This window comes from Prunus avium, chromosome 8 (assembly GCF_965620075.1).
Source record: "Prunus avium chromosome 8, drPruAviu1.hap1.1, whole genome shotgun sequence".
Taxonomy (NCBI): domain Eukaryota; kingdom Viridiplantae; phylum Streptophyta; class Magnoliopsida; order Rosales; family Rosaceae; genus Prunus; species Prunus avium.
Genome location: NC_142291.1, coordinates 35058495 through 35198583, shown reverse-complemented (window position 1 = coordinate 35198583; position 140089 = coordinate 35058495). Strand labels below are relative to the sequence as shown.

Below are 140089 nucleotides of genomic sequence, written 5' to 3'. Positions count from 1 at the left end.
CGAAAATCTTTTTAATTATTTTTCTGCTGAAAATATTTTACGTTGTTCCTAATTTGTTTTTGTGGTATAGACGACGGTATATTAATATTTACGTCGTTTTATTTTCAATACCACGGCGAATGTTTATTATTAACGTCGTTGTAATATTTAATACTCTGTTTTTATTATATCATAAGACGTCGGTTGTTTATTATTGACGTCGTTGTAATATTTTATCACGTCGGTGATTAATTACCGTCGTGTAAATTTATTATTACGTCGTTTGTTTTGTTCTTACATCGTTTGAAATATTATAATACGTCGTAGTTTATAAATAATCGTCGTGGTTTTTCTTAATTTCACTGATATATTTTCACTTGCAGGTTTAATTTGTCTGTAACCATGGTTTCTCAATCCCAAAGTAAGGAGTCTGGCTTGAAAAAAAATGAATCCTCGAAGAAGGAGCTTAGAGTTGTAAATCCTCAAACCAAGGCCTCGAAGAAGATGAAGTTTGTTTCATCTTCTGAGACAGAACCAGCCAGCACGGCAACTATTTCTGAGGAGGCAAAGTCAGGTCGGGGTATGAGCACAATGCCCCGTGTTGTGCAGAGAAAAATTCAGAAAATCAAGCATGTTGTTGAGTACAATGAAGAAGGGAAACCTTATGGCCGTGCACATAATGAGATGTAGTCCTACATTGGTGTGTTGGCACGCTCCAGAGTCCCACTTGTGGACAAGAAATGGGTTCAAATATCCAAGGATATAAAAGAGCAGATTTGGGAAGCCGTTGACATGGCTTTTGTGGTTGGTAAAGGGGGCAAGCAAATGGTGCTATCTTCTGCCGCCAAGAAATGGAAAGATTTCAAGTCTACACTAATGAGGTTTCATATCATTCCATTCATCAAGGAGCAGGATAGATTAAGGTAGCCCCCTGAAACATACAAATTCATAGAGAAAGCTCAATGGGATGCCTTTGTAGCTTCAAGGTTATCTAAAGAATTTGAGGCTGTGCATGAAGAACAATCACAGAGGAGGGAGAAACTCGAGTACAATCATCGATTGTCTCGAAAAGGATATGTTGGTTTTAAGGAGGACTTGAAGGAAATCATGCCTGGGGTAGATATTGATCGATCTACCTTATGGAAAAAAGCAAGAGAAGACAAACATGGTAACATCCCGGATCCAAAGACTGCAGAGAAAGCAAAATTAATTGTAAGCCTACTCACTATGTTTTAAAAATTTTATTACGTCTGCTGTTATATTTTTCCGTCGTGTGAAAAGTTTTACTACGTCGAAATATTTTAAAAGGCGACGTTAAAGGTCTGAATCTGGAATCCATGCTCTGTTTTTTGTAATTATATCATAAGACGTCGGTGGATTATTATTGACGTTGTGTTAATATATTAATAACGTCGTTATTTAGTTAGCGTCGTCTTAAATATTATATTACGTCGATTGTTATGTTATTGAGTCGTGTGAAATATTATATTACGTCTATTTTTTTATAAATAACCGTCGTTTGTTTCCTTATTCTGACTTTTTATTATGTCTTTTTGTTAGGATGATTTGCAAAAGCAAGTCTCTGAAGGCACAATTTCTCTGTCAGGATCCAATGATGTTTTGACATTGGCTTTGGGTCCCGAGCATCCAGGAAGAGTTAGAGGTGTAGGGGCTGGGGTTTCCCCTAAGCAATACTTCAATTTACCTAGACAACAGAAGGTTAGGTTTGCTGATCAATTGAAGGAAAGTGTAAGACTTGTCCTTCAAGAAGAGACTTTGAAAATGGAGGCTAGATCAAGGGAAGAGAGTTTAAAGATGGAGGCTAGGACGAAGCAATTGGTAGAAGCTGAGAGGGAAAATTTGCTGAGTCAGCTTTCAAAAATCATCCCCAATTTTGATCCAAGCCTGCTGAAACTGAATACATTGTCCCAAATCCAAGGGCAAAGTCCCAAAAATCCAATGTCTGACAAAGCAAGCTGTTCTGGGGCACTTGATGTTAGAGCCCTACAATTTGAGGAGGATACTGCCAAGAATGGGGAACAGCAGGAGGAAATGGTAACGTCTTTGAACTTTGAATTCTCTGTTTCTCTGTTTATATTTACCGCCGTGTTAAAGTTATACCACGACGCTCTTTATTAAACCGTCGTTTGATGTTATTCAAACGTCTGTAATTATTTCATACCGTCATCTGTTAATGTTTACCACGACGGTTTATTTATTTGTTTTAATTTTTCTATAATGTCATTTATATATTTCTTTATTTCTTATAACAGAAATCAGGGGAAGTTGAAAAGAGAGTAGAAGGAAAGATACTTGAGATAGTTGAACAGGTAAATTCTCATAACTTTGCTTTTTTCAATTTTTTTTTTCAATAAAGGAATTACCACGACGTTTAATGAATGTTACACGTCTGCAATTATTTAATTGAATGTTTAAATTGTTGAACAAGCTTAGATACCGTCGTAGTATATGAAATACCACGACGTTTATTATTTACCGTCGTTTGATTAAATATACACGTCTGTAATTCTTAAATACCGTCGTTTGTTATTATTACCACGACGGTTTAATTTAATTTTTTTACTTTTTTTTTTTTGCCCTTTTTGTACTATGTCTTATATATATTTCTTTATTTCTTATAACAGAAATCTGGGGATCGTGAAAAGATTGAAGAAAAGAAAGATGAAAAGGTAAATTCTCTTAACTTTGCCTTTTTCATTTCTTTTTCAATTTTCAGACGTCTATATTTTCTTTCAACCGTCGTTTGTTTTAAATTTCCACGCCATTTTTTATTTAGTTGAATGTTTAAATTATTGTACAATCTTTCTTATATATATATCTCTTTATTTATTAAAACAACAATCCAGTGTTGGAGAAAAGAAAATTGAAAAGGTAAATTCATTAATTATGAATTTTGCATTTGAATTAGACGTCGGTTTTATTTAAACGACGTAATAAAGTATTCATTACGACGGTATTTTTTTACCGTCGTGTAACTCATTTTAAGACGACGTTTTGTTATTTAAACCGTCGTTGTTATTTATTTACCACGTCACTTTATGTTGCTTTATTTGTTCAAACAGAGTACTGAAGTACCAGATTATTCAAAGCTGGAGTTGCCATCTTCTTTACAATCCCTTTGTAGTTATGTTGAATCGACACTAAAGCCTCAGGAGAAGGCTATGAGCTTTATGATTGAGAAGGAGGTGTTTGGCATAGATCGTAACACCTTTGTCTTGCATGAAGATATTACCCAATTTGCTGGCATGGAAGAAATTGGGGCTACTGTCGTTGCAGTATATATGAGGTTTGTCCTTATCAAATATTCATTTGACACTCTCCTTTATGTTTAAAAAAAAAAACACTCATGGTTTCAATTCATATATTTAGGTGCCTGTTTGATCATCTGAAAGCTGCAAATATGGTGAATATGGTTGGCTTTATAGACCCTGCTCTAGTTAGTGCTGACGCTGGTTCATTAACTGAAAGATCACGTCTCATAGCCAATCGTCTTCAAAAAACAGATGGTGAACAGATTTTCCTGATGCCTTACAATCCAGGGTTAGTCTCCAAACAAAAAACAGGATTTTGTTTGTATGATGCTCTGCATATAACACTATTTAACCTTTATATTTATTTTGTGCAGCTGTCATTGGGTCTTGATCATTGTAAGAGCAAAGAAGGAAACCGTCTATTTTCTGGATCCACTGCCTGGAAATTGGGTTGTGGATGAGGACGGGAAAAACATTGTGAACTCTGCTCTAAAAATGTATAATACACACATAGGCAGAGTAGGCCGTAAAACACCTCTCTGGAAAACTCTGCCCGGCACTCCAAAGCAACCAAGCAGTGTAGAATGCGGGTATTATGTCATGCGCTTTATGAGAGACATCATAAAGGATACTTCCCTGGAATTTGAGAAGATGGTAAGAAGAAAATTTTCAAATTTATTTTTATGTGGGTTTTTATATTATCAACGACGGTAAATTAAAAATACCGTCGTTGAATATATATACTACGTCGGTGAATGAATAATAGCGTCATCTGTGAGATTAATCTTTGTTTATGGACTGCAGTTTGCCAAAGGAAAGGATCAAGCACCATACCCCCAAGCTGCCATTGAAGAAGTTAGGAAAGAATGGGCAGAGTTTGTGTGTGTTCATATGGAGTAGAGGAATTTTAGCATACTTAAACATTTTTATAAAATGTACAAATTTTGTTAGAATTAGACAAGTTTTTGTACAAAATTGGTTAGAATTCGCAAGTTTTTGTTGAAATCAACGTCCCTGTAAATTTGTTGACGTTTTCATGTTGTGAAAAACCGTAGTTTGTTCAAAAAGACGTTGTAGACACATAACAACGTCACAGTTTTTAAAAAAGCGACGTAAAAGGTTGTTCAAACGACGCTCTTGGTTCTATAGATGACGTTGTTTTTTTGATATTAGACGGCGAGAAGTTAAGAGTTGTGGTCGTGGAAAATGTTTTGTACGTCGTTTTATGTGCAAAAATGGTCATGGTTTAGAATTTAAACGACGTTTTGTTTTAAAATTAAGTCGTTTATAATAATTCAAAACGTCGTTAATTTATTAACGCCGACGTGGTTTGTGGGTTTTATTCATAATATTTTATTCCATTTCATTCAAATATTCATAATAAATTTAAAATAAATCCAAAAAATGCAACGTCAACTCCTATGAAGTCATTGAGATATTTTCTTCCCCCTTAAGCTTTAAAAAATTAAGTTTGAGTTATACAAATTTAAAATTACCACCAAAAAGAAAAATGTTTTCATGAGTCACAACATCACTTATACTTTAATGGTTTAGGGTTTAGGGTTTAGGGGGATGAAGGTTTATTTTTGGGGTTTAGGGTTTATGGTTAATATATATTAGGCCCTAAAACCATAAATCCTTTTCTATAATTATTTAAAAATATATATATAATTTATGGTTTATATTTTATGGTTTAGGGTTTAGGGTTTAGGGTTTAGGGTTTAGGGTTTAGGGTTTAGGGTATAGATGTCATATTTAACGACGGTTTTATTGTTTTCCGTCGATGATTTACGAAGAGCGCATTTCTAAACCTTGGTTTCTTTAAAATGACGTTGTACACACATAACAACGTCATAGTTTTTACCAAGCGACGTAAAAGGGTTTACAAACCGTCGTATTATAAATTTATAACGACGGTAAATAATTCATAACTGACGTAGTTATCACAACTGCCGAACGACTGTGTATTTTAATAAACCGACGTGGTTACTTTGGGGTTCTGAAAACGACGTCGTTCTCTTTTTAATACTCGCCAAATGACTTTTGGATTTCCGATGTAGTTATGACGGCGCTTGTTTATCTAAACGGATGTTGATTATTAAAATATGACGTCTCTATGTATATTAGAACCGACGTTGTACTTCGATAATTTGTTTAAATATGATTTTTTCACGCGTTTTTTAACTCTCAGTTTTCAATTAGGGTTGCAGAATGATTCCTCACAAGAAATTGTCTTTCTGAAAGCAAATGGGTTTGCAGAATGATTCCTCACAAGACCAAGCATGGGTTTGCTACATCCTCCTGTGTAGCAAGGGTGGAACCAGCTTTAGAACCTGCATGGGTGTTCCTGGTGCTCGCAGAGACGGACTCAGGTGGTGGCTGTAGCTGGGAGTGGGCTTGAGGTTCAAAATGAGTAGGTGGTGTCTATTCATTCTGAACCTCAAGCCCTCTCCCAGCTTCACCCCAAAGGCACAACCCACAACAGGTTCTAAGGCTGGTTCCACCTTGCTACACAGGAGTTTTGAAGTTGATCACTGTGGAAAAGGGGACTACAATGTAACCAGGAATCGAGGAGTGAGGGTTTACACTTTGTTGATTTTGATTTTGATTTTGATTTTGATTTTGATTTTGATTTTGATTTTGATTTTGATTTTCAGGAATCGAGGCTGTGCAGGAGCTTGAGAACAAGAGGAAGGAGAGGGCCCAGCTTGCATATGAGAGGAAGAAACAGTTGAACATATATTTTTCAGATGTATTTGCCAAATTTGTGTACATATATTGTGTAAATATTGATCAATATTTAACACGAAGAGATTTGCCTTTTAAGATGAAAATGTTGTTGAGGATTGAGAATTAAATTTTGTTTTGTGTTAAGAAAGATATTACCAAAATAAAAGAAAAATTAATTAATTTTAAAAATCTATAAAAATAAGACGGCGGTTTACAGAGAAGGCAGACGTATAAATTGAAAAAATACGACGGTAATTTGAACTTAGGACGTGGTAAATAAACACGACAGTAGTGTTGTAGGTACCGTCGTAGTATGCTCCAAAATAATAAGTCGATAAATTAATCTCTCGCGTCATGGTATATTATTTAACACGTCGTTTTTTGTAATATACCGACGTGTATTAATTACATTATACACGTTTAGGTCGTGGAAAATGGTTTGTACGTCGTTTTCTGTGTAAAAATGGCCATGGTTTTAACTTTAAACGACGTTTGTTTAAAAATTACGTCGTTTATTATAATTTAAAACGTCGTTAATTTATTAACGCTGACGTGGTTTGTGGGTTTTATTAATAATATTTTATTCTAGGCTTTTTATCACAAATGGTCCTTGACGTTTACGAAATTATCGCGAATGGTCCTTGAGGTTTTTTTGTGACACTAATAGTCCTTAACGTTAGGGATTTTTATCACAAATGGTCCTTCCGTTAGAAATTCTGTTAAGTTTATGATGTGGAAGATAAGTGGAGCCCATATGTCCAATCACATCGTGACATGTGGATTGAATAAATAATAAAATATTTTTTTTTATGAAAATCCATTAAAAATCCATTTAGCCGCTCTCTCTCCCTTTCCCTCTGCCTTCTCTCCTCCCTGTGCTCTCCCTCTCCCTCTGTTATTTTCTTGCCTCTACAACCCGACCACCCCATGCCCACCCGCAACCCACCCCTCTCCCTCTGTATATTTTGCAAAATAATCACTTGCACAAGGTAGATTCACATTTCCTTTTACACAAACATTTATTCAAAAACTTAAAATAATTAAAAATAGAGGGGGAGAGTAGAGGAGGAGAGAAAATACAGAGGGAGAGGGTAGGGGAGTTGCGGTTTGCGGGTAGCAGCGTTAAAAAAACAGAGACCATTAAAAGAATCCCAGAGACCATTTTTTCTTGCGGGTGACAGTGGGCAAGAAAAAAACAAAAGGGAATTCTCAGGTTGTGGGTTATGATATATATACAACTATACAAATAGAAAATCAGACACATATTGCAGGGAAATCTAATTACTTTATACCTTGCTTCAGCTCCATGTTGTATTCTCAGGTTGTGGGTTATGCAATATTGTGTGTATCCCTATCAGACGATGATGTTATGCAGGGAAATCTAATTACTATATATGAGTTATATTATTATTTTTACTGAGGGAGAAGTAGAGGACAGGGAGGAGAGAGGTAGAGCATAGGGGGAGAGAGGGGTGGGTTGCGGGTGGGCATGGGGTAGTCGGGTTGTAGAGGCAAGAAAATAACAGAGGGAGAGGGAGAGCACAGGGAGGAGAGAGGGCAGAGGGAAAGGGAGATAGAGCGGCTAAATGGATTTTTAATGGATTTTCATACAAAAAATATTTTATTATTTATTCAATCCACATGTCACGATGTGATTGGACATATGGGCTCCACTTATCTTCCACATCATAAACTTAACAGAATTTCTAACGGAAGGACCATTTGGGATAAAAATTCCTAACGTTAAGGACTATTAGTGTCACAAAAAAACCTCAAGGACCATTCGCGATAATTTCGTAAACGTCAAGGACCATTTGTGATAAAAAGCCTTTATTCTATTTCATTCGAAATATTCATAATAAATTGAAAATAAATCCAAAAAATGCAACGTCAACTCCTATGAAGTCATTGAGATATTTTCTTCCCCCTTAAGCTTTAAAAAATTAAGTTTGAGTTATACAAATTTAAAATTAAAACCAAAAAGAGAAATGTTTTCATGAGTCACAACATCACTTATACTTTCATGGTTTAGGGTTTATATAAATTTAGAAAAGGGATTAGGGTTTAGGGTTTTATGGACGAGATATTTTAGGACATAAAACCCTAATCCCTTTGGAGAAATTATTTAAAATATATATATATATATATATATATATATATATATATATAATTGTGGTTTTATTTATTAGGGTTTAGGTTATATTTGTCTATTAGGGTTTAACGACAGTAGTTTGGTTTTGCGTCGTAAGGATATTTACAACGACGTCATTTTTAAAATAAGCGTCATGTTTAGGTTGAACTTTTAACGACGATTGTGTTTTTGTTTCCGTCGATGTTTTTTAAAAAGCGCGCTTTCTAAAAATTTCACCTCGACCTAAAATTTTCAGATTTTGCTCTAACTCTTATACAAGTTGCCAAAATTTCTGTGTCCTAAAACATTTCGCTCCGCTCGATCACTTCAACTCTAATTCAAAGTTGGTCTCTCCGTCGAATCCAAGTTGGCCAAGTTTACAACTCCGTCGAATCCAAGTTGGCCATAAGCTGTGAGCTCTGCCTACCTGTAAGTGCAAACCCTAATCTCATGCTTGTAAATTCATTGAATGATATTCAGTTCTGTGGTAAAGGGTTTTGTGATGTTTTAATGTTGTCGACGGTATGGGTTAATGGATTTAATGTTTATTGTTTTCATGAATCGGGTTTAGGGTTTAATGTTGTCGGATCTTTTAATACTCTCTGTTATTATGAATCGGGAATGGATTTAATATTTTCATGCTTAGTATATGTTGGTTTCGTGCTTAATATTAATGTATATGTTGTGTTCTGAATATATTCTGGGTTCTTGAAAATAAACTGGGATTTCGAAATCTTTTTTATGCATACGACGACGCTTGTTTTAACAAACCGTCATCTATAAAAATATACCACGACGCTTGTTTTAACTACCGTCATGGTTCAAGTTCAATGGCGTCTGTTTCTTGCTAGCATTAGACGACGTTTTTTTAAAACCCGTCGTCTATATATGTGTAATACGTCTGTTGTTGTTTAAAAACCGTCGTCTGTTTACTATATTATTTGCTATTAAAACCTTATATAATCTGCTATAGTGATAGTCATTGCTTGTCTTTTCACCTTATATATGTTGTGTTCTGAATATATTTTGGGTTCTTGAAAATAAACTGGGATTTCGATATCTTGTTATGCATACGACGACGGTTTTTTTAACAAACCGTCGTTTGTAAATATATACCACGACGCAGTTTTTAACTACCGTCGTGGTTCAAGTTCGCTGGCGTCGTTTCTTGCTAGCATTAGACGACGTTTCTTTTAAAACCCGTCGTCTATATATGTGTAATACGTCTGTTGTTGTTTAAAAACCGTCGTCTGTTTACTCTATTATTTGCTATTAAAATCTTATATAATCTGCTATAAGTGATAGTCATTGCTTGTCTTTCCACCTTATTATAGATAATAGGATATAGTGTCGGAGATGGATAAGTCATGGATGCACTCGGATAGAAGATCGAAGGCATATGAGTTAGGGGTGGAAGCATTTTTGCAATTTTCTGTAGAAAATCTTCTAACTACAACGCATATCCGTTGTCCATGTATTAAATGTGCGAATTTGAAATTGTTTGGGGTTGGAATTATAAGGGATCACTTATACTTTAATGGAGTTGACCAAAGCTATAAGAATTGGACATTTCATGGAGAACCTTGGGAACCAATTGCAACTAGTAATGCTAGTAGAAATGTTGAAGAAGATGATGACCATAGTAGGTACAGTTTTGTGTCTGAAGAAATAGAGATGGATGATAATGATTTTGGTGATTTTGGATCCGATCCTTATGAGTTTGCTAATGTGATTGGGGATGGAGATCAACCATTGTACCCTGGTTGTAGAAAGTACACCAAGTTATCGGCATTAGTGAAGTTGTATAATTTGAAGGCAAAACATGGGATGAGTGATGTATGTTTTACAGAATTATTGATACTTCAGGGCGAGTTGCTTCCAGAAGGAAATACAATACCGGCCTCTTTGTATGAGGCAAAAAAGACTTTGTGTGCATTGGGGCTGAGTTATGAGAAAATCCACGCATGCCCCAATGATTGCATCTTGTATAGGAAGGAGTATGAAGATTCAACTAATTGTCCTACTTGTGGTATCTCAAGGTGGAAGGAAACCAAAGATGGATTCTTGAAAGAGGGTGTGGCAGCGAAGGTGTTGTGGTATTTTCCTCCAATTCCAAGGTTTAAAAGGATGTTTCAATCACATGAGACAGCTAAGAATTTGACTTGGCATGCTGCTAGAAAATCAATTGACGGTCAGATGTCTCATCCGGCGGATTCCCCGTCTTGGAAACTTGTTGATGATAAATGGCCCGAGTTTGGTAATGAGCCGAGAAACTTGAGATTGGCTCTTTCATCTGATGGATTCAATCCCCACAGTTCTCTAAGTAGCAGATATAGTTGCTGGCCAGTTATCTTAGTTACATATAATCTCCCACCATGGCTGTGCATGAAACGAAAGTTCATGATGTTGACTTTATTGATTTCCGGTCCTAAACAACCCGGAAATGATATAGACGTCTACTTGGAGCCTTTGATTGATGATTTAAAATCTTTGTGGGATGGGATTAGAGGAGTGTATGATGCACACATAGGAGAATATTTTACACTCAGAGCTGCATTACTGTGGACCATTAATGATTTTCCCGCCTATGGAAACTTATCTGGTTGTGTTGTTAAAGGATATAAAGCTTGTCCAATATGCGGCGATGATACACCTAGTCACAGGTTGAAAAATGGCCACAAAATTTGTTACATTGGGCATAGAAAATGGTTACCAATTAATCATCCATATAGAAGGCAACGTGTAGCTTTTAATGGGAAACCTGAATATGGCACGCCTTTGGAGCCATTAAGGGGAGAAGAAGTGCTGCATATGGTTGAATATATTAATTACATATGGGGATCGAAAAAAGGGGGAGGTGGAGGTGAAAATGATGGTGACAGAGTTTGTTGGAAGAAGAAGTCAAAATTCTTTGATCTTGAGTATTGGAAATACCTTCCAGTGAGGCATGTCCTCGATGTTATGCACATTGAGAAGAATGTTTGTGATAGTATCATTGGTACATTGCTGGAGATCCCTGGAAAAAATAAAGATGGGATTGCTGCTCGGTTAGATTTATTGAACATGGGGGTCAAAACTGATTTGCAACCCGAGTATGGAGAAAGAAGTACTCATTTGCCTCCAGGGCCTTGGAATTTGTCAAGAGCAGAGAAGAGAGCGGTTTGCAATTCTTTCTATGGTATGAAGGTCCCTGAAGGTTATTCTTCAAATATAAAAAATCTTGTATCTTTACAAGATTCAAGACTTCTTGGCCTTAAATCACATGATTGTCATACCTTAATGCAACAATTGCTCCCTGTGGCAATTCGTTCTGTTTTGGAGAAGCCTGCAAGTTATGCAATAACTCGTTTGTGCTTCTTCTTCAATGCTATATGTGCAAAGATGGTTGATGTTTCCAAGCTAGATAAGTTGGAAGAAGATGTAGTAGTTACTTTGTGTTTGCTTGAAAAATACTTTCCACCTTCATTCTTCGATATCATGGTTCATCTAGTAGTACATCTTGTCAGAGAAGTTCGTCTATGTGGGCCAGTTTATTTTAGATGGATGTATCCGTTCGAAAGATATATGAAAGTTCTAAAGGGGTATGTTCAGAACCGTACTCATCCCGAAGGTTGCATTGCGGAGCGTTATATAGCTGAAGAAGCTGTAGAATATTGCACTGAACATTTATCTGATATTAGTACAATTGGAGTGCCATCAAGTCAGAAGATAGGAGTTTCAAAGCCATTATCAGGTTGCACAGTGAGCTTAGTTGATCGGGACCTGTTGAACCAAGCACATCTATATGTCTTGGAGAATACGGAGGAAGTTCTACCTTATATCGAGTATGAGTTTTATTCCTTAAGTTTTCATTTTAAATTATTCCTTATGTTTATCTTATATGTTTGGGACCGTAATGCTTGAATTTTTCGTGTCATGTAGGGAACATATGATCCACATCAAGGCCGCTTATCCAAAATTTAGAAAGAGAACAAAGTGGCTGCAAGATAAGCACAATAGCACTTTCATTCAATGGCTACACTTCAAGGTATATGTTATTCAATAACATATTGGACTTTTAATTTTCTTCTTTCTATGTTAGATTGAATTAAGATATGATTAATTTGCAGGTTCAAAGTGAACTTGATGAGGGAGGCAATCATGGGGTATCAGAAACTTTAAGGTGGCTAGCAGCTGGTCCAAACATGGCAGTGCCATTATATAGGAGCTATCTTATTAAAGGTGTTAAATTTAACATCAAGGCACAAGATGATGTGCGGACAGTTCAAAATAGTGGAGTTTATTTACTTGCACATACCATGCAAGTTGCTAGTGCCAAGGATAAAAACCCAATTCTCTCAAATATGGGTTTTTATGGTGTCATTCAAGAAATTTGGGACCTTGACTACCAAAGGTTTACAATCCCAGTCTTTAGGTGCGGTTGGATAGATAGTACTTCCGGCCTTGTAGTCGACGAACTTGGATTTACCCTTGTAGATTTGAGTAAAATTGGACATAGGAATGACCAATTTATTTTGGCTTCTCAAGTCAAACAAGTATTTTTTGTTGACGACCCGATACATCATGGTTGGTTGGTAGTGTTATCAGCGCCTAATAGAGAATATAATGATGATGTTATTGGTGATGATGTCTTAGGTGATGTGAGAATTGAGTGTGAGCCATTTACTAGAGGGATGCCAAATGTTGACACATTTGATGAACTAGTGGGTGAGTTTGGGAGTCAAAATATTCGAGATGGGTGTGAAGATATATGGATTGAATGATGCTCTTGTAATTTATGAAATTATTTATGCCCTAAACAGCACTACTGTATGACATTAATTTTGCAATAAATTGTAATGTGTTTTCTTCACTTTCATTATGAAGGTTTTGGACACAAAACAATCAGTACATAAAATACTGGTTCAGTATTATAAAACGACGGTCCTTATAAAACTGTGAAAAACAGACGTCTGTTGCCATAAAATTGTCAATAAAAAACGACGTTTTGGAGCATTCAACGACGGCATTGAATTTACCGACGTCTAAAAGCGAACTAAAAGTGAAAAAAGACGACGTTATTGTGAAACAGTTATTAACGATATCACGTCAGAGAAGGATAAAGAGCCGACATGTAATTACACGACTTCAGTACAATAATATCGACGTCTAAAAGGACATATATCGAACCTGAACGTTACAAAAGACGACGTCTTGGATGGATTAGACGACTATTATTTTACTAAAGACGACGTATAAATAGAGAAACACGGCTGTCTTTTACATGATCACGACGTTGTATATCACATACTACGTCGTTTATAGAAATAAATATGTCGTAAGTCATGAGCCTAACATATTTTCCACGTCGGTTATGTAAATATATAAGACGTAGTAAATATTAATAACGTCGTATTTTATTTATTTAAAGACGTAGTATATACATACACACGACTATGTTTGTATAAAATAGGTCGTCTATTCTTCTAAATGAAAATTTTTTGGTTCATTTTTCAGTATACAGACGTCAGTTGTTTTTGTAAATGACGTTGTTTATTACAACAACGACGGTGATTTACCTTAACCGCTATTTCCACGTCAATATTAATGGAAAAACTGAAGTAACAATACTATTTCACGACGGTTATATAAATATATTCGACGTCGTATGATTTAATAACGTCATATTTTATTTATTTAAAGACGTAGTGTTTTCTTTTACACGACGAATGTTGTATAAAATAAGTCGTCTATTCTTCTCCATGACAATTTTTTGGTTCATTTTTCAGTGTACAGACGTCGGTTTTTTTTGTAAATGACGTTATTTGTTACAACAACGACGGTGATTTACCCTAACCGCTATTTCCACGTCAATATTAATGGAAAAAACGAAGTGGCATTACTATTGCACGACGGTTATATAAATACATTGGACGTCGTATGATTTAATAACGTCATATTTTATTTATTTAAAGACGTATTGTATTCTTTTACACGACGGAGGTTGTATAAAATAGGTCGTCTATTCTTCTCCAAGACAATTTTTTGGTTCATTTTTCAGTATACAGACGTCGGTTGTTTTTTTGTTAATGACGTTGTTTGTTATAACAACGACGGTGATTTCACGTCGTGGTTTTACTTTGCAAAAGACGTCGATCGATTTTACAACGGTTTGAAAACCAAATTCACGACGGTGAATTCCCGTCGTCTTTTGCCTTTTTTGTAGTAGTGCATGCATAAGGTTAGCTTGAAAGGCACAAACGGTCCAAAGAGGGGCTTAATATCATTTCTCAAATGTCATGTAATCAAATTGCACAAGAATGAGTAACTTTTAAGTGCTCAACCAAGTCAATGAATAATGAGATCAAACAACAACTCGGATGACAAGAAAATAAGAATACGTGTATAACACTCATGAATTGAAGCACAAGGCTCAAAGCTCACATTATATGGTTATACAAGTCTAACTCATGCTTGATACAATTCTTTGGATCATGCAAGTCCCTCAACTAGAGAATTATGAAACAAATGGCAAGTGTATAGAAGGTTTCAAACATATCATGCTAGAACGATGCCATTTAGTGAATAATAAATTTTTTTTTAATTTTAATTTTAATTTTTTTTTTTAAACATTTTCAATCAAGTCATGTAAACATTCATCACAATCTCATCATATATGTCCGGAAAGTGACTTGAAAACAAAAAGACTCAAAACTGAATAGAAAACAAAATAAAAGAAAGCAAGAATTTAAGTGAAACGAAAAAGACTTGCTATCCCTTCCCAAACTTAGAAATAAACATTGTCCTCAATGTTGAAGAATTTAGGCATCAACAATGTTATAACAAGAAATAAAGGGATAAAAGCAATGAAAGAAAAAAAAAAAAACAAGTAATACAACTACAACATAGTTGCAAAAACAAAAACAAAAACGAAACCAAACAGAAACAAATAAAACAGTAAGCCCTAACAACAGTCTTACACATGCAGAAATCCAACCCAATGAAATGCACAAACCAAATGAAAGCCCAACCCAAACGAAAGCCCAAAAGCGAAGAAAGTATATAAAACAAAGAAACCAAGTCAGAAGCACAAAGAGCGAGAACTCAGAAAAATAGGAAAAGTGGGCCTTGATGTCTCGGCACCTGTGAGTCACGGGCAACCAAGCGAGGGACGTGTCAACAAGCAGAGGTCCCTCTCATATTCCCAAGCCAGAATTATTGGCTTCATAGGAAGGTGTGACGACTTTCGTTTCTTGAAAGCGCTGAAAGGCAGAAATATAATTAAAGGGGTTGGGGAACATGCGAGGTGACATAGGAGGATAGGTCGTAAGGGCCACGCGAGACGCAGAAGCGCAGTAGCTAGGGTTACGTAGAAACTAACTCTATAAAAGAAGAAGAGAAAGAGTTGGGGGAAAAAAACACACAAACTCAGAAACACACAAAAGAGAAAAGAAAAAAGAAAAGAAAGTGAGAGTTGAAATGGCCTCTTCCTACCCATTCTCATTAGATCTCAACCTAGCGCCACCGACTCAGACTCGGGGCCAAGCAGTGGCACCAGTATGGATGCCCTACTTTGGCTCCGCACGGGGGCACGTGACAGTGAATGACTCAATACTGCTGGACAACGATGTTGCCCTTGGAGTGGCTAGAAATCTAGTGACTCCCAAGGATATACGTGTGCTGGGAGCAAGAGATGACAACCGGGTCGTGAGCGATGCGCTGGCACTAAGCGTGCAAAGCACGGCAACAGTCGCAAGTATGGGTCATCGCCTACTTGCGAAGTCCCATGAGGTAGAGGTGCTGAGAGGTCAGTTGGCGGCGGAGGGAAGTATGGTGGAAGAGTGCCAGAGTATTATTAAAAGCTTAAAAAGGGAAAGGGCAAGGATAGTGGAGGTGAATCGACACCAGCTGGAAACGTTGCAGGAAGAGAATAAAAATCTCTCAAAGATGGTAAGTGTTTATGCTCAGGACATGAGAAAGCAGCTGGAGGACCTAGACCGACCGGGTAAACGCAAGAAAACAGATCGCGAGAGTGGTTACGCTCAAGCTAAGAGTGCGATCTTTGGGAGCTCGAGTGATGAGCCCCAAGAGGCTGTGCGTGAAGCCCCGGAAGAGGATAGCCATAGGGCCAAACTCAAAGGTCCTATGGTCGAGACACCGAGCACTGTGAAAAAGTGATTCTAGTGTATTATTGGTGTGCCTGTTTGTGTTGCCCTTCCCTTGTATTTTTTTTTTTTCAGAAATAAAAGAAAAGAAAGTTGCAAAAGACGAAGACAAAAACAAAGTAAACACACTTCCCAAACTTAAATAAAACAAAGACGACAAACTTAAAAGAAAACACACTTCCCAAACTTAAATAAAACAAAGACAACAAACTTAAAAGAAAACACACTTCCCAAACTTGAATAAAACAAAGATGACAGACGAAAGGGAAAGACAAAAACACAAAGTACCAGAAAATAGGGAGGGGAAAAAAAGTAAAGTGAAGGTAGAAATGCTCCCCTGTAATGGATGTGAACGGCAGATTGCTCGTGAAGCGAAGGGATCGAGAGAAAAGGGCAAATAGCTGGACTGCAAATCCCTCATCAGTAGATGTCTATTTAAACCACACCTCGTTAGGTGGATGATACCCTGCATTTCTTCCTGCAAACTCAAGGAAAACCATCAAATAATCCAGAAACAAAACAATGGCATCCTCAGCTATGCTCATTGATGACCTTAACCTTGAGTTGTCACTTGCACCACCAAATGCAGAGATAAGGGCTCCTCCAAACCCTATCTTCCCAAACTCCTCATACCATCATGGCTCGGCCTCAAACTTCTCTGAGGCGGTGCCGTGTAGGGTAGTACTGCCGGAAGGCATGACTGTCAGCAGACTTACAGTGGCGGATCATCTGCATGTGGCGCAGAGGTCTGACAAGATGGCAGTGGACGAGTCCCACAATTTAACCGTGCTCCATGCGGTCTCGGCTACCAATTTGGGCATGCGCCTATTGGCGAGGACGTGGGAGTGCGGAGCACTGAGTGAGGAGGTGGCTGCTCTGAAGGCTCAAGTGGCAGACTTGCAGAAACGGCTCTACTGTGCCAACCAGCAGGTAGAAATGCTGCAAAATAGAAATGAAGACCATGTAGAGCTGTTGCAGATTCTACAAGTGCGAGCAGATAGAGGCAATTAGCAGAAGCCTCAGGTGGCTCAGAATGCAAAAAAAAACATGTGATTCAGAAATTCATGTATGCATTTTCAAGTTCAAATTTGTAATCACATATTAAGAAATGAAATAAGCATTCGAGTCCCGTTTCTAAGTGTGCAATCATGAAGCAATCTACTTCCCAAACTTAACAACAAGATAGAAACACAAACAAGTAAAGGAAAGCAAAATTAAGAAAAACAAAGAGAAACAACAAGAAAATCGAAATTACCTTGGTTGGAAAATTGTAACCCTAACTCAAAAAAATAAATAAATTAATTAAATAAAATAAAAGCAAGTTTGGGTCTAGAGAAACTCCACTTTGAAGCGATTAGGATGACAACAAACTTCTTCTATTCACCTTGGGTTGCCTCCCAAGAAGCGCTAAGTTTAAAGTCTTTTGCCGGACTTCCAACATACTGTGGTCACTTGGGAGGTTTTGGCTCAATCGCCTCCTTGTGCCGAACATGAAGTTTCTTCAAATCTCTTTGCCATCTAATCAACCCCTTTCGTATTCTTTTCTTTTTACCCACATGAGTAGATTTCAAAAGTAATTTTAAGCGCTCTTCAATACGTGGATTAGATGGAGGAGGCACATATTTAGGATTAGGTAGCCTTCTCACTTGAGTAGAAAGGATGGCATTGAACATGTGATTGGTGCTTGGAACATGGATGTTCAGCCTATCTTCCTTTAGTACTTCAAAAATAGAATAAGACATTAGATTAATTGAAGCACCTAAATCAATTAAAGGTTTTTCAAACAATTTATCACCAATGATACAAGGAATTGTGAAACTTCCTGGATCTTCCAACTTGGGAGGAAGCTTCCTTTGCAAAACAATAGAAATCTCTTCCGTTAATGCAACAGTTTCGTATTCCTTGAGCTTGTTTGCATCCAAGAGAGGTATGTTGTTTTGCACTTTTCGGGAGATTTCCAATATGTCCTTGGCGTGTTGATTTTTCCTAGAACTCATCAACCTGTGAGGAAAAGGAGCATGTAAGATATCTTCATCAGTAGGTTCACGACATACCTTCTCCTTTCTTGCACTTCTTGCAATTTCATGCTTTGGGATCCACTCAGGTGAAGATGCTACTTGTTTTTCTTTCTCCATGTTGATTTCATCCTTTTCATTAGGCACAATCACTTGCTCAACCTGTATCTCATCATCAATTTTAATTAGACTTTCATAATTATCAACCTCACCATTTACCTTACCAGTTCTCAAGGTAACTGCTTGAATATGCTCACGCCCAATTGGATTAATCACTGTTTGGCTAGGCATCATCCCAGCTTCCCTTTGACTCAAAGCTGTGGCAATTTGCCCCACATGATTTTCTAAATTGGCTATGGCATTATCTCTCTTCTGCATGTGGGCGTCATTCCTTTGTATGTAGCTTTTTGTTTCCTTCATGAAACTATCTGTGGTTCTAGCCATAGAAGCAACAAGTTCTTCCAAAGATTGTCCTGTAGGTTGTTGGTGAGATTGGCTAAGTGGTGTTGGATTGTAATGTTGGGGTTGACTATAAGGTGGACAAGTATGATGTTGGCCTGGATATGGTTGACATGGCCCTTGTTGAAAATTTGGATTGTTGGTCCACCAGAAGTTCGAATGATTTCTCCACTCCGAATTGTATGTCTGTGGGAAATATTCGTTCATAGGCATTTCATTCTGAAATGAGCCAAACGCATTTGCTTCCTCCATCACAAATTTATTGGAGTATTCTTGCATAGTAAGTTCCACAATTTCAGCTGCGGCCGCCATTTGTGATGGTGGAGGTGACTCCTCGGATGTTCCTGTAAGAAAAAGAAACAAAAATAAATCAAGATAAAATGAAACAACAATCAATAAACAAAAATAAAACTAAGCACTCTAAACATACTCAAACAAAACAGATAAGCAACCGTGCCAGTTCCCCGGCAACGGCGCCAAAAATTGTTGCATTCCTAAAAGGACACAAATTAATGTGCAAACAACCAATTAAAAATACCCGCAAGTGCACGAATCTATTGAGGTATAGATTATGTAAGTACGGGGTTGATCCCACGAAGAACTTGTCGGCTTCCTATAAGTTCTAATTTGAGTACGTAAAGAACACTAATTTCACACAACACACAAACACAGTACAAATTGGAAACTAAAAATGAATAAAGGAAGGTAAAAGAAAAGAAACAAAACAAGAAACCCAGGAAAAACAGGAACAGCACTTTCTATCACCCTTTTATCACCTATTTATCACCTGTGAACAGTGCCGTGAACAGTGAAAATGAACAGTGACGACCGGTCGGTTTTTGGCAGATTCGTTTCTCTGTTTTTCCAGTTTCGACCTCTGTCCAGTGTTTTACCTATACCTTTCCAACCATTTCTCCAAATTTCAAGTTATTTATACGGTTGGATTCAGCACACAAAAACGAAGAACACAACGCGGACCAAATGTCAAAAACAGTTACAGAAATAAATAGAAATCAAATAAGAAAACACACAACGTATCAAACACACAACTCACACACACATTTGGGGGGGGGGGGGGGGTTTGGTTTGGTTCAAGTGACCTATTTCTATTGCATGAAAGTAAATGGACTTTGAATTTAAATGAGAATGGCAGAGATGAGTTATCAAAATGTGAAAGTACCAAGTAATAAACACTAGGGTTTCGGAATCCACCCTAAACAATTCTACCCATGTTCATGGATACTCAAGTGATGAACTCTAAATGTGTTGATGAAGATGTTCGCAATCAAGACCAGTACTAGTGGCTCAAGACGCATTGATTCTCTCTAATATACATAAAGTGCAGTACTAGTGCTACAATGCTTGTGCCTTCCCTATAACCGAATCTAGGTGTGCTTAGTACTTTGATTCAATTACAAGAAAAACCCATTAAGCTCAAAGAGAATATGAACATCCCAAGAATCCTAATAGCATGGTGTTTACATTAGGTATTCAAGAAACCAATTCACATGGATGATTCTTACTTCATCCATTTATTGCTTAGGATAACATGAAGATACACATAATCCCAACAATCTCAAAAAGCATGCTTTCAAAGATGGCCAACCAAGGAAAAACACACATCAGGGATAGATTAATTTGGTGAATTCGAATTCATCAATAATATCTAGAAATTCATACACTCAAGCATCAAAACAATAAGGTAATCATGTTTAGGGCTTCAACCTAAGCCCTAGCTATGAAGTTTAGTTGCTCATACTTATTCCAAATACAAACTCAAAATAAAATTAGAAAGAGTTTACAGATTTTGAGAAAATGGTGAAAGCTTCAAGGTCTTCAATGGTGGAAGCTTTCTTCTCCACTTTCCTTGGCTGCACCTTGGCTTTCTCCTTGCTTCAAGCTCTCAGCTCCAAAACCTGCTCCCAATGTGTAGAATAATAGCCTGGTAAAATTACCCACGTTCAAAAGCCTTTCCCACTTCAGATTGCACTCCCATGTGCCTTTTGCCCATCAATTCCAGCTCAAAGATATAATATAAAACTCATGCTTTAGTTAAAGCCTTTGCCCTTGTCCCCTTTGCCATGATGAAGCCTTGTCTTCACAAAGATGCCAATTGCTTCAGAAAATATCTCATTTACTAAGGTAATTTCATGTTACCAGAGCTGTGGTAACATGCTGGATTGGTTGGATAGGCAATACTTGTCCAATGGAGCTCAAATTTGGATATGTTGTAGTCAACATCCATTGGAACAAGTTTCATGAAGATCTTCACCTCATCCGAGCACCAGAGCATGTTAATCCCAGGCCAAGAAGTTGACCTACGAAAATGAACAAAAACAGAATTTATAACCAATAATGCACTTTTAGCTCATTTTCATTCTAACCAAGGTAAAATCTAAGAAAACACAAAAAGGAAGTAAAAAACTATAAAATGTCAAGAACTAACTCAAAATAATAGGTGAATAACATGAAAAATCATGTGCAAAAATGAACCGAACAAAAGGGAAAGAGGGAAGAAAGGTTTGGGTTTGGGGGAAAAAGGACAGAGATGGTGTTGGCTAGCTGGGAAGAGAAGCTGTGCTTTGATGGTTTTTTTTTTTTTTTTTTTTTTTTTTTTTTTTTTTTTTTTTTCTGGTTTATTCTTAACGGGTTAACGGGTCGTGTTGGATATTCGCGAATTGTAACGGGTCGTGTTTGGGTCTAGTATTTGTCACCCGCTAACTTAACGGGTCGTTTTCGTGTCAACCCGTTAAGAAAACGGGTTGACCCGTTAACGACCCGAAACCCGCTAAAACGACCCGTTTGCCAGCTCTACTCTACACCAGGACCAACTTCAGATTCTATTACTAACCATGTAGCACCCGAGTTCAATTACCTTAGGCGCTGAAGGAAATTGTAATTCTCTGAGCTTCATTAATTAAAAAGGATTAAAATCAAGTTTATATACATTATAATAAGATAGCTATAATGTAAGATTAGTTATGACAGCTCTAACAAGCTTTGACTAGTACAACTAACAAATCTGAATTCTCTACAAGATTCTGGAAATTGCTGACTTACAATTACAACTAATACAACAGTTGTTTCTAACCTTGATTTTGTGTCATTTTATGTGAACACAAAATCAAGCTAGATATCTAACGAGAAATTATGCTCAACCACATCATGCATGAATTATTATCAACAGGGTCAATCTAAATTGATAAAAAAAAAAACTAAACTAAATCATTTTAATTTTATAGTGTGTATGTTTAGTTGACTAATATTGACTATATAGTGCAAAGCTTTGTTGGTTGTCAAGTCATTTAGAAATTGATAAATATTGATCCTTCTTGCACTCTCACTCAAGATTCAATTGTGAGAGATTTTCTCACATACACTGTCAAGGTGTCACGGGGATTCGAACTTGAGGTCAATGATATGCAGCTTTTTTAAATCTTAATCTAATCCATAATCTAATCCACAAATATACTGTTATTTGAACGATCCATATCAAATCAAAACACCTTGCTTCAATTTTGTTCTGTTTATGATGGGCCTTCAATGGCTTTCTTTCCCAGTTGGGTTGTTGGAGCGTCCATTAGTACCCTTCTGTTCCGCCGCAACGGAAGTTGTCGGGAGTTGCTTTCCAAATAATTTTCTTTGTCATTGTGAAGATGCTGACCACGTAACTCCAACCGTTGAATGCTTTCTCTCCCTCTCTTTGACGGGAGGTGGATCTGCTGTCCCCAAATTCCGTGTCCCCTTCATGTACCCCTTATAAATTTTTGACATCTATTCTCTCACCTAACAGATCCTAACATTGTTAACTCATATAAACAATAAAATAAAAAGTAAATATTCTTAACCATTTGAGATACGTCTTGCGGTCAAAACGTCCTTAGGTTATGATAAAATTCGATTAAAATCGAGCCACATTGGCCAAATGATTAAACTTATGTCCTTAGGCTATTTTACATGTTTGTTTTGTTAATAGATAGTAGGGGTGGGCATTTAAATCGAAAAACAGAGCCGAATTAAGTCGAAAAAAACAAGAAAAAAATTTGGGTGGACCAAAAATCAAACCAAACCAATTTGGTCCGATTCTTTTCTTTTAGTGAAAAAACTGAATCCATTGTGTATTTTTATTTTTTCAATAAAATATTTAATTCCAATGCTAAATTTCTAAGCCCATATAACTAATCTTTCCCTAAACGCAACTCCAAATCACCTCTCTTTTCTAAGCCAAATCACCTCCCTTTGCATGAAATTGGGTCATTTGTGAATTTTTAAGCCCAAAATATAAAATTTTAGTTGGTTTTGTTAAAAAAAATTTCAAAAAATTCAAATATTCAAAGAAAAAGAAAAAAGATTCTGGTCCAAAACCCAAAAAACCAAAACTGAACCGATTTATGGGCAAATTAGACTGAAATGGTTTTAAATATTTTTTTTATTAAAATAGGACCGAATCTGAATGAATAGTGCCTATTCTGATTCCAATTTGAGGTGAGAACCGGACCGTACTCACCCCTAACGGACATTGGATTAAACTTATGATTTCTTTCATTAGTAAGTAGAAATGTTACTAAACCAAAAACTAGTTGGTGGCTCTTTTTACGACTATCACATAACCTACTCCATAATCCTTTGGTTCCAGGATTTATTGGTTGAAAAAATTAGTAACTACAAATTCACCCGAAAATTTAATCAGTACACCCGGGCTCAAAAAAAGAAAGAACAACACATAAAACACTCACAGCTACTCTGAACTCTGAAGCCAAAGAGACGGATGGGGCAGACGCCATAGGAGTGCATGGTGTCAGAATAGCAATACTAAATAGAGATTTAACAGAGAGAAGCAGAAAATCTTAGAAGAAGAACTGATGTATTTCATTCATTGATTATTGAACACAGTACAGTGATGGTTTTTATACTAGCTTATCAAAGCTTTGTGTACACGTTTCTAACCTTCTAACCTCTCTAACTTCTCTAACAGAATGCTAACTGTTTTGCTAAAACCTGCCTAACAGTCTTAACAACTCTCTTCTTCAATCTTCTGACATGTGGCAGAGTGAGGACCGTTGATATCTTTACATGCCCCCTCAATCTCATGCTTGGAGGAGCCAAGCATGAGATTGGAACAATGATGCTGGAATAAAGGGATAGACAGCCCCTTAGTGAGAATGTCAACAAATTGTTCCGCGGATGAGACATGTTGCACAAGTAAATCACCTCGAATGACTCGTTCTCTGACAAAATGATAATCAATCTGGAGATGTTTCATTCCGGAATGAAACACCGGGTTGGAAGAGAGAGCAATAGCAGAGATATTATCACAATGAATTAAAGGAGGTACATGTAAGGAGACGTGCAGATCACAGAACAACTGTCTGATCCATGCAAGTTCAGCAGCAGCAATAGCCAAAGCCCTATATTCTGCCTCAGTGGACGAACGAGAGACAGTATGTTGCTTCTTAGAAGCCCAAGAAATAGGACTAGAGCCTAAGTAAACAATAAATCCCGAAACAGATCTGCGATCATTAGGATCCCCAGCCCAGTCAGCATCACTATAAGCGTGCAGATGAAGAAGACCAGGCTTAAACCAAATGCCAAAATCAAGAGTTCCTTTCAAATACCTCAGGATTCTCTTAACTGCCACAACATGAGATTCCATGGGATTATGCATAAATTGACAAGCTTGATTCACTGAGAAGGCAATATCTGGCCTTGTGAAAGTGAGGTACTGCAGAGCACCAACAATGCTTCGATACTGCTCTGGATGAGCATAAGGTTTGCCATCATCTTTCAACAGTCTGTGATAAGGGAGACAAGGAGTAGGACATGTTGTGTAAATACAGCTGCACCAAAATGGATTCAGTTGCATCCTCAACTTGTGATACTCGCAAGTGCACGAGCCGTTTGGTAGTATAGCATATGTAAGTGCGAGGTCGATCCCACGAGGATTGGTGATTGAATGATCCAATTCATTTTCCCTACACAAAACAGAAACGAAAAAAGAAAGGAAATAAATAAAACAAGAAAGAAAGAAAATAACTAACTCAAGTAGATAAGTTCCCAAGTTCAATTAGATTAACGGATTGATTCTAGCTAAAGTATGATTAAGCCATGGTGTTTGGTCAGAACCTTGTGTTCCTAATTCCCTAATTTGATCATTTGTTGTCTAACCTAAAATTAAGCATTAGGAACCCATTAAGCATAGAAGAACAATTTAAACAACCAAGCATGTATCTAATCCCTGTTGTCGAATGTCCATACATACTCTTCCTATTCATAGTTCAATTCGAATTAAAGCATGGTGTATACTCTTAATTCAAACCAAGATAGCTAACATGCAAGCCTAAATGGTGATCAATCATTCAAACTAGCATATTAACTTATAAGCATAATGAATAAGAACATGAACCATAATTGAAACTTGGAAACTAATCAAACTTGAAACTAAAGAAAAGAATTTACATAATGAAAAGTTAAGTGGAACTAAGAAAACTTAAGAAGAATTTCAGCACAAATATTTCATTACAACAATTGAAAACTAGAAAATGAAACTAAGAGAATTTGAGGGAGAGAAGGGAAGGGAGCTCTAGAGAAGTGTTTGAGAGCTCCCCCCCTTGGGGTGTGTTTACAAGCTTGGGAAACCTCACTATATATAGGCCTAAGGAAGCTGAAAATCTGAATTAAGTATGGCTAATGCATACAACACTTGTTTTATAAAATCTGAAATGGTTGATGCACTTCACTAATGCATACAACACTTGCATTATAAAATCTTGAATTGGTTGATGCACTTCACCAATAGATCCCACCAGCAGCCCTAGCTCATCTTCATGTCACCATGACCAAGCTTCCAACCAGAAATGATAGCTCATACCTAGCTCACCATGACCAAGCATCCAACCAGCACATGCTGAGGTCAGCATGACCAGAAACTTCAAGGGCTTACAACTTGGGCTTCTCTTAATCAAATTAGGACTTTAAGCACTCTAAATTGAAGTTCAGAATGTCTTCTTTCCAGCCATATGTTATTTGGGCCAATCCAAGATCGGAGGAGGAAGTTAAGGCCAAAACAAATTGCTAACTCATTTTGCGCGCTGATAAAATCCATCCTGAGCATGGCTCTGTGTTTGCTAGGTAACAGACTCCATATTTATCCAATGGGGCTGAATTTTGGATATGTTATATTACACACCCATTGGAACAACTTTCATGAAGAATGTGGCCTCATCCGAGCTGTGTAGGTTGCTGAAACAAAGCTTGCAATATGACCTACGAAACTGAGCTGGCAGGGGACTGTAGCCAAAATTGAGTTTGTCTTTAAGCTCTTCATCCATTCATTCAAATTAGGCCCTAACATGCATGGATTGCATCATTTACTATCCAAAGCCCTCATTATTACCTAAAGCTCAATGAACTGAAAGATAACACAAAAAGGATTAAAAGCACAAGTTTAACTCAAAAACATAACCAAATCATAAGCTAGAAGGGTACAAAATGATATGTAAATATGCACCGATCAAATACCCCTAAACCTAGATTTTGCTAGTCCTCGAGCAAAACAAAAGGAAAACAAAGATAAAAACAAACAAGAAGTTAACTAGACCACTTTCGTAGGTAACTCGATTGCATTGAGCATATGCAACAAGCCTTTAAACCTCTAGGCATCCCTAGTAGGAGGAGTTGTGTCTCCTGAGGGTTTAACAGATACGATACCCACAAACGTTTTACTGACTCTGTAAAACAAGGTAATTAGAAAACTTAAAAGATTGTTAGTCCTTAAGCAAAATAAAAAAACAAAAACTAAAAAAATAATTACATTAACAAAAACAAAACAAAACAAAACAAAACAAAATTACAAAAATAAAAAGAACTCAAAACAATCTTTCCGAACATTTTTTGAAGAGAAATGACTCATGCACATGACTCAAAAGTTTTAACAATAAAAGCTCAATTTTAAACATTATTCACAAAGCGGCAAAGTTTAAAACATAATATGCTCAAAGTGTGGTAGTGTGATAGCCAAATGCAACAAATTCCCCAATCTTAGTTTTCACACAATTTCAAAAATCATACAAAGCACAAGTTCAACTTCAACTCTCACCAAAGTTGTCCTCTCACAAATGAATCACTCGGAAGAGGGCTATAATGCAACACTCAGTTATAAACATGAGATTAGAGTTAAACCATAAAGACTTAACTCGAAATAGAAAGATGAAGAACTTGCATTAATATGATCTCAAGAAGGATGCCAAACACTTAAAAGTGGAAAAATGAATGCAATTCAACCACATGACATTTAAGATCAATTTAGGTTTTTAACATAGGTTGTAATGGGGCCAAGGGTGTAAGGTGAGTAAGAAATGAAAGGTATGGATAAAACAAAGTCCAAGGAACTCAAAATATAAGAGCATAAAACAATTGTCCTGCATAGCCTAGAAAGACACAAGTAGAAGTTTTAGGCTGAAGTTTGTTTGTATTATAAGGCTTGAGCAAGGGAAAGCAAGCACAACCAAATACCCTTAGATGATTAATGGCTGGAGCAGATCCAAACAATAAGAAATAAGGAGATTTGAAATGAAGAGTTTTACATGGCATTCTGTTGATCAAGTAGACTGAAGTAGCACAAGCATGAAACCAGAATTTTGGGGGTAGATGAGCAGTTTGCAATAAAGTGATAGCAGTCTCTAAGATGTGTCTGTGTTTTCTCTCGGCTAAACCATTTTGTTCAGGTGTATAGGGACAAGATTTATGATGAATGATACCTCTAGCAAGAAGATAATGCTAAAATTTATGACTAAGATACTCACCACCTCCATCACTTTGAAAAACTTTAAGAGAAGCAGAGAACTGAGTGACTAAGTAAGCATGAAAATTAACAAAAATGGAGAAAACTTCAGCCTTATTGATCATTGGAAATATCCAAGTAAATCGAGTACACTCATCTACAAAGCTAACATAATATTTGAACCCCTCAACAGATATTGTTGGAGAAGGACCCCACACATCACTATGAATCACTTCTAAAGGGTTTACAGATTTTGCTGCTGGATAATGAAAAGGAAGTTTAGCTAATTTGCCTTCTAAACAATGATGACAGACAGATTGGACTTTATCTGAAGAAAAAGGAACCTGTGATTGTCGTAAAAGAGCAGTAGTAATAATATTGGAGGGATGACCAAATCGCTTGTGCCACAAACTGGTATTTAATGGATGTCCAAGAAAGCAGAAATGTCGTTTGACGAGAGAAGCAGCTGGAGTGGGATGAGGTTGTGAAGGAAAGAAAGGAATAGAATATAGGCCAGCTCTACACAGTCCCTTGAGAAGAACACTCCCCGTGAGTTTGTCTTGAATCCAAAAGCCAAAGGCATCACATATAAATCTGCAGTTATTGTCTTTACATAACCGATGCACTGAAAGCAAATGTTGAGATATCCTTGGCACATGTAAAACTTTTGATAATTGTAAAGAACAATGAGGAGTATTCAAGGAAGAAGAGCCAATACTAGAAATATTCAAACCTGAACCCCCTGCAGTGGTGATTGTCTCATTTCCAGAGAAAGGGGTAGCAAGACTAAGCTGAGACAAATCAGAAGTCATATGGGCCGTTGCTCCAGTATCAGCTACCCAAAATTGCTCAGTTGATGAGGAAGGAGAACAATTGGCATGCATTGCAGTAAGATTGGATGAAGGAGGTTTGCCTTGATAGGAAAAATTGCCCCTGTGGTAACACTGAACAGCAGTGTGGCCATATTTCCAACAAATTTGGCATTGAACAGAGGAATTATGACCTGTGAATTGCTGATGGCGTTGATAACAATCAGCAGCTAGATGACCTTTCTTGTTGCATATTTGAGAAATTGGAATATCAGTACCCGAACCAAGGATGCCAGGGCCAGAATTAGGTGGAGCTTGATACGGTCTTGGACCAGATGAAAACTGATGCCGAGGTCTGCCTCTTTCTCTATAGAATGAACCTCTATTAGGGCCAGAGTGAAAACCACCATTATGTGAAAAAGAGCCACCATTAGAGCTAGAGTGAAAACCCCCATTGACACCACTATTGACACCACCATTGTGGCCAGATGAAATAGAAGATGGGACAGATGTGGAAGTGTCAGCAAGAACAAGGGATTTTCCTTTGAATGATTGATTATTCGCCATCATCGCAGAGGCAAAAGGAGTGGCAGAGGTAGTATGCTCAAGAATAGCCTCTTCAGCAAGCAACTGAGATCTAAAATCTTTGAGTGAGAGCACATTTTCCCTGCCTCGAACCATACACCGAAACGTATTATATTCTGGGGGAAGACCATTAAGAGCCAAGATCACAATATCATCATCATCAAAGGAAACCCCAGCAGCAGCAAGATGATCTCTGGCATCTTTTATCTTTTGCAAGTATTGAGAGACTGGTTCAGCACCCTTCTTGATATTCTGAAGCTCACTTTTCATCTGAAAAATCCTAGCTTTGGTAACAGTAGAGAATCTGTCCTTCAACTGAACGCACATATCATGAGAACTAGTACACCCAATGACATATGAGATTGCAGTAGAAGAAAGGGTTGCAATTAGCAATTGCATCAAGGCATGATCATGCATTTTCCACACTGTATAAGCATCAGTTTCTACACCTTCAACATCAGAATTTTCATCAAAACGAGCAGGACACAGCCGGGAACCATCAACAAACCCCAATAAGCCATGACCTTCAAGAAGAAGATGCATCTGAAAATTCCATGTGAGGTAATTTGTATCATCAAGCTTAACTGTCACAGAAGCAGAGACAATGGGAATTAAGGTAGTAATCGGAGATTGAACAATCTGAAGTTGAGTAGCAGTCACCATGATGAGTATTTAGGGAGATAATATCTTGAGAGGAAAAGAAATGGGCAGTAGAACAAGCAGAAGATTCTGTGAGGCAAAAGAACAAGCAGTTGGTAGGCAGAGCAAAAAAACTACGAAAATATTGAGAAAGAAGAGAGAAAGAAGCCCGAGAATTGAACAAAGAAGAAGAGGAGACGATATAGACAGAAGAACAGAGATTGCAGGCAAAGAAGAGGAATGCGGAAGCAAAGAAGCACAGGATCGTACTATGGCGATGATACCATGTCAGAATAGCAATACTAAATAGAGATTTAACAGAGAGAAGCAGAAAATCTTAGAAGAAGAACTGATGTATTTCATTCATTGATTATTCAACACAGTACAGTGATGGTTTTTATACTAGCTTATCAAAGCTTTGTGTACACGTTTCTAACCTTCTAACCTCTCTAACTTCTCTAACAGAATGCTAACTGTTTTGCTAAAACCTGCCTAATAGTCTTAACAACTCTCTTCTTCAATCTTCTGACATGTGGCAGAGTGAGGACCGTTGATATCTTTACACATGGAAGTCCATTAGTCTTCAGAACACTGCATTATGGAAGATTGGATTCTGAAACCCCATTGTCAATTTAAGGTATGTATCCTGATTCCTATTAAACCTTGCAGACTTGGCTTGAAGCACCTATAAGTTTGTCTATTGGGCTGGTTAGAAATGTTAAAATAATCTAGACTTCATTAATAGTCGGCTGGTAAAAATTGTAATAGTTGGCTGTTAGTAGTTGTGGGTTGAATTAATGGTGTGGTAGAAGTTAGTTGAATTAACTATGTTTGGTTTTAGTTGTGTTGTTTTAATGTATTAGGTCGGCAGTGGCTATTATATAAAGCCACCCATTTCTCTTCATTTTGTATTAAGCAAGGAACATCATCATTCTCTAAAACAGTGTCCCACTACTTTCTGTCTTTTGATTATCACAAGAGAACAAGTTTCTTCTCTTACCTATTATTACTCCCACATAACCGTACCCACCACCAATAATATCATTCCTTTATTCCATCAAAGTGGTATCAGAGCTTGTCTCAGATCCATATGGCTTCAAACAACAACTTGTTGCAGCCCCAGCTTCCAAAGTTTACAGGGAAGAATTATAGTCAATGGAGCATCCAAATGAAGGTGCTGTATGCTGCTCAAGATTTGTGGGAGGTGGTTGAAAATGGCTTTGTGGAGCCAAATGATCAAGCAGACCTCACTCAACAACAACTCACAGAGCTGAAGGAGACACGTAAGAAGGACAAAAAGGCTTTATTCTTTATCTTTCAAGCAGTGGATGAAGCTATTTTTGAAAGAATCTCATCATGCACTACATCAAAACAAGCGTGGGACACTCTCTTTGCATCATATAAAGGAGAAGAAAAAGTGAAGATGGCCAGGTTGCAAACTCTAAGAGGTGAGTTTGATATGTTACGCATGAAGGAGTCAGAATCTGTTGAAGACTATTTCAATCGTGTCATTTCTCTAGTCAACCAACTGAGAATTAATGGAGAAAAAATTGAAGATCAGAGAGTTGCTGAAAAAATTCTTCGAAGTATGTCCCGAAAGTTTGAATATATTGTAGTGGCAATTGAAGAATCCAAAGATCTGTCTACTTTATCTCTTGACAGTTTAATGGGTTCTCTTCAATCGCATGAGTTACGGCTGAAGCAGTTTGACTCTAGCCCTATTGAGCAAGCTTTTCAATCTCAAGTCTCATTCAGAGGAAGTTCTAGAAGAGGAGGAGGCAGCTTTGCTCGTGGACGAGGAAGAAATAATCAAGGACGTGGCTATGCAAATGACCAGAAAGAAACTAATGATGAAGGCTTTGCACGAGATTATGGTTATTCAAGAGGAAGAGGAGATTATGGTTATCCAAGAGGAAGACGAGATTATGGTTTTCCAAGAGGAAGAGGAGATTATGGTGGTTATTCAAGAGGAAGAGGAAGAGAACAAGGTTCCTCTTTTTCTAATATTCAGTGCTACAATTGCAAGCAATATGGGCACATCAAGTCAACATGCAAAAACAAAACAAATGGAGGAGCCGAATCAAGCTTTGTGCATGAAAAAGCTTCTGAAAGGGAAAATGATAATGTGGTTCTACTTGCATATGCAGCTGCCAGGGAAGGAAACGTGTGTGCAGAAAAATGGTATCTTGATAGCGGATGTAGTAATCACATGACAGGCAACAAAAGTGCCTTTGTCAATTTCAAGCATACCAACAACTCAGAAGTGAGGATTGGTGATGGTGGAAAGCTAGTGGCCAAAGGATGTGGAGATATTCTTTTTCTGTCCAAGTCTGGAGAACAAAAAAGAATCTTTGATGTGTTATATGTTCCAGATTTAAATTACAATCTCCTTAGTGTGGGGCAACTTCTTCGTAAAGGCCATAATATTCAGTTCAGGGAAGACCAGTGTGTAATTAGAGACAAGTACAACTCTCTAATTACAAAGGTGCAGATGTCAGGAGACAATATGTTTTCTCTGAACATAAAGTATGAATCTTTTGCTTGCTTAAGTGCACTTATCAAGGATTCCTCATGGTTGTGGCATCTACGCTATGGGCATTTGAGTTTCAGCACACTATCATTGATGGGGAAACAACATATGGTGCGTGGCCTACCAACTATACAGCATCAAACACAAGTTTGTGAAGCATGTGTGCTGGGAAAACATCAGAGAAATTCGTTTCCTACAGGAAATTCTTGGAGAGCATCCCATCCTCTTGAGCTGGTGCACTCAGATGTATGCGGGCCCATGAACACAACATCAACAGGAGGTAACCGCTACTTTCTTACATTCATTGATGATTATAGCAGAAAGACATGGGTCTATTTTCTCAAATATAAATCAGAGGTGTTTGATTACTTTAAAGTTTTCAAAGCTTTGGCTGAGAAGCAAAGTGGATTTGCATTGAAAACCTTGCGGTCTGATCAAGGTGGAGAATTCTCATCCAACGTGTTCGAAAATTTTCTAAAAGAAAATGGGATTAAGCATCAGTTTACAGCTCAGTACACCCCACAGCAAAATGGTGTGGCCGAGAGAAAAAATAGGACCATTATGGAATTGGCAAGAAGCATGTTGAAGGCAAAAGCAATGCCTAATCGTTTTTGGGCAGAAGCAGTGACATGTGTTGTATATCTCTTGAACCGTGCATCGTCTAATAGTGTGGAAGGCAAGACTCCTCAAGAGGCTTGGAGTGGCCTCAAGCCATGTATTAGTCACTTAAGAATATTTGGCAGCATTGCTTATTCTCATATTCCTGATGAAACAAGGAGAAAATTGGATGACAAATCAGAAAAGTGCATTCTTGTTGGCTATAGCAAAAAGGCCAAGGCATATAAGTTGTTTAATCCATTGACTAACAAGATTATTGTTAGTCGTGATGTCAAGTTCAATGAAGAAGAAGCATGGAATTTGAGTGAAGTTGAAAAACAAAGTCCATCATTGTTGTTAATTATTATGTTAACTCGCAATTGTACGGGGCAATTAGTAGTATAGCAAGACAAGTACGAGGTCGTACCCACGAAGACTGAGAAGTTCAAATTAGTTATGTACGTAGATTACCGAATTCAAGAAGCTAGGAAGTTAAGTCTAAAACAGAAATTAAAGTGAGAGTGATTGTGATTGTGAAAGGAAGTGAGCAAACTGAAATTGCAAATGAAAGCAAATAAACAAGTGTAACAAAGAGTGGTTTTAAGAGTTGGAAAACAGATTTGGAGACTAGGGCATTCGAATCACCATAACAATTCAATTCTGGGTTATATGGAGTCAAGTAACAAGTCTAATTCAGATTCAAAGATTGATTCTAGCTAAAGTATGATTAGGCCATGGTGTTTGGTCCTAACCTTGTGTTCCTAATTCCCTAATTTGATCATTTGTTGTCTAACCTAAAATTAAGCATTAGGAACCCATTAAGCATAGAAGAACAATTTAAACAACCAAGCATGTATCTAATCCCTGTTGTCGAATGTCCATACATACTCTTCCTATTCATAGTTCAATTCGAATTAAAGCATGGTGTCTACTCTTAATTCAAACCAAGATAGTTAACAAACAAGTTCTAATGGTGATCAATCATTCAAACAAGCATGTTAACTTATAAGCATAATGAATAAGAACATGAATCATGAATCAAACTTGAAACTCCAAACTTATAAACCCAGAATATTCATGTTAGGTTACATCGAAGCCCTAGTTATGGATTTAGCTACTCATAATGGAAAAGAAACTAAAATAGAAATGGGAAAACATAATGAATGCCATAAGAGTAGAAAAACCCTTTTCTGAAGTTCTTGTAGTGTCCAATGCTTCTCCAAGAGCTTCTCCACGTCTAGAAGGATGTATGAAGGATATGGAGGTGATTTGAGATGAGTTTGAGTGAGTGGTGATGGCTGAGAAAGAGGAAATTCGTAGGGAAATGGAATGGAGGTTTCTGGAGCTGTTTTGGTGATTTTGGGGCAGTTTAGAGTATTGGGTTGATTGCTTGAGTGTTTGGGGTTGTGGGAATGTATGAGGATGATTTCTGGATGATGGAAGTGTGGAGGATGGCTGAAGTGAATTTTGTAGCTTGAAGACTCCTCTATTTATAGGGCTAAGAGGGAGGAACATCATGATGAAATCCAACACCACCATTCCTCATTTAATACAACCCATAACTCCCACTTCATCTTGTCTATGTTAGTGTGGTTGGAATCAATCCCATCCCATACTTCTTTTGCTGCACCTCAAGCTTTCTTCACATGGGATCAAAGGTGATCAATTGTGGCTGCCTTTTGCTGCCAACCCATGTGGTCTTCTTTTGGTTGTTGAACAAAAACGAGTCTTCTGAACCAGACTTGGTGTAGGAAGGCCAGAGGTTTCAAAACTTATCCAATGGGGCTCAAATTTGGATATGTTATAGTAGACACCCATTGGAACAACTTCTATGAAGAAAGTATTCCCATCGGAGCAGTAGAAGTATGCGTTTTGGGCCTTGCAATTTGGCTTCCGAACAGAGACTGGAATTGACTTCATTTCATTTATGCTTTACATGCATGCACATGCTTTCTCTATAATAACTCCAGCATGTACCAACTTGATCCTTTAGACTTTCATAGCTGTAATGCCTCCCCACTTCACTCATTATGTTGGATCCAAAGTCAGTTGCAGCATGGGTGAGGCACATGGCTCAAAGGAGGAGACAAGGCTCAAAGCTGGCAGCTGCAAATCCTCCTGAGCATGGTTCAGTGTTGGACGGGCTAAGGACTCCACATATGTTCAATTGGGCTGAATTTTGGATATGTTATACTAGACACCCAATTGAACAACTTCTATGAAGAATGTCTCCTCATCCGAATTGTACAGATTGCTGAAATGAGACCTGCAAGGTGACTTACGAAACTGGACTGACAAGAAGTGTGGCCCAACTTTGGTTTTGTCTTTAAGCTCTTGCTCTTATCCCAATCAGCCCTTAACATGCATGGATTGAATCACATGTGATCTCTTGCTATCTTAACCTACAAAACACACAAACAGAGGTAAGTGACTCAAAATAAAGAGAAACTAAGCAAAATCACTAAGTAAAGAAGGCAAGCAAGTGTACGAAATTATGGACTTATCAAAACAGAAAATGGATTAAAAGCACAAGTTTAACTCAATAACATAACCAAATCATAAGCTAGAAGGGTACAAAATGATATACAATTATGAACCGATCAAATACCCCCAAACCTAGATTTTGCTAGTCCTCGAGCAAAACAACACAAAACAAAGTTAAAAACAAAAAGTTAACTAAACCACTTTCGTAGGTAACTCGATTGCATTGAGCGTATGCAACAAGCCTTTAAACCTCTAGGCATCCCTAGTAGGAGGAGTTGTGTCTCCTGAGGGTTTAACAGAAACGATACCCACAAACGCATTACTAACTCTACAAAACAAAGTGGTTAGTAAAACTTGAAATCAACTAATGAGAACGAAAGAAAACTTTAGTCATACCTCCAACACCATAGAGTTGCCAAGATAGGTGATCAATCAGTGTGTAATGTGGAAGCTATAGCTCAAAGGCACACGGTTTCAAAGCAAGCACACTCAAACCTTGAATAAAGAACATGCTTCGACTCTAATTCTCACAGATAACACTCAATCACTCAGAATCAATGGTTTTATTCTCTCAAACAAGCTTAAGTGAGTATATGAAATAGAAGCACAATATTTGGTTAGATCTCATGAAGGGAATCAAATACTAAGAATAGAGATACACACATACTTACCAGCACCCATGAATACATCCTCAAAGATCAGCTAGGTCTTTCACAAGGTTTGTAATGAAAGGTAAGCTTAGGGGAAATGGAAGAATTGGAAGGAAAAACAGGTAACTTAAGAACATACCAAGGTTGCATTCTTCATTGATCTGCAAGGTAGCATTGACTTATAATGGCATGGCTGCAAACTTCATGGTACCACCTGGCATAGACTTTATTTATTTATTTATTTATTTATTTATTTATTTACACTTAGATCAAATCGAAACACTTTCATCTTCGTTGATTTGATCTGCATCTTCATTAACTTCATTGCACAGAATCACACTATCTTTCATTTAGGCACATGGCAGCAACTTCCTTGCTTCAAACTTTATCTTGGCACACCTTGGTATATTTCTAAGCTATAGGGTATGGCTACAATAGGTGAAGTATCTCAGATTGAGATACAAAGGTAGGGAAATGATGAGGGTGATAGAAGAAAAGGCTTTAAGTGTTTGGCTTCAAGAGGGTTGATGGAACACACATATAGGTAGGGTGAAAAGAAAGCACATCGAATGGTTATGCACACATAGCCTAGCATCACTTCAATGAGTTCATTCATGAATGAGAGCAAGCACATGATATCTGCAAAAGAGAATCATCCTTAGTATTCAATCAAAATGGAATAATGAGATCATTTAGAGTGAAATGAAGAAAATAAATTGGGATGAGAAATAGAAACACTTTAAACCCTCTCAAGAAAGCAATTGGGCTCAATATAGCTCACTAGGGTAGTCTCCACTATTCTCCTTCGAGAATTTGAGCATGGTACTTTAGCCACCAGAATTCTAGGAGCCAAAGCTTTGTGAAGTGCAAAATTCTGATATGAAAACCTCAATGGCAGCTCCATAGCATCGATTGTATGACATTTAAAAAAAAATTAGTGACAAATGAACGAAAATTGAAAACACAAATGAATGAAATTTGAAAACCTTCCCCCCAGACCTGAATTGAACATTGTCCTCAATGTTAAAGCAAAGTAAAGATGATTGAGAACAAGTAAATGATAAAGGGAAAAGTTAAGAAAAAGTTTAGAAGAAAAAAAACAAAAAAACAAAAAAACAAAAAAACAAAAAAAATAAAAAAATAAAAAAACAAATATACAAGCAACTCACGGATGACTAGTTAAGGGCCTCAGAAAACACAGCCAGGGGATCCGGGAAGGTTGGAGGGGTCACAATGGTCCCGCTTAAAACCCAAACTTCTTAGACACCGAAGGTGTCGCCTAAAGAACTCCTAGACACTGTATTGACGGAGGTGCTCACTGGGGTTACCAAAAGTTAGCTCATAAAAAAAAAATTATTTAAAGAAACAGAAACTTAAAATGACTAAAATAAAAACAAAACAAGTAAAGAGAAAGGTTAGAAATGCTCCCCCTTGATGCGATTAGGTCGATTGCTACCAAGCACCTTCTTCTTGAACACATGGGTTGCCTCCCAAGAAGCGCCTTAGTTACTGTCTTGGCAAGACATTATGTGATCAGCTAAGTTGATGGTACAAAGGGAAGTTGATCCACCACATGGCCTGTTTGAATGCCAGCTGAGATTCCCTCATAGAATGGCTTTAAACGTTGTCCATTTACTTTGAAAGTTGAGCCGTCTTTAGGGTTTTGAATCTCCACAGCTCCATAGGGAGAAACATTGACCACGGTGAATGGGCCTTGCCATCTAGACTTCAATTTTCCTGGAAAGAGACGCAATCGTGAGTTAAACAAAAGAACTGACATACCTTTGGAGAACTCTTTCCGTTGAATGTTTCTGTCATGGTAACTCTTGGTTCGTTCTTTGTAAAGCTTTGCATTCTCATAAGACTCATGTCTAATTTCTTCCAATTCATTGAGCTGAAACTTTCTTGCATGGCCTGCCTTGTCTAGATCAAAATTTAACTTCTTGATGGCCCAAAAAGCATTGTGTTCAAGCTCCATTGGCAGGTGACAAGCTTTCCCAAACACAAGACGATAAGGGCTCATCCCAATGGGAGTCTTATATGCAGTCCTATAAGCCCATAATGAATCATTGAGCTTGGCTGCCCAATCTTTCCTTGTATTGTTCACCACCTTCTCCAGGATGTGCTTAATTTCTCTATTGCTTATTTCCACTTGACCAGAAGTTTGCGGATGATATGGTGTAGAGACTCGATGGGTGATGTTGTACTTCTTCATGAGTGCTTCGAATGGCTTGTTACAGAAGTGGCTGCCTCCATCACTGATGACAGCCCTTGGAGTACCAAACCTTGTGAAAATATTATCCTTCAAGAACTTGAGCACCACCTTATGATCATTGGTTTTGGTGGCTATGGCTTCCACCCATTTAGACACATAATCAACAGCAACAAGTATGTAAGTACAACCAAAGGAAGATGGGAATGGTCCCATGAAATCAATACCCCACACATCGAAGAGCTCCACAACAAGTATGCTATTCAATGGCATTTCGTTCCTACGACTTATGTTCCCCATCCTTTGACACCTATCACACTTAACACAAAAATTAAACGCATCTTTGAATAGAGTGGGCCAAAAGAAACCAGATTGGAGAATTTTAAGTGCTGTTTTCTTAGCTCCAAAGTGACCTCCACAAGCCAATTCGTGGCTATGCCTAAGTATGCTTTCTTGCTCTTCTTCTGGAACACATCTTCTGATGAGTTGATTGTTCGGTTCATTTTTACACATGATTTTTCATGTTATTCACCCACTATTTTGAGTTAGTTCTTGACATTTTATAGCTTTTTACTTCCTTTTTGTGTTTTCTTAGATTTTGCCTTGGTTGGGATGAAAATGAGCTAAAAGTGCATTATTAGTTATAAATTCTGTTTTTGTTCATTTTCGTAGGTCAACTTCTTGGCCTGGGATCAACATGCTCTGGTGCTCGGATGAGGTCATGATCTTCATGAGACTTGTTCCAATGGATGTTAACTACAACATATCCAAATTTGAGCTCCATTGGACAAGTATTGCCTATCCAACCAATCCATCATGTTACCACAGTTCTGGAAATCCGGATTTGGCCAGCTTTTACCTCCCTTGTGTCATCTTAACTTCTTGTTACCATAACTCTTGGTAACAAGGAATTACATTTGTAAAATAGATATTTTCTGAGCTTTTGGCATCTTTGTGAAGTCAAAGCTCCATCATGGCAAGGGGACAATGGGCTAAGGCTTTATCAAAGGTGGTAGTTTTATATTAAAAGGTAAAAGCTGGAAAGGAGGAGAGAGGGAGGAGAAGTCAAAATTGCAATCTGATATTGGGAGCCTTTTGATCGTGGGAAATCAGGCTATTCCACATTCTACACAACTTGAGAGCAGCTTTTGGGGAGCTAAGAGCAAGGAAGGAGAAGGAGGTGCAGCCAAGGAAGAAAGGAGAAGACTTCCACCATTGAAGACTTCAAGCTTTCATCATTTCCAAATCTGTAAACTCCTTCTAGTTATATTTCGAGTTTGTATTTGGAATAAGTATGAGCAACTAAACTCCATAGCTAGGGCTTAGGTTGAAGCCCTAAACATGATTACCTTATTGTTTTGATGCTTGAGTGTATGAATTTCTAGATGTTGTTGATGAACCCCATTCACTAATTGAATTTTATGATATGTGTTTGCTTCCTTTGCTTAATCACCTTAGGTTGTATGCATGTAGCTAAAGTTGAGAAGTTGTGTAAGATAACCAAGAACACAATTTCTAATTAGCAACAAATGATTGAACTTGTTTAAGTGAGCATCATGTGAATTGGTTTCTTGACAACAATTGATGAATTCCAATTCACCAAATTAATCTATCCTTGATGTGTGTTTTCCTTGATTGATTACCTTTGAAAGCATGCTTCTTGAGGTTGTTGGGATTATGTGTATCTTCATGTTTTCCTAAGCAATAGATGGATGGAGTAAGAACCATCCATGTGAATTGGTTTCTTGAATACCTAATGTAAACACCATGCTATTAGGGTTCTTGTGATGTTCATATTCTCTTTGAACTTAATGGGTTTTCCTTGCAATCGAATCGAAGTACGAACCATACCTAGGTTCGGTTATGAGGAGGGCACAAGTATTGTAGCACGAACCATGCACTTTACGTATATTAGAGAGAATCAATGCGTCTTGAGCCACGACCCATGGTCTTGATTGCGAACATCTTCATCAATACATTTAGAGTTCATCACTTGAGTATCCATGAACATGGGTAGAATTGTTTAGGGTGGATTCCGAAACCCTAGTGTTTGTTACATTTTAATTTCACATTTTGATAATTCATCTCTGCCATTCACATTTAAATTCAAAGTCCATTTACTTTCATGCAATAGAAATAGGTCACTTGAACCAAATCAAAAAACCCCCCCAATGTGTGTGTGAGTTGCGTGTTTGACACGTTTTGTGTCTTTGTCACTGAATTTTGTTTGTTTCCGTAATTGTTTTGGACTTTTGGTCCGCGTTGTGTTCTTGCATTTTCTGTTCTGATTCCAACCGTATAAAGAACGTAAATTTTGGATAAACGGTTGGAAAGTTATAGGTCAAAAACTGGACAGAGGTCGAAACTGAAAAACAGAGAAACGAATCTGTCCAAATGGTGATAAACGGGTGATAGAAAGTGCTGTTTGTGTTTTTCTTTGTTTTCTTGTGTTGTTTCATTTCTTTTATCTTCCTTACTTCATTTTTAGTTTCCAATTTGTATTGTGTTTGTGTGTTGTGTAAAATTAGTGTTCTTTACGTACTCAAATTAGAACTTATAGGAAACCGACAAGTTCTTCGTGGGATCGACCCCGTACTTACATAATCTATACTTCATTAGATTCGTGCACTTGCGGGTATTTTTAATTGGTTGTTTGCACATTAATTTGTGTCCTTTTAGGAATGCAACATTGATCCGGGCAATGCTTGAATAAGAAAGGTTCATCCCAGACATAATGTTTCACCATGGAAAAGAACTTCTTCTTGTCCTGAGAAGTTAGATCATTTCTAAGAACACCACAAGCAAGATAATTAACAAAATCAGCATACCATGGTTCTTTGACTTGGGCAGCATATAGTTGTTCATCAGGGAAAGTCTCATTCAAGGGTAGCACAGCTTCTCCTTTTTCTTCAACCACAATTCTGCTCAAATGATCAGCTACCACATTCTCACATCCCTTCTTGTCTCGAATTTCCAAATCAAACTCTTGTAGCAAGAGAATCCATCTAATCAAGCGTGGTTTGGCGTCCTTCTTAGTGAGCAAGTATCTAAGAGCTGCATGGTCAGAATAAACAATTACTTTAGAACCAACAAGATAAGAACGAAATTTTTCTAAAGCAAAAACCACAGCAAGGAACTCCTTCTCTGTTGTGGAGTAGTTGATTTGAGCATCATTCAAGGTCCGGCTAGCATAATGAATCACATGGGGGAGCTTGTTCTTCTTTTGACCTAAAACTGCACCAATAGCAAAGTCAGAGGCATCACACATTATTTCAAATGGTAAAGACCAATCTGGAGCTATGATAATAGGGGCTGAAGTTAGCTCCCTCTTCAAGGTAGTAAAGGCTTCCATGCAAGCTTCATTAAACTCAAAAACAGCATCCTTAGCAAGGAGATTACACAATGGCCTTGTAATGCTTGAGAAATTTTTGATGAACCTTCTATAGAATCCAGCATGACCTAGAAAGCTTCTAATTCCTTTCACAGAGGTAGGGGGTGGCAGATTTGAGATGAGATCGATCTTGGCTTTATCCACTTCAATTCCCTTGCTTGAAATCACATGACCTAGCACAATGCCTTGTCTCACCATGAAGTGACACTTCTCCCAATTCAAAATCAGATTTGTTTCCTGGCATCTTTTAAGCACTAGAGACAAGTGGTGAAGACAATTATCAAAAGAGGAACCAAAAACTGAAAAATCATCCATAAATACCTCAATGAATCGTTCCACCATATCTGAAAAGATTGACATCATGCATCTTTGGAAAGTTGCTGGGGCATTGCACAAACCGAATGGCATCCTTCTATAAGCAAACGTACCAAATGGGCATGTGAATGTGGTTTTCTCTTGGTCTTCCGGAGCAATGGGAATTTGATTATAACCTGAAAAACCATCAAGAAAACAATAGTAAGCATGGCCAGATAAACGTTCAAGCATTTGATCAATAAAAGGCAAGGGGAAATGATCTTTTCTAGTGGATGTGTTCAACTTCCTGTAATCAATGCAAACTCTCCAACCAGTGATAGTTCGTGTAGGAACTATCTCATTCTTCTCATTCTTCACAACGGTGATTCCGGACTTCTTCGGAACAACTTGTACAGGGCTCACCCACTTAGAATCTGAAATTGGGTAGATGATTCCTACATCGAGTAGCTTTAAAACTTCAGCTCTAACCACCTCTTTCATGTTGGGATTTAGCCTCCTTTGGGCATCACGGGATGGTTTGCTGTCTTCTTCCATTAGAATCCGGTGCATGCACATGCTTGGACTAATTCCTTTGATGTCTGCTATGGTCCACCCAATGGCTGTTTTATGCTCTTTTAGAACCTTAATTAAGCTCTCTTCTTCATGTGAGGTGAGACCTGCAGCAATTATAACAGGGAGAGTTTTGTTAGCACCCAAATAAGTATATTTAAGATGATTGGGCAGTGGTTTAAGTTCTAGCTTTGGTGGGGTGATAATGGATGGCTCCAATTTCGTGGATGATGGTCCAAGAGGCTCGAGTGGTGGCCTAAAGGATGGTGGGTATGGTTGAAACACTTCTAAGGCAGCCACCACTTCTTGGAACTCCGATTCACAAAGATCTTCCTCTTCTTGTGTTAAGACAGCTTCTAGAGCATCATTAGACTTTCTTTGCAAAATTTTGGAAGAAACCTCATGATCCACAACATCAATTGAAAAGCAAGAATCAAGAGAGATAGAAGGTTGAGATAGAGCATTAAGCATTTTAAATTCAACAGTTTCACCCAGAACAGTCATGGAAAGGGTGCTATCTTTCACTTTGATAACTGTGTCTGCAGTGGCCATGAATGGCCTGCCTAGGAGAATGCGATCAACATGATCTCCATTTGGATTGTCTTCCATGTCCATCACTACAAAATCAGCAGGGAGAATTAGTGTATTAACTTGAACTAAAATATCTTCTACAATACCTTTTGGATATTTTATAGAATGATCAGCTAGTTCAAGTCGTATTGAAGTCTTCTTCATCCCTTCTAAGCCAAGCTTTTGATACAATGAATATGGCATTAGGTTGACACTTGCTCCCAAGTCCAACATGGCTCTTCCAACCTTATTGCCTCCAATGTTAATGGGAATGTCAAAGCTGCCAGGATCAACTAGTTTTGGTGGAAGCTTCCTTTGCAACACAGCACTTACATTTTGGTCAAGCTTTACATCTTCATTTGGAGCGAAATTGAGCTTGTGAGTTTTCAAGTCCTTGATGAACTTTCCATATGCAGGAATCTGTTCAATAACATCAAGCAAAGGCAAATTGATATTAACTTTACTCAAAATATCATAAATCTCTTTAAAAGCCTTATCTTGCTTTGCTTTCTTAAGACGGCCTGGAAATGGAATCGGTGGAACATATGGAGCGGGTGGCACGTATCTATCTTCTTGAAGATGTGGTGGCACAAATTTGTCATCTCTCTTATGCAATTGGAATTGTTTGGATTCCTGAGAATCTGATTTGGCATTAGGAGCATATTGAGAAGTTTTGAGATGTTCCCCTTGTGTAGCCGTGGTCTCCTCCTCTTCATCTTCTACAATCACAACATCATTTGAAAGATTAGAATCAACTTTACTATCAATGATCTTACCTGATCTAAGCACATGAATGGCCTTGGCTTCTTGGTTCTTTGGATTGATCTCGGTTTGGCTTGGCCATTTCCCAGGTGCTCTTTGAGTTATTTCAGCAGCTAATTGGCCTATTTGAACTTCCAATTTGGCAATGGCAGCTTGTGTAGTTTGCTGGAAATTGGATTGGTTGACTGCCATCTGCTTAACTATATCCTCCAATGATGATGTTTGTTGTGGCTTTTGGAATGAAGGGGGATTGGCTTGATTCTGAGTATTCCTCCATGAAAAGTTTGGATGATTCCTCCAACCTGGATTATAACTTTGAGAGTATGGATCATTTCTTGGACCTTGGTTGTAGGAATTTACCAACTTAGCTTGCTCTTGCACAAATTCTGGATATCCAGCCCCAAGTGGACAAGCTATGGTAGCATGGTCAGGAGTTTCGCAAATACTACACACTTCCTTCGAAGGGCTTCTTGAGTTTAATGCAAGAAGAGCATCTAGCTTTTGTTCCAGTTTTGAAATCTGCACACTAGAAGCATCATTAGAACCACTAATAACACGTTTACCTCTTGTATCCGTATGTTGGGTCTCCATTGCTATCTCCTCAAAGAGTTCGTATGTTTCTTCTGGAGTTTTGGTTTTAAAAGAACCACCTGCAAAATTGGTGACTATATTATGACTAGAAGGGGTTAGTCCTTTATAAAACATACGCATTTGAAGCTTCAATGGAATCCCATGATGAGGACATTGGTTGAGCAGCCCATTGAATCTCTCCCATGCTTCACAAAACGATTCATCATCTTGCTGTGCAAATAACAAGATCTTATCCCTAAGCATGTCGGTCTTTTGCATGGAGAAGTATTTCTCCAAGAACTTCTTTTGAATGGCAGCCCATGTAGTGAGTGAACCAGGCTTCAAAGAATTCAACCAATATTTCGCCTTATCCTTCAAAGTGTATGGAAACACTCTCATTCGAAGTTGATCTTCTATCACACCTGTCAAGGGAAAAGAACTCACAACATTAAAAATATCCTTTATATGAGTTAATGAATCTTCATTAGGTAAACCATAAAAGGAAGGCAGCATATTAAGATGAGAAGATTTAAGCTCATAATTTCGAGCTACAGTGGGCAGCAAAATGCTTGAAGGAGATGCTGGAATTGTTGGGATATCAAGTTCTCCCATGAACTCATTGGCAGCCATCTCTTCTTCTTCTTCTTGGTCTGAACTTGCTTCCGAATTTGAAGGTGAAGAACCAGGAAGTTCAGTGTGGAGAGCAATACTTGTAAATGTGGCAAGAGCTTGCTCTTTTGCAGTTGACAACTCTCTTTCTAGACGATTATGAACTTCAGAGATCACCCGGTTGGGTTGCAACGATGGTCCTGCGTTCAAAGATCTGGAGCGTTGGAACGAAGACCTCACTTGTTCAAGGAACGGTCTTTTAGACATAAACTACCTGAAACAGAAAATTAGATTAATTAGAAACACTAAAAAGAATAGGGTAACCTTGGGCACATAACCAGGGAAGAACTTTCGTTCAGTCCCCGGCAACGGCGCCAAAATTTGTTGTTAATTATTATGTTAACTCGCAATTGTACGGGGCAATTAGTAGTATAGCAAGACAAGTACGAGGTCGTACCCACGAAGACTGAGAAGTTCAAATTAGTTATGTACGTAGATTACCGAATTCAAGAAGCTAGGAAGTTAAGTCTAAAACAGAAATTAAAGTGAGAGTGATTGTGATTGTGAAAGGAAGTGAGCAAACTGAAATTGCAAATGAAAGCAAATAAACAAGTGTAACAAAGAGTGGTTTTAAGAGTTGGAAAACAGATTTGGAGACTAGGGCATTCGAATCACCATAACAATTCAATTCTGGGTTATATGGAGTCAAGTAACAAGTCTAATTCAGATTCAAAGATTGATTCTAGCTAAAGTATGATTAGGCCATGGTGTTTGGTCCTAACCTTGTGTTCCTAATTCCCTAATTTGATCATTTGTTGTCTAACCTAAAATTAAGCATTAGGAACCCATTAAGCATAGAAGAACAATTTAAACAACCAAGCATGTATCTAATCCCTGTTGTCGAATGTCCATACATACTCTTCCTATTCATAGTTCAATTCGAATTAAAGCATGGTGTCTACTCTTAATTCAAACCAAGATAGTTAACAAACAAGTTCTAATGGTGATCAATCATTCAAACAAGCATGTTAACTTATAAGCATAATGAATAAGAACATGAATCATGAATCAAACTTGAAACTCCAAACTTATAAACCCAGAATATTCATGTTAGGTTACATCGAAGCCCTAGTTATGGATTTAGCTACTCATAATGGAAAAGAAACTAAAATAGAAATGGGAAAACATAATGAATGCCATAAGAGTAGAAAAACCCTTTTCTGAAGTTCTTGTAGTGTCCAATGCTTCTCCAAGAGCTTCTCCACGTCTAGAAGGATGTATGAAGGATATGGAGGTGATTTGAGATGAGTTTGAGTGAGTGGTGATGGCTGAGAAAGAGGAAATTCGTAGGGAAATGGAATGGAGGTTTCTGGAGCTGTTTTGGTGATTTTGGGGCAGTTTAGAGTATTGGGTTGATTGCTTGAGTGTTTGGGGTTGTGGGAATGTATGAGGATGATTTCTGGATGATGGAAGTGTGGAGGATGGCTGAAGTGAATTTTGTAGCTTGAAGACTCCTCTATTTATAGGGCTAAGAGGGAGGAACATCATGATGAAATCCAACACCACCATTCCTCATTTAATACAACCCATAACTCCCACTTCATCTTGTCTATGTTAGTGTGGTTGGAATCAATCCCATCCCATACTTCTTTTGCTGCACCTCAAGCTTTCTTCACATGGGATCAAAGGTGATCAATTGTGGCTGCCTTTTGCTGCCAACCCATGTGGTCTTCTTTTGGTTGTTGAACAAAAACGAGTCTTCTGAACCAGACTTGGTGTAGGAAGGCCAGAGGTTTCAAAACTTATCCAATGGGGCTCAAATTTGGATATGTTATAGTAGACACCCATTGGAACAACTTCTATGAAGAAAGTATTCCCATCGGAGCAGTAGAAGTATGCGTTTTGGGCCTTGAAATTTGGCTTCCGAACAGAGACTGGAATTGACTTCATTTCATTTATGCTTTACATGCATGCACATGCTTTCTCTATAATAACTCCAGCATGTACCAACTTGATCCTTTAGACTTTCATAGCTGTAATGCCTCCCCACTTCACTCATTATGTTGGATCCAAAGTCAGTTGCAGCATGGGTGAGGCACATGGCTCAAAGGAGGAGACAAGGCTCAAAGCTGGCAGCTGCAAATCCTCCTGAGCATGGTTCAGTGTTGGACGGGCTAAGGACTCCACATATGTTCAATTGGGCTGAATTTTGGATATGTTATACTAGACACCCAATTGAACAACTTCTATGAAGAATGTCTCCTCATCCGAATTGTACAGATTGCTGAAATGAGACCTGCAAGGTGACTTACGAAACTGGACTGACAAGAAGTGTGGCCCAACTTTGGTTTTGTCTTTAAGCTCTTGCTCTTATCCCAATCAGCCCTTAACATGCATGGATTGAATCACATGTGATCTCTTGCTATCTTAACCTACAAAACACACAAACAGAGGTAAGTGACTCAAAATAAAGAGAAACTAAGCAAAATCACTAAGTAAAGAAGGCAAGCAAGTGTACGAAATTATGGACTTATCAAAACAGAAAATGGATTAAAAGCACAAGTTTAACTCAATAACATAACCAAATCATAAGCTAGAAGGGTACAAAATGATATACAATTATGAACCGATCAATCATCACAGGAATCTTCATCACAAGGGTCATCATCATCATCTTCTAGTGATAGCAGTGAGGAAGAAGAAATTTGCAGAGGACAAAGGAGATCAACAAGAGCTCATCAACCATCCACAAGGTACCCATCTAGTGATTATGTTTTGATCACTAATGGTGGCACAAATTTTGCTCTATTTGTAGATGCAGACCCAATTATGTTTGAAGAGGCTTCAAAGGATGAAAAATGGGTGAAGGCTATGGATCAAGAAATTGATTCCATTAAGAAAAATGACACATGGGAGTTGGTTGATCTTCCTCAAGGAAAGAAGCCCATAGGAGTCAAATGGGTTTATAAGACCAAGTTGAATGCTCAAGGAGAAGTTGAGAAATACAAAGCTCGCTTGGTAGCTAAAGGCTACAAGCAAAATTATGGAATTGATTATAATGAAGTTTTTGCTCCAGTTGCACGCTTTGACACCATCCGAATGGTGTTAGCTCTTGCTGCCCAAAATCGTTGGAAAGTCTTTCAAATGGACGTTAAATCAGCGTTCTTGCAAGGTTTTTTGGAAGAAGAAGTATATGTTGCTCAACCTCCAGGTTATGTGCAGGGAAATGAAGAAACAAAAGTGTGTAGATTGAAGAAGGCTTTATATGGTTTGAAACAAGCTCCAAGAGCTTGGTACAGTCGGATTGATGCATTCTTCCAAGAGTATGGGTTTCACAAATGCCCATATGAGCATACTCTTTACACCAAGAAGAACTCTCAAGGTGAGATTTTGATTGTCTGTCTATATGTGGATGACTTAATATTTACTGGAAGTAATGCTCAAATGTGTGATGATTTCAAGATGATTATGTCACAAAGATTTGAAATGACAGACCTTGGTTTGCTTCATTTCTTTCTTGGAATTGAAGTCAAACAAAATGAGAATGGTATTTATATTTCTCAAAAGAAATATGCAAAGGAATTGTTGAAAAGGTTCAGGTTGGAAAATGCAAAGTCAATTGCTACTCCAATGGAGATTGGTGTTAAGATAGGAAAGAATGATGGAAGCACAATGGTGAATCAAACTTTGTTTCGAAGTCTGGTGGGTGGCCTCTTGTATTTAACTACAACAAGGCCAGATCTTACATATGCAGTAAGCTTCCTTAGCCGCTTCATGGAATCACCAAAAGACGTTCATTGGGAGCTTGGAAAGAGAATCCTAAGATATGTGGTTGGAACTATCAATTATGGTTTGCATTATTATCCTATTCAGAATCTAAATTTGACTGGTTACAGTGACAGTGACTTGAGTGGAGATGTTGATACTTGCAAAAGCACATCTGGTTATGTCTTTAGCATTGGCTCAAGTGCGATTTCATGGTCCTCCAAAAAGCAATCTATAGTGGCACTTTCAACTACAGAGTCTGAGTATGTTGCTCTTGCATCAGCAGGTTGTCAAGCTAGGTGGCTGAAAAGTATTTTAGAAGAGATGGGTCAAGTTCAAGAAGGCCCTACAAAGCTGTTCTGCGACAACAAATCAGCTATTTGTCTTTCCAAAAATCCAATGTTTCACAGCAAGAGTAAGCATATCAAGATCAAGTTCCATTTTATCAGAGAGCTAATCAAAGACAAAGAAGTTGAGGTTCTTTATTGCAAGTCCCAAGACCAGCTGGCAGATTTGTTCACCAAACCATTGAAGAAGGAGCTGCTCATCAAGATGAGGAAATTAATTGGCGTAAATGAAGTCTAGCTTAAGGGGGGATGTTAAAATAATCTAGACTTCATTAATAGTCGGCTGGTAAAAATTGTAATAGTTGGCTGTTAGTAGTTGTGGGTTGAATTAATGGTGTGGTAGAAGTTAGTTGAATTAACTATGTTTGGTTTTAGTTGTGTTGTTTTAATGTATTAGGTCGGCAGTGGCTATTATATAAAGCCACCCCTTTCTCTTCATTTTGTATTAAGCAAGGAACATCATCAGTCTCTAAAACAGTGTCCCACTACTTTCTGTCTTTTGATTATCACAAGAGAACAAGTTTCTTCTCTTACCTATTATTACTCCCACATAACCGTACCCACCACCAATAATATCATTCCTTTATTCCATCAAGAAAATCCCCAAATTTTCAGTTACCATGTAAACCACTGCCCGAATTTGTATATTGGTTGATGCCATTAATATATTAATATTAGTGCTTGCCTCAACAACTAGCTCTATGTGGAAAAATAACATTAAAGAACTCTGTTTTCTTTTTGGTTGAAACATTATGTAAGAAATGGTTGGCCTCACAATCACAATCAGAATCCTACACACACAGAGAGACATTGGTATGGAGGGGATTGCAAGTTAAAGATCAAATCTTGAAGACTAGAATGGCACCAATGGAGTAGTACTTATTTTGGGTTTCAATTTCTTCTGTTATTCTCTGCAAGCTTGTGATATTTTCTTCTGGGCCCAAGTTTAAGTTCATTGAGTGCTGAAGGTAGCAACTATTCGGGTGGTAACAGAATGCTTATCAGAAACCCATCTCAAATATCCCTCAGCAAATGGGACACCGTCCTTCCCAGCATCGTCGTGTGCGTTGAACTCGACATGGTAGGTAATTTTCTGGTTAACCTCTGTGAATGTGAGCACCTGAGGATTTACACTCATGCCCACTTTAGGTGGTACTACAAGAGCCAAGTTGTAAGTTGAATTAGCTGGGCCAACATTTGTCACCGTTCTTGTGTAATACTGAGTCCGAGTCTCTGAGGACCCGGTTTTGATAGAAAATGTAGGATAATTTAGCTGTGCTTCTGGTACGGCTCCTACTTGAGAGCAGTTCACTGTTTGTTGGGTGATGACCTGTATCTGCTCGTCTGTGTAATTCAAACCACACAAGTAAGGAATGTAATCCTCTGGTTGTATGTCGTAGATGAGCCCTGGGTCATTTGCTTTTGAAGGGTTAACATGGCCTGCACCAAGGGCAAAGATATCTGCTGGAAAAAGTGTTTGGTCAACAATGGCAGAGCCTGCGAGGTTTTCTACTTCAGCGGTTGTCATGATTGCTGACTTAATGGCAGCTGGTGACCAGTCAGGGTGGGAGCTTTTGAGCAAGGCTGCAATGCCACTTAAGTGAGGGCATGACATTGAGGTACCTGAAATCATGTTAAATGTTGCCTTGCCTTCTGTTCCATTGTCCACAGAAACAGGCCATGCAGCTAGGATGCTAACACCGGGACCAATGATGTCAGGCTTCAAAATTCCAGGGCTTTTAATGCTTGGTCCTCTTGATGAGAAGGAAGCAACCTTGGGAGCAAGTGGATCTCCGATGACAGTACCTTTAAACAAGATTGTGGCTGTAGGTGTTGAGGTTGAGTTTATAAAGGCTTTGATATTCAAACCTGCCTGATAACTCACATGTGTTGCAGGGAGGACATGAGCGTCAGCTAAGACGCTATAGCCATCTATCACTTGGTTCACAAGAATCATGGCAGCACCAGCAGCTCTTTTCACTTCTTTCCCTTTGGCAACTCCTCCTCTTCCTCCTTCGCACACCACTATTTTACCTTCAAGATTTTCAAGGGATCCTGGACTGCACAAAGCTGATGATGGGTTGCCATTTGCGCCAGGATAAACAAGAGGTAACAATGTTGAATTAAAATCTTTAGGCTGGAACAAAGATACGCCGTCAAATTCTCCATGATCTCCAAGCAAGGCTGTTGCTCTTATGCTCCTGTCAATGGTGCTTGCTCCTACTGTGAGAATCCATGGGGCCTCATTGGATAAAGACTCATAGGAAGGACCAGAATTTCCAGCTGAACAACTGACAAAAATTCCTTTTTGAATTGCTCCGAATGCACCCACTGCAATTCCATCTTTATAGAAAGAAAATGAAGTACCACCAAGTGAAAGGGAGAGCACGTCCACACCATCTTCAACAGCAGTATCTAGAGCAGCTACAATGTCACCTTCTGTACAACCATCCTCAGAACAGATTTTGTACATTGCCAAATGAGCATAAGGTGCCATGCCAGCCGCTGTGCCATTGGCCATTCCAAAAGCATTGGCGCCTTCCACAAAATTCCCTGCAGCTGTGCTGGATGCGTGGGTGCCATGGCCGTCATCATCAACTGGAGGGCCTCCTGTAGTTTTTCCGCTTTGGAAATTTCTTGCACCAATAAGCTTGTTATTGCACACTGTTCCATTGAAGTCGCACTTGCCTTTCCATTTAGCTGGAGGAGGCGGTACTCCTTCATCACTAAACGAAGGATGATCTGGTCCGATCCCAGTATCCAAAACTCCAATTATCACACCTTCACCGTAATTTGCTCCTTTCCAGACTCCCAATCCTTGCTGCAACCCCAAGAAGTTAGGACTATGAGTAGTGTGCAAAGGCAGAATCCTCTCTGGATGAGCAGACACAAACCCTTCTTTCTGTTCCATTGCCTTTACTTCCTCCGGCGTCAGTTTTGCTGCAAATCCAGTGGCCACATTGCGGTATGTATGAACCATTCTTGGCTTTGTCAGCTCGTTTGAGTTTGCAATAGTGTCCGGCAAAAATGTTTGATACCAGCTCTCTAAATCTTCATGAGATTTTGTTAAAAACAAGTTCTGGACCGGCCTTTTCACCCAAACAATGTAAGTTTGCATGCTACTTTTGCCCTCATCTGTCTCCGCAGCAACTGCTACTGATAAATAAAACATGACACTGAAGCCAAGAAGATATATAATCTGCAACATCACACACTTTTTGTTCTCCATCTTTTGACCAAGAAGAACTTGGGAGTACAAGTGCTCTGTGTTTGTCTACCACTAAAGCAATTATATATAGAAGATAGCAACATATCGAGCTGGAAAAAGCCTGCATTTCTTGTACAGATTGAAGGTGAAGGTTGGCTTGTTGTGACTTGGTTAAATTCTTGACCAAAAAAAAGACTTGGTTAAATTAAAGCGCTGCCAGGACTTGAGGTGGAGTTCAGATAGGCTTTGATTTTAACACCTGCAACATAACCCACGTGTGTTGCGGGAAGTACATGAGGGTCAGCTAAGGTGCTGTCACCATCAGTCTCTGCATTCACGAGAGTCATGGGCCATGCTACTTATTCTTTAGTTAAAATTTAGCTAAAAACACACAAAAGTTATTTAGGAACTCTATAAAATTCGAACTCCAATCATACTCCCTAAATTAGGAAGTCATAAATACTATAGTTATTTTTTAATTCAATATGATTGGTTATCATCTCTATAAAAAAAAATAGTTTGTAGTAATTAAAAGTTTAAACTATGCATAAAACGAAACATCATTAAATTATAAGGAGCTACTAGGAGTTCTTTCTCTCTCCTCAGATTTAGGAGTTCCTAGAGGTCTCTCTATTTTAGGAGGTGAATAGGGAGCATGGTTGGAGTTGTATTTTTCCAATTCCTCCCTAAAATTTGTCTAAGAAGGTGGTTTAGGGACCCCATTGTGGATGCTTTAAGTGTGAGTAATTATAGTGTACGTAGTATGAGAGTATGTCACATGGTATAACTCATTTGTTAGAATATATAAGTGGATATTTATTGATATTATATCATAAAAGTGGGAAATATTAACCATATCGCCCATCCATATTATAACACGTGGACGAGTTACAGCAGCCTTGCTACGTAGTAAAGTGTATACGTACATGTGGGTTTTTGGCAAGTCATTAGACACAAACAAGTTTAAACACTTAAATCAATCTCAACCACATGATTTCATTGAAATAGATCCAACGACTAAGCACCTCATTCCTCAAATGATAACACTGAATCTCTTATATATATTCTTCAGCAAGAATATTCTAATTGCCCCAATAATATCTATATTCCTATGTGCAGACATTGCTTGTCACGTGCTTATGTCCCCATCATTGACTTGACGCTAGCTCTTCAATTACTCATGTATATTTTTTATTTTCAAGTGCCCATAGAGATAAGACTTCCATATATAGGGCTCACCTCAATTAAAAATGTGGTTAGTAAAGTGGTACACGATTTTTTTATATATTATATATGCTCAGATATATATTTAATTTTGCAAAAATAATGCATCCAACTAACTCAACCAAAAAAGTTGCATCCAATTAATGATGTTCTTGGAATATTGATACAAAATAAATTAGGTGTTAAAAAGATATTTAATTTTGCAAAAATAATGCATCCAACTAACTCAACCAAAAAAGTTGCATCCAATTAATGATGTTCTTGGAATATTGATACAAAATAAATTAGGTGTTAAAAAGATATTTAATTTTGCAAAAATAATGCATCCAACTAACTCAACCAAAAAAGTTGCATCCAATTAATGATGTTCTTGGAATATTGATACAAAATAAATTAGGTGTTAAAAAGATATTTAATTTTGCAAAAATAATGCATCCAACTAACTCAACCAAAAAAGTTGCATCCAATTAATGATGTTCTTGGAATATTGATACAAAATAAATTAGGTGTTAAAAAGATATTTAATTTTGCAAAAATAATGCATCCAACTAACTCAACCAAAAAAGTTGCATCCAATTAATGATGTTCTTGGAATATTGATACAAAATAAATTAGGTGTTAAAAAATATTTAATATCTGAATATGATCTATTACGACAAAGACTCATCGTCACAATCATGGTGATTATTCAAAAGGTGTAACATCCCTGATCCAATTTAATCGATTTAATCAAATTTAATTATTTTGTGAAATTTCAATTTTTCCCTTGGAAGTAGGGGTACTTTGGTCATTTTAAGAAAAAAAAACATTTATTGTATGATATTACGTAATGGTGTAAGTTTGTGTTAGCTTATGTGAGGCCCCATTTTAAGGTTCGCACAGGGCCTTCAAAATCTCAAGACCGGCCCTGACTCTACAAGTAGAATATTAAATAGAATATTTCAAAGGTATAGTCTACAAGGAGAATATTAAATAAAATATTTCAAACGTATAGCCGCGTGTCTATACTCTGTAAGAAGATTATTTCAGACGTCTAGCCGAGCGGCTATATTCTACAAGTAAAACATTTCAAAGGTATGCGGTAAAATAGAAAGTTTCGACAATATAGCCGCTCGGCTATACGCTTTAAATAGGAAGTATCAAACGTATAGCCGAGCGGCTATACCTTTAAATAAGCATAATGTAGATTTCTCTTTTTTAATTACTTTAATTAGTAGTTATATTTTAATTATTATTTAGTCAGTGAATAATTAGTATTTAAATATTTTATTGAAGAAAAAAAAAATTACTATTTATTAAGTAATATAATTTATCAACCTAATTAAAAATGCTAAGATATTACTTAGTTACTAAAAAGAAATTATTTTTAAGAAAATTATTGACCTAAAGAAACTAAGTTTAAAATTATTTTTTATAAACCACATACCATTTCAACAGTATAGCCGGACGGCTATACTTTGTAAGTTGAATTTTAAATAGAATATTTTAATGGTATAGCCGCTCGGCTATACTCTACAAGTAGAAAGTCTCAAAAATATAGCCGCGCAGCTATACGCTAAAATAGAAAGTCTCAAAACTATAGCCGCGCAGCTATACTCTAAAAATAGAAAGTTTCAAAAGTATAGCCTCACGGCTATACCTTTAAATAGCATAATAAGATTTTCTCTTTTTTAATTACTTTAATCAGTAGTTATGTTTTAATTATTATTTATTTTGTGAATAATTTGTATTTAAATATTTTATTAAAGGAAAAAATAATTAATATTTATTAAGTAATATAATTTATGAAGTTATTTAATAAATTTAATACTAATTATTCACTAAAAAAATAATAATTAAAACATAATTACAAAAGGTAACTAAAAAATGGTAAGATATTACTCAATTACGAAATAGAAATTTTGTAAAAAAAATTACTGAACTGAAGAAACTAAATACCATTTCAAAAGTATAGCCGAGCGGCTATATGTTTGAAGTAGAAAGTTTCAAACGTATAGCCGCGCGGCTATACGCTGAAGTAGAAAGTTTCAAAAGTATAAGCCTATCGAGCTGCTCAGGTTGCCAATATCATAGGGAAGTGATGTAGAGAGATTCCCAAAGGGAACACATGAAGAGCGGCGTTTAATGGATTATCTGACAATAATAATACCTTCTAATTTCTAAGATTAGTCAAACAAGAGAAGATGTTTGCTTCTGGATTTGAAGTATCAGTTGTCAAATTATTTGAGTGGAAGCTAAGCAACTCAAGGTTTGTTATAAAGCACTGGAGATACCCGGTAAGTATTGGCAACCTGTAATTAGAATATTATAATTAAAATATTTAATACTAATTATTCACTAAAGAAATAATAATGCAAGAAACGAGTGATTATGACACCCATGCCTCCCACCCTATTTTTGTTTGTGTAAAACAAGTTGGAACTGTTTTTATTAAAAAATTTCTTCTTCTTCCGTTTTGGAAATGGTGAGAATCCACCCCTAATTTCATCACATGCATGCATCTTGATCTTGACTTTGCATGTGTTGTGTGACATGAGAATCGCTAGCAATTATGTATGGAATGTGCTAATGTTGTTCAAAGTGCTTAACATACCATAATCTGTAATTTAGATTAAGCTACCGTCTTTGGCTACTAATACTATACCAGATGAGATTGGTGACCTTCAAAATTTACAGATTTTGGAGCTCCACGTTAATAGTCTCAATCATTTGTAGGAAACAATAAACTCAGTAGAGTATAGCGGCTATACTATTGAACCTTCCTATTTAAATATTACAGCCGAGCGGCTACCCTTCCAAAACTTTATATTTAAGAGTATCGACGCGCGGCCATACCTTTGAAATATTCTACTTGTAGAGTATGGAGTATAGGCGCACAGCCATACCTTTGGAATATGCTACTTGTAGAGTATAGCCGCACGGCTATACTGTGAAATATTCTATTTAATATTACTTATAGAGTATCGCAGCGCGGCTATACCTTTGAAATGATATGTAGTTTATAAAAAATAAATATAAACTTAGTTTCTTTAGGTCAATAATTTTTTCTAAATTTATTTTTAGTAATTAAGTAATATCTTAGCATTTTTTAGTTGCTTTCATTTGTAATTATTTATTTCTTTAGTGAATAATTAGTATTAAATATTTTAATTCACTTCATAAATTATATTACTTAATAAATATTAAGTATTATTTTTCTTTAATAAAATATTTAAATACAAATTATTCACTAACTATATAATAATTAAAACATAAATACTAATTAAAGTAATTAAAAAAGAGAAATTAATATTATGCTATTTAAAGGTATATAGCCGAGCGGCTATACTTTTAAAACTTTCTATTTTAGAGTATCGCCGCTCGGCTATACGTTTGAAACTTCCTATTCAAAGAGTGTAGCCGAGCGGCTATACGTTCAAAACTTTATATTCTCTTGGCATGGGGAAAACAGAGGTGGAGCACCCAAGAGGCGGTGTGCAAAGCAACGACACAACAGAACATACCCTCAGATATCATACCATGCCAAACAAGAAGCTATGAATTTCTTTATGACGACTTTTTCCATATCCATATATTATTGTCTTTAAAATTTGAATACACTTATACAATCAGTCAAATATACCAAAACAAAACGGCATGGCTTCCTTACACTGTCTACAACAACATGAATTGAAGACTAAAATTATACAGTCACATGAATCAAATTTGATTTCAACCACATGCTTGTAGCTCATAGGTCTTATCATTCGATTTCCCTCTCCCCCAATATCACTTGTATAAAAAGAAATAATAACACTGAAATTGAATCAAAGTGCATGAAATATATGTCATAGGATAGGATCCATTACGTAAAGCGCTGAACAAGAGGACAGTTTAACACCACATGTCCAACAGCATCCTTAAAAAACTTTCTCTTGATTTTGTTGAGTGTGGCTACAGCTTCTTTCATACTTATCCTCTCTTCTGGTGATTCTGTACAGTAAGCAAGAGCTAATCTCATAATGGCTGATAAGCAATCCCTCTTCCTCACATGATCATCGTCTTCCTGCTCTGTCGCAATCCCAAGCAAATTGGCATCCACGACTTCATCTATCTTTGCATCTGGTAACAATAGTGAGTTTGCAATCCATTGCTTTAAATTCATTTCCCCAACAAACATCTCATCTGTTGGCTTCCTTCTTGTGAATGTTTCCATTACTACAATTCCAAAACTGTACACATCCCCTCTTCTTGAAACTATTCCTTCCATCCCATACTTTGCAATATGAATTACACTTATATATGTGTGAATAATATTCATGTTTATGATGAAATGAAAATTATGAGTTAAGTTCTTCATAGTTAAGGACAACATGTATAAAATTGAAAGATAAACTAACTTGCAAGTATATCACCTGGAGCCATGTAGCCAATTGTAGCTAGTGTCATGGTCTGGGTTATAGAATCTCCTACACCCAGGAGTTTTGCAATGCCAAAATCAGCAACATGTGCAACCATATCATCATCTAGTAGTATATTGCTGGGCTTCATATCACAATGGACAATAGGTACTGAATAGCCATCGTGTAGGTATTCCAATGCCGACGCAACGTCTATCATTATGTTCATCCTCTGTAAGATATTCAAAGAATAGTTTTGAGAATACAGCCACTTGTCGAGGCTCCCATTTGGCATGTAATTTAATACCAAGGCTTTGAAATCAATTTCACTGCAACAACTGATAATTTTGATAAGATTTCGATGACGAATATTGCTTAGCATTTCACATTCTCTATCAAAACTCTTGAAAGCCCCCTTTAGCTGCAAACTGAAAACCTTTACTGCAACATCTGTTCCATCTGAAAGTGTCCCTTTATATACTGGGCCAAAACCCCCACTTCCAAGTAAGTTGTTTTTGTTAAATCCATTCGTCACCCTCTTAAGTTCTAGTTGTGAAACTCTTCTCCAAAGAAGTGGAGACAACGAGATAGCCTCTGTTGGAACTTCCACATTCCTTTTCCTGCGTAGAAGAAAGATAGATACGGAGGCCACTAGGAGAACTACTGATATGATCCCAGGGATTATATATTTAGCTTTCCTCCAACTTGGTTCAATTGTAGTATTTTTGCATGGTGGAACATGGAATCGGGGTGCACCACAAAGTGCATTGTTTGAGACAAATGATTGAGCGGAGAAGTTTTGGAAGGGTCCACCAGTTGGAATTTCTCCTTGGAGCCTGTTGAAAGACAAATCCAGATACTTGAGAACTGAGAGAGCTTCTAAAGACTTTGGAATCTCTCCGGACAAGTTGTTTCTAGATAAATCCAAGAGTTGCAAGCTTAGCAAGTCGTGAAATGAACTTGGAATAGGGCCTTCCAAATTATTATTTTCCAAGGAAAGGGTAGCCAAATCCAGAAGATCCCCAATGGTGCTTGGTATAAGACCAGATAAATGGTTCTTTGATAAATCTACATCTATCACAACTTTCAATTTTCCAATATCTTGTGAGAGAGATCCAATTAGAGAATTGGATGATAAGTTTACATGTAAGATATAGGAAAGTCTCCAAAAAGTAGATGGTATTGTGGAAGTCAACAAATTGGACTCTAGTGAAGATATCTTATAAATGTAGCTAGATTGCCCAAGCATGAAGGTATAGAACCAGAGAGCTGATTACTACCCAAATATAAGTAAGCTAGGTTATCTAGTTGACAAAGTTGATATGGGATGTAGCCTTGCAACTTGTTACCATCCAAAAACAAACCTTGGAGATTCCCAAGTCTTTCCAATGAAGTTGGAATTGATCCAACCAATTGATTGTTTCCGAGGTCTAAGTGTACCAAGCTCCTAATGTTGCCAATACCAATGGGAATGTTACCCCTCATTGTTGCATTCCTAAAAGGACACAAATTAATGTGCAAACAACCAATTAAAAATACCCGCAAGTGCACGAATCTATTGAGGTATAGATTATGTAAGTACGGGGTCGATCCCATGAAGAACTTGTCGGCTTCTTATAAATTCTAATTTGAGTACGTAAAGAACACTTAATTGACACACCACAAATGCACAAATGCAAAATGGAAACTAAAAATGAGTAAAGAAGTGTAAAAGAAATGAAACAACACAAGAAAACTAAAGAAAAACACAAACAGCATTTTCTATCACCATTTTATCACCACTTTATCACCTGTGAACAGTGAAAATGAACATTATCGTGAACAGTGAAAATGAACAGTGACGACCGGTCTTTTTTTGGCAGATTCGTTTCTCTGTTTTTCCAGTTTCGACCTCTGTCCAGTGTTTTGCCTATAACTTTCCAACCGTTTGTCCAAATTTCAAGTTCTTTATACGGTTGGATTCAACACACAAAAATGAAGAACACTGCGCGGACCAAATGTTAAAAACAGTTACGGAAATAAACAGAAATCAAATAAGAAAACACATAATGTTTCAAACACAAATGGTTCAAGTGACCTATTTCTATTGCATGAAAGTAAATGGACTTTGAAATTAAATGAGAATGGCAAAGATGAGTTATCAAAATGTGAAAGTACCAAGTAACAAACACTAGGGTTTCGGAATCCACCCTAGACAATTCTACCCATGTTCATGGATACTCAAGTGAACTCTAAACGTGTTGATGAAGATGTTCGCAATCAAGACCAGTACTAGTGACTCAAGACGCATTGATTATCTCTAATATACGTAAAGTGCAGTACTAGTGCTACAATGCTTGTGCCTTCCCTATAACCGAATCTAGGTGTGCTTAGTACTTTGATTCAATTACAAGAAAAACCCATTAAGCTCAAAGAGAATATGAACACCACAAGAACCCTAATAGCATGATGTTTACATTTGGTATTCAAGAAACCAATTCACATGGATGATTCTTACTTCATCCATTTATTGCTTAGGATAACATAAAGATACACATAAACCCAACAATCTCAAGAAGCATGCTTTCAAAGATGGCCAACCAAGGAAAAACACACATCAAGGATAGATTAATTTGGTGAATTGGAATTCATCAACAATATCTAGAAATTCATACACTCAAGCATCAAAACAATAAGGTTTTCATATTTAGGGCTTCAACCTAAGCCCTAGCTAAATAAGAAGTTACATTGAAACTAAGAAATTACAAGAAACAAATAAAATGAAAAAAACTAAGAACAAAGAGGAGAAAGAGAATGCATCTTCAACCCCTTGGATCTTTGCCTCAAGGCTCCCCAAGGTTCTCTCTAATTGTTATGCCATTCTTCCCTCCCCCTAGTTGCTCCTTGCTCTCCTCCTTCTTGCTCTCTAGCTCTCAAAATCTCTGCAAAGTTTGGAATGATAGAATGCCTAGGTTACCCACGTTCAAAAGCCTCTCATACTTCAGATTGCACTCATCTTTCCCTTGCCCATCAATTTACAGCTCACACTTTGAATATAAAAGTCATTCTTTCCTCCAAAGCCTTCACCCATTGTCCCCTTGCCATGATGAAGCTTTGTCCTTGAAAATATGCTCTTTGCCTCAGAAAATATCTCTTTCACTCAGGTAAATTATTGTTACCAAGTGTTATGGTAACAAGAAGAATCAAGTGACACATTGGAGGTAAAAGCTGGACTACTTCGGATTTCCAGAGCTGTGGTAACATGCTTGAAATTGGCACTTAGGTGACGAGGGGTAAATTAAATGACACAAACACAACCACAACGGGCTTCACACACTTCAAACCTTGACCAATACTAGTCATGAACAATCACAATCAAAAGAACACAAGGAGCATGCCACAAAGTACCTGCAACCCTAGAAGATTACTAGTGACAACCTAGGCACTCAGAAGGACCCGTCAATCTAGGCATCCCCTGTGCTAGCAACAACTATGGTGAAAGTGTGTGAAATCATCATTATCAAGTAAACAACAAACAGCAGATAAAGATGACTAGTCAACCACCAAGAACAGAAACCCAGAAAAATTACAGATATGCAAACCAGATTTTGTTCACCCAGAAACCCACCATTGGGAAAAACTGGAGGTCATCAATCGACCAGGCAATCCACTAAGTAGAAAAAGATTCTTACAAAGGAATACAAGCAAGCTCAAGCAAAACCTAGATCTATTTAGGAAGATGAGCTATACCTCCTTTGTGCAATCTTCTTCTCCAACTTAGCAAAGCTTGAAGCTCAGTTCTTCATGGCAATGGCAGCTCCTTCTTCAGCTCGTTCATCCCATGGCACTAGCTTGCAAGCTCCAACTCAAACCGAAACCAAATTTGGATTCAAAGGAGAATGACCAATTTCTTCAAGAAACCATACTCTTGAAGAAATCAATCTTGAATCTGACCTAGATATAAATGAGAGAGTGTTTTAATTAGCTAGATGCAAATTTTCATTTTTCAAATGCAGTTTTCAAAAAGAAACAATTTGAAAAACTCAAAGATGAAAAATATGAAGATGGCTCTTGAGGAAGAAGCAAAAGTTTCCAAAGAAACTTTCCAAAACTTGCCTACAAAAGTGACGGCTCCCAAAAGAGTAATTGGTTTCCTTTTACACCAAAATTCCTAGGTTAGAATCGTACAATGACAGCTGGGAATTTTGCAGAATAAGACAAAAACATATGGGTAAGATCCAGCTGGAACAGTGAGCTGGAATTTCTACTGAGGCAGAGGTTGACTAGTCATAATCTTCAGAAGTTGGAAAATGCAATGTAATGCAATGCAAATTTACCTTTGTCAATTTGCTTGAACCTCCATAGGATAGTTGATAGTTAAGAACACCTAGAGAAGCTATTCTTAATCTAAACTTGAGCTTGATAAAAACAATAAAAATCCTATTGCAAAATTGTCAAGGGAAGCCAAAAGAAATACTCAAAATTCATACATTAACAATCTCCCCCTTTTTGGCTTTCCTTGACAACACACTCTCTAAATACACTCAACCCAAAACCAACTCATAGCGATGTACCTGCAAGAACAACCAATCTCCCAGGCACACAAACAAGCATATTATATCACAGAAATTGAAACAATATGCAATATGAGGTTGAAACAATATGTAATATGGGGTTGAGAGTGTTCTCCCCCTTGTTGATAAGGAAAGTGCAAAAAGACAATTATAGGGAAACAGTAATCAAGTGAATTAAACACAAGTCACATAATCGGATTTGAACATTATGCACATAGCACAGGATGATTACACAGCAAATAGCATTTGTTCAAAAACAAAACAAGACACCTCCCCCTATCAAGGTGCACAAACTACCCAAGCAAAAATGATCCCCACAATGTGATTACAAAATATACCACCCACACTGTCCAAAAATACTCCCCCTATCTAGGACACAACCTAAATCAAACCTCTAGCTAAAAGACTAGAGAACCATATGATGCAAGTTACAACGCATAAGACCTTTCATTTATAAATAAGAAATCTACTCCCCTCCCTAAGGTTAACAATCACAAAAGTGCATTAGGCTAAAGAAAATATGAAATGTAGCACAAGGTGCAAAGAATTATAGCCAACGCAATGAGAATCATGTGAATGGAATTGAATTCAATGTGTGGACATTACACACAAAAAAACTCCCCCTAAACCAAAGCGCCCCTTTAGAAAACATACTCCCCTTGAGTATAATATAACATAAAGGAATTAACCTTTGACGTACTAACCCATCAAACTCTCCATAAATAGCCAACAAACACAAAAGTGCATCAGGCTAGAGAGAATAAGAACTGGAGCACAAGTTGCAAGGAATCATACCCAAAGCAATTAAAATCAAGTGGCTGAATTTAATTTCAATGTGTACACATTACACATAAAGAAACTCCCCCAAAAAGACAGAGTTTAACCAACATAATTATCAAAACAAGGCAGAGCACCAAGATTTCAAACTTTAAGGCATCAATCATTGTCAAATTTGAAGAGAGCACCAAGCAAGATGAACTCTAAATTTTTGCTCAAAATTGAGGACATGTGAGAAAGAACACAAGACATAAGTCTTTAGGTTGTCCAAAAAACACAACATAGCTTTTCACAAAGCCCAAGAAGAAGAGAGTGGACTAGTGAAACAGACTAGTCACGCATGTCTAAATTTGAGGTGGCATCAAAAGACCATCAACCTCATAGACACGGCCAAGAACAAAAGAGAGCAAATCAACCAAGATAAGGCTTAGGAATGCAACATTGATGTATGAAAATGATAAAAACAACCAGCAAGAATGTTGCCAAAACACATGCATCTCAAAGAAACTCCCCCAACAAAATAGATTAGCCAACAATCCAAAACTCATATAGCACAGCAGACTCATAAGGATTTCAAGAATTATGTTAGGCTAAATCATTGAATGTGGGAACACAGCTTATTAAGATGACTGGTCATAGAGCATACCGAAATCTCATTATTCTGGACAAGCAGTGCACACAATAAAGAAGACATTCCAGGGTAAAAACACTGTACAAAACCTTTGACACCAAGAAGGATGTGAAAATAACCGAGAGCAATGCTAACAAGATGTAAGTAGTTCACAACAAAACAAAGTGTTCCAAGGATAAGTAAATGACAAGCTCCCTTTAATGGAAAAATCACAAAGTGCAATAGACCTATAAATTCAAAACATGAGATTGCAGCCATGACAATCATCATTCGAGTTGCATAAAGCAACAACATCCACAGAAGTCTACTCAAAAGTGACTTAAGGAAACCACAAGAGACTCACAGACAACCAGGTCACATGTGGTAACATGGGTCAAATCCAAAAAAGACTAAATACCTTAAGACCAAGCCAATACTAGTGACCAATGACTAGTATATATGACTAGTCATATGGGCTAAAAAAGCAATCTCCAAAATTACTTAAACAAGCAAACTCACAGATTTCTCAATTGTGTGACCAAACCCATGACAAACTACAATCATGACATGTCAATGAAAAAGCTTCATTGAAGCAAAGTATGGACTATCACAGCCAAAGAGATACACGAGAGACTACCAAGTAGTCAACAACACCAAAGTATGCACACAAATGCATACAATAAGACTCAAAACAGTCCATAACACATCAAAAGAAAGAAGCTCAAATGACATAAAGTGTTGAGTCCCATTAAGCACACAAATGACACAACCAAAATGCAACCAATAACGCATCAATGAGACACAAAGAATACAAGATTGGATGACTAGTCATGCGAGAAAGAAATGATTTCCAGAAAATCAGCATGACACATATTGACTCAAAGTATAGCATACAAAGAGATATCCAAGCATAATAAGTCATATTGAGATAGAAGCAACTAGAATTTGAATTAGAAAAACGTCATGCAATGGAATAACATGCATCTCCAAAACATGTACTTAGGTTATTTGGAAAAATACAAATGAGAAATAGTTGAACTACAAAGATTGACATGCCAAAGCAATGTATGCACTCAATTCCCAAAATCAATGAGACACATTAGTTAGAACCTCTCATGAAGCATAGAGTAAAGAGTTTGGGAAAAGAAGGTCTAATTCAATATGAGCTTCAATAATGATTTCCAAGAGTTGCATGAGACTTTCCAAGCATCAAATCTAATATAAGTTCTAGAAATCAAGGCATAAACCCGACCAAGAAATGTGATCCAAAACTTGACATTTATCAATATTTTAGAAAGGCATAGCACACTTGCTTGTACATTGCTTTTTCTATTTGTTGGTGTACAATGCTCTTCCAAGCGCTTTTACCTTTGAGAAAAAATGAAGTACAGCACACTTGCTTGTCCGAAAATGCTTTTTCTATATTTGTGGACAATGCTTTTCCAAGGCTTTTACTCCAACATCTTATTTTTATTTTGATTTTCAAATGGATCAAAAGATCAAGGTAGAAAGACAACTACAAGTGATCTTAGACACTTTATAGATAGCTCAAAGCATATCATGCAACACAAGTATATTCAACAAAAAAGCTCAAAATTGTAGACAAGAATGGGGACAACTCTTTCACACCCACAACATCATGAAAAGGCTCCCACTCATAAGAATCATGCATTCGAGAGAAGAAAGCAAATGCTTACATGCAACATTTTTTTTTTTAAAACACAAACAAAATGGAGATTCATATTATAAGCACACGAAATTGAAAACACAAGTTAATCCATTTTGCACGACCCAATAGATCTTTGAAGGAAATCAATACCTTCAAGTATCTAGCGGTAAAAGAAAAGGCTAGTTGCTTCTCAATATGCACAAATTTCAAGTTATTGTTTTTCACCAAGATCTCTTATGTAAGAAAATACCTTAAGTCAATTAGTCAAACATGTACAGGATCTCACACATCATGAAGTTTGAATGAACATGATATCCAAAGTGAAACTATGAGACCAAAATAGATGAGAAATAATGATTGTTGAAAAGCATAGTCATCCAACATATGTTTCATCCAAAAGAACTCAGCCTTTGCTATGGACAAAAAAAATCATAATTATATTTCTCACAATGACAAACAGCAAGGTTGTTGCCAACATAAAAGAATTTCCCATTTTCTCACAAAATTTATCAAACTTAGTCTCATGGTTATGTTGGAACTCTGATTATTGGCAGATGACTAGTCAAATTTTCGTTATGCAGAAAGTGACACACAGATTTGAATTTTTGAAATAAAAAATTTCAAACTTATCACTCAAGAATAAGACCCATATGTAAACCCAAAGAAGTCATCTACAATGACTAGGATGTATTCCTTACCATCAAGAGAAAAGGTATAGACAAGGCCAACAAGATAAATGTGAACAAGTTCAAAAGAACATGAAATTGTGTTGATCACTCAATGGTTCAAAGCACTGTGAGAGAGATGATTGAAAGACATCCATGCAATGACCACATTTTAAAAAAATGAAACCTAATAAAACAAAAGAACAAGTAAGGTGCATATGCATGACAATGTATCTAGACCCCATGAAGCACACACAAACAAGAGACCGGTCTATACCCTTGAAATATTCTAATTATAACATAATCTGAATTTCTCTTTTTTAATTATTTTAATTAGTAGTTATGTTTTAATTATTATTTATTTAGTGAATAATTAGTATTTAAATATTTGAATATATATTATTTTTATTCAATAATATGTGGGTATTAAGTATATAATACTTGAATTTTGTATGAATTATTGAAAATTTTGTAAAAAACAAGTGTATCAAACTTGAAAAATACATATGTACATGTATTATATGTTTGCTTTTTAAAAAAATTTGCATTTTACCTAGTCTTTAAGATGTATATTGAAAACGAAAGTATTATTATAAAAAATACTACGTCTCCACTGCGGCTTATCTAAACAAAATAAACTCCATTGCAGATAATCTTAGGCTTGCAGGCAGCCCTATCGCTGACCATGATTTGGTGATCATTGTCATGAATGCCTTCCCAACATATGAGCTTAGCCTGATATGTAAAACAGAACAGAGAGAACACAAATATGATAGCATCGGATTACTATAACAAAACTACGGAGATCTTGTAGCATGACGCTTCTTTGGCCGAAGGAGAGAAGAGCGAGCGACTAGAGGAACAGAGAGGAAGAAGACAGTGGCCATGATGAGATTGAGCACCTTCCAACCTCTGCCACCGCGGTTATTGCTATTGCTGCTCCCCTGTGCTGCAAGCGTGTAGTCACTCTGTTGCTCTTCTTCTTTGTCTGTATAACATACAAACACCAGACAGTTAATTTGGAGTGATTTGGAAATGCTTCATGGAGTATCAACTATCAACGGCCTAAACCAACCAAATGAACATGTGATGTGATGCTAATTTATAAGCCTTGGCATTGTTTTTCGTCTTCTTTTTTTTTCGGAAAAGTAGTTGGAACAAAATCAAATGGGACACTAACACACCTGTGATCTGAAGAGAGCCCCTAATGAGGTAATTGGACCAAACTGATGCTCGCACATCCATATCAATAATCGTTGATGTAAGACCTTTAGGTAGACGGCAGAGGAAGTATGTTCCTGGCCTCACCTCAAAACTTGACAAATCTCCACCAATAACATGAGGATAAAAAGTATCTGTGTTGTTGTTGTTGTGTTGGCTATTCATCATATTCTCTTCTTGTTCCTGTTCTTGTTCATACACAAGCTGCACGCCACACTCCTTTACCTGAAGCTCAGCTATGGTAAATAATGAAACAGTCACCTCATTGCCACGTTCCAATTGATTCCCAAACTTCCAATGGTTTAACCATATTGTATCTTGTCCGTCACCTGGAACCCCGAAGAATGTCGGGCCATAGATCCACTTCACGCCCTTGCTCTTATTGCTGACTTCAGTGATTATGGGATATGGAAATATTCTGTAATTGACATTGATCTTATTACGAGAATCATTGTTGGATTCTGAATACACAGCAAAGATGTTCAAGCCTCTGATCATGAGATTAGGAAGTAAAGGCAGAGTAAAAGATATTGAGGACCCTGCAGTCTTATGGCTGAACTGGCCTGGAACCTCATTACCAGGAAGAAATGTGCTGAATATCCCATATTGATAAAGTCCCTATCCATGGAAATTAAAATATTAGTCAAACACTTGCACATGATATGATATGAGAGAGAGAGAGAGAGAGAGAGAGAGAGAGAGAGAGAGCGAGAGAGAGAGAGCGAGAGGGGGAGAGAGAGACCAGGATCGGGCTGGGACACGTATTCTCCTGCGTACCATGGGAATTGGCTTCATATATGGTGGCCATCATAATGGTTTTGGTGGATTCTAAGTTGCTCAGCCCCAAAAGGTTGATCATTTCTACATCAACTTTTTCAAGGAGTTCTAACTTGTAGCAGTATTCAATCTCAACTAGACTCCAGTTGCCGCTGATACGGGTGCTTTCTGGTAGGTATACAGATTGGAATGATACTTTTTCCAATGATGAGCAACATGACAATATCAATCTTTCTACAACTCTTGGTAGCCTTACAAGTGATTTGAGGCTCTTACAAGAGTAAAAAGAGAGTTGGTCGAGCCTGCAAACACCCCTTATGCATTCTGGTAGGCCAGAAATTGGATTACAACTTAGATCTAATCTTCGCAATGAAGACAACTGACCAAAATCCCTAGGAAAATCGCCATCAGAAAGATTGCAGTCGCTAAGACTTAAGTCTACTATAGTGCATGGTAAATAAGAAGCCCAACAAATTTCGGGAGTTTTTCTTGGCCATAAGTTGACCTCATTGGTGGTGAGTAATCGATGTATTGGAACTCTATCTGCTTGGAACACCTTCAGAGACTCTATCTTCCGCATCTCCATTGGAAGCTCATTAAGATTTGAGCAACCAGATATGATAAGTGTTTCAAGGGCTTTTAGCATACACATGTTCTTTGGGAGCTTCCTAATATTCTTGCAGTCTTCCATATTCCAATAAATGAGTCTCTCTAGGTTTCCAATGGATTCATGGACATCAACCAAGCTTTCACAATCTTTAAGAATCAGTCTCTCCAGATTGGGTATATGCGAAAAGTCCGGGGTTTCAGTGAGGGCATTTGAATGGCTGAGATTTAAAATCTTCAGTGATGGGAGATACTGAAAAAAAAAATGAAAACAAAAGGTGAAAGAAGGTATACCTAATTCTTACAATTGCATAATCAATGAGTGACCCAGAAAAAGGAAAAATAAGAAAGAAAGGATATTGTGTACAGTAGCATACCTTTGTTCCCTTCCAGACTTGTCTCAAGCTGCCATAGCAAATTTCAAGAACAACCAGCCTCTCCAAAGGAAAATTACTGGGTAAAGAATCCAAAGGAAATTCGAGCCAACACAACCATCTTAATCCTTTAGGAAATTCTTCATAGCATCCATTGAGTTGTACAGGGCCAAGCTGAAGCAGTCTTAATTTGTGCATCCTTGCAAATGCATTGGTTTCCAAACCGACTAGTTCATTTGAACTTCTTGAAGGGATGTCTACTTCAGGGTGTGTATACATGTTGAGGGCAAGACCTTCAATTGTTTGTGTACCCTAATACAAAAAGAGTAGAAAACATTAGGATAAGTAACCAACATGGATGCACAAAAAGAAAAAAAAACATCCACATGCATACATAGGAGGGAGCACGTTTCTTACAGTATTTTCCGTCAATACTTTGAAAGAATCCTTATGATGCCATAACCTACTACGTTTCCCCGGATCTTCTGATTCTAGGCGAACAATCCCTCTTCCCATGTCACGAATCATGTTATGCATCTCCACCTTATTGTCTTCATCAATTGTTACCAAACATCTATCAATCAGATTTTGAATGGCAACAGTTGTGTAGAATCCACAGTCATCTAGTATTCTGCTAATGACATATGTATCCATTCCAATAAAGAAACATGCAATATGAAGGAACAAACTTCGGTCATGGTCATCTTGCAAAGAGTCAAAGCTTATTCTGATTTTCTTTAGGATTTCATTGTTTGGAATAGCTTCCAATTTGTTTAATGCACTTTCCCAGACAGCTATACTTTTTCCTGACAGAGAAGAACCCAAAACTTTAAGAGCTAATGGAAGTCCCCCACTCTGACATACCACCCTATGCGAATGTGCCATGTAACCTACGATAGGATGGTCCTGCCCAAAAGCGTGCCAACTGAAGAGCTCCAATGATTCCGTGTATCCCAAAGTTGCAACGTTATGGACCTTAATAACTTTGTGAGCTTGTAACAACCCTGCGCAGCAAGTTGTTACGATGATTTTACTTCCTGGATAAAACAGATCTTGCATCCCAAGTATTGCATCTAATTGGTCCAAATGATCCACATCATCAAGAACAAGAAGAACTCTTTTAGAGCTAATAGTATCTTGAATCTTAATTATCCCCTCACTAACACTGTGTATGTTCAACTTTCTTCCAGGCAAAATATCAGAAAGAAGTTGCCTTTGTATCTTGACTAAGCCATTGGATTGTTCTGAAACTTCTCTAATATTTTCCAAGAAACTGCTTCCTTCAAATCTTTTAAAGTTTGAATTGTAAACATATTTTGCAATTGTTGTCTTCCCAATTCCGCGCATCCCGTAAATCATAAGTATGCCGACATCAGTTGATCCATCTCGTAGCCACAGATTGATTTTTTCGACTCGAGAATGGATTCCAATCAGGTGTCGGGCAACACATATAGGCGTGCGACTTAGTCTGTCTTCAATCACTTTAACAACTTTCTTGATAAACTTTGACTCATGCCTAGATAATATGCATCAAAACGAATAATGAATCAAATATGTCTCGTGGAAATACACTATAAAGTCTTATGGAAGCAATTAAACTATGGAGTGTCATGGAAATGACATCATGAAAAAGTTCTTATTGCACATGATAGGAAAAGAAAGAACAGAGTAACACAGAACCCACAAAAGTTAATCAAGATGAATGGAAACACCTAAACTTGTAAGCATTTCACAAGTGTGATAAAAATTAATCAAAGGAGTAGTTGGAATGGAATTTACCCATCAGCTTGATTTTGTAAGACCATCCCTGCTAGATCTGCAATTTCTGTAAGTGCTGCCCTCCATCTGCTTACCCTGTTTAAGGATTGATTCTTTTGGTGTATAGCAAATGCTTCTGCAAGAGTTCCAGTCTGCCTCCTCACTTGGGATGGATCAACGTCGTAGAAGATTGCTAAAACTACATGTTCCTGAGAGCTACTCCTCTTCTTGCGTTCAAGAATCATCACAAGCTCGTCAAGGCACCATTCGGAGAACGCGTAGTCCTTCGAAAACACGATGACACAGCTTTGTGATTGCTGGATGGCTTTCTCAAGCTCCGGCTTGAGGCCTTTTCCTCGCTCGATTTCATCGTCATCTCTGAAGGTTTGGAAGCCTGCGTTGACAAAGGCTGTGTAGAGGTGGTCTGTAAAAGTCTTGCGAGTGTCTTTGCCTCTGAAACTCAAGAACACGTGATAACTATATCCAGAAGAAGCAGAAGGACAAGTATTGGAAGAGGAAGCTTCTTGAGCCATTGGAAGATGATGAAGATAACAAATCACTTCTTCTTGCTGGTGTCTTTGAGTGGAAAAAGAGTTCAAATAGTGTTTTTAAGAGAGATGCAATGCCCAGGCATTGACTTGCAGAACAGACGTCTCAGTTCAAACCTCCACGTTATTATTTGTGCGTGAGAAATCTTACTCTTTAAATCTCCATGGCATAAAAAAACAAAAACAAGAGATGCAATGCAGACTCCTTTCTTGACGCGTCTTTGTCTTAGTCAAGCAAAATGCAGAAATAATTTCTTTTTTTGGGTCAAATGGCTACGTGACTTTAGGACCAGAAATTCTTCTATATGGCCCAAATGTGGGTCCCTCGCCCACTCATGGCGTGGGACCCATTGTATTGGTGGGCTCCACCTCTATTAGAGAGTTGGTACACAAATTGGTATCCCAAGTTAGTATCCCTAGCATGACCCTTTTATTTAACTCGGATGAAAGTAACAATGTTCTTGTGTTTACTCATCTTTTTAAAACGGGGAGATATGAAATCACTTCTTGCTTGGTGTCTTTGAGTTTGAGTGGGAAGGACAAGCAGCTCATGCTCATCAAGCATTCATAGAACCTCAAAATATGCTCCTTTTGTTCGTGGAAGTAATGGCCTAAAAATTAATTATTAGATCAATTTTTCTAGGGATTCGTATAAGAGATTATTTTTAAATTTTAAACTTAGTCCTCTCATCCAACCCTCTGGAAGATGAAGATATCAATAAATCATTTGGCTGCTAGCTGGTGGGTCTTACAGTTAAAAAATTTCTTTTTCCATTTTGGGAGACAATGTAAGACCAACACTGTCAGCATAAACATGTGTCTTTTGGCAAACATTTTTTTAAAAAAAAATTGGTGTTTTGGTTTTGTTTTGGTTGGGGGGGTCACGCCACCGAATAACAATCTTGTTCTCCATTCATACATGAGGGCAACGGATTCAGAAATTCTGTACGCAGTCCAATTTTAATCTCAATGTTGAAAATGGGTGGGCTGAAGATTAAAAAACAAAACAAAAAATCACCAAAGCAACTCAAAATTCAGGCATCCGGGTATTTTCACAAAAATCTCTTATGGGTACATAAGAGGCCCGTCACTCACCATTGGCCAATTGATACAAAGTGACGGGCAAACAAAATAGTCGCAATTTCAACTTAATGCATTTCACGGGCATACTACAGGCAGCTTATCAAGATACATCCCCGACGCTTAAACGGTAAGATAAGATGCATAAAAACAAACTAAATTTTTTTTTCCCTTGAGTAAGGAACAAATATAGCTTTTGCTCATACTTGAAACCACTTGGAAAGCTATAGCACATGCCTCATGAGCTCCAAAATATGTGGCATGAAATGTATGCAACTTACAGCTAAGAATCACCTCTCCATCACTACATGATCACTTCTCAATACAAGACTCTGTGTCCCAAAGATCTAAAAGATGATAAGACTTGGGTGACTGCTCTAAATTGTCAAGTCAAGACGAACAATGTCTTGCCACTGACGTAAACCATTCCAACAACAAAACTAAGCATTGTCACATTGAGTCCTGGATAGCTACTACACTGGCAAGACACAACTTAAATCACTGAGCATCGTAGTCTAGCTTAATCCCTGTCATAATTATTTTCAGTATGGTCCTGTCATGTTTTTTCTCATCAAAAGGTGCCAACAAGAAGGTAACCCATAAACTGGACCGCTTGCTCACTTACATTCTAGGGGAGGCTTCTCTCATGAGGGTTTAGTAAAACTGGATGCTGACAGGGATGGTTTCTGTAATTAATCACACACAAGGCAGCTTATACCATCTCGCTTCCAAAGTTTCCAACTTAGGGGGTACTAGGAGATAAATTATCCCATTAGATGCTAGTTACAAGCAAACCAGAAATTTACACATAGACAACCTAAATCGAAAAGGGGACCAAGAAAAGTCAACATCGCGAGCAAACAGCAAAGAAGAATGATGTCATTCACACTGCAAAATGTTAACCAGCAGGAATAATGATTGTTTCAAATACCTATCATCACTGTCTTTCCTCTTCATGCACAAAGAATATTTCACTGATACCAGTTAGAATTCAGGTGAGAACCGACATAAGCCTAGACGTTACATCTTTTTTGGATAATTAGTGAAGTTAGCCATTGATACAAATAGGAATAAAGGAATCGTATATACAATCTCTTCCTAACCTAATCTCCCTAACACTGGAAGCTACAAACTCTACCTCACAAACTATAAATTCTGGACTTATAAAAATATGCAAAGAGATCGTAAAACCGTGAACATGCTACAACATCCAATGTGCCATGAAAACAGAATAGCAGAGTTTTTCTCAAATTACTGGCAGTCATATTAGATCATTGTTATAATACAAAGAAGTCCATTTTCACTACTTTTTACCTTTAATCCACATATTTTTTCAGCAGGTGAATTCACCTTCTTCACAATCTTTTGTCAGTTTAGAAGTTATTCTGCACATAAACGAAAAGCATCATGTATCCAAGCTTCTTCGCAAGTGACAACAACAATAAAACTACTGCACATAAGCCTATAAGATAAGAAATTTTTTCAAAAAGGAGAATCAAATTTTTGGCATTCATATGGTAATTGTGATGAACAAAAATTGTACCGTAAACAGAGAAGGGTAATTATACATAACTAGAAGGCCTAAAGAGCCGCCACTATTGCATAAATGACAGCGTATCAAAAAGGAACATTGTTATTACCATATAGATGAGATGAAGAGTACACATATATAGGGCTCGAGAATAATAATATTCTAAAAGATATTTTACTGGATAGTCTTATATTATAACCCAGCCAACGAGCAGGAGGCCAATAGGTAATAAATGAACTTCATAAGTTGTATAATAACTTGAGATTGCACCCCTACTTAATCTGAATGGCCTTTTTTCCAATCACTTTAGCTGCTTTACCCCAAGGTCAGAAATAGATAAATTCTTCACTGTACAATGCATTTGACCAACCTCAACTACGACATCTAACTTCCAAATAATAACTATGTCCGTCTAACTTATTCTCTAACTTGCCTGCATACTTATATTTCCGTATTCCCATGCCAACCTCAACAGATAAATATCAAAGAAAACATAAAGCCATATCAAGTGTGACGAAAAATGAGGAGTTGAACCATCAGCATGAAGAGGTAAGATATAAAATGGAAACAAGGCAAGGCAGACATTGGTGCATCTTTAATCATTTATTAAGAAGAAACTAAAAGTACAGAGTATCTTAATCTAGATAAACAGGAAAGGTAAAGTTGTGTACCTCAAGAAACACAAAATCAAGTGAAAGACCCCTCGAAACTATGAACAACAACCATTGAAGAAAACAAAATTACTAAAGTATCCCATCATTTCAGCCAGCTACCCTGATTGCACCCACTTCATCAATTTTTGCGCTCTTATGCTGAAAAGTTAGTGAGAAACAAAGATATTGGTTAAAGGTGGATGGAAAGGAACTATACAAAGAATACTGGGCACAATCATGTGCATTACAAGTAAAACATAAAGGTAAGGATCGGACATACAAAAGTTCACTTCCAAACAGAGTTTCATGTCTATATTACCTTACTTTTTTTGTGTCTGTGAACATCATTAAGATCTTCATCTCCATCGTGTTTCCTTTTCTGAAATTATACAAAGTACCAAAACTAAAGCATGTAAATCCCTCTGAATATTTAACTACATTTAAATAATAATAAACATTAAATTTGTTACTGGTAAAACAAAAAAACTGTAATTAGATTGGTCAAAAAACAACAGCAGCTTATAACTACCCTGAAGCTTATTTTTAGTGCCCACGGGGAGGGGCAGCGGGTGGGGGCCAACAGTTGAGACAATAATATAGCTATTTGGACAAAATTTCATTTTCATTATTTTCTTGTTTCTTGTTAATATTACCAAGTGCTTAAGAAAAGGAATGTAATCGTACGAGTGTACAATTTTCCAACCTTTTCATGGTGTTTCTTCGAGTGATCACCAGTCGATTCATGATGCCCACTTTTCTCCTTTTTCTTCTCCTTGTCTTTATCTTTACTTCGATCTTTATGATGCCGTTTGTGCTTCTTGTGCTCTTTATCCTTCTCTTTGTCTCTGTCTTTGTGCTTTTTGCGTTTCTTCTCCTTGTCTTTAGACTCACTCTTTGATTTCGCTGCAATAGTTGGAGTCCCCTTATCGGCCTATAGAAGACAAAAACATATCAAATACTATGAGAACCTGGAAAGGAAAACAATTTTGCAGGACCATGTATTTATTGGAAAAGAAGAAACTTCACACAACTGTCATCCAATATAAGTAAGAAACTCTGAAACTATAAAAAGGAACAGCAATAGGAATAACTACAAGTAGAATTCTCACAAGTGGCAAATCAATAGGAGCTGTTTCTCTAAGATGGAAAGCCTCTCTGAGAATATCTAGGTCAAAAGGCTGTATGCGTGGTTTATTGAAATATGATGTACTCTGAATAAGTTGATCCAACTGCATCCCATCTCCTTTTCTAATTTCTGTGTCTCCCACCACATTATGAAGATAGTGTGTGTCTGAGATTGATACAGGAAGTGATCGCTTGCAGAAAAACTCATGGTGGGGAAGCAACTTGTAGTGACTTATGAGATCTACAGCACCGGTCAGCTCTTTTGGTCCTATATCCAACAGCATCTCATCAGATAAAATAAAATACACTTAAACTAATAGAAGCAAAAGAATTGTGTTGTCAAATAGATTGGAATAAGTATAGTTTCAGGGAAATTGTTATGAACCATTGAGCTTCTGAAATTAACCAGATGGATAAGGGTGGACAAGTTCAAAATTCAGTGCTATACGTGAACAAATGAGGTTTTGAAGAGTGCTTCAGCTATGAATACTTTTGTTAAATATGTCACTACAAATAAAAGATACAACTATAGACGAAGTTAAACCAAAAAGGGAAAAGGAGAAACCCCATGATAAAGCACCGTATTAAAAACAACATTCTACCTTGTCCAAACTTTGTTCCTTCAGGATCCATGGGTCAATGTCTCATGAAGTGGAAAGACGCTAACAACTGTGATGTCACAGACAAAAGATAACATGAGGAAGCTTTGACAACCATAGAAACAGCAAGAAGATATAAAATCCAGAATATAAAAAGGTAACATATTTGCAGTGTTTCTCCGTTACATTACAGTAATATTTGAGTATATATTCAGATAAAGTGGTTGAAAGTTCAGGACAAGGTTTTCATAACTAGCCTCTTGTGTGACGCTAGAGACATCCATTTTCCTGTATAATTCTGAAGACACCTACCACTTCCATTCATATTGGGCACCCTCACATATCTTTGCCCAAAAATGGCCGGGGCCGCATACTAAATCGTATACTTCATAAGCAAGCCAAAGTAAACAATATCCAGCTTCCAATGCTTATTTCTCTACTCTGGACCCCACATAAAACAGGGCCACTAATTAATCAGGGGATGCTTTCAGAAACTCAAAGGAAACCACTGAAGAAATTAATGTTGACTCTTGAGCAAGGCAGGCGGGTGACCCCAACAGAACTCAGAATACTCCCTTACTAATTCAACAAAGCTTTTGCTTAGTTCTTCCTACTACAGATTCGATAATCAGCAAGCAATCTAGGACTATCACTAATGACTCTAAGCAACACCACTGTCGTAACTGAACTAGGGCAAGCAACTAAGTAAGTGATGAGGTTTCAATTTCACTACCAATGACACAAATTTGATTGCCATATTTTCTTAACTTCGTGAATGTTAGTAGCCACATTTAGCCATCCCAATATAATATGCTAATTATTTCTTACAAGGCTAAGCTTTATTTTTCAAAGATTTCTCCTTTCTGTGTTCTCTCTTTCCGTCAACAAATCTCTATTGTTACTGAAACTACCCAATAAATATGAGACGAAATCTAGCAACTTTTAAGATAACCCAACGCAAATCTTTGGACAAACAACAAAGGGTAAGTCTCTAAAATATTGATATTATCAACAAAAATGTCTTTGGAAGAAGCATCAATTACATAGACTTCAAAACCCAAAGAAACAATCACAAACATAATATTTTGAACTATTGAGAGAGAAAAAGAGGGGGAGATTGGTCAAGCAAAGCGCAGACCTCTGACATGGATCCCGAATTGCTCTTGAACTAGCAGTAACCCAGATCACGAGGCCAAAACCGTAATTCCAGCTCTTCCTCCCTGCTCTTTGCCCACTGGTCCAAGCCGGTAGTCCCACACTTCAAAAGCTGCCAAATACAAAAAATTCCAAAACCCAATTGAGTGATTGAACGAAACAGCTCAAACAATCAAAACGCTCGTCAACAAAAAGAGGTGTGTAGGGTTATCGAATGCGAAATTGACCTGCGAATTGAAGCAAATTGCGGGGTTTGCAATCTGCTGGGGTTTGGGGGTTCGGAGGAGTGGAGCTGGAATTGTCAAGTTCGGCTTTTGCAGATCAAGAAGCTTCGAGAAAGAGCGAGAGAGAGAGAAATTAGAGTTTCGGAAGGTGGTGGAAAACAGTGGTGGAGGGAGGGAGGGAGGGAGGGAGGGAGTAATGCGTATGTATATATCTAAATCTAATGATATATATAAATCCAACTAAACTAGGGTTTGGACTTTGGACTTGGAGGGGTTTCGTTTTTATATTTCCAGGCCTTCGCTCTCTCTCTCTCTTTCCCTCTTTGGTTGGGATTTTGGGGTTTCTCTTTTATCTTTTTTGGGTCTTATTTTGGAGAGTGGATGTTCGTTATTTAGAGCGCCGCTATTACTACTACCAAAATATGGCGCTGTTTTTGGATTTATATTTCACACAATAAAACTTGTTCAAACTTTTTGCTTTTGTGAGAGGTTCTGGGATGAAAGGCAAAAACTTTGAGGAGAAAAAGTAGAAAACATTCTATGGCACACTTGATGCATCATGCATTTAGTGTGAGGAAATGGCAATATAGTTAGCACCACATGATTGCCATATGATATGAGGTTGGTTCTTATTCAAAACGAAGGTGCAACACAACAATGAAATAGTTGTGTTGTTTGAGTGAGGATATGAGATTTGTTTTTCTTTTTATAATTTATCCGTAAGAGGGGGTGTTAAGTATGACACGTCCTATTGGAGTATAGGACTTATAACATCACTGCCCATTAACGTACGCCTCAAAAGTGATATTAATAAATCATTCGAAACAAATTTATGAAAACATAACAAATATCACCGAATACAAAAAGGGAGATTCAAACACGGATGCATAGTGGATAGCCTATATCTGCTCATTTCATTACATTCACCTCCTCAAAGTTTTTACTCTTATTGTTAGTGTAAATCAATCCTTGGAGTTAAAAAAAAAAAAGAGATTTGTATAAAACTACATGAATTTATAATTGTGAACTATAAAACTCCACACCTAAATGGATGATAATTCTAAATTACATGAAGTTCCCCAAACTCCAAATACAAACCTTTGCAAATGATATTTACCAGAAATAAAATATTAGTTTTGACGATAAGAGGAGAGATATGAGGCAGAAGAAGAAAGAATATGAAATTAAAGTTAAAAACAAAAAATCAGTTAATAATTTATAATTTGTATTTTTCGTTTTTCGTTTTTCGTTTTTCTGTATTATATGAAACTCGGAAAAAACAGAACAAACCGCGAAAAAGGAAAAACCAAAAAAAACGAACTCTGGTTACAATTATTGGAGAAGAAGAAACCCGTACCTTTTTGGGGGTTTCCTGTTCTCATACGTCACGCAAATGACAAATCTACCCTTGTTGTGCCCATATAAACCAACCACACCAGATGCCTCTGAAATTGAACAAGTTCCTCATATCCTTGAAAATGGCTATCTTCTCTGCTCAATTTGCTTCTGCAGTAGCATTGATAATAGCAGCTTCGTTGTGTCTGATTGAAGCCAATCAAACTGGAATCGGAATTGAAATTGGAAGCAGAGGGCAGAGAGAGTTCGATTACTTCAACTTGGCCCTGCAATGGCCTGGCACTTTCTGTCAACACACCCGCCATTGTTGTTCATCAAATGCTTGCTGCCGAGGGTTCATTCTCTCTTCCCTCTCTGTTTTTAAAGTTGCTTTCTTTTTTTCGTTCTGGTTGATTTTAATTTGGTTAATTAGGTTGACTTTCCTGTTAATGGTCTGAGTTGATTGATTTTGAGGTGATTTTTATACTTTGGCTTTTCTTATTCCAGCGCAAATTCTCCAACCGTGTTTACAATCCGTAAGTTACCAACATATAATATTTTTATATTGCAAGGATGGAAAGCATGACATAAGTTGATTTTGCACATGAAGTTCAGAAAACACAAAATGTTCATATTTGTGAGTAGCTTTGTTTTTGCGTTTTCAGAAAGAAAGAAAAAAAGATTGCTTGTTACTTTTTCTTAAAGGACACAACCTGAAAATCCAGGAAGGGGTTTCAAAAAATTTTATTTCACTCATGATCAAAGTCGGCCAACCCATATTTTATCCATTGACTGTTTGCTTAATGAGAAATATACTAACCCCCATTCAATATGTGAATGGTAGATGGATTGTGGCCTGACTACAATGATGGAACCTGGCCTGCCTGTTGCACACAGAAAAGCTTTGATGAAAAAGAGGTGTGTATTTTTAATTTCGTGTCTACATGGTTTTTGGGGTGGTGGATATTTAAGAAAATAGCTCACAGAAAGGAATGAGGAACCCCAAAAAGAAGATTTTATTTAAGCGCATGATTAATATGTATTATGTAATGAACGTACTGATTGACGGAATAAAGTACCAACACTCATGTCACGCCATCTTCGACAAGGCTTAGACAGCACTGTCCATGTTTTTATTATAAAGACATCATCTGACTTGTATTAATTTTCAGCTGTTACAACTTTGTTTACCCCTTAGAGATATATCTCTAGTAGTGGCAGTATCTCACCACACTCTCTTTATGTATTGTGTAGATCTCAACATTGCATGATGCATTAGAGAAATATTGGCCGTCTTTAAGTTGTGGTAGACCATCATCCTGCCATGGTGGAAAAGGATCATTTTGGGGTCATGAGGTAATCATCAGTTGTGGACTTATTTTGTTCTCAAATTTGTTATGACCCTAACTTTGAGCTAACTATTTTTCATTCTTATCTTTCCTTCATGACTGAATTGCACAACATTACAATGGCAGTGGGGTAATCATCTTTATCTTTTGCTCCTTTTCTTTTTCTTGGAATGCATCACAGGTACGAGTTCCTATTTCTGTGTTGGTCTTGCTCATTTTTCATTTTTCATTGTTTCTTGCAGAGAAGCATGGGACTTGCTCCTCTCCAGTAGCTCGAGATGAATACAGCTACTTTTTGACAACCCTCAATGTCTATTTTAAGTACAATGTCACTGTAAGTTCCAGAGATATTGTAATCTGTACATGGGTGCTATACCTGCCATGTTTTCCACACTTGGCTATATCCATAATTTGTGGTTCTTATTTGTAAATTGGTTTAACGTTGGAGTCAATCTATTTTTGTATTGGATGTGTAATGGTAGTTTCCTTACCCTGTGTGCAGAAAGTCCTGAATGAAGCAGGATATGTACCTTCAAATACTGAAAAATATCCTCTTGGAGGCATTGTTTCTGCTATTCAGAATGCTTTCCGGACAACCCCAAAGTTGCTTTGCAAAAAAGGTGCTCTGGAGGAACTTCATCTATGCTTCTACAAGGATTTCAAGGTTAGAACTCCCATCTAGAATTCACCTTTGATCCTATATCATATTGAACCAAAGAATTAAACACTTCTTGTAGATTGATTGATTGAGGAGTCAGACCCAATTGTTGTGGTGGTTAATAGTGATGCACTTTGTCAGTTTATTTACTTGAGGCATATTGGATAATTGAGATTATTTGAGATAGACATGGAGGACAAATCCCAAGGTCCACCTTGTTTATGGTCTTTTGTTATGCGCAGAGGTTTCCTTACGTATTCTAAATGTTTGATGTTATTGCAGCCTCGGGATTGTTTGATTGGATCTACCAGTCCAAATGGCAGGCTATATTCAAGTAGTTCATGTCCTGATTACGTCAGCATACCAGCATATGCATCAATGGGTAATTTTCTTTAAACCTCAATTATCTGATAGTAGATTTATTTGTGCAGCTTAGGTATGTCATTATTCTTTGAATCAGATTTAGATTTGGTTTGAAATGTACATTGTGCCGATAACATGTGGTATAGATGCGTTTTTTACTTGCAATGGCGCTAGGTAATCTGGATCCAAGGGACCACCCATAGGGTAGTTCAGTTATTTGCTCCATTAGGAATTGAACCAAAGGCCACTCTGTCGGAGTAGGGAGGGCATGAATATTGGGGGCAAGCTCATTGTCAGGAAATATTTCTAGTTGAAAGTGTTTGTGCTTGCTGGCTTTTTGCATCTTCTTATCTTTCCTAGAGTCTTTCTTCTATGAACTGCCTGTCCTTTAGGCCTTTCACTAAACTTTACAGAAGACAAGAAAAGGAAAGTCTAAACATATGATAATTGTGTTTGTGTTTGTGTCTTCAGGCGATTTGGGGCATATTTTCGTGAGTGCATTATTTTTGAACCTTAAGTTATCATTCAACAGTTCTAGGATTCACAGATCTTTCTGAGACATAATCATTCCAACATTTATGTTAAGATTAATTTATCATCCAACATTTATTCTAGCATAATATATTATTGAATATTGTTACAGGGTTGTAGATAATTCCAATTCAGATTAATTCACTCTTTTTTTATGTTCAGGGCTTGGCAGTGGTGAAACGGAAATTTCAAGTGCCTGATGCTGATGTTCTCTAAGATCTTGGCGGGTCGACGTGTTGTAAATTACTCAATTCAGTTTGTGTAATTCTTGAGCAAAGCTACAAAATTCATAGTCGATCTCTATTGTTTAAATTCAGATCCCAAAATTGGAAAAGATTGCTTAGCATTGCTCCTATGAATTTGTATTCTACTTCATAGTTTATCTGTATGCTACAATGCGGTGTAAATTCAGAACCCCAAAATAAATAAAAATGGGAAAAATTCATTACTCTCTCTCTCTCTCTCTCTCTCTCTCTCTCTCTCTCTCTCTCAAATAACATATTAGATGTCTTCAATGGACCATTGAGGTGGTTCAGCCGCCCATATATTCTTGCTTTCTACTTCACTGCTGCAGCCTGCGGCTTGTGTACCCATGCCAAGGTCTTTATAAATTGCACTGTGGGAAGAAAAAAAAGAGCAACAAAAAGGTTGGTCTTTATAAAGTGGACTCTTTCTGTTAGAAAAATGATACACCAAAGCAAATCTCAGCGAGGTACTCCTACTCTCTGTGTTGTCTTGGTTGACCAGACCTGTAAATTCAACCTCTTTTTGGGTTATGCTTAGATGGCTTTCCCTTGCGTAAATGCTGACGCTGGGACAAATGGGTGAAATATGACTTGTTATAAGCTTTGAACAAACCCATTCTTCCATATGTCACAAATATGAGCTGACAAGCTTGGAAAGTAGTAGTTTTCTATAGCAGTACAACAATGCTTGGTCATGCGGCTTACCTAATGAATATATTTCATATAAGTTAACCTTTTGTATTACAATAATAATTCTCTGCGCACAAAGCATAGCAATAGCTTTCAATTATTTATCAACTCCATTAGAATAATGATCATTGTCAACTTCTTCCAGGTGACATATATTGAAATATTAAATCCATCACCCACTACTTGGCCTGTTTTATCCCACCTCTCTACAAACAGAGAGAGAAAACCAGAGAGAAAGAGAGAGAGAGAGAGAGAGAGATGAAGACAACCCAATTCATAATTTTCATCCTCATCATCACCACCATCTTTGGCTTATCAGCCAAAGTGAATTCACAGACAGATTCTTGCAGCTCAAGTCTCAATCTGCAGAATTTCAATTTGCCCTTTGATGCAGCTTCCCTCCACTGCCTTTCTGTTTGGGATGCTCACAATTACATCCTCAGAGTAAGTCAACCACATCCTCTAGCTTCCATGATTAACACATATAATCTGCATATTCATCTTAGGCTCATTTGATAGTGATTCTGGATAAGCCAATAATCACTTCTATGGAGAATCTTTCCATATAATCACTTTATAACAGACCCTTAATTACAACAGTAATCGTGATCATCAAGGTGGTCTAATGGAAAATCTCCATTTTTTTTTCTGCAGTACTCACAGACCTCATCAAACATATGGACCTTTGTCCTCTCAACACCAGTTGTAAACTCATTCATAGCAATTGGGTTCTCAAGCAATGGACAGATGGTGGGGTCCAGTGCAATTGTGGGGTGGGTGTCCTCAACAGAAAGCACGATCAAACAATATTTCTTGGGTGGGACTACAGCAAACCTTGTGGAGCCTAACAAAGGGAACCTTCAGGTTGCTAGCAACTTCTCTTTAATTACATCTCAGTCCTCTCGTATGTACCTTGTCTTCCAGTTGGAGACCAACCAACCACAGAAAAGGCTCCTATACTCTTTTGGGCGAGATGGATTTCTGCCTGTGGCACCAAACTACAGGTTGATGGAGCACAGTGACAAGGTCTCTACCTCCATAAATTATATCACAGGTGAGTTACATCATCTCAACCCAACCCATGTTAATTAAGGAGAATTTACCATGCACTCAACGCCCTAAGTTTCGATACTCCTTCTCTAATATCCGCTTGTATCAACCAAACAAAAGAAAAGTTTTTTTTTTTTTTTCCTTCTTGGTGACATGAGGAGTTGTGGGATTTGTGATGCTGACCCTAACAACAGGCTTTAGGTTTGATTGGTGGAACATTGAAAGTAACTGGCTATCTGCTTCTTGGCTCATTTTGTGGTCCTATTAAACTCAAAAATCGGTTTGGAATTTGTTTTATATGGAATCAATTAAGTGATCATGGACCCCTTGAATAATTTCATATGATGTATTTGTACCACTACCACCAACCTTGTCCTATAATTCAAATCGATTGTGATGTGAAAGCTATATAGGTAGGTTTGGATATATAGAGGCATTGTAATTTATCTTGCTAGACCTACGTTTTTTGTGAGTTTTAAACCACACGTTCTGATAAGAATTAATTTGATTAGAGATCTAGATTGATAGTTTGACAACATAGAGCGCCGTCTTGTTTGTGTTCAATATTTATTTAACAACATAAGTCTGGCAAGACATTATTAACTAAATAGTTCTTCTCTCCACAGGTCAAAGCACATCGAGCTCACAAAGTCCATATTCAAAACTGAGGAAGAGCCATGGAGTGCTGAACATGCTAGGATGGGGCATTTTGATGATAATTGGAGTAATAGTTGCCCGTTACTTAAAGCCATATGATCCACTTTGGTTTTATCTTCATACTTGCATTCAATCATTTGGGTTTATATTCGGAATAATAGGTGTTGTATGTGGATTTGTCTTAAACAATAAGCTCAATGCTGATGTCTCCACCCACAAAGCTCTTGGTATCATCATTCTTGTGCTTGGATGTCTTCAGGTTTGTCCTCATTCTTTCTTGTTTTTCATCCTTTTCCTCATTACATCTACTTCCGGGCCATACCCCGTTGTCATGCTGACGTGGTATGAATAGACTAGTGTCACTATGAAAGACAAAATTTCGAGAAATTTTTATGTGTGACCGTAACACCATTAGATGGTTTGATGTTTGTTGATTACAGGTGATGGCCCTTTTGGTTCGACCAGAGAAGGAGTCCAAAGCACGAAAATACTGGAATTGGTACCATCAAGGCGTAGGGAGGATTCTCCTCATTTTGGCAATAGCAAATGTTTTCTATGGAATTCATTTAGGAGAAAAAGGAAAGGCATGGAATGCTGGCTATGGAGCTGTTCTTGCTATTTTAGTTGTTACTGCTATTATTTTTGAGTTAAGATTGTGGTTTAAAAAATAATGAGTGTTTGTGGGGTACTCTCTCTTATTTAATTATTAATTAGCATCGCTAATTGAAAACTTTCTTGTTGATTAGCATAATAGTGAATTTGAAGTGATACACACCCATTATGTATATTGCCTTTCACAAATTTTTATTATTGCAGTTTAACTAGGGTGGGCACAAAAATGTCCCAACTGTTCAAACCGGCTAAATCAAACTAATTCGAACCATTCGATTCGGTATTTTTCTTTTTTCATATTAAAATAACTTTATAAGATGACTAACAACGAGTGATTAGCATAAATAAATATCTTCTATATCTTCTAATCCCCATTCCAAATGACAAAGAAAGTAAAACCAGCATTTTTATTACGTGATTTAGTCACATATACCTTTCTATTTTGTGTTTAGATTGGGCAATTTGGTCATATCCATGTGGTATAATGTGTACAATAGACACCGAATAAATTAGATACTATGCATTTTTTTTTAAAAGAATAAGATATAATATGTATTTTGGAAAGGAAAAAACAAAAGGTAAGATTCAATGTATGTTGAAGTATTCCATCAAGGGTTATTTGGGGAATACCACATACTATTTTTATTTTTTTATATAAGCAATATTGGGAGAGGGGTGAATCGAACCCACGACTTCATATGCAAGGGTAAATGCTTACCACTTAAGTTACGAGCCCTTTTCCGTTTCACTTACATTTAAGCTATAAAATGTTAGGAATCCATCATTCTTTTATCCACACACGCTTTTCAAGACACGTAAATTTCTAGCACATTAAAACGACTATTGTTCGGTCTATGCATTGTAAGTGAACTTTTATTAATTGTGTGTCACGGTGTATGTACTCGAATAAACTTTAATAGAACTTTTCGTACCTTTAGAATCACTCTGGATTCCAAACCTAAACATAAATACACATAAATTCAGATTCTTAACCATTCTACAAGCTTCCATGCCATTTTTAAACCCCTTGTTATGGAAATAAATCCAATAATTTTGAACTGTCACCAGCCTGACAGTATATAATAAGGTTGTCACACACCCAAGTTTCCACATCATTTTCTTACAACACATTTTCGTTTTCCTCTTATCTTCTCTTGTTTCCTTCCTATCAAACTTACATGTATTGACTGTTTCTGGTGTGGTAAAAACTCTATTGCATTAGCACTATGGCTGATTCAACTCCCCCTAAAAATCACAGTGCTAGCTCAATCACCAGCATGACGAAAAACCCTAATGCAGTTCTTACAGACATGGCACAACACGATCCAAATCGAGCAAAGAGGTATAGTTTTCGATGATCTGTAATGTTGAAACACATTGTTCTTCGAAACGCCGGTAATGAACCCTTTAAGCAAACGCAAAATGGCTTGAAAAATGTGGCAGGATTATGACGAACAGGAGGTCAGCTATGAAGGCAAAGCAGAGGAAGAAGATGTACGTTAGTGCGCTCGAATATAACTTGGAAAGGTTGTACTGTGAAGCGGCTGCTCTGTCTGCTCGGCTGAATCTATGGCTGGTAAATCAACATCATTGGCACCCTTCAAAGGAGAAACTTAGTAAGTAATAATGACCATTAACTTTTTTGGTTTTGTGTTTCTTTATTGAGCAGACAGATGCCCTTTACATACATGCAGACAACAAGAGACTGAAGCAATGCCTGCAACATGTTGTGCAGCAAATTCGATTGCAAGACAGTAAGGACTATAATATTGCAGAATCACAGCCTAATTATTCAACTTGAAAATAAGTTTCTTGACAATGAATTTAGTTCACAGCTAAGGATCAGAGACTAATATTTTTCATGTTTGCTGACAGCCTTGATGGATGAGACTCAAAAAGAGATTCAAGATCTGAAAAGATTTGTTTGGTCACACAAGACCTCAAAAAATTGAATGGAGAGATTGGTCTGGATGAAGGGACTCTGAGCAACTTCTACTCATCTTCTTGAAAAACAGCAATAATATGTAATTGAATCAGCCCTTAGCCACACAGATGTTTTCTTCACAACTTCAGTATGATCTTGAACAGCAGCTGGAGCAATATTGTTCCAGTGGAAATTATTTTCCGAATCCAAAATGGTTAATTTTTCATCAACATCGTCGACATTGTCCTTACATTGTCATCATAACATATGTTTCTGGTGTGGTTGTATCATTCAAATTTGTTTACAAGAATGGATTTTGCCTCAGTAAAATAAGAAACACAATAGTTTCTTGTGTGGTTGTGTCATTCAAAGATTGATTTCACTAATAATCCATATGAAATTCATTACGTCGAAGCAATGAAATACTTATCGATCCTCCGAACACTGTACTGTAAAATTAATTTCATCATTAATTCAATAAATATTTAGAAAAATTACAACTCCTTTAAGGATATCACAGACATTTTCATGTCAAATAAGTCAAATTTCTTTTCGTCCAATATAATCTAAATGCCCACATAGGCCCCTATACACATTTTTTCTTCTTCCTTGATGGTAACATCACTCCTATAACATTTGAACAACTCTATTGCTGTTGAAGTAATCCTAGAACAACCGTTCATGTACAGAACAGAGAGCTGTTTGCAACCATTTCGCAAAGCCAGTAACCCATCATCACATAGACTCTGACACCGGTTCACATGGAGTTTCTCCAATTTGTGACAATTCATCCCAATAGAAGACCAACCAACTATCCTGACCCCGTGACACAACGCCAAGTTCCATTCCTCAAGTAGCGGACAACCTTCTGCAATTGCTACAATAGACTCATCGCCAACAGTTCTGCACAGCCGAAGGTTAAGAATTTTAAGGCTGAAGGCAAATCCCCTCCCAATTGTTGCCAAACCATTTCCACCATTGAACAAGATTAAACCGGATATATTTAAACATTCAATCCCACCTCCACTTACAATTCCCGAAATGCCCTCTGGCTCAAGCTTACATGATTCAGCTTCTACATAAGCTAAAGTTGATGAACAACCTTTAAAGCCAATACCAGTTACGCCCTTACAATGTGATATCTTAACTGCCTGAAGTTGACGACAGCCTTGTGAAAGAGCTCTTAACCCATGATCAGAAATAAAATAGCAGTACGAGAGATTCACATCCTTTAAAATTGAGCAAGAATTAGCCAAACTTTCTAACCCAGAATCAGAAATTTGGCAACGGTAAAGGCTGATCACTTGTAATGATGGGCAACCAGTAGCTACCACAGACAACCCATGATCAGTAATACGAAAACAACACTCCATATTAAGGGTGTGCAACTTTGACCCATAATTTACCAAATGGTCCAAGCTTGAATCAGGTAGCTCTGTACAGCCAGATAAGGACAATAAGTGTAAATGCTGAAAGCGAGTAAGCAGCCTATGGAGATGATAGGTGCTGATGTTAACATGGTTATTCGAATGTGATAATGAGGAAATGTCAAGCTGTCTGAATGAACATGGAAAATGTAAGGACCGACGGCTAAGATTTTGAATACAAAGACAGCGATGACAAGTCAAGCCAAAGGATTCGCGGTCAGAGCTAGAATCAAGGCATTGGAAAATAAAAACGAGACAATCATCAGGGAGGTCCATGATGGAAGTAAGAGCATTAGTACTAGAACTACAAGTAGGTTGCATCTTAGCACTCTTCAGAAGGCTGTAGAGCTCGTATTTTTACAGTGAACTTTCTGTAAGCTGAAGTAGATGAGTTGGGAGAGTCAAAACCACAAAGAGCAGAAGAGTCTCCATAACCATAACCAATATGAACCCCACATTTACGGCAGAGGAGTTTAGTCTTTGAACGATAACGACCCCAAGAGACAGGAAAACAGTTTACCTCATCAACCTGCGTGAACCGACTAAGATCAACTGTGAGGAATGAAATAAAACCTTTCTTGACGGACTTTTGATACTCAGAGCCTATGCCAGAACCAGAGGTCAAACGATTTGAAGATGACAAGTTCAGAGGGTATGCACAAGACCCACAACTGTAATGAATTCAAAAAACAAAAACAAAAGAACCAATTTCAGTAAAACAATCAAGTTCTGGCACCCATTAAAACAAATTAAAGATAGCAGATCATGCACATTTGGGCAATGTTCAATTTTACTACACAAGGTGCATTTAAACTTTATTTAAAGGTACTTTATAAAGTACTAGAATCAAGTTTTGGGAAACACCCAATGACCCAATGAGATTAGACTGATGAAAGGTCAAACCTTCATCTTCATCACAAATGAATGCAAGTAACTTTTTGGGTTCATCCCAAGTCCCCACCTTTGAAAACAAAAGTTACTAGAGTGAGAAGATTAACATGAAACTTTGACAAAGGATTCAAATTGGGTGAAGAAATGAAATGACAACAGATTCAGATTCAGAACAATGGAATTGGAAAATTACCTGTAGGACACTTCAGCTTGGGACATCCTCACTCACCCAAGATCAGACCCAACTTTCCTCCGATTCATTGAAATAATTGTTGCTAATACCAGACCCAAGTTGTCTCTTTTCTTTGGGATATTCGTAAATTCTGTTCTTACCTGGTCAAGGGATTTGCCGGCTTGTCATATGAAACCGGAGACTTTGTGAGAGATGACAAGTTCTTAGACCCAAACAATATACATGGGCTGGAAGACTTGGGCTGGTTCTGGCCTGCCTTGAACTATTTATTTAATTTTTTTATAATTAAGGATACTGCTTATCTACTTCCCTGTAAGGAGATATTCCTCCTTTATGCGAATCACATTTTGACACATATACAAAAATAATTCATAAAAAAATATAAAAAGAAAAACTTATGCACACATGTCACATTGCTATTGACACAAGCAAAAGAAAAGTATTTTCCTTTTATTTATGGAACCTTGAATTTCATTTGTATTTTGAATAGTTTACCATATTCATCATTCTAATTTTTCAGAAGGCAACTCTTAGCAAAATAAAAAATAATTTTTTTCAAAAGGGAATTTCTGAATGTTTCCAATGACGTATGTCAAAGGGGGGTGCCAACCATTATCATGTTAGTTCTTCTCTTATTGATCAATACATAAAGGGGGGTAATGGGAAATTTCTCAACTTTTTTTGGATGATAGGTATACTAAATTACTAATTAAATTCTTGAGTGCCATGAGCCCAAGTAACCTTAAGCAATGTTTGTATGGTGTAACAAGATGATGTAAGGTAAGAACTTACTTAGTGTGACACAAATTTTCCTTGTTGGCCTAAACAATCCCTAGTTGTACACAAACTATTTGGCAAGAATTCTCATAGTAGATATACCTTTCTTCCTTATGGCTGCAAAGCAAGGTATTTTGCCAACTTGTAATAAAGCTTCAACCTTTTTGAGTGAACAAGAAAACTTAAAACTTTGGGTTTAGGATGATAGCATCTTTTTCCATTTCAACCTCAATCGTAGCTATTTTGGCGACCTACAAACGTACAAGATAAAAGAAAAAAAAACGATTTTATTGAGGCTTTTCTCCCTCATTAAAAAGCTAAATGATTATCAAAACTTACACATTATTTGACACGTATGTTTGCAAGTAAAATATTGAGTCACATTCAAATGTTGGATCGCGAGATGTGAGATGTTGGGCGACCTGCAATACATAGTTAGTCGTCTAGCTTTTCCTTTGCTTACTAATATATTATTTGATGATCCCAACATGAATGAGAACTTTTCTATAATTGTGATATAAATCTTGTTCCATCCCCGTATGATTAGGAGTGATTCTAGAAGGGCTAAAATCACTTTCTGACAATCAAAAGTTTAGAAGTACTTAATGGTAGGGGTGGGCATCTAAAACCGAAATACTGAAACCGTACACTAACCATACCGTACTATACTGATTTTATACCGTTTCATTTAGGATGGGAAGATATTCGGTACCGTACTGTACCAATAGAGTATGGTATGGTAGCGGTATCAAGTATTTGGTACCGGTCCATACCGTACCGTACCGAATACTAAAATATAAATTTTTTTTCATATTGAAATATAAGTATTTGTGTTGTGTTGTTGATTCTGGATTATGCCATTTGTGATGTGTTGTTGATTTCTTGCTTTTTCTATATTTTGATAGCCTTTGTGTGTATGTTCATAGAGCCTTTTTCTTTGATTCATTTGATAATTAAAAGTTGTTTCAAATAGAAACATATAAAAGCTTTTCTGTAACCAGGACCTGAATTCCATTAACTTTTTTCAGTGGGATACAAACAAGAACCTCCTGTATTAAATTTCAAAACAGTATTATTCTACCCTAGAATAGTTTTCAGAGTGGCCTCTGGGTTCTGTTAGTTTGAAGATCAGTATCTTCATTATTTTGTTCTTAAATTTCCATGTATGCATCATCTATATGGTTTCTTTCATTGACTAGTCATACGTGACGGTTTTGGCATCATCACTGTATTAGCATATAAAAAACAATAATAATATAGAGAATCCTTTGTTAAAAATTGACTGAGCTTTGTTATTGGGTATGTAAGCCATAAGCCATAAGCCATAATTTTAACTATTTTGGTTTGTAAGCCATAAGGCATGAGTTTTAACCATTTGGATTTGATGAATATGTTGATGGATATTGATTTGGTTGATTTGGATATTGAATATGTTGATTAGGATTTGGATATTGAGTATGTTGAATCTTTGAATCTGTAACTTAGGCATCACTTATTTTGGTGAATGATTATGTTGAATACTAAATTGGTTAATTTTTTAGTTGTGTCATTTTGGTACCGATACCGTACCGATACCCATTTGGCACAGTATGGTACGGTACCAACTTTGGCAAACGATAATCTCATATCGTACCATACCGGTTTTAATTTCCGGTATCGATAGCGGTACGAGCTCAATACCGTACCATACCGTACCATGCCCACCCCTACTTAATAGGTCATAGAAGAGTTTTTTGGATATGTGCTTCTCCATGAAACACTTGGATTTCTTATAAATTTTGTAATATCTTTATAATAAAAAATGCTTATAAATAGAAGTGCTTCCTAGAGAAGTAATCCGAAACAAGACCTTAGTCACGTGACGAAAAGAAAAGGAACAAACAGGGTGTATGTTCTTTTACCTAGCAATGCACATTCTTTTGTACTTTCTTTAGCCCAAGTCCCCAAAAATTGGGCTAACACAGTGGGTCATTATTTGCTTGTACAAGCCCAAGGCAAAAGAGTAATTATTTTGGTCTTATGGCAAGAGCCATTCATTTGGGAATTGGGAAGATGAGGATTGAGATGGCCCACTGAGTGGTGTACAGACATCGGTGGTGAGCAGCTGATAGATAGATATATAGATTACTTGAAGATATATATACATATATATAATATATAAAAACTATAAACTCGCCAAAATTCATTTTTCACAATAGTCAAAAGCTCAATAGGGTTGTGAAATCGCCATAGCAAGCGAAGCGAGCGAGGATCTCTCTCTCTCTATCTTCTTCAAGTCTCGGAAGTATTCGCTTCTTTGCGTGCTCCGAAGGACCTCCTCTGCTTCACTCTTCCACTTCAATCTACCACATCGCATCAGGATCGGGTTCGAAAATTCACACTTGCCCCAATCGCTTGTATACATTTTTGTGTATTTATGTAGTTTCAGTTTTGATCTTCGATTGGTTTCTGATTGGTTATTGCTCTGTTTCTTGGTCGATTTAGGTGCTCCAATGGCTTCTGCGCAAAAGGATTTGCCTGCGGCTGGTATGCTGCTACGTTGAGTCACACTGCTAATTGTATTGGTTGTGTATTGATTTGAATTAGCAATTCAAGTTTAGCTGGATTTCTGTAATTCTGCCGAGTTTGATTGATCTGGAACCTATCTATATAGGAGCTGGATTGGGATTGGATGTAGAACAGTGGGAGTGGGATTGGGCTTAGGGGTTAATAGAGAGAGCTCTTCTTTTACCTTTTTTTTAGGTTATAGAAAAAGCTTGGAGAGTTTAGTGTTTAATTTGTTTTGATTTTCAAGTTTTGATCAAAGGATGCTTCCTACAGTAGCCTAGTGGAGGAAATTATATGAATTGGTTTTTGATTCAGATTTATAGCTCCGAGGGTAGAGTTGAATGGTGATGCAATTTGTATGGTTTCATGTTTCTCACTTGCGTAGGGGAAATTGAGGGTTTTGTTGTACTGATGCCTATATTTCGCTTCATGAAAGTGATTATTGTCATAGAATATACTGTAGTTATCCTTATCCTGTTGTTAAAAATCTGGAGGAATATTTAAACTCTATGATTCGGGGTTATGCCTGTTCTTAACACAGTACAAGTAAATTGGTATCATTTTAATTTACTGTGTTTTGTTATAGTGGAGCTTGATAATTGGTTGGTTAGATAATTGTTTCATCTCGACTGGATGAAAATGGTGTCAAATACATGGACTTTAAGATTTTGAGTATGCGGTTCTCATGTTTATCTTATCTTTCCCAGGCGAAAAGCCAGTTTCAACAGAGAACAAAACCTCCAAATCTGAAACAGAGGTCAAAAGTCCTAAGTCTGAAACTTCATCTGGAGATTCACAGTCAGGACAAACAAGAGCTGCCCCTTTCCAACTTCCAGAAGCCGGATTTGCTGCTCCCAATCCTTTTGATTTCTCTGCCATGACTGGCTTGCTGAATGTATGTCACACTTTTATTGCCCCTTTGAGTTTTAAAAACATTTGAATGACTGAGTTGGGAATGAAGTAAAGGGAGTCCTTTCTTTGCATTACATATGAAGAATAAATTTTCGTGGGACAGAAGTTTCTTTTGATCAATTAGTAGTAAACAATATATATTTATTAAACTCTCCCTCATCCTCCCCCACTGCACATGGGCTTTCCCCCCGAAAAAAATTGAATTGTGTATAGAATGGGGGTAAGCTGGATGCTGGCAGACATCATGCCTCGATGGTAAATTGGGTGTTGGTGTGCCAACCCTGGGTCCAATGGCATGAAAAGCCTTCATGTCTGGGTGAGCCAAATTTGATGATGAGGAAAAAGTATTAAAATTTTGTCCAAAATTCAAGAGGCTAGTCAAAATGGAATTTTTTAAATTTTGGTCCCCTCAATTACTCTTGTACCTTACACTTTCTTTTTGGTGTTATATTTATATGTTATTTTATTTTTGTTCTCATAAGTTGAGAGTATGAGTTCTGAAGTTCAGTCAGTCTCTGGTTTTTGCTAACAACTGTCCTATATGTGATATGCACAGGATCCAAGCATTAAGGAACTAGCTGAACAGATAGCAAAAGATCCTTCATTCAACCAGATGGCAGACCAACTTCAGAAAACTTTTCAAGGTGCAACAATTGACGAGGGTGTCCCTCAGTTTGATAGCCAACAATATTATTCCACCATGCAACAGGTTATGCAGAATCCTCAATTCATGACCATGGCTGAGCGCCTCGGTAATGCATTGATGCAGGTATGCATTCTTGTTTTATTCGTCGTGTTATACAAGGAAGTTGCCTGGTTGGTAGAATTTCAATCTTATTAATTTTGCTACCCCAGGATCCATCTATGAATACCATGCTCGAGAGTTTCGCAAATCCAACAAACAAAGATCAGCTTGAGGAACGTATGTCACGTATCAAAGAAGATCCTTCTTTGAAGCCTATTTTAGAAGAGATAGAGACTGGTGGTCCAGCTGCCATGATGAGGTAAGTAAAGCTAGTTTTTTTTTTAGGATGGTTGAGCTATAACTTTTTCCATCTTGGCACATGGTATTGGGGTTTAGTTTAACTGATTGTGGACTTTGGTTGAGCTAACGAGGAAATTCTGCTGTTTCAGATACTGGAATGATAAAGAGGTTTTGCAGAAGTTGGGAGAAGCAATGGGTCTTGCAGTTACTGGAGATGCAGCTACTTCTGCAGACAATTCTGGACCAGAAGAAGTAGAAGATGCTGGAAATGAGGATGAATCAATCGTTCATCACACTGCTAGTGTTGGTGATGTGGAGGTAGAACAAACCATTATCTGATCCTATCCTCTTCATGTGCCATTTGGTTGGTTCTAATTGTTAATAAGAAATTCTGCAATTGAAAAATGATTATGATTAATGGAAAATGTCGTTCTTTTAATTGAAGTCAGAAAATTATTTGCAAATCTTTACCAGGGTACCATAATACTCTCGAATCTGGAGAATCAATCATCTTTCCTGGATAGTATTGTGGTACCCTGGTAAAGAGTTACATTATATTGTTTAAAACTTTTCTTTCAAACTCATGTTTTTCTACCGCAAGCTTTTCATGTTAATTAGGCCTATTAGTTTTGTTGTAGGAGTTTGAATTTTCAGATATGCGTTATTCTTATTACTTTAAAATTCTATATCAGGAAATATGCCTCCCTGGTAAACTTTAATTTGTATATTTTGTACGTGTTTGGTCCAAGTTATCAGATGTGCAAGTGTTTATGTTTTCACTCTGTCAATTAGGGTTTGAAAAGTGCGCTAACCTCCGGTGCTGACAAGGATGAGGAAGATTCAGAGGGAAGAACAGCACTGCATTTTGCTTGTGGATATGGTGAGGTATGATAATCTTTATAAGTGTAGCTTCCCCTGTCATTTTACTCACTTATATCTGCAAAGCCAATAATTGTTATCATTGGGTGATGATGGACCTTCCGTGCATATGGGGTAGTCGTGCAGTTCCAATACGAGGTACTGCGAAACCAATTTTTGGAAGAAATGCATGCATGAATAAAAAGGAGTCGGGGTGATAGAGTTCTAGAAATGGTTTTCTGCTTTTGATATATGGAGGTATTTAGATACTATCATTTCATTTCATTGCAGGTGAAGTGTGCTCAAGTACTTCTTGAGGCTGGAGCAAGAGTGGATGCTCTGGATAAGAACAAGAACACTGCGCTTCATTATGCAGCCGGTTATGGCAGGAAGGAATGCGTGGCTCTTCTATTAGAGAATGGCGCCGCTGTGTAAGAGACACATTTGTTCCTTAATCTTTTAATTGTGTGCCGTTCTATTATGCTTATTAGTACTTAAATCGTTTCGTTTTTGGCATCTCCAGCACTCTCCAGAACATGGATGGAAAGACTCCGATCGACGTTGCGAAGCTGAACAGCCAAAACGATGTGCTAAAGTTGCTCGAGAAGGATGCCTTCCTGTAATTTCATAAAAGTCATGGAGGCATATGCTGCAGTTCTGGGATGTTAGGCGTATGTCGGTTTGGGATTTTGGATCCAATCTGTGGCTTGGATCAGCAGCAGCGTGAGGAGATGTAATCAGCACCACAACTTTATGCTTTGTCCATCTTATCTTTTGCCCTTTATGGTTCCTACATTGCTAGAATTTGTTAGTAAACAACATAAACGTTTTGATGGCAGACATGAAATGTGTTGTGTGGCATATGACAAAGTAGCTTCATTATTAATTTATTACTTTTGCTATTTCATTTGACTTGTGGGTAAATAAAAATTAATAATAATAATGAAAGGAATATTTTGGTATTGGTTACGCATTTTCAGACTAATACTACCTCAACAAAAGGCTTAGCCCTGTTTGGTGGGCTGTACTGGACTGGATTTCTCTAATTAAGGTTTGTTTGAGAGTGCTAAAAGCACTTCTTAACAACTAAAAGCTCGTGGGAATGCTTTTGAAAGAGCTAGAAATGTTTTTGGACAACTAAAAGCACTTCTGATAAAAGCGTTTTCTGAAGAAGCATTTGATTTCTAACTCTTAAATGCATTTATAATAAATTTTTAGACGTTCTTCTAAATTCTAATAGAAGAACTTAAAAAGGCGTTTATGAACAAAAGTGTTTCCTACAAAAGCATTTTCAAATTCCAAATGACATAAAACAAGAAAAATTGAAAGATCTTCTCTCTTTTTGTTTTTGTTTTTTTTAATGAAATGATAGAAAGATCTTCTCTTGGCTTATTGATTTTGGATGTGCGTTGCTATCAATTAATGCCCAAACAAATGAGAGCCCAAATTTGGATCGGGCTGCCTTATGCATTCGGGGAGAGGGTGCGTCTCCTTATTTCTTGTCGGTGATGTAATTTTATTAGCAATAGACGTTTGAATGCCGCCTTCTCTTTTATTTATAATAGATTTTTGTCTCGCCCATACGCGTGTGTGTGCCAATAGACTTTTCTTTTATCCTTATCTAAAAGATTTTTTGTTTTTTTTACTCAAATAATTTTTTTTTTTTATTGGACATGAAGTCTTATTTCCTTTTTCTAAGTAATTTATATTGTAATAGAGTATTGTTTTACGTATTTTTCCATTAAATTGAGTATTGATCTTTTGAAATTTTTTCTTAAACGAGTTAGGTTATGTGAAAACAATTTGAAACATCAAGGGGTGTTCGTGTAATATCTAAAACCTCAAGAAATTTATAAAAACATTGAAAACCTCAGGGGATCTTTGTATAAATAACTCTATAAATAATCCAAAAAAAATGTAATACATATACTTAAAAATAGGTGTAATTCTCTGTGTATGTAGTAAATAAGAAAGCATTTCTAGAAACTATATTCCATAAATATGCTCTTAAAAAATGAGATCATTTTCTACGAATTTGGCAAGTGGTCGAGTCGGTGGTGCTAGGCTGCTGAAAACGGTGCACTCATATTTCTGGCTTACAGCAATTCACACTTTTTGTTTTTTTATTTATTTATCAGATACAACAATTCACCTAAAATCAATCTAAATTCTCCACAATGATTGAGGGGAAAGACAGGCAACCGTATAAGGTGGTTTGTTTTTTTCTAAATTGTTTGGCTGGCAAATCAACTCTTCACCAATTTTATTTTTTTTCGCTTGCATACTGAAAAAGAGCTTTTAAATGTGAATAAATAGGAGTAATTAAAATTTTCTTTTTCATAATGAAACTGATGAAAATGATATCCAATCGAATGCAGGTTTTTTTTGTAATAAATATTTATTTATCGGCCTTGATTGAATAATTCACTAGCTTCACACATTCTTATAAATAGTGTAAAGTTAGCAAAGCACCAATAGTGTAGTGGTTTGTAGCAATTGCTTTCCTAAGTAAGATCCTTGATTCAAGTCCTATTATCTGTCTAGTGTATATAAGTTTAATATATCATCGCCCCTCTTAATAATAAAAATTCTAAAAATAAATAAGTAAACACTATAAAATGATTATTGGGTTGGGTTTTATCTAGCTCACCGGCTTTCAAGCCTATAATTGTTAAGCATCCCCCACATATTGCACAAATTTTGGGTTTCAATGGAAAAAGCTAACATTTTGGGTGATTCTATTGTGTACGATTGACATGTGTGTAGATGTCAAATGTATTGTAATTAGCTGTGATTTAAATAATAATTTGTTACGGTGAATCAACTATATAACATGTGCTTATGTTAATTATTGTGAACCTAAACATAGAATAGGCTGTAGAGATGATCATGTAGCACCTTGACATGCATAAGTCTAGAAATAGTGACGTCCACTATTGCAAATTTGAGCTTATGACGAATGCGTCTAAATTACTTCGAAACAACGAGCCGAATCAAACTCGCTGTTTCGTTGTGATGTATATGACCACATTTGCATGTCGTTTTTTTCTGTTACCAAAGTTAGAAAGAAAGATGAGGTTTCTCGAACACACTTGACATTATTAGCCTGCAAATCAAAACTCCTTTCTCATTGAACTAGACTCCAACGGCCGAATGCCTAATTGACTCTATTATTCCTCTCCCCCTCAATGGAAGTCTCCTTGATAGTGAAGAAAAAAAAAAAGAGAAATAATAAGACGCGGAGTCAAACATGCATAGTTGTGTTGTTAAAATACTAAAATTGAAGACTTTGTTGACGATGGGAATGATTTCCAACTGATATTGCAAAGCTGCCAGATATTTTTAGGGCCCTCAAAAACATGGTGCCGGGTCAAACGAAACGAGGAGAAATAAAAAAATTCGAGACTTTTGGGGATTGTGGACGAGAATTTCGAAACAGAAGAGAGAGTTCGTAGGTAGCTTCCAATTTCTCACTTTCGTACAAATTGTGTGTTTCATTATAATTTTTCTGGCATCTGTCTGTCCATGCATGTTGCATTGCCTCAATTCAACCCAAAAAATAAAAATAATAATGAATTAAACGCGTGAGTAAGCATTTGGCAAAGCACAGGGACACGTAAAGGCAAATTCTGGAGTGTCTCCTTTAATCATGCTTACACTCGCATTTAATTAACAAATTCACTTTTATTTAAATAAATGTTATTATGCTTTGGTAAAAGAAAAAGCTGAAACAGTTAAAAAGAAAGTTTGAGGGTGTAAAACGTTGGGAAAAGAGGAAACATTTAGATGAGGTAAGTATAAAAATCACTTTAAATTATTCGAGTGAAAAATTTGGAGACAAAAAATCCACATAAATTAGAACAATCCAGTCAAGTAAAAATTACTCCATCCTATCTTAGTAACTCTCAAAACAAAACCGAGCCGGCTATTTCTATAGGACTAGGGATGGCAGAAATCCCTACGAGGCCGAGTCTCCGACCCTAATGGGAAGAGATTTCAGGGCAAAACGGGTATTGGGTATGAGGATTCCCGAACTTGAAAAATCCCCAATGGGTATGGGGCAGGGATGGTATTGGCGTCCCCATCCTCAAATCCAACCCAAAAATATATATGTTTTTATTCAAATAAATAAATAAATAATTATAATATTTATGTTTAACCCTAAGTTAACCTCTCTCTCCTAATTCTTCCTAATCTTCTCTAGAATTTCATATTGATGTGATTTTAAATAGTTGAATTGAACTTTATAGTTAATTTGAATGTGTTGAATGATAATTTAATATGAAACTTAATGTTAAAATGTATGATAAATATTTTTTTATGCAAAAAAAAATCAGGAATTCGGGGTGGGTATAGGGGATAGTCCCCCGATGGGGACGAGGAAGGGGATTCCCCGAAACCTATTAAACGGGGATGGGTTCAGGGATGGGGGCGGGAATGGAGAGCGGGTACAGGGATGATATTGCTGTGGGAGCAAATATTTTTGTCTCCAATCACAGCACGCTACGTGGAAAAGAAGATTATCCCTTAAATTAATTAATTAAACCAATTTATTTAGTTAATTAATTAATATGGATAATATCTTAATTATAAGATATTATCTTTATTTAATAAGATAATATCATTAATTAGGATATTATCCTAATAAGGGGATAATATCTTAATTATAGGATATTATCTTATAATTAATGAGATAATATCATTAATTTAGATATTATCTACATAAAGGGATATAATCAAGTCCGACTCAATCTCTATGAAACCCTAGCCCCGAGGCTCCTATAAATAGATGATTTCATTCATCATTCAAGGGACGACTTCAAAAAACCTACTCATAATACTCGAGGAAAATACCCGAAGCTCTCTCTCCCTCTCCACTTTCCACTCTCCATATTTTCTCCAGGCTCCGTACCCTTTGCTTAGCTATTGTTTTCCTACAAACACAGGCATCGTAAGGCCTTTGGCCAACACCCCCAAGTGTGGTCTATTTACTCAAGTCTTTTATATAGGAATCGAGGAAGAGAGAGAAGGAATATTGAAGATTGAAGGATCTAGAAGCGAATATTCTTCCACGAGATTATTTGCACAAACAATTGTCATACCCGGCCCCTACCCGACCCTTTACCATCCCTATATAGGACACGTTCAAACTTTTTTTTTCTCTTTGAATAAAAATGAATGAAACTTTACTTAGAACTCCGTATAAAAACTCTTGATTCTGATTACATGTATTCAGAATCGCAAATTAAATGGAGTGAATCGTGAAGTTTTTCTTGTTACTAAAACAAAATTTACCAAAGTGGAAATAAGATTGAGAAAGGGGAAGGGAGGTAAATCCTATCAAGCCCACTTACTAAGAGGTCAATAATTGTAAGATTGATATCTATTAATTGTAATGGAGGGGAAGGCCATGAGGGTAACATGCTGGTTGCTGAGAGAGACAGCAAAAGCAAAAAAGGAAAAAAAAAGAAAAAAAAAAAGAGAAAGAATATGAAGCCAGCCAATATAGCCTAGCCTTCTCCTTTGTCTTTTACATTGGGTTTTTGCTTTTGTATATGTTTATATAACTCAAAGGCTCTTGCTGGCTCTCAGAGAGAGGTGAGTGACTTCTGCAGCCTGCAACTCTGTCTGCTTTGGTTGTCCACCTCTCTTCATATTGTTGTATAAACAAAGGAAAAAAAAACCAGAAAACAAAGGATTTGGGTTTGTTGATTTGAGCTTGGATCTGAGAAAAAAAATGGAGAAGGAAAAGAAGTCTCCAGTTTCTGATGTAGGAGCATGGGGTATGAATATTGTGAGCTCTGTGGGCATTATCATGGCCAACAAGCAGCTCATGTCCCCTCACGGCTTTGCTTTTGGCTTTGGTCAGTTCCTCTTCTTCTTCTTCTGTAATTTTGACTATATTGAGACTGCATCAATTTGCTCTGTTTGCTCTATCTTCTTCTTCCAACTTCAGATCTGAAGTAGAAATATCTTTTGATGGGTTTATAGTATTTTCCTTGTTTTCTTTCAATGAATTTGGGGTTTCCTTTATCTTCCTTGAATTGTTCTTCTTCAGTTTTATCTGATTTTATGACCCAAATTGGGGTAAAGAACATTGAATTGTTGCAGATGCCATTATCCTGTGGATGAACCGCATTGAATTATTGTTTTTGGACTTATGTTTGACAAGGAGCCAAAATTCAACTAGATTTCAATATATTATGACGTGCGCTTGGACCATTATTAGCCACTTATGGCGTTTACTGTTATGGCTAGCCTTTTCTGACCAGAGGGTCGGATCTAGAGAGAAATGAGAGGGGTTGAGTCTCCATTGATCTGCCCATTAACGGGGCAAAGTACCTAGGGTGAGGGGCAAAGTAGATAAGGTGGGGGGGGGCAAAGTGTTTGTTAAAATGCCTCAAAGAACTTAGGCAAGCAAGCAGCTCGAAGTCGGGCGATGTGGGCTTTTTCTCCTGGATCCTTCTGTGTCTGTCATCATTCCCTGTAGATCTAACTACATTTTAAAAGAAATTAGGATTTCGTATAATTATGCTTGGATTATGACCTAGATTTGTAAGGTGATCTCATTAGATGTGTTTGCAAGACCGTAATTGAACTCTTTGGTAAATCGGTTTCCTGCAATTGATGATAGTATATCTTTCTCTCCAGCCACAACTTTGACTGGCTTCCACTTCTCTGTTACCGCATTGGTTGGTCTGGTGTCAAATGCCACTGGTTACTCTGCATCAAAGCATGTTCCTTTGTGGGAACTTGTTTGGTTCTCACTTGTAGCCAATGCTTCAATCACTGGGATGAACTTGAGTCTCATGCTCAACTCTGTTGGATTTTATCAGGTGAATATCATTCTGTTAGCATGACCATTTCCTTTGCCGCACAATTACCTTCTCAGATCTGACCTTGTTCATTGGTATTATGGTGTAGATATCAAAGCTGAGCATGATTCCCGTGGTATGCATGATGGAATGGATTATTCATGGAAAACATTTTTCAAGGGAGGTCAAGATGGCTGTGGCAGTGGTGGTTGTAGGTGTGGGAATATGTACAGTGACTGACGTGAAAGTTAATGCCAAAGGTTTCCTCTGTGCTTGTGTGGCTATCTTATGTACATCCTTACAACAAATTGTGAGCATTTCTCAATTTTCCCCTTCTTATAAGTTATATATACTATGAATCTGAGGTTAGGCATAAAAACCTGGAGATAATTGTTCGTCTCTGACATTCTTGTTGTTTGAGGAACAGTCAATAGGTTCCTTACAGAAGAAATACTCAATAGGCTCTTTCGAATTGCTTAGCAAGACAGCCCCAATCCAAGCTCTCTCCCTTCTTATTCTTGGTCCATTCGTTGATTACTTTCTTACTGGAAAACTTCTATCAGAGTACAAGTTTTCTTCTGGTGCATTTGTAAGTGCTGCTTCTTTTATCTGAACTGCAATCGCCGTTTTTATGAGGAAACAAATTTCTAATGAAGCTTCTGTCTAATTGCAGTTTTTCATAGTACTCTCATGCTCCCTAGCCGTATTTTGCAACATCAGTCAGTACCTCTGCATCGGACGCTTCTCAGCAGTCTCGTTCCAGGTTTTAGGCCACATGAAAACAGTATGCGTCCTGACATTGGGGTGGCTACTCTTTGATTCACAGCTCACATTCAAAAACTTGCTCGGAATGGCTCTTGCGGTTCTTGGCATGATAGTATACAGTTGGGCTGTGGAGGCTGAGAAGCAACCCAAGATCCTCCCTAGTACAAGAGACAATCTGTCAGAGGAGGACCTGAAACCATTGAAGGAGGGAATAGCAGAGAGTCCATTGAAAGACACAGAGCTTGGCGAGTCTAAAATATAGGCTTACCACAGGGCAAAAAGCTTTTTCTTGGACTCATTTTATGCCCCTGCAAGATATGAGAGTACATGTTTTGACATTCATCTGCTCATGCAGCAGAGTCTTACAATCTAATTCTATTTATTCACAAAATATGTTCAATTTTTTTTATCTATTTATTTTGTCAGAAAGCAATTAATAATGAATTTTAGGCTGAACCAGTTGTTGATGGTTGTAAAATATTTGTATATGCATTTCAGTGTTGAGAAAAAGTACAATTAATTAATGCGTTATTTATTTTTTCATTGTGTTGTAGGCTTGTAGCCAATATTTGGAGTAATATTAGTGAATGGGTGGAAATGCATTGTGTTTTAGACTTTTTGTTTTATCCAATTATTATTCGGTGGATATTTATATATACTGTGTGCATCAACAATATTTTCGATGTTAGAAATCAGCAAAACCATTCTTTTCTTTCCCACACTTTCTCGGCCACCAAACAAGTTGATTAAGAAAAGCTCAAGGAATGTTGTATCACTAGGAGTATAATTCATTTTTTTTATATAGGGAAAATTGCATAGCCGCCATTTTTGGTTGAACTCTATATAAAGACTTTCTATAAAAATTAATTTGGTAGATCTACTTGAAAAGACAATAAGTTTTGTAATTAGGGGCATAAAATATGAATGCATATTGTTTATGTATAACCACTAATATATTATAGCACTTGAGATTAGTAACTTAGAGGTAATGAGTTATGATTAAGATATGATCAGGTTCGGTTTCCTCTAATGTAACTAATGTAACTTTAAATATTAGTAAAAACTAACCGTTAACTATAAAACAATTCGGAAACACCAAACAAGTGATTGTGCGGTCCACAAACTTGAGATACATAAAATTAAAAATTAAAAAATTAAAAAAAATTAAAAAAATTAAAAAAATTAAAAAAAACAAAAAAAAACTCCACGATCGGGTTAGGTAAAACTAGAAACATGACATGAAATGATTCCCAATTAGGCCCAAAAGTTTTCAAGACCTAATATTATTACAGAGATTGAATTTTTATTTTATTTTTAAAATTTTTGCTAAGAAAAAGGAAATTACAAGTTCTTTCCTATTCTGTATGCAAAAGCAATTAATTATCTTTTCCCCTTCCACTTCAGATCCTTTTCGAGATCCCAATATAACTTTTACTATGTGTGATTGTGGAAGAGTAACATATTATTGATCAAAGAATTCATGCGTTTTTGTTTTGTATTCGTTAAACGCCTTTGAGAAATTCCACCCAAATCTGCAGAGCCTTGGCACTCTGTCTGCTCTGGTTGATTGGCTTGGAATTTGTGAAAAATGGAGAAGGAGAAGAAGTCTTCAGTGTCCGATGTAGGAGCGTGGGGCATGAATATTGTGAGCTCTGTGGGAATTATCATGGCCAACAAGCAGCTCATGTCCCCCCATGGCTTTGGCTTTGGCTTTGGCAAGTTCCTCTTCTTCTTCTTCTTTTAACTGTACTGTGTTTTCTTTTAATTTCAGATCTGAAGTAGACATCTTTTTTTCATAATTCATATTCACTTCTTCTCACCATTGATGGGTTTAAAGTATTTTGCTTTGTTATGAATTTTGGGTTCCGTTTTCAACCCTGAATATTGGGTTCCTCTCTAATTTCCCGAGTTCATTTTCATATGTTTTGTCTAATTTTATGACCTGAATTGGGGTAAAGTTGCATTCTTGCAGATGCCATATTTTTTTGTTTTTGTTTTTGTGTGTTTGTATTCTTAATTTATTGTTTCTGACACAAGGAGCCAAAATTTAACTAGATTCCAATATAATAATATTCCATGTGCGCTTGGACCATTATTTGCCACTCATGGAATTTTCTGTCATGGGTATAGCCCTTTTTTTTGACATGTCATTATTGCCTGTAGATCTAGCTACGTTTCAAAAGAAATTAAAGTTCAACATAATTAGGCTTGGATTATGACCTGATCTGTGTTTGCAAGCAAAAAAACTTGTAACGTGGAAAAGTTATCGTACGTGTCATTGTGTTTTTGGCTAGGGATAGCAAAAAGTGTTATTCCCGTTGCACGAGAGTTTCTCTCATTTGCAAGAGCATGCCTATGTCACAACACACGCATAAATTGAATTCTTTGGTAAATTGATTTCCTGCAATTGATGAAAGTGTATTTTTTTTTTTACTCCAGCTACAACTTTGACTGGCTTCCATTTCTCTGTTACTGCATTGGTTGGTTTGGTGTCAAATGCCACTGGCTACTCTGCTTCAAAGCATGTTCCTTTGTGGGAACTTGTTTGGTTCTCACTTGTAGCCAATGCATCAATCACTGGGATGAACTTGAGCCTCATGCTTAACTCTGTTGGATTTTATCAGGTGAATAACATTTTAATAGCCTAACCATTTTGCTTGAGGCAGAGTTGCCATCTGAGTTCAGACCTTGTTCTATGGTATTATCATGTAGATATCGAAGTTGAGCATGATTCCCGTGGTATGTGTGCTGGAATGGATTCTTCATGGAAAACATTTTGCAAGGGAAGTCAAGTTGGCTGTGGGAGTGGTGGTTGTAGGTGTGGGAATATGTACAGTGACTGACGTGAAAGTTAATGCCAAAGGTTTCCTCTGTGCTTGTGTGGCTATCTTGTGTACATCCTTGCAACAAATTGTGAGCACTACTTAATTTTTCTCATAAATTATTTATGCTATGAATCTGAGGGTAGGCATAAAAACCTTGAAATAATGGTTGACCTCTTACATTCTTATTGTTTGAGGAACAGTCAATAGGTTCCTTGCAGAAGAAGTATTCGATAGGCTCTTTTGAATTGCTCAGCAAGACAGCTCCAATACAAGCTCTCTCCCTTCTTGTTTTTGGTCCGTTCTTCGATTATTATCTTACTGGAAAAGTTCTATTGGAGTATAAGTTGTCTTCTAGTGCACTTGTAAGTGCTTCTTATGTATATTAATCTGCAATTTCTGAGTTTGTAGAAACAAAATTCTAATGAAGCTTTTGTGGGATGCAGTTTTTCATACTACTCTCCTGCTCCTTAGCAGTATTCTGCAACATCAGCCAGTACCTCTGCATTGGACGCTTCTCAGCTGTCTCATTCCAGGTTTTAGGCCACATGAAAACAGTGTGTATCCTGACATTGGGGTGGCTACTCTTTGATTCGGAGCTCACACTGAAAAACTTGCTTGGAATGGCTCTTGCTGTTCTTGGCATGGTAGTGTACAGTTGGGCTGTGGAGCAACCCAAGACCCTCCCTAATACAAGAGACAGTCTGTCAGAAGAGGATCTGAAACCATTGAAGGAGGGAATGGCAGAGAGCCCATTGAACGACGCGGAGCTTCGCGAGTCTAAAGTGTAGACTCGCCATTATTGGACTCATTTTGTTTTACCTTCATTCCATGCCCCAGCAAGATATGAGATAAGCACAGGTTTTGGCATTCATCTGTTCATTCGGCACAGGCTTTCCGTCACCTGATTCTATTTTTTCACAAAATATGTTCAATTTTTGGTCTCTTTTTAATGTCTGAAAGGAATTAATAATGAAGTTTAGGATGAACCAGTTGTTGATGGTTGTAGAATACTTGTATATGCATTTCAGTATCAGTACTGAGAAAAAGTTCAATTAATGAATGCTTTATTTCTTTTTTCACTTTAGCAAAACCATTTCCCTCCCTTTTCCCACATTTTCTCGTTCACCAAACAAGTTGATTCTGTGAAGATACTGGGGGTTTTGACTTCAATCTTTGCTACTGACAATATAATATTTCAGCCAACTTAAAGATGAAAACTGACCTAATCAATTTTGTAATTGCCAGTCTTCGCCCTTTAACATGAGTTCGTCACTGGTCAGTGTCCAGTTAGTTATGAAATTTGCTTGACACTCAGCTGTCTAAATTCTTTATTGGTCTAAAAGTAACAAATAAATCAATAAACAAATAAAAGAGTCCCACTGTTATTATTTTATCACTTTGCGGCTTTTGTTTTTGTCGAAATCACTTTGCGGTTTGCTTATAGTCACATTGTTGATCACATCTCTTAATAAATACAAAAAAGATAAGAAGATAAATTCGTGTGGAAATCATTTATATAAACAGATTTAAGAGAAATGTAACGTGGTGTACAAATCAAAGTTACACGCCATTTGCATCCATGGCATGTTTTGGTGTTGAGTAGAAAAGCTTATTTGTGAAAATGGGAATTGCCCATTTCATCTGCACTGATGGTGTCCCTTTCTGGATGCACATTTAGTTGTGAAATCACCATTATTGGTGAGAGAATATTGCAAGAAAGAAACACTATCTCTATCCTCTGCAACACTCTGCATGGGTTCTTTAGCTTGATCCAAGAAAAGACAGAGGAACTTGATAAGGTACAGGTAAGTGTATGTCTTTCTCTTTCATGCTGTTCATTAGAAAAACAACTTTGCAACTTGCAATTTCTTGCTTGCTTAACCTATCTCAGAGAAAGAGTAATTAAAAATAGAAATTTGATTATGATATCTAATCCAATTACTTCAACCTTTTACAAGAAATGTACTAGATTCATGCACTGAAAAGTTGCAATGGAGAAGGCTAGAGTTACATTCCACTTTCAATCAACAGGGAAGAAAGAGACAACGATGAAGTGGATAGCAAGTTTAGATTTTAGATTTGTCAACTTCTAAAGAGAGATAAAAACGTGCACAGAGAGAAAGGTATGAATTGATTAGAGATTGAGAAGGAAGCTTTTCAGAGATAAAGGTATCCAAAAAGGATTGGAATGATTTCTTATCAAATATCTCGACATACTATGTTGTCAAACCGTAAATCGTAACCACATGTTATACGTTATTCGATATAATCTGAGGTCCTAATAATCGTAGTGTGTGAATATAACGTGTTAAATTACTGACAAGAAAAACTTACCATATCTAAACACAATAATAAGGGATTATGTACACAAATATTAGTCTGCATATTGTTCCTATTTTTTTTTTTTGGGTGTGTGTGTGTGATAAGATTCTCCGTAGTGAAATGGTGGACAAATAAATGTCAACATGGGGTTTTAATAATCCCTATCCCAATTGTACTTAAATTTGATTCGTGATCATTAATATGTAATATTTAATAATTATTAGGAGATGAGTGAGAGTAACATGCTGGTTGCTGAGAGGGAGACAGCAAAAGCGAAAGAAAGCAATATGAAGCCTGCAGGCAATATCATATGCCAGCCTTCCCTTTTCATGATTTATAATGCATGTTTTGCCTGTCTTTGTTATAAAAACTCAACCCTACTCCACTTGGGCTCTGAGGGAGGTCATTAAGTGAGAAGTGCTGCACTAAAAGTAAATTTAAAAAAAATAAATAAATTAAGCATCTTGAGTGGTGGATGATCAGCTTGGAAATCAAGTTTAAATGGAGATCAAGGAGAGAAAATCGCCGTTTACGGTATGTAATGTAGGAGCATGGAGCATGACCGTTGTGAGCTCGGTGGGGATTATCATGGCCAACAGGCAGCTCATGTCCCCTCAAGGCTTTGCCTTCGACTTTGGTTGGTTCCACATCCTCTTCTTCTTTAACAACATGGAATGAGTTAGTGTCCTACAACATGATTATAAAACCTTTAAACAGGTTCATTGTTTAATTATGCTATAGCTTTCTTTTTGGTACAACAAATGCACTTTGATTGATCCCTCTGGTGGTTCACATCATCATATTACATGTGCATGGAGAGGTCAATAAGAAGTTATTACAACATTTTGAACCCTATAATCAGCTAATCAAATTAAAACGATGTGTTATTTGACAACCGATCATAATAATTGATGTAACAAGTAAACATCGGCGCATAAGGTAACACTACTCAATGAGGATCGCTAATGGCCGCAGTACAAGTGGACTACAAAACACCATTTTATAAGATGAACTCCTTTTTTTTTTTTGCTATCATGTGATAAACATGATTGAGTCTTTTGGTAATTAAAATGGTTTGCTGCAATTGATGTTGGTGTATTCTTTGCAGCTACAATGTTGTCTAGCTTCCACTATTCTCTGACCGCATTGGTGTGTTTGGTGTCAAATGCCGTTGGTTACTCTGCATCAACGCATGTAATTCCTCTGTGGGAGCTTATTCTGTTCTCAGTTGTAGCCAATGCCTCAATCATTGCGATGAACTTCAGCCTCATACTAAACTCTCAAGGATTTTTCCAGGTGCATATAATTTGTTTGGTCCTAAATTACACCTTCTTAATTGGTATAGGCGAATGCTAAGTACAATTGTTCACACGCGCATGGACGATTGTAAGCCATTATTAATTATCAGAGGTTCTAATTGGAATTGGCAATCGGTATTATGATGCAGATATCTAGGTTAAGCATGGTGCCTGTGGTATGTGTGATGGAATGGATTCTTCATGGAAAACAATTTTCAAGGGGGGCAAAGATGGCTGTGGTAATGGTGGTTGTAGGTGTGAGTATCAGTACAGTGACTGATGTGAAAGTTAATGCTAAAGGTTTCCTCTGTGCTTGTGTGGCTGTCTTGTGTACATCCTTACACCAAATTGTGTGTATTAATTACTCAAATTCCTCCTTCATTTGGATTATTAGTTTTCTAAGAATGTGACACTAACTTGGTTTTTTTTTTCCTTTGAGGAACAGTTAATAGGGTCTTTACAGAAGAAATACTCAATAGGGTCTTTTGAATTGCTCACTAAGACAACTCCAATGCAAGCTCTCTCCCTTCTTTTTCTTTCTCCATTCATTGATTTCTATCTCACCGGCAAACTTCTATCAAACTATAAGTTCTCTTCTGGTGCATTTGTAAGTCAAGCCGATGCTTCTTACGTTTTGTCCCTTGAGTTTCATTTGCAGCACATTTGATCTTTAATCTTTAAAAGTGCTTTTGTGAATGTGTTTGCAGATTTTCTTGCTACTCTCATGCTCAATAGCAGTGTTTTGCAAAGTCAGCCTGTACCTCTGCATCGGGCGGTTCTCAGCGGCCTCATTCCAGGTTTTAGGCCACATGAAAACCATATGTGTCATGACATTGGCGTGGCTACTCTTTGATTCAAAGCTCAGCCTTAAAAACTTTCTTGGGATGGCTCTTGCTGCTATGGGCATGCTAGCTTACACTTGGGCTGTGGAGGCTGAGAAAGAAGCTACTAATTCCAAGAGCCTCCGTAATAGAAAAGACAAAATGTCAGGAGAGGTTATGAAACCATTGACTTCCACATAGGTTTCCATTTTCTGAGGGCAAAAATTATTTTATGGGACTATTTACCTTTCATTCTTTGCCATGACAGGAAACGAGATAAGCACAGGCTTTTAATCAGCTAATTCTATTTATTTAAAGCAAATGTTGTGTGTTTTCTCTACTGATTTTGGGCAGACAGTAAAAACTATGATGTTTTAGGCTGAATTGGTTATTGATGGTTGTAAATATTTGTATATATTTATATTCATTGTATTCTTGAGGAAAGAAGCACAATGGTTTTCTCCATTTAGTGAGTTGTAGCCGATATTTGGATGAGTGACAGTTGATACTTTCTACTTATGGAAAAGAACCCATCTTTCTTTTTTTTCGGCAGTTGGTTATTGAATGTCTTACAAGAAAAAAAAAACTAACAAAACCGATATCAAACCCAAAATTATGTCGAGACATAAATATTCGAACTTGAGGTATCTGTCAATATTAGGAAGAAAAATGTGACTATTAGTTATTCAAAACTATATTATTTTTCTAACCTTAGTTAAATCAGCAAAATCACCACAATAAAAATAATATTAGCACATAAATCAAACAAAAACATTGTTTTTAATATAAAAAGTGAGAAAAATATTATTTTCTAAGAATAATAATTTATTTTATGAGAGGTTTATCCATTTGTTATTGTACTTGGACTGAACAGCTAGCTAGCTCCACTGTCTAGCTAATGGGAGGTTTGGACTGTATATGGCGTTTCCCCAACACCCAGTTTCATTGCCATTTGTGTTCCCTGGCCTCTCCTCCTCCATCTTCCCCATCGCCGAGAAAAACCTTCCTTTTATTCTCTCCTTCATCAAACACCAAAATCAGCAGCAACAGCAGAAATGCTGGAACTGTTGCCTACACAGCAAACACTAGAACCAGAAGGCGTAGCAAAAATGGCAGAGCTCTCACTCTCAGACCTCCTCTCTCCCTCCCTCAAAATCAACAATCCCAACAGCAGCAACAACAACAAGACGATGATGACGAAGAAGAAGATGAAAATGAAGATGAAGAAGAAACCATAGCCCAAGGCCGTGGCCGTGGGAACTGGACAATAGTGTTGTCGTCGAGCTTAGTGGGTCTGCTCACTGGAATTGGTGTCGTGCTCTTTAATTACGCTGTATGTTTTTCGTTACCCATTACCCATTTGTGCATTTTTACTTTTCATGCTTGCTTGCTTACAAAGTTTTGAGCTTTATCTGAGATTGCAAAGTTTTAAGCTTTATCTGAGATTTTGATATGAATGTTAAGGTTCATGAGATACGTGATGTGTTCTGGGATGGGATACCACAACGAGGAGCTTCGTGGCTCAGAGAGGAGCCAATGGGAGATATTTGGAAGCGAGTGATTCTGGTTCCAGCTTCTGGGGGTTTGATCGTAGCCATGTTAAATGTGCTTCGAGGTGCTCTGGATGATGGTTCAGAAGATAATAACAATGGCAATGAGCAAGGAGAGGAAGAAAAAGAAAGTTTATTGGTGAAAATCGGAATGCCCATTTCGGTTTTTCATAGTCTCAAGGCTGCATCGCGTCCATTTCTCAAGGCAGTTGCTGCTGGTGTCACACTTGGGACTGGGAATTCATTAGGTCCTGAAGGTCCTAGTGTTGAGATTGGAACTTCTATAGCAAAGGGTGTTGGTGCTGTATTTGGTAAAAGTTCACAAAGAAGCCTCTCTCTTGTGGCTGCTGGATCAGCTGCTGGAATTGCTTCTGGTGGGTATTCGTTTTTATGTTTCTCCATGCTGCAAGTTATTAACATATGTTTGCTCTCAATGTAATTGTTCTTCTGACATTTTTCAGGGTTTAATGCTGCTGTTTCTGGTTGTTTCTTTGCCGTTGAGTCAGTCCTTTGGCCGTCACCATCAGATTCCTCATCTATTTCACTAACAAATACCACTTCTATGGTCATACTTAGTGCTGTGATAGCTTCTGTAGTTTCAGAAGTTGGTCTTGGCTCTGAGCCAGCCTTTAAGGTCCCATACTATGACTTCCGCTCACCTACTGGTATACTATCGATTATCTGTTTAACTCTTGAAAATGTTATAGATAAATTTCTGCACCCTCGAGTGAACAAAAACTGGTGCTTTTGATTTGAATAATTTCTTCTGCTGACTATTGCATTACTACATAATCTATGAGTATTTCTTGTTCCTAGTAATGTGATTTTTCTTTTCCAAATATGGTTTGTGAGTTTACCCTATTATTTGTTACAACACTAGGTTGTTCACTCTACTGGGATGAATTTTTTCAGGCATACCTTTAGTATATCTAGAGGTAGATGTTCAAGTTATTATTTAAAAGGTGCGGTTTTAACAGTGAGACGTATTCAAATCATTTTCAGAGCTTCCGCTATATCTCTTGCTGGGTGTCCTATGCGGCTTGGTTTCGCTAACCTTATCAAAGAGCACATCATACATGTTGGTATTTGTTGACAATCTTCACAAGACTATTGGCGTACCAAGATTTTTGTTCCCTATACTGGGTGGCTTAGCAGTCGGGCTTATAGCATTGGCATATCCTGAAATTCTTTACTGGGGTTTTGAGAATGTTGACATTTTGCTGGAATCTCGACCACTTGTGAAAGGCCTCTCAGCTGATCTATTGCTTCAGCTGGTAGTGGTCAAGATAGGTGCAACCTCTTTGTGCCGGGCGTCTGGATTAGTGGGTGGCTACTATGCTCCATCACTTTTTATTGGTGCAGCAACAGGAATGGCATATGGGAAACTCATCAGTTCTGCAGTTGCTCAGTCCAATCCTATACTTCATCTCTCCATATTGGAAGTAGCATCACCGCGAGCATATGGCCTGGTATGCTCTATGCCACTTTTGTATCTAGAAGATAGTTTGCCTTCAAATTTCTGGCAATGGTCAACTCGCATTTCATATTTTTTGTATATGAATTCTGTTTTGATATTTCTGAGAACAAAAATCACATTTGAATTAGGAGGTCACTTTATGTAGTTAACTAGAAACCTACAATATTAGCCATCGGCTTCAGGGACAAAAACCTTTTTCTTTGCAGCAGTAGGTTTTGTGTGCCCTGCTTTTTTATTAGAAGGTTAAAGTCAGTTGTCTAGTTGGTTCTAAATTGTCAAATGGTTTTGAAAATTGACATGGACAGTACATGAGATAACTTTTCATTGTAATACTATGTAATAATAAAGACAGAAAAGCCTAACTTTCTGTGTGAATATATTATTTCTCTGTTTGGAATTCTCTGCTGAAATTTGAAGCTATAACGGGTAGTCAAAATCAGGTTGTGGTTGACCATAGGAGAGGTTCCTTTTACAGGTTGGAATGGCTGCTACTCTTGCAGGAGTCTGTCAGGTACCCCTTACGTCAGTTCTGCTGCTTTTCGAATTGACACAAGATTATCGAATTGTTCTTCCGCTACTTGGAGCTGTGGGGTTATCTTCATGGATCACATCTGGACAGACAAGGAGAAAAAAAGATAGCTGGAAGAGTAAGAAACTCAATCAGGGAAAAACTAGTAGCTTTCAACAACCTGAAGTACCTTCCCCTAGTGCAAGTGGGCTATCTTCTAGTAATGCTTTCACTGAAAGGACGTCTAACGCGAGTGACCTTTGTGAAATTGAAAGTTCACTCTGTATAGATGATTCTAATATTGACACTGAAAAGTTGGAAAAGAGAATATTCGTTTCTGAAGCCATGAGGACGAGATATGTGACTGTTTTAATGGACACTTTGCTTACAGAAGCAGTGACTCTCATGCTTGCAGAGAAGCAGCCCTGTGCCATGATCGTTGATAATGATCATATTCTAATTGGTTTACTGACACTTAAAGACATTCAAGAGTACAGCAATAAATATGCACAATCAAGAAGACAGAGACCCAAGGTAATGGATTATTGTCTTGCTGAACTACTGCTAATTTTTACGTTTTTGTGGCCTGTGAGCTTGAATGACTGGTTGTACTGTTACAGGAGCTTATAGTATCTGAAATGTGTTCTTCGGATGGGGAAGTATGCCAAGTACCATGGACTGCTACACCCAGTATGAATCTACTTTCAGCTCAGAATATTATGAATAGGTATGGAATGAATCAAATTCCAGTTGTTACAGAGCATGTTCAAGGTCACAGAGGGCACCTAGTTGGCCTTTTAGACAGAGAATGTATCAGTCTCACTTGCAGGTACCAACATTTTTCTTTGCCGTTATAGACTCTCTCATTTATTTGCTTCAGTTTTGCATTACTATTTGCGTACGGAGGATTGCATTAAAATCAAAGTTTGACATAGAAATTCTCATTAGTTTGCTAATTTTCTGATTTTGTACTTGTTTTTTTCCTTTGGTGGTTGCAGAGCTCTAGCAACCAGAGAATCCCTTGGCTGGTAGTAACCAATACTGGATGGCTTGATTTGTTGATAAACCAGAATACCTGACATCATATTTATCTTTCAGTCTTTAGTAATACGGTCTCAGGACTCTCAAACTTAGCCTGGACAGATACAACTCAGGTGAATCTCAGAGTGCTGCCTTCGACCTCCCCGTGCCACACTCAACATAGTCTTTCGTTTGCTACTCAGCCGCTGAAAAGGGCTCGAAGTCGGAAATCTAAGATCAGTCAGGTTGTACTGACTGGATACCTACAAATTTACATACAACTGATGGAAATACTAGTGACAATATTCATGAGAAGAAAAACCAAGTCATTGGAACTGATACTGTCAAAATTGGATTTTCCCTTTTACCAATTTGCCTTGTAATTTAGACTTACTGGCTTTGTTCCAATAACGTACATGTTATTCAGGTTTTCTTCTTGGCCCTCAGGCGTTTGTTATCACTCCAATTGTCAATAAAAAGTGAAAATTCTTTTGAGTAAGGGTAATTGAAATGGCATTTCTTGACATAAATCAGGTTTTATGGTACAATAATACGATTGCTGTTCCATGCCTTCCCCTCAATTCAATAATTAAAAATGGATCTACAAGTACAAGAGGCCAAATTTGGATACAAGTTTACTTCCAATTGCTACCCTAATCTGGACTCATCCATAAATCAAGCCTAAAGTTAGAATGACTTTGCTCGTGATAATCGACCAAAAAAAGAAAATTGGTCATGATAAGATTTATATCTGATCAGCAGGCTTATTCAGAGTCTCTTGTTCAACCTTCACACTCGGTTCATCCGCAGACCCAGAGCCCATATCCAAAGCCTGCAAATATCAATGCCGACAGGAAAAACCATTAGTTCATGAGCATTTTTATATCAAGTGTGTCCTGCTTTTGTCTGTGGACTTGTGTGTTTAACTTCACCTTTGCGCCTGTTGTAATCTCTTCTACTGCTGGATCATAGCCTGAGCCTCTAGCATTCTCTGTGCTTCCTTTCTGGCTCCCCGGTACATCATGCCAACCAGAAATACAAAATTGTTGAGGCAAATAAACATAACAAATAGGATCTAAACTGTTCAATGTTGTGAATCTACAATCCCAGCATTTATCGCGTACAAATGCAGAAAGAATATGACATACGTTGTCATACAAGAGGATATAAGCCACATGCATATGTAAATTTTGAAATGTAGCACAACAAATGATATGAGCACATCACAAGAACATAGTCATGCTACGTGCAGGACATAAACATATAAGCATAAACAGAAAAAAAAAAAAAAATGGTCATGCCATGTCGTCTTGAACATAGTCATACTTCTCATTCAAAAGAGATAAAAAGGGAACAGTACTAATCCAGTGTTGGCTTCACATAACATCATATCAGAAACAGGATAATAAAGGGAAGAATAAGAAACACTACTAAGAGACAAGAATTCCTCATGTTTCCTTGCCATGAGTGAAAAGTCTAGCCACTTGTCCGTCATCAAAGACAATGAGAACATTTTACTATGCATAAACTTTAACATAGGAATATTCAAGACTAGACAAATGAATTGATTGCCTGATTTCACTGAATTATAGTTTATATGCTTCCGCACCCAATTTACAAAAGAGTTTGTGAGATGATTTGTAGCATACCGGATCCTTAACCTCAGTTTCAACGATCTCTTTCTTTACTCTGCTTGATAACGGCTTACTGTATAAAACCATAAATCAGAATATTGCAAAGATGAAAGTGCAAGATAATGATAGTAAATTAAGAGAAGAAATTCAAATACCGTTCATCATCAACATCCATATCAGAATCCGCATCCCATCTCTCGTCTCCGTCTTCCTGGTCTTCATCTGCCTACAGGATTTTTAACAAAAAAGAAATTTCAAATACCGATTACAAGCCTATAAAAATATTAAGCAGATAACAACTCAAAATAGATTGATGTGAACTAGCAAGCTACATTCATCATACAAAGATTGAAGAATAGTAAGAAAGATGGGAGCTTTGGGGCAGTTTAGATACACAACTTTTTCCTTTGGATCATCACTACATTCAATAGAGTCTATGAGCTGTTCATCAAGTATTCTATCACTTAAGCAACAATAAATGCCACATTAGAGGAAGGAGAGGGAAAATATATTAATGTCAAAATGTCTGCTTGATGGCCATTTAGAAAAGAATAATTTCGGAGTCTTCTGCTTTGGAAGAATTTCTCTTTGGAGTCAGTGGGGGTACCAGTTCCAGCTTGTTCTGTGATTTTAAGTTCCCATTGTTTACCACAAAATTGCATATAAGGAAGCTGGAGAACAACATTTTTCTATTATAAGCTACTTATTTAGACATTATACAAAAGAAACCCTCATTCACTTAGCCGTATCATGTAAAATGAGAACAAAGAACAATAATTTCCTACGATAAGTCAAACAAATCAATATAGAAGAATATGTTTCAATAAGATGACTATTAAGTTTTGATGAATATAGAAGATGGAAAATGGAATTAGTTCTGAAAAAAAAAAAAAAATTGTTGAACAAAAGTACCTCTGGAAGCTCAGTATCAGGAGGTCTTTCATGAAATTGGACACTGGGTGCATGCTGAAGCCTGGAGAGGTTTTCAAGAAGCTTAGACCGTATTTCTTCCAGTAACACATGAGAATTCTTATTTTCCATGTTACTAGGGGCAACATGAAGGGTATAATCTGGGCCAAAATACTCATAATACTCATGCTGTGGCATTTTGTCCTCAATTTCTGCTCCAAGTGCAACTCCCGTCTGTTTTACAAACCACAAATTCAGATCAAAAGTATTCAGTCAAGACTCAAGAGTTAAAAATAAATAAACTGTGCCAAATATTGTAAGCAGAAATTACAGATGTTACACCAATGGCCATGTGTAAAAGAGTAATCATCTGCCGGACTATAGGCATATTATTCAATCACATAACACAACATGCATATTATTCAACCACATAACACAACATACTCTCTGGTAAGAAATTATTACTCATATGTTAAAAACCATGTTGTTTGTTCAGCATAATCACGTCACATGGAATAGTTTGAACACCTTAATAAATAAAACAAAATACAAGAAGAGTACCTCATAGCACCAGCAACGAGCAACATTCCGAATAGTATAGCCACCGCCACCTAGAAGCAAGAGTGGGACATTGAAGGATCTCATATATCTAACACACTCGGCATGACCTTTGATGGAAAGGTTGAAGCAGCCAAGCCTGTCCCCAGATAAAGAATCAGCACCACACTGGAGAACAACAGCACCAGGTCTAAAAATTTCCATCACCTTCCCAATGATGGGCTTGAACAAGTAATGGTAGCTCTCATCATCAATCCCATCGTCCAATGGAACATTAAGGGAGTAATACTTCCCTTTCCCGTACCCAATATCGCGAATGTCTCCTGTGCCTGGGAAATAATCCCCAAACTTATGAAATGAAACCGTCATGACCCTGTCCGTAGTGTAAAACGCCTCTTCAACACCATCTCCATGGTGAATATCAATGTCCACATACAAAACACGCTGTTTGGTAAAACATCAACAATTTCAATAACCCATTTCAGAAATTCACAAAACAAATCTAACCCAACATGAAAAAAGTCAAAACCTTTAGACGATGCAATTAGATAAACTAACCTCATGCAGCTTAAGAAGCTCCAAGATTGCAAGCACAATATCATTGACATAGCAAAACCCAGAAGCCTCACACTTCTTAGCATGGTGCAAACCACCAGCCCAATTGATAGAAATGTCACAGAAGCCATGGTTGAGTTTCACAGCACCACCAACAGAGCCACCAGCATAAGTCTGGCAAAACGAATACAACCCATCAAAGACAGGGCAGTCCTCACCCACATTGAACCGCTTGAGTTGCCTCAGCTGGTCCTGCTGCGTTTCGGGGGTGATGTTTCGGAGAAACGAAACGTAATCGTCGGCGTGGAAGCGGCAGAGGTCCCGGTCTCGGGCCGGGTAGGGTTTGAGGACCTGCATATGTTGCAGAAGACCGTAGTGGGCGAGAAGGGCATGGGTCATGCGAATCCGGTGAGGCTTCATCGGGTGCCCTTGGCCATAATAGTAATTTCCCACTTCTGGGTCGTAGAAATAACTCACCTTTCTCTTCACTCCGTCTGGACCCGACGCTAAAGAGTTGCCGCCGGTGTCCATCTTCAGCCAAAAACCAGAGCTTTTTTCAGCCAAAAATCAGAGCTTTTTTTCAGCCAAAAATCAGAGCTTTTTTTCAGATTAGTTTTTTGGGTTGTGGGTTTTTAAATCGGCGGGTAGGGCATCAAACGAAATTAATTTGCTTTTATAAAGTTTGTTTACTTATATATGCTTTATATAACAGGAAAAGGAGATAGCTTGGTTTAAATTGAATTTGAGAGAGAGACAGAGACAGAGACAGAGAGAGAGAGAGACAGAGAGAGAGAGTTACCTGGTTGATGTTTTGTGCGCTGCAAAGACAGAACAAGAAGAAGTGCTTCTGTTTGTTCTTTGTTGTTCCCTCCTCCTAAATTCGTAGGTTGTTGGTCTTCTTGTATTTAAAGTGCTCTAACCAAGTGGGAGTAGGAAGTTTGGAGATGCTTCTTCTAGCCTTGTATCAAAGAGTTTACTTGCAATTTAAAATAAATAATTTTTTTTGGGGTTCTAATATTTGTACTTTTCATATGTTGGTAAATAAAGGAGGGTGAGTTAGAATTTTTAGGTTAAAATTGCACTATGAAATGAAAGTATGAATATTTATTATTTTTTGCCTCCAATGATAATAAGGACAAGTAGAATACCATCCATTAATATTACTTTCTTTGAAAATCTGGCTTATATCTTATTACTATTAGTTGTTCCTTTTCATGTTTCTTTTCAAGGAAATTAATTTGTTTTCTTTTTTCAAAAATATGGGTTTTCCATATTAATAGAAAACGACTTTTTCAGTGAAAAACAAAGAAAGAAAAGGTCTTTAGAAGTGTCCGGCCCAATAAATAAATGGACTGTATTTCAGCGAGCAATGGACCTAGAAAATAGGAACCTGGCCTTTTAGAGCAATGAGGCTTGAAATTCCTTCTTGGGTTGATGAGCGCGGTCTTGAGGACAAATGTGAAACCCCGGTCAGAGAGGAGCCTTGGCATTAATGACCAGTTGGGGAGTTGAGAGAATAGTAGTACAAGCGATAGTCTAAATTATAAGGGAGGGAGTTTCGATCTTGAGACTTCTAGTCTGCAAGTTAAGGCCATTTTCCACTGGGTTAACGGCCTTCAGGGTGGTGTTTGCCAACAAATAAGCTGTGATTGCTCTCTTTGATTCATTGTTATATTGTATCAGAGGGATCAAGAAAATCTAGACCAAAGAATTAATATGGAGGTTGTGGTGCAAGAATGGCATGGGACTTCAGCACTTTTGCCTGACTTGCCTAATTCCAACCACAGCTGAAGGTTGAACCATTACACTTATGCTTTTGACTTTGTGTACTTCATAAAGAATAAGATTTACTAGACCACGAGCATAGGATGGCTTACCTTCTCCCATTCATACTCTTGGAACCCCCAACAGTTATTACATGTATACATTCCTTATAAAATCTGGTGGCCAAAGGGGTTCTGTGCACTGAAGCACTGCTTGATTTGAAGGGGATGGATCAGAAACTTGAGTCGGGCAAAGTATGCGTTACCGGGGCATCTGGCTTTCTGGCATCTTGGCTTATTAAACGACTTCTCTTGTCTGGCTATCATGTAACTGGAACTGTTAGAGACCCAGGTAACCCCCAAGTTAAAATCTGCATGAAGTAGAGATTGCATTCTTTTTATGGGACAAATTTATATATTGTTTTATAAGACTATGGTCATCTGGTTTATACATGCATTCAAAGGAAACCAGAAGAAATTGGCGCATTTGTGGAGGCTGGATGGAGCTAGGGAAAGGCTCAGATTGGTGAAGGCTGATTTAATGGAAGAAGGCAGCTTTGATGATGCAATCTTGGGGTGCCATGGTGTCTTCCACTCTGCTTCCCCTGTACTGAAACCTTCATCTGATCCAAAGGCATGTTTGAATATATTATATGTCCTTAAAATTAAGGGTAACTTTTTCTTGTCATATATTTGGGATGCCATGTTGCCAAATTCTCAATGTGGATCATATATTCAAACAAAAGATCCACCTTATCATTTGTTCATATTCTAGCAAAATTGCATACAAAATATCCGGCAAGGGATCACAATTGACCTAAAATTAATACCACTCACACAAATTGAGTATTGTTGTAACTATTATGTGTCATCTGTGCACAGACAGAAATCCTGGAACCAGCTGTTGAGGGTACATTGAATGTGCTATGTTCGTGCAAGAAAAATCCGTCTCTAAGGCGTGTGGTTCTCACCTCGTCTTCTTCAGCTGTAAGGGTGTTGCATTCCTAATAGGACACAAATTAATGTGCAAACAACCAATTAAAAATACCCGCAAGTGCACGAATCTATCGAAGTATAGATTATGTAAGTACGGGGTCGATCCCACGAAGAACTTGTCGGCTTCCTATAAGTTCTAATTTGAGTACATAAAGAACACTTATTTAACACACCACAAATGCACAAATGAAAGAGGGAAACTAGAAATGAGTAAAGAAGTGTAAAAGAAATGGAACAACACAAGAAAACTAGAGAAAAACACAAACATCACTTTCTATCACCCTTTTATCACCATTTGGACAGATTCGTTTCTCTATTTTTCCAGTTTCGACCTCTGTCCAGTGTTTGACCTATAACTTTCCAACCGTATGTCCAAAATTTATGTTCTTTATACGGTTGGATTCAGAACAGAAAATGCAAGAACACAACGCGGACAAAAAGTCCAAAACAATTACGGAAACAAATAAAATTCAGTATCAAAGACACACCACGTATCAAACACACAACTCACACACACATTGGGGGGGGTTTTGATTTGTTTCAAGTGACCTATTTCTATTGCATGAAAGTAAATGGACTTTGAATTTAAATGAGAAAGGCAGAGATGAAATATCAAAGAGTGGAATTAAAAAGTAACAAACACTAGGGTTTCGGAATCCACCCTAAACAATTCTACCAAAGTTCATGAATACTCAAGTGATGAACTCTAAATGTGTTGATGAAAATGTTCGCAATCAAGACCATGGGTCGTGGCTCAAGACGCATTGATTCTCTCTAATATACGTAAAGTGCATGGTTCGTGCTACAATACTTGTGCCCTCCCCATAACCGAACCTAGGTATGGTTCGTACTTCGATTCAATTACAAGGAGAACCCATTAAGTTCAAAGAGAATATGAACATCACAAGAATCCTAATAGCATGGTGTTTACATTAGGTATTCAAGAAACCAATTCACATGGATGATTCTTACTTCATCCATTTATTGCTTAGGATAACATGAAGATACACATAATCCCAACAATCTCAAGAAGCATGCTTTCAAATATGGCCAACCAAGGAAAAACACACATCAAGGATAGATTAATTTGGTGAATTGGATTCATCAACAATATCTAGAAATTCATACACTCAAGTATCAAAACAATAAGGTAATCATGTTTAGGGCTTCAACCTAAGCCCTAGCTATGGAGTTTAGTTGCTCATATTTATTCCAAATACAAACTCAAAATAAAATTAGAAAGAGTTTACAGATTTTGAGAAAATTGTGAAAGCTTCAAGGTCATCAATGGTGGAAGCTTTCTTCTCCACTTTGCTTGGCTGCACCTTGGCTTTCTCCTAGCTCCAAACTCTCCAAAATCTGCTCTCAATTGTATAGAATGATGAATTGAATTGCTTTCCACGTTCAAAGGCTCCCTCCATATCTGATTGCCAATTGCTTTTGCTCCTTTTCCCATCTTTTCCTACTCACACTTTTAATATAAAACTCATTCTTTCTCTAAAGCTTTTGCCCATTGTCCCCTTGCCATTATGAAGCATTGACTCACAAAGATGCCAAATACTTCAGAAAATATCTCTTTTACAAAGGTAATTCCTTGTTACCAAGAGTTATGGTAACAAGAAATTAAGATGACACAAAGGAGGTAAAAGCTGGCCAAATCCGGATTTCCAGAGCTGTGGTAACATGCTGGATTGGTTGGATAGGCAATACTTGTCCAATGGAGCTCAAATTTGGATATGTTGTAGTTAACATCCATTGGAACAAATCTCATGAAGATCATGACCTCATCCGAGCACCAGAGCATGTTGATCCCAGGCCAAGAAGTTCACCTACGAAAATGAACAAAAACAGAATTTATAACTAATAATGCACTTTTAGCTCATTTTCATTCCAACCAAGGTAAAATCTAAGAAAACACAAAAAGGAAGTAAAAAGCTATAAAATGTCAAGAACTAACTCAAAATAGTGGGTGAATAACATGAAAAATTATGTATAAAAATGAACCGAACAAACTTCCCAAACTTATCTTTTGCTAGTCCTCGAGCAAAACAGAAACTAAAACAAGACTCGAAACAAACTTTCCAAACACTTTCCAAAGAGAGAGCGACTCATGCAAACGACTCAAAAGTTTTCACAAGAAAAACTCAGTTTAGACATTATTCACAATGCGGCAAAGTTCAAAACACAACATGCTTAAGTGTAGTAGTGTGATGGCCAAATGGAACTCATTCTCCAATTTCAGTTTTCACACAACTTCAAAAATCATACCCAGCACAAATGTAACTTCAAATCTCACATAAGTTGTCCTCTCACAAATGAATCACTCGGAAGAGGGTTACAATGCATCACTCAATAATAGACATGAGAATAGAGTTAAACCATAAGGGACTTAACTCAAAATTAGCAAGCTGAAAAACATGCATGAATATGATCTCAAGAAGGATGCTAAACACTTAAAAGAAGAATGTGTGCAATTCAACCACATGACATCTAGGATCAATTTAGGTCTTTATTATAGGTTGTAATGGGGCTAAGGGTGTAAGGTGAGTAAGAAATGAAGGATAAGGATACAACAAAGTCCAAGGAACTCACAATGTAAGAGCATATAATCGTTGACTAAAAGACTTTGAAACATCACGCTTGAAATTTTCATTCTTTTATTATTTTTTGGGTGATCAAATAGACCACAAAGCCTTATACCTCCACTAATTATGATTCACACTCCTTCCTTCCATTTGAACAACCAAGAAACATGGAATTGAATTTGAAACCATTGCCACTTAACCACGACTTTTCTCTTTTCTTTCACCTTTTTTTTTTTTTTGAAAGTAATAACCCTTCCCAAACTTAGCATGAAAAACACATCTAAATTAAAGCTCACGAGTTCCTTAGAAAGGTAAATTCTTGTTTTTCAGGCTAAGGCTAGAAGTAATAACTGGTTACTTGAAAGAAAAGGCATACATATAGGCTCAAGGTGGTTAACAATGGAAAATCATGCTTAAGCATGCATAGGGTTAGCTTGAAAGGCACAAACGGTCCAAAGAGGGCCTTAATATCATTTCTCAAATGTCATGTAATCAAATTGCACAAGAATGAGTAACTTTTAAGTGCTCAACCAAATCAATGAATAATGAGATCAAACAACAACTCAGATGACAAGAAAAGTGGAATATGTGTATAACACTCATGAATTGAAGCACAAGGCTCAAAGCTCACATTATATGGTTATACAAGTCTAATTCATGCTTGATACAATTCTTTGGATCATGCAAGTCCCTAAACTGGAGAATTATGAAACAAATGGCAAGTGCGTAGAGGGTTTCAAACATATCATGCTAGAACGATGCCATTTAGTGAATAACAAATTTTTTAATTTTTTTTTTAATTTTTTTTTTTTTAGAGCATTTTCAATCAAGTCATTTAAACATTCATCACAATCTCATCATATATGTCCGGAAAGTGACTTGAAAACACAAAGACTCAAAACTGAAAAGAAAACAGAACAAATTAAAGCAAGAATTAAAGCGAAACGAAAAAGACTTGCTATCCCTTCCCAAACTTAGAAATAAACATTGTCCTCAATGTTAAAGAATTCAGGCATCAACAACGTTATAACAAGAATTAAAGGGAATAAAGCAAGGAAATACAAGAACAAACACGAAAAACAACTACAACACGGTTGCAAAAACAAAAACAAAAACGAAACCAAACAAAAACAAATAAAATAGTAAGCCCTAACAACAGTCTTACACATGCAGAAATCCAACCCAATGAAACGCACAAACCAAATGAAAGCCCAACCCAAACGAAAGCCCAAAAGCGAAGAAAGTAAATAAAACAAAGAAACCAAGTCAGAAGCACAAAGAGCGAGGACTCAGAAAAATAGAAAAAGTGGGCCCTGATGTCTCGGCACCTGTGAGTCACGGGATACAAAGTGAGAGACGTGTCGACAAGCAGAGGTCCCTCTCACGTCCCAAAGCCAGAATTATTGGCTTCATAGGAAGGCGTGACGACTTTCGTTTCTCAAAAGCGCTGAAAGGCGGAAATGCAATTAAAGGGGTTGGGGACCAGGTGAGGTGACCTAAGGGGATAGGCCGTAAAGGCCGCGCAAAACGCAGAAGCGCAGTGGCTAGGGTTACGTAAAAACTAACTCTATAAAAGAAGAAGAGAAAGAGTTGGGGAAGAACACACAAACTCAGAAACACACAAAAGAGAAAAGAAAGACAAAAGAAAGTAAGAGTTGAAATGGCATCTTCCTACCCATTCTCGTTGGATCTCAACCTAGCTCCACCGACTCAGACTCGGGGCCAAGCAGTGGCACCAGTGTGGATGCCCTACTTTGCCTCCGCACGGGGGCACGTGACAGTGAATGACTCAATATTGCTGGACAACGATGTTGCCCTTGGAGTTGCTAGAAATCTAGTGACTCCCAAGGATATACGGGTGCTGGGAGCAAGGGATGACAACCGGGTCGTGAGCGATGCTCTGGCACTAAGCGTGCAAAGCACCGCAACAGTCGCAAGTGTGGGTCATCGCCTACTTGCGAAGTCCCATGAGGTAGAGGTGCTGAGAGGTCAGTTGGCGGCGGAGCGAAGTATGGTGGAAGAATGCCAGAGTATTATTAAAAGCTTAAAAAGGGAAAGGGCAAGGATAGTGGAGGTGAATCGACACCAGCTGGAGGCGTTGCGGGAAGAGAACAAAAATCTCTCAAAGATGGTAAGTGTTTACGCCCATGACATGAGAAAGCAGCTGGAGGACCTGGACCAACCGGGTAAACGCAAGAAAATAGATCGCGAGAGTAGGTACGCTCAAGCTAAGAGTGCGATCTTTGGGAGCTCGAGTGATGAGCCCCAAGAGGCTGTGCGTGAAGCCCCAGAAGAGGATAGCCATAGGGCTAAACTCAAAGGTCCAATGGCTGAGACACCGAGCATTGTGAAAGAATAATTTCTAATGTATGAGTGGTGTGCCTGGTTGTCTTTGCCCTTTCCGTGTATTTGTTTTTTTTTATTTTTTATTTATTTTTTTAAAATTTCTCGTTTTCGGAAATAAAAGAAAAGAAAGTTGCAAAAGACAAAGAAGAAAAACAAAATGCACTTCCCAAACGTGAATAAAGGGAATGCGACAAACGAAAAAAGAAACAAAACACACTTCCCCAACTGAAATAAAACAAAAACGACAAACTAAAAAAAAAAATCAAAACACAATGCACCAGAAAACAGGGAGGAAAAGAAAGTAAAGTGAAAGTAGAAATGCTTCCCTTTTTAACCGGACGCAACCGCAAATTGCGCAGGAAATGCAAAGTGGTGTCGGCTCCCTTATGAGCATATGGCTATTTAAACCACTTCTCGGTTGAAAGAAGGAGCATCCTGGATTTCAACCTGCAAACTCAAGAAAAACCATCAAAAAGCCCAGACAGAAAAATCAATGGCATCCCCAGATATGCTTGTTGATGACCTTAACCTTGAGTTGTCCCTTGCACCACCAAATGCCCAGACACGAGCTCCTCCAAACCTTATCTTCCCAAACTCCTCATACCATCATGGTTCGGCCTCGAACTTCTCTGAGGTGGTGCCGCGTAGGGCAGTAATGCCGGAGGGCATGACTGTCAGCAGACTGACAGTTGCAGATCATCTGCATGTGGCGCAGAGGTCTGACCAGATGGCAGTGGACGAGTCCCACAATCTAACCGTGCTCAACGCGGTCTCGGCCACAAATTTGGGCATGCGCCTACTGGCAAGAACACGAGAGTGCGGGGCACTGAGTGAGGAGGTGGCGGCCCTGAAAGCTCTGGTGGCGGACCTGCAGAAGCGGCTCTACAGTGCCAACCAGCATGTAGAGATGCTGCAAAAAAGGAATGATGATCATGTAGAGCTGCTGCAGATTCTACAAACAAGAACAGATAGAGGCAATTAGCAGAAGCCTCAGGTGGCGCAGAATGCAACAATGAACGTGTGATTAGGAATTTTATGTATGCATTTTCAAGTTTATAAATGTAATCACATGTTATGAAATGGAATAAGCATTTGAGCCAAAGTTCAGAGTGTGCAATCATGAAGCAATCTACTTCCCAAACTTACTAACAAAATAGAAACACAAACAAATAAAAGAAAGAAAGAGTAAGAAAAACAAAGAGAAACAACAAGAAATTCGAAATTACCTTGGTTGGAAAATTGTAACCCTAACACAAAAATTAAATAAATAAAATTAAATAAAAGAAAGTTTGAGTCTAGAGAAACTCCACTTTGAAGCGATTAGGACGACAACAAACTTCTTCTATTCACCTTGGGTTGCCTCCCAAGAAGCGCTAAATTTAAAGTCTTTTGCCGGACTTTCAACATACCATGGTCACTTAGGGGGTTTTGGCTCAATCGCCTCCTTGTGCCGAACATGAAGTTTCTTCAAATCTCTTTGCCATCTAATCAACCCATTTCGTATTCTTTTCTTTTTATGCGCATGAGTAGATTTCAAAAGCAATTTTAAGCGCTTTTCAATACGTGGATTAGATGGAGGAGGCACATATTTAGGATCGGGTGGCCTTCTCATTTGAGTAGAAGGAATGACATTGAACATATGATTGGTACTTGGAACATGGATGCTCAGCTTGTCTTCCTCTAGTACTTCAAAAATAGAATAAGACATTAGATTAATTGAAGCACCTAAATCAATTAAAGGTTTCTCAAAAAATTTATCATCAATTATACAAGGAATTGTGAAACTTCCTGGATCTTGTAAATTGGGAGGAAGCTTCCTTTGCAAAACAGCAGAAATCTCTTCCGTTAATGCAACAGTTTCGTATTCCTTGAGCTTGTTTGCATCCAAGAGAGGAATGTTGATTTGCACCTGCTTGAAAGTTTCCAATATGTCCTTGGCATGTTGATTTTTCCTAGAACTCATCAACCTGTGAGGAAAAGGAGCATGTAAGATATCTTCATCAGTAGGTTCACGACATACCTTCTCCTTTCTTGCCCTTCTTGCAATTTCATGCTTTGGGATCCACTCAGGTGAAGATGCTGCTTGTTTATTTTCCTCTTTGTTGCTTTCATCCTTTTCTTTAGGCTCAGTCACTTGTTCAACCTGCATGTCATCAACATTGTGAATCAAATTTTTAGAACCATCAATTTCACCAATTACCTTACCAGTTCTCAAGGTAACTGCTTGAACATGCTCATGCCCGGTTGGTATCACTGTTTGGTTAGGCATCATCCCAACTTCCCTTTGACTCAAAGCTATAGCAATTTGCCCCACTTGATTTTCTAGATTGGCAATGGCCTTATCCATTTTCTGCATGTGAGTATCATTCCTCTGCATGTGAGTGTCATTCCTCTGCATGATGAAACTCTCTGTGTTTCTAACCATTGAAGCAACAATTTCTTCCAAAGTTGGTCCTTGAGGTGGTTGGTGAGATTGACTAAGTGGTGGTGGATTATAATATTGGGGTTGACCATAAGGTGGACAAGTATTATGTTGGCCTTGATATGGTTGATATGACACTTGTTGAAAATTTGGATTGTCGGTCCACCAGAAGTTTGAATGATTTCTCCACTCCGGATTGTATGTTTGTCGGAAATATTCATTCATAGGCAACTCATTATGAAATGAGCCAAAAACATTTGCTTCCTCCATCACAAATTTATTGGAGTATTCTTACATAGTAAGTTCCACAATTTCAGTTGCGGCTGCCATTGGAGATGGTGGAGATGACTCCTCGGATGTTCCTGTAAGAAAAAGAAACAAAAACAAATCAAGATAAAATGAAACAACAATCAATAAACAAAAATAAAACTAAGTACTCTAAACATACTCAAACAAAACAGATAAGCAACCGTGCCAGTTCCCCGGCAACGGCGCCAAAAATTGTTGCATTCCTAAGAGGACACAAATTAATGTGCAAACAACCAATTAAAAATACCCGCAAGTGCACGAATCTATCGAAGTATAGATTATGTAAGTACGGGGTCGATCCCACGAAGAACTTGTCGGCTTCCTATAAGTTCTAATTTGAGTACATAAAGAACACTTATTTAACACACCACAAATGCACAAATGAAATAGGGAAACTAGAAATGAGTAAAGAAGTGTAAAAGAAATGGAACAACACAAGAAAACTAGAGAAAAACACAAACAGCACTTTCTATCACCCTTTTATCACCATTTGGACAGATTCGTTTCTCTATTTTTCCAGTTTCGACCTCTGTCCAGTGTTTGACCTATAACTTTCCAACCGTATGTCCAAAATTTATGTTCTTTATACGGTTGGATTCAGAACAGAAAATGCAAGAACACAACGCGGACCAAAAGTCCAAAACAATTACGGAAACAAATAAAATTCAGTATCAAAGACACACCACGTATCAAACACACAACTCACACACACATTGGGGGGGGTTTTGATTTGTTTCAAGTGACCTATTTCTATTGCATGAAAGTAAATGGACTTTGAATTTAAATGAGAAAGGCAGAGATGAAATATCAAAGAGTGGAATTAAAAAGTAACAAACACTAGGGTTTCGGAATCCACCCTAAACAATTCTACCAAAGTTCATGAATACTCAAGTGATGAACTCTAAATGTGTTGATGAAAATGTTCGCAATCAAGACCATGGGTCGTGGCTCAAGACGCATTGATTCTCTCTAATATACGTAAAGTGCATGGTTCGTGCTACAATACTTGTGCCCTCCCCATAACCGAACCTAGGTATGGTTCGTACTTCGATTCAATTACAAGGAGAACCCATTAAGTTCAAAGAGAATATGAACATCACAAGAATCCTAATAGCATGGTGTTTACATTAGGTATTCAAGAAACCAATTCACATGGATGATTCTTACTTCATCCATTTATTGCTTAGGATAACATGAAGATACACATAATCCCAACAATCTCAAGAAGCATGCTTTCAAATATGGCCAACCAAGGAAAAACACACATCAAGGATAGATTAATTTGGTGAATTGGAATTCATCAACAATATCTAGAAATTCATACACTCAAGTATCAAAACAATAAGGTAATCATGTTTAGGGCTTCAACCTAAGCCCTAGCTATGGAGTTTAGTTGCTCATATTTATTCCAAATACAAACTCAAAATAAAATTAGAAAGAGTTTACAGATTTTGAGAAAATTGTGAAAGCTTCAAGGTCATCAATGGTGGAAGCTTTCTTCTCCACTTTGCTTGGCTGCACCTTGGCTTTCTCCTAGCTCCAAACTCTCCAAAATCTGCTCTCAATTGTGTAGAATGATGAATTGAATTGCTTTCCACGTTCAAAGGCTCCCTCCATATCTGATTGCCAATTGCTTTTGCTCCTTTTCCCATCTTTTCCTACTCACACTTTTAATATAAAACTCATTCTTTCTCTAAAGCTTTTGCCCATTGTCCCCTTGCCATTATGAAGCATTGACTCACAAAGATGCCAAATACTTCAGAAAATATCTCTTTTACAAAGGTAATTCCTTGTTACCAAGAGTTATGGTAACAAGAAATTAAGATGACACAAAGGAGGTAAAAGCTGGCCAAATCCGGATTTCCAGAGCTGTGGTAACATGCTGGATTGGTTGGATAGGCAATACTTGTCCAATGGAGCTCAAATTTGGATATGTTGTAGTTAACATCCATTGGAACAAATCTCATGAAGATCATGACCTCATCCGAGCACCAGAGCATGTTGATCCCAGGCCAAGAAGTTCACCTACGAAAATGAACAAAAACAGAATTTATAACTAATAATGCACTTTTAGCTCATTTTCATTCCAACCAAGGTAAAATCTAAGAAAACACAAAAAGGAAGTAAAAAGCTATAAAATGTCAAGAACTAACTCAAAATAGTGGGTGAATAACATGAAAAATTATGTATAAAAATGAACCGAACAAAGGGTGAGGCCAGATGAGGATTTCGACTCCAATATACCGCTGGATGAGTCGTCGTGGAGCTCTGTCGAACTCTGCGAGACACTTCAGGTAGCATTCTGTCCTTGTTGAAGTTTAAATTCTGTCATGATCATCACCAAATTCACATCAAATCCTATGGCCTTTGTGAATTCAAAGTAACTTTGAATGCTGCTCTTCTTATATCTAATTCTAACAGCTGCAAAGCAAAGCCATGCAGAACTATAATGATCTATGCTAGAACATTACTTAAGCTCCATATTTTTTTTATGGTATGTACATTATATATAATCCATGTGACTGATTAACCTACCTTTTACAAAAGATTTGGTACCCTTTATCGAAAATTTTAGCTGAGAAGGCGGCATGGGATTTCTGCAAAGAAAATGGGATTGATTTGGTAACTGTTCTGCCCTCGTTCGTGATCGGACCTTGTCTGCCACCAGATTTATGTTCTACTGCATCAGACGTACTTGGCCTGCTTAAAGGTACTCATTCTTGGTTTAACTACTAATTTTGTTTATACGATTGTTAAGCGCCAATTTGTTTGAACAATTAAGCAGGGGAAACAGAGAAGTTCAAGTGGCATGGAAGGATGGGATATGTTCACATTGATGATGTTGCACTTTGCCACATCTCAGTTTATGAGCATGAAAGTTCTCATGGTCGATACCTTTGCAGCTCAACAGTTTTGGACAACAAGGAGTTGGCTTCCTTGTTATCCAAAATATCCCTCCTTACCTATCCCCAAAAGGTTTTATTTTTTTTCCCCAGATATAAGTAGTAAAAACAACAAATAGATAGCTAGCTAGTCTACATGGGAATTAAATTAAGTAAAAGATTCAAAATAAATTTCTGGAAAACAGAAGATTACTAACTGTTATTAAGTTTAAATTGTCTATGGGAATTTTCAGGTTTGAGCAACTAGGCAGGCCAAGGTATGATTTGAACACCTCAAAGTTGAAGAGTCTAGGGTTCAAGTTCAAGACTATCCAAGAGATGTTTGATGATTGTATTGCCTCTTTGGTTGAGCAAGGTCATCTTACTCAATCAGTCTAGTTATGCTCTCTCAAATATCGTGTTTCGACAAAGTTCAAATTCATGTTATCAATACTTTATCAATAAAGTTTTGAGAATTTTCTCACCTCTAGTCGATTCCAAATTGTGCGTAGCACTTACTATCTTGAGAATTTTCTCACTTCATGTAGATGAAGAGATTCCAAGTTTGAATTCCAAAAATAAGTAGAAAATAAAAACTTGGTTTTGACAATTTTTTTTTTCTCTCTTTGATTTTGGGCTTTAGTTTGTTTATGTATTTTGAGCCAAAATGTTGTAGGGTCCATTTCTTTAATGAAGTTACCTCTGCAAAATTTTAGAAAAATTAAATGAAAAAAATAGTTACGCCACCAAGTGCTGTTGAGAGAATTCATGTAGGTATCTCATCCTTTGTTTAGAAAGTAACAATAATGGGGTATTATAAAACTGTCCAAGAGTTGTGAATATATATAGCAAAAATAAGAATATAGAAAACAAGTGGCTTCTATATAAACCACACATTAGTCTCAAATCAATCAGATTACTTTTGACAAAATTCTCAATAAGACAATCCGTAAATTCAGTAAAGAGTAAAACGATAAGAATTGAATCTTTTCATAAATAAAAAATATTTCAAAGGTCAGATCGAATACTTGAACGTGGTCGACAAGCTTTTTTTTTTTTTTTTTGGTCGAAATCATATCTCATTTCATTAAACGCCAAATAGGCAAGTGTACAAAGCACAATCCAATGGCACAATAATAGAACCGTAACACAACCGGGACAGAACATCTAAACTCAAACCAAGTCTAGAATAGAGTTCACACTGTTGAGAGTATTTGTCCCACATTGAAAAGTTAAGGGACCAAGCCTGGGTTTATAAGGAGTTGGGTTACTCCCCCCATTGCCAATTGGTTTTGGGGTGGAACCTCAACTTCCTTCACACACACCCAGTACAATAACATAAACAAACTCAAAATAATACAACACACATAATGCAGTGGCCCACCCCAAATATAATCAGAGCCCAAAAATAAGCATACAGCCCAGTTCATACCCAAAACTAGAATTTTGGCAAACCCTAGCCTAAGCACGCAAAAGCCGCCAAAAATAAGCATACAACCGTGGTCGACAAGCTTGAGTGGTGAGAATAAATTTTGTGGAACACGAATTCGAATAATAAGGATGGTTGTCAACTGTTTACCTCTTAATATATATGATGCTTACAATGCACGGTTCAATCATCTCAGTAGAGTAAATTCCTTACTTTCTACCATTACTTAAGGAGTTCATTTCCACACTCTTTGTTCAAATGTCTTCCTACCCCAAAATAATTTGGATTTGAATACTGCTCTCCAAGAGCAAATATTGTTCGCGGTGAGATCAGACAGTGGTGCTGTCAATGACTCTCTAATTGCTAGCATGTAGTATGTTGCATCAATTACCAATTTGGGACAACTACTGCTGGCCAGATCCCAAGAATTTCAAGCACTTAGATCTTAAGTCATAACACTGCGAAGAATGCTTGGTGATGCTGATCAACAAATCTGAAGAAAATACATATGAGGAACACAAAAATTCTCCTACAGATGCCTAAATTATGAGGCACTAAACATCTGCTGCAATCTTAATTATGTAATTTTTCTCCTTTGTAATATAGAACTGCAAGTTCCAATTCTCCATAATAATATGAATATAGTATCCACTGAATCTTTAAATCATATGAACTTCTGGTTCATTTTTGAAATAACATGAGTAACTAAGAAACTTCAGGTTCTTTGTAAACTTGATCTTATAATTTCTTAATCATGATATCAAAAATATAAAACTTCATATTCTTGTCTACAGAACTTTGGGTTCTTGCAAATTTATCTCATATATATAGAACTTCAAGTTCCATGAATTAAATTCCAAATAAACACACATAACCAATGAACTTCAGGTTCATGATATTCCTGAAAACTTAGTTTCATATATTCGAAGCTTCAGGTTCGAACATGTGGATTCAATAATGAATTAATAATTGTGCTTTGAACTCCATAATTACATTTATGTAAATGTTCTCAAAACTTCTGGTTTTGGATTACACATAATTAAACATCATAACTGAAATGTTTGAACTTCATGTCATATTTTGAATTTATGATCCATACATGATCCATACATATAAAATACTGAAATGAAATAAATAAAATACAATAATAAAAGTAAGACAATAATTAAATTGATGTAAAATAAATAGTTAAAACTTTTGGTTTATCATTTATTGCTCTTTTATGAGTTTAAGGAATGTAGTAACGGTTCACCTAAAATGGTTACTATTCATGTATAATACATTTGCCAGTCTATTTACTATTCATGTGTACGACACTATTACATTATCAAGAAGCTTCAAGTCCTGGTTTATATGTCAAGGATCTTCAGGTCCAATTACTTTTTAGCAAATATAGTTCCGGAGAGACTGTCATCTCTCATATTATTATCATTATCATCATTAAGAATCTTATGATGAGGATCAAAGAACTTTTGGTTCTGATATGTGTATGCTGTAAAACTCATCATAACGCACAATTAATTCATAAAATAAATTGCTATAAATTGCTTCTAAATAAATTGTTGGTATGGACAATAAACCCGCATCATATTTTAAATAAAGGCAAATGTGCTTGTATGAGTACTAATTCTATTTTATACTTTAAATAAAAATAAATAAATGTGGGGATAAAACCACCACTTAATAGAAAAAAATCTTCTTGCCTTTTTTCATGAATTTAGGGATTGATGGCCTTTATTATATACTGAGGATCAAGATCTTCGGTCTCAACCTCCCCCCATTTTTGTGTGTGTGTTTTTTTTAATAGCTCCATCATTAAAAAAAAAAATTCCATGGAGTGTAACCAATCCTTTCATATGAATGTCAGTCATAAATATATATAATAAAAAATGGACAGGAGTAAACGTGGTTCTAGTTTTATATATACTAGCCTCTCTGCACACGCTTCCGCGTGTGCGAGAGGCTTTTTTTTAATCACGCGCGCTACGCGCGACTTACAAAGTTTCGTATTAATTTTTTTGCAATTGTATTTTGCTAGATGCCTATATCAACAATTTTAATTTTTTATTGCCTGTATTTTTCTAGATGCCCCTCTCAACAATTCACAGGCCATAAAACAGAGAAAAAAAATACATTGAGACGGGCATCAAGAAAAATAAGGGCGATAAAAAATTAAAATTGTTGATATAGGCATCTAGCAAAATACAATTGCAAAAAAATTAAAACGAAACTTTGTAAGTCGCGCGTAGCGCGCGTGATTAAAAAAAAGCCTCTCGCACACGCGGAAGCGTGTGTAGAGAGGCTAGTCTAATGAGCTTTATGAGTTAGGGGGATTCTTTGTGTTCTTTTTTTTGAATTTTCTGTTTGGTGGAATTAAAAATTTTCCTTGTTTTTTCCCATAATTTGAAATACCTTTTATTAGCTTGGGTAAAAAGCATTTTCCTGGTTTTAATTTTTAGTTTGATTTGTCCTTAAAAATTCTTTTTTTCAATGATTTGTCCTTCAATTTGTTCAAAAACAATTTTACAACTCTCTTACCACATGTAAAAAATTAAATAATAAAAAAGTCAGTTTTAAAAAAAGAAAAATGTCTATTTTTTTTTTCATAGATAAAACTTCAATTTTTTTAAACACAAAAAAATGACCTAAAAAAACACTCAGTAGAAAGATCACATTTTTAGAAAGAAAAAAGACTTCCTTCAAAAGGAAGTTAATTAATTGTATTTTTTTAAACTACTAAATAAAGTTAAAGAGCATTTTCAGTAACAACTAAAAATATTTATAAAAAAACACAAATAATCATATTCGAAGGGAAGTTCGTAGTTTTATTTATATCCCTTACTGCCTTTGGAGTTTGATTATTTCAAAGAAAAAAAAAATCCTAAAATTCAGGCATACCAAATTTTCGATTTAAACCAATGTCTCTCCTTACTCCCTTTTGAGTCTTTCAAAAATCAAAAAATAAAACTAACGTTTTTACTTATTTAAATTTTAAGTTTTATTTGAATGTCCCGTTAGAATCTTTATAAAAAAAAACGTTTTTTCTTAATTAATTTTTAACAAGGTGGTAAGAAGTTTGTAAAAAATTTGGATAAATTAAAGGAAACATTAAAATCAATATATTTAATAAGGGTAAATTTGGAAAACAAATGATAGCTTGTTTAATGCATTAATTACATTCTTTTAAGTGTAAAGAAAGGGACACATGTCATGAGGTAAGGGGAGAAGGTCCAAAGGAGAAGGTTGGAGAGAAGGTTGCTAGCATTTCCCAAAACTTAATATGAAGCAAGATATTAAGAATACTAAAACAATCCATCAAAACAATAGACTTATGTTTCGGAATAAGTCTATTGCAGTGTGTCATTATGGATGTGTTATTATCAGCTGCAGAAAAAGGCAATTATGTCACTCGAAACAAAAAACAAAAAAACAAAGGTATGAATGAGGTACCTTTGGACTTGTCCACGAAGAAGAGCGACTTTGGTTCACTGCTCGCAGAAGTCATGATCGGTGCTTATGCTGACTCACCATGATGCTTCCCTTTTGTTCTGCTTTCATGTTACTCTTGAACTCCCTCCAACTCTGATCCTCATTTTGCTTTTAATTCCTGTATAAAAAATAATCCCGTGAGGAAAAAAGAAGAAGAAAAAATCAAAGTATAATCTTATTCGTAACATAAAAAATAGAAGTTGATGCCTGAACTGGACACTTTACATCAATATGAAACTGAATCTGGATCTAAAATGACCTGGACACTTAACAAAAAATAAACATAAAGAAAGAAGAAACTAATAGTGATAGTGTAAACAAATAACAAATGTAAACCAACACCCAATTCCAGTCAGAAACAACCCACCTGCGTCTTCCAGAAAGACAAAAATAGAAATCATGGATTCTCACTAACACATGAACGTAGAGAAATAAAGCCATGGCTTTGTTAGGCACTTTTAGAGGCCCAAATTATCAGCAGAAAACAGAACACCTAGTTATAGTAGAGCCAATATTAAAAAGTCTAATTTTGGGGGAAAAAATGGATTGTATAATAATGGACAACTTTTGAGAGAACCCAAAAGGTAAAAAAAATCATCTTCCAACTAAACTAATGTATGCTGATTGGAAACTTAAAATACAAAATATAACGAAATAAAGAATCATTAACCTTAAATATAGTTTCCTTTGCTTCTTATGGAACCCTTATGCGTCATAAAGAGAGAGGTGAGAGGCGATTCCATCTGTTGAGATAAAATTCCAAAAACTTTTTAATTTCATAAGTCAAACACATAAATAATTACAAACACGAACATAAACATAAACACAGACCTAGACCATAGCCAAGTTTCAGTCAATCAAACATAAATTAGGGATAGCTTTGTGTGTGAGAGAGATTTGTACCATTTACAGAATTGATACTCTGCAGATTGAAGATTATTAAACAGAAAGCATGGAACCGGAATCATTGAAGCAATTCTGGACTTCGAGTTCTTGAACTAATGACTGGACCCCGAAAAGTGAAGAAGAAGAAGATGAAAGCATAAAAAAACTGAAAGGAACTGCTGCCTTATACAGATTAAAACTAAAGAGAAAGAGAAATGGTTATCAGATAACTAAAACTAAAAATTGTTTTTTTTTTTCAATTGATCCCTTTTCTCAGAAACTATACAATAATATAAAGGCGGCTAAAAACATAATACTGGAGTAACAAAAACTGGAAGAAAAATAAAACCCATTTTCAACCTTTTCTAGCATAATTGAGGTGCAATATTAATTATAAGTTCCCAAAACAGCCTCCACAACATTCAATGTTAATTCCCTTTCTTCTCTCCAGATTTTTCCAGCCAAAAAGAAAACTGAAGGCAAATGTATGTAAATTTGTAAAATTCACCTGCTCAATATTGACACTGAACGGTCCTTTTGATTGGCATTCAGGGCAAGAACCAACTTTAACTTCTGAATAAGAGTTCTGAAAGAATGGCCCCAAGATTGCCCCACATTTATTGCAATCGTACTTGTTGCAATTGGGGAAAGACCCTAAAGCGTCGGGTCACAATGCCTCCAATACGAATCATGGTATTCAAATGGATCTGCCTGCACACCATAAGAGCAGGATGACATTTTCACCTCAAAGGAAAAAGGTAGGAAAGATGTAGCAACAAAAGAAGAAAAAAAAATCTCCACAATACCGAATGTTGCGAATCTGATCGTAAACAGGTAAGTTGGTTATCCTAACGTAGATCTTTTGATGGATACGTTTGTAATTGGGGTGTAAACTAAACACCACATTCTTGGCAACATCTTCCATGACTTCCAGGACAGGCTGAGGAGCATCAGCCAACCAAATGGCAATATTGGGATGAGTACCGATGAATTGCTTGTAATCAATCTCCAGACTACACTTATTGGCTACAAAATGCAACAGTGAATTGATTCAAAATTCAAATTAAAGATCCGAGGCATTATGTAGCTTGCAGCTTGCTGCTTGCACAACACATTGAGATAAAAAGCACAAATGGCCAATGTACAGTTAACAGAGCATAAGAGCCGGTTAAATAAAGCTAAGCCCTTACCTAATACCATCTCATTAATGAGGCGCACATATTCAATGTCAGAAGAACCCTTCTTCACAAAGGTGAGCAGAAATTCTTTGAACTTCTTGGCTATAAATCTTCGCACTTCATCTCTAGTAACCCACTTCCTGAGTGTTCCCTGAACACGATACATCTCAAACTTGGCTTCTTAGTCATCATCATCCTGCACATGAAATTCATGTAAAATGAGAAAAGCTTGAAGAAATTTACTCAAGAAATTCATGTAAAAGGTCATCCAAGTCAGAAGCATGATTTGTATAACTAAACCTCATAGCCATCATCATCAGTCTGGTCAGTCATTGGGACATCCTCTCTGGAGTTTCCGTGCTGTGATCTTCTCGGTGAACTCTGCATTCCATCATTATCGTCGCAGCTTCTTGGAGGCCTGAAATCAGCCCTCACCCTTTTTGAAGGCCTGTAGCTGTCATCATCAGTATCTGCAACCAAAATGGCAACAAAATCAACATACACTGCAACATCTTACAAATACTGAAAATTGTTAGTAAAGTCAAAGACAAAACATAGACATCCCTAAATGGCTTGTCTACCACCTTGTTACTTTTCCTTGTTTTCATATTCCTTGTTTTAGGGATGGAAACTCTCCATGTTTCCCTCCATGTCTTGTGCATTGTTTGTAACTAATAATCACCTTGTATACTTGTATATCTAACCCTTCACTAAGTAAGAAACTCAATTGGCAGATTTGAATTCTCTGCAAAACCTATCTTGTTCTTCTTATTATACATTCTCAACTCTCTCAATTACACTATATTTGGCATGGTATCAGAGCAATCGATTTTGGTTGCCTCTGCATAACCTTGTTCTTGCCTAAATCTCTACCTATCCTTGCCCATAATTTGCTGTTATATTATTCCTACCTCATACTTTGCCTTGCCTCAAAATTGGTCTTGATCACAAGCCCTTTTTGTGCTCTTGTTTGCTGAAGTTTTAAGCTATTTCTTCCTCTACATCCTTTTATATACTTACCTCATGGGTGACACCAACGACTCCATCAACGACTCCACGGACGACTCCTCTAAAATCGACTCCACCAAGATCGACTCCACAACACCACCACCACC

At 37.1% G+C, this 140089-nt stretch overlaps 16 protein-coding genes, 1 long non-coding RNA gene, 1 other non-coding gene and 1 pseudogene across 23 annotated transcripts; 11 read left to right on the top strand and 8 right to left on the bottom strand.

The window, feature by feature from the left end:
- The first annotated feature begins 44329 nt into the window (after nt 1–44329).
- Nucleotides 44330–44436, top strand: LOC148292641 (small nucleolar RNA R71). Its single transcript, XR_015827170.1, has one exon. It is a non-coding gene; the product is annotated as a small nucleolar RNA R71 (small nucleolar RNA).
- A 5303-nt stretch (nt 44437–49739) lies between these two features.
- On the bottom strand, nt 49740–52128 carry LOC110754502 (subtilisin-like protease 3 pseudogene; annotated as a pseudogene).
- Nucleotides 52129–56882: 4754 nt separating this feature from the next.
- Nucleotides 56883–60243, bottom strand: LOC110754516 (putative receptor-like protein kinase At3g47110). The gene is made up of 2 exons (XM_021955586.2): nt 57720–60243; nt 56883–57582 (listed from the first exon to the last, which is right to left on the bottom strand). Exons 1-2 carry the CDS (start codon nt 58951–58953, stop codon nt 57170–57172), a joined length of 1647 nt encoding a protein of 548 aa, XP_021811278.2. The 5' UTR covers nt 58954–60243; the 3' UTR covers nt 56883–57169.
- Nucleotides 60244–66546: 6303 nt separating this feature from the next.
- LOC110754512 (TMV resistance protein N-like) lies at nt 66547–71413 on the bottom strand. Its single transcript, XM_021955582.2, has 6 exons — nt 70736–71413; nt 69374–70472; nt 68960–69268; nt 67942–68835; nt 67163–67817; nt 66547–66966 (listed from the first exon to the last, which is right to left on the bottom strand). Exons 1-6 carry the CDS (start codon nt 71245–71247, stop codon nt 66776–66778), a joined length of 3660 nt encoding a protein of 1219 aa, XP_021811274.1. The 5' UTR covers nt 71248–71413; the 3' UTR covers nt 66547–66775.
- Nucleotides 71414–73338: 1925 nt separating this feature from the next.
- Nucleotides 73339–78033, bottom strand: MED19A (mediator of RNA polymerase II transcription subunit 19a-like protein). 2 transcript variants are annotated; one of them, XM_021955584.2, is made up of 8 exons: nt 77633–78028; nt 77389–77517; nt 76254–76320; nt 75636–75919; nt 75230–75457; nt 74846–74905; nt 74545–74685; nt 73339–73727 (listed from the first exon to the last, which is right to left on the bottom strand). In XM_021955584.2, exons 3-7 carry the CDS (start codon nt 76282–76284, stop codon nt 74635–74637), a joined length of 654 nt encoding a protein of 217 aa, XP_021811276.1. In that variant the 5' UTR covers nt 76285–76320; nt 77389–77517; nt 77633–78028; the 3' UTR covers nt 73339–73727; nt 74545–74634. The 2 variants fall into 2 exon arrangements, with proteins under 2 accessions (XP_021811276.1, XP_021811277.1); XM_021955585.2 differs by lacking the exon at nt 73339–73727 and having other exon boundaries at nt 74440–74685; nt 74851–74905; nt 77633–78033.
- Nucleotides 78034–79053: 1020 nt separating this feature from the next.
- Nucleotides 79054–82313, top strand: RNS2 (ribonuclease 2). Of its 2 annotated transcripts, none has more exons than XM_021955583.2 (9): nt 79054–79319; nt 79472–79500; nt 79809–79882; nt 80219–80320; nt 80440–80443; nt 80556–80647; nt 80816–80977; nt 81254–81353; nt 82028–82313. In XM_021955583.2, exons 1-9 carry the CDS (start codon nt 79069–79071, stop codon nt 82063–82065), a joined length of 852 nt encoding a protein of 283 aa, XP_021811275.1. In that variant the 5' UTR covers nt 79054–79068; the 3' UTR covers nt 82066–82313. The 2 variants fall into 2 exon arrangements, with proteins under 2 accessions (XP_021811275.1, XP_088102289.1); XM_088246163.1 differs by having other exon boundaries at nt 80440–80494.
- Nucleotides 82314–82891: 578 nt separating this feature from the next.
- On the top strand, nt 82892–85292 carry LOC110754499 (Cytochrome b561/ferric reductase transmembrane with DOMON related domain-containing protein). Its single transcript, XM_021955571.2, has 4 exons — nt 82892–83244; nt 83455–83854; nt 84477–84766; nt 84948–85292. Exons 1-4 carry the CDS (start codon nt 83059–83061, stop codon nt 85176–85178), a joined length of 1107 nt encoding a protein of 368 aa, XP_021811263.2. The 5' UTR covers nt 82892–83058; the 3' UTR covers nt 85179–85292.
- A 959-nt stretch (nt 85293–86251) lies between these two features.
- LOC110754504 (transcription factor RF2b-like) lies at nt 86252–87346 on the top strand. The gene is made up of 4 exons (XM_021955574.2): nt 86252–86461; nt 86563–86695; nt 86789–86873; nt 86995–87346. Exons 1-4 carry the CDS (start codon nt 86346–86348, stop codon nt 87069–87071), a joined length of 411 nt encoding a protein of 136 aa, XP_021811266.2. The 5' UTR covers nt 86252–86345; the 3' UTR covers nt 87072–87346.
- Nucleotides 87347–87495: 149 nt separating this feature from the next.
- On the bottom strand, nt 87496–88791 carry LOC148292640 (RNI-like superfamily protein). The gene has a single exon (XM_088245091.1). It carries the CDS (start codon nt 88789–88791, stop codon nt 87610–87612), a length of 1182 nt encoding a protein of 393 aa, XP_088101217.1. The 3' UTR covers nt 87496–87609.
- Nucleotide 88792: 1 nt separating this feature from the next.
- On the bottom strand, nt 88793–89784 carry LOC110754497 (uncharacterized protein At4g08330, chloroplastic). Its single transcript, XM_021955569.2, has 2 exons — nt 89555–89784; nt 88793–89141 (listed from the first exon to the last, which is right to left on the bottom strand). The coding sequence occupies exons 1-2, from the start codon at nt 89578–89580 to the stop codon at nt 88793–88795; spliced, it is 375 nt and encodes a 124-aa protein (XP_021811261.2). The 5' UTR covers nt 89581–89784.
- A 2702-nt stretch (nt 89785–92486) lies between these two features.
- Nucleotides 92487–96540, top strand: AKR2 (ankyrin repeat-containing protein 2). Its single transcript, XM_021955570.2, has 9 exons — nt 92487–92696; nt 92816–92857; nt 93586–93773; nt 94347–94559; nt 94646–94794; nt 94925–95093; nt 95568–95660; nt 95925–96064; nt 96157–96540. Exons 2-9 carry the CDS (start codon nt 92824–92826, stop codon nt 96254–96256), a joined length of 1086 nt encoding a protein of 361 aa, XP_021811262.1. The 5' UTR covers nt 92487–92696; nt 92816–92823; the 3' UTR covers nt 96257–96540.
- A 4609-nt stretch (nt 96541–101149) lies between these two features.
- On the top strand, nt 101150–103756 carry LOC110754511 (UDP-rhamnose/UDP-galactose transporter 1). The gene is made up of 5 exons (XM_021955581.2): nt 101150–101497; nt 102285–102469; nt 102558–102758; nt 102876–103037; nt 103122–103756. The coding sequence occupies exons 1-5, from the start codon at nt 101371–101373 to the stop codon at nt 103473–103475; spliced, it is 1029 nt and encodes a 342-aa protein (XP_021811273.1). The 5' UTR covers nt 101150–101370; the 3' UTR covers nt 103476–103756.
- A 728-nt stretch (nt 103757–104484) lies between these two features.
- Nucleotides 104485–107117, top strand: LOC110754496 (UDP-rhamnose/UDP-galactose transporter 1-like). Its single transcript, XM_021955568.2, has 5 exons — nt 104485–104928; nt 105653–105837; nt 105926–106126; nt 106239–106400; nt 106482–107117. The coding sequence occupies exons 1-5, from the start codon at nt 104802–104804 to the stop codon at nt 106824–106826; spliced, it is 1020 nt and encodes a 339-aa protein (XP_021811260.1). The 5' UTR covers nt 104485–104801; the 3' UTR covers nt 106827–107117.
- A 1654-nt stretch (nt 107118–108771) lies between these two features.
- Nucleotides 108772–110963, top strand: LOC110754507 (UDP-rhamnose/UDP-galactose transporter 3-like). Its single transcript, XM_088246175.1, has 5 exons — nt 108772–108997; nt 109469–109656; nt 109808–110008; nt 110104–110265; nt 110366–110963. Exons 1-5 carry the CDS (start codon nt 108862–108864, stop codon nt 110678–110680), a joined length of 1002 nt encoding a protein of 333 aa, XP_088102301.1. The 5' UTR covers nt 108772–108861; the 3' UTR covers nt 110681–110963.
- A 389-nt stretch (nt 110964–111352) lies between these two features.
- CLC-E (chloride channel E) lies at nt 111353–115501 on the top strand. Its single transcript, XM_021955578.2, has 7 exons — nt 111353–111812; nt 111944–112403; nt 112491–112694; nt 113032–113498; nt 113982–114548; nt 114635–114843; nt 115013–115501. The coding sequence occupies exons 1-7, from the start codon at nt 111378–111380 to the stop codon at nt 115044–115046; spliced, it is 2376 nt and encodes a 791-aa protein (XP_021811270.2). The 5' UTR covers nt 111353–111377; the 3' UTR covers nt 115047–115501.
- A 35-nt stretch (nt 115502–115536) lies between these two features.
- Nucleotides 115537–119651, bottom strand: HD1 (histone deacetylase 1). Of its 2 annotated transcripts, none has more exons than XM_021955579.2 (8): nt 119490–119651; nt 118694–119221; nt 118139–118579; nt 117581–117811; nt 116824–116894; nt 116684–116741; nt 115967–116038; nt 115537–115866 (listed from the first exon to the last, which is right to left on the bottom strand). In XM_021955579.2, exons 2-8 carry the CDS (start codon nt 119219–119221, stop codon nt 115780–115782), a joined length of 1488 nt encoding a protein of 495 aa, XP_021811271.2. In that variant the 5' UTR covers nt 119490–119651; the 3' UTR covers nt 115537–115779. The 2 variants fall into 2 exon arrangements, with proteins under 2 accessions (XP_021811271.2, XP_021811272.2); XM_021955580.2 differs by having other exon boundaries at nt 118694–119240; nt 119490–119646.
- Nucleotides 119652–120648: 997 nt separating this feature from the next.
- Nucleotides 120649–121680, top strand: LOC110754508 (tetraketide alpha-pyrone reductase 1-like). Its single transcript, XM_021955577.2, has 3 exons — nt 120649–120805; nt 120918–121087; nt 121336–121680. Exons 1-3 carry the CDS (start codon nt 120682–120684, stop codon nt 121459–121461), a joined length of 420 nt encoding a protein of 139 aa, XP_021811269.1. The 5' UTR covers nt 120649–120681; the 3' UTR covers nt 121462–121680.
- A 9637-nt stretch (nt 121681–131317) lies between these two features.
- Nucleotides 131318–132504, top strand: LOC110746279 (uncharacterized). Its single transcript, XR_015826175.1, has 3 exons — nt 131318–131405; nt 131659–131821; nt 131897–132504. It is a non-coding gene; the product is annotated as an uncharacterized LOC110746279 (long non-coding RNA).
- A 3742-nt stretch (nt 132505–136246) lies between these two features.
- Nucleotides 136247–139471, bottom strand: LOC110756062 (DNA replication licensing factor MCM2-like). Of its 3 annotated transcripts, XM_088245547.1 has the most exons (7): nt 139275–139469; nt 138987–139170; nt 138603–138822; nt 138305–138507; nt 137815–137916; nt 137582–137654; nt 136247–137029 (listed from the first exon to the last, which is right to left on the bottom strand). In XM_088245547.1, exons 2-4 carry the CDS (start codon nt 139138–139140, stop codon nt 138414–138416), a joined length of 468 nt encoding a protein of 155 aa, XP_088101673.1. In that variant the 5' UTR covers nt 139141–139170; nt 139275–139469; the 3' UTR covers nt 136247–137029; nt 137582–137654; nt 137815–137916; nt 138305–138413. The 3 variants fall into 3 exon arrangements, 2 of the variants coding, with proteins under 2 accessions (XP_088101673.1, XP_088101672.1); XR_015826320.1 differs by lacking the exon at nt 137815–137916 and having other exon boundaries at nt 136251–137029; nt 138994–139170; nt 139275–139471; XM_088245546.1 differs by lacking the exon at nt 137815–137916 and having other exon boundaries at nt 136254–137029.
- Nucleotides 139472–140089: the final 618 nt, after the last annotated feature.

Excerpts from the sequence above, each read along its gene's own strand:
- LOC110754516 (XM_021955586.2), bottom strand. The coding sequence starts at position 58,953 with ATGCTTGGGCAATCTAGCTACATTTATAAGATATCTTCACTAGAGTCC. Across the intron at positions 57,583-57,719 it reads AATTGGCTACATGGCTCCAG|AGTATGGGATGGAAGGAATA; the intron begins GTGATATACTTG and ends TTCATATTGCAA.
- LOC110754512 (XM_021955582.2), bottom strand. The coding sequence starts at position 71,247 with ATGGCTCAAGAAGCTTCCTCTTCCAATACTTGTCCTTCTGCTTCTTCT. Across the intron at positions 67,818-67,941 it reads CGTGTCCCAGCCCGATCCTG|GGACTTTATCAATATGGGAT; the intron begins GTCTCTCTCTCC and ends TTCCATGGATAG. Across the intron at positions 66,967-67,162 it reads GGGCTCTCTTCAGATCACAG|ACAAAGAAGAAGAGCAACAG; the intron begins GTGTGTTAGTGT and ends TATGTTATACAG.
- MED19A (XM_021955584.2), bottom strand. The coding sequence starts at position 76,284 with ATGGATCCTGAAGGAACAAAGTTTGGACAAG. Across the intron at positions 75,920-76,253 it reads AGGAACAAAGTTTGGACAAG|GACCAAAAGAGCTGACCGGT; the intron begins GTAGAATGTTGT and ends TGTTGGATATAG. Across the intron at positions 74,906-75,229 it reads CGAAGAAACACCATGAAAAG|AAAAGGAAACACGATGGAGA; the intron begins GTTGGAAAATTG and ends GTATAATTTCAG.
- RNS2 (XM_088246163.1), top strand. The coding sequence starts at position 79,069 with ATGCCTCTGAAATTGAACAAGTTCCTCATATCCTTGAAAATGGCTATC. Across the intron at positions 79,320-79,471 it reads TCAAATGCTTGCTGCCGAGG|CGCAAATTCTCCAACCGTGT; the intron begins GTTCATTCTCTC and ends TTCTTATTCCAG. Across the intron at positions 80,495-80,555 it reads TTTCTTGGAATGCATCACAG|AGAAGCATGGGACTTGCTCC; the intron begins GTACGAGTTCCT and ends TGTTTCTTGCAG.
- LOC110754499 (XM_021955571.2), top strand. The coding sequence starts at position 83,059 with ATGAAGACAACCCAATTCATAATTTTCATCCTCATCATCACCACCATC. Across the intron at positions 83,855-84,476 it reads CTCCATAAATTATATCACAG|GTCAAAGCACATCGAGCTCA; the intron begins GTGAGTTACATC and ends TTCTCTCCACAG. Across the intron at positions 84,767-84,947 it reads TTGTGCTTGGATGTCTTCAG|GTGATGGCCCTTTTGGTTCG; the intron begins GTTTGTCCTCAT and ends TGTTGATTACAG.
- LOC110754504 (XM_021955574.2), top strand. The coding sequence starts at position 86,346 with ATGGCTGATTCAACTCCCCCTAAAAATCACAGTGCTAGCTCAATCACC. Across the intron at positions 86,696-86,788 it reads CTCGGCTGAATCTATGGCTG|ACAGATGCCCTTTACATACA; the intron begins GTAAATCAACAT and ends TTTATTGAGCAG. Across the intron at positions 86,874-86,994 it reads GCAAATTCGATTGCAAGACA|CCTTGATGGATGAGACTCAA; the intron begins GTAAGGACTATA and ends GTTTGCTGACAG.
- LOC148292640 (XM_088245091.1), bottom strand. The coding sequence starts at position 88,791 with ATGCAACCTACTTGTAGTTCTAGTACTAATGCTCTTACTTCCATCATG.
- LOC110754497 (XM_021955569.2), bottom strand. The coding sequence starts at position 89,580 with ATGTCCCAAGCTGAAGTGTCCTACAG. Across the intron at positions 89,142-89,554 it reads CAAGCTGAAGTGTCCTACAG|TTGTGGGTCTTGTGCATACC; the intron begins GTAATTTTCCAA and ends AATTCATTACAG.
- AKR2 (XM_021955570.2), top strand. The coding sequence starts at position 92,824 with ATGGCTTCTGCGCAAAAGGATTTGCCTGCGGCTG. Across the intron at positions 94,560-94,645 it reads TCGGTAATGCATTGATGCAG|GATCCATCTATGAATACCAT; the intron begins GTATGCATTCTT and ends TTGCTACCCCAG. Across the intron at positions 96,065-96,156 it reads TTAGAGAATGGCGCCGCTGT|CACTCTCCAGAACATGGATG; the intron begins GTAAGAGACACA and ends TGGCATCTCCAG.
- LOC110754511 (XM_021955581.2), top strand. The coding sequence starts at position 101,371 with ATGGAGAAGGAAAAGAAGTCTCCAGTTTCTGATGTAGGAGCATGGGGT. Across the intron at positions 101,498-102,284 it reads CGGCTTTGCTTTTGGCTTTG|CCACAACTTTGACTGGCTTC; the intron begins GTCAGTTCCTCT and ends CTTTCTCTCCAG. Across the intron at positions 103,038-103,121 it reads AGTTTTCTTCTGGTGCATTT|TTTTTCATAGTACTCTCATG; the intron begins GTAAGTGCTGCT and ends GTCTAATTGCAG.
- LOC110754496 (XM_021955568.2), top strand. The coding sequence starts at position 104,802 with ATGGAGAAGGAGAAGAAGTCTTCAGTGTCCGATGTAGGAGCGTGGGGC. Across the intron at positions 106,127-106,238 it reads GTACATCCTTGCAACAAATT|TCAATAGGTTCCTTGCAGAA; the intron begins GTGAGCACTACT and ends TTTGAGGAACAG. Across the intron at positions 106,401-106,481 it reads AGTTGTCTTCTAGTGCACTT|TTTTTCATACTACTCTCCTG; the intron begins GTAAGTGCTTCT and ends TGTGGGATGCAG.
- LOC110754507 (XM_088246175.1), top strand. The coding sequence starts at position 108,862 with ATGGAGATCAAGGAGAGAAAATCGCCGTTTACGGTATGTAATGTAGGA. Across the intron at positions 109,657-109,807 it reads ACTCTCAAGGATTTTTCCAG|ATATCTAGGTTAAGCATGGT; the intron begins GTGCATATAATT and ends ATTATGATGCAG. Across the intron at positions 110,009-110,103 it reads GTACATCCTTACACCAAATT|TTAATAGGGTCTTTACAGAA; the intron begins GTGTGTATTAAT and ends TTTGAGGAACAG.
- CLC-E (XM_021955578.2), top strand. The coding sequence starts at position 111,378 with ATGGGAGGTTTGGACTGTATATGGCGTTTCCCCAACACCCAGTTTCAT. Across the intron at positions 112,404-112,490 it reads AGCTGCTGGAATTGCTTCTG|GGTTTAATGCTGCTGTTTCT; the intron begins GTGGGTATTCGT and ends GACATTTTTCAG. Across the intron at positions 113,499-113,981 it reads CACCGCGAGCATATGGCCTG|GTTGGAATGGCTGCTACTCT; the intron begins GTATGCTCTATG and ends TTCCTTTTACAG.
- HD1 (XM_021955579.2), bottom strand. The coding sequence starts at position 119,221 with ATGGACACCGGCGGCAACTCTTTAGCGTCGGGTCCAGACGGAGTGAAG. Across the intron at positions 118,580-118,693 it reads AGCTTCTTAAGCTGCATGAG|CGTGTTTTGTATGTGGACAT; the intron begins GTTAGTTTATCT and ends TTTACCAAACAG. Across the intron at positions 116,742-116,823 it reads ATGGATGTTGATGATGAACG|TAAGCCGTTATCAAGCAGAG; the intron begins GTATTTGAATTT and ends GGTTTTATACAG.
- LOC110754508 (XM_021955577.2), top strand. The coding sequence starts at position 120,682 with ATGGATCAGAAACTTGAGTCGGGCAAAGTATGCGTTACCGGGGCATCT. Across the intron at positions 120,806-120,917 it reads TGGAACTGTTAGAGACCCAG|GAAACCAGAAGAAATTGGCG; the intron begins GTAACCCCCAAG and ends ATGCATTCAAAG. Across the intron at positions 121,088-121,335 it reads AACCTTCATCTGATCCAAAG|ACAGAAATCCTGGAACCAGC; the intron begins GCATGTTTGAAT and ends ATCTGTGCACAG.
- LOC110756062 (XM_088245547.1), bottom strand. The coding sequence starts at position 139,140 with ATGTATCGTGTTCAGGGAACACTCAGGAAGTGGGTTACTAGAGATGAA. Across the intron at positions 138,823-138,986 it reads CATTAATGAGATGGTATTAG|CCAATAAGTGTAGTCTGGAG; the intron begins GTAAGGGCTTAG and ends TGCATTTTGTAG. Across the intron at positions 138,508-138,602 it reads GATCAGATTCGCAACATTCG|GCAGATCCATTTGAATACCA; the intron begins GTATTGTGGAGA and ends TATGGTGTGCAG.